At 40.6% G+C, this 144,179-nt stretch overlaps 2 protein-coding genes across 8 annotated transcripts in view; both read left to right on the top strand.

The window, feature by feature from the left end:
* Positions 1–19,834, top strand: part of hikeshi (heat shock protein nuclear import factor hikeshi) — a 44,354-nt gene extending 24,520 nt beyond the window's left edge. For all 3 annotated transcript variants that reach the window (XM_087988042.1, XM_043691576.2, XM_087988043.1), the window contains exons 3-5: positions 834–985; positions 6,524–6,642; positions 19,308–19,834. In XM_087988042.1, coding sequence (XP_087844168.1) covers positions 834–985; positions 6,524–6,642; positions 19,308–19,362 — 326 coding nt within the window. In that variant the 3' untranslated portion in view covers positions 19,363–19,834. The remainder of the gene's footprint in view (positions 1–833; positions 986–6,523; positions 6,643–19,307) is intronic.
* A 13,284-nt stretch (positions 19,835–33,118) lies between these two features.
* LOC122550602 (coiled-coil domain-containing protein 81-like) lies at positions 33,119–137,963 on the top strand. Of its 5 annotated transcripts, none has more exons than XM_043691572.2 (15): positions 33,119–34,511; positions 39,323–39,384; positions 39,770–39,923; positions 42,392–42,648; positions 63,354–63,439; positions 67,687–67,853; positions 73,967–74,084; positions 85,279–85,399; positions 93,968–94,114; positions 110,959–111,066; positions 114,409–114,578; positions 117,498–117,576; positions 123,269–123,492; positions 127,706–127,831; positions 130,427–137,963. In XM_043691572.2, the coding sequence occupies exons 1-15, from the start codon at positions 34,436–34,438 to the stop codon at positions 130,554–130,556; spliced, it is 2,025 nt and encodes a 674-aa protein (XP_043547507.2). In that variant the 5' UTR covers positions 33,119–34,435; the 3' UTR covers positions 130,557–137,963. The 5 variants fall into 5 exon arrangements, with proteins under 5 accessions (XP_043547507.2, XP_087844167.1, XP_043547505.2 ...); XM_087988041.1 differs by lacking the exon at positions 33,119–34,511 and adding an exon at positions 38,266–39,045 and having other exon boundaries at positions 42,542–42,648; XM_043691570.2 differs by lacking the exon at positions 33,119–34,511 and adding an exon at positions 38,269–39,045.
* The last annotated feature ends 6,216 nt before the right edge of the window (positions 137,964–144,179 follow it).

Genomic DNA, 144,179 nt, shown 5'->3' with positions numbered 1-144,179 from the left:
TTACTGCTGATCTGGTGTGGTCTTAACTTATGTATTGATTTTAGTGCAGCACTTTATCAAATGCCTTACAGTCATAAAGTCTTACAGCACAGAAGCAGACTCTTCGATCCAACAAGTCCATGCTGACAATAATCCCAAAGTAAACCAGTCCCACCTGCCTGTGCTTGGCCTATATCCCTCCATGATGGGGCAGTGCTGGTGTTGGACTAGGGTGGACAAAGTTGAAAATCACAACACCAGGTTATAGTCCAAGTTTATTTGGAAGCACTAGCTTTTGGAGTGCTGCTCCTTTGGGTAGTTTTGGAAGATGATCATAAGACACAGAATTTATAGCAAATGATTACAGTGTCATGCAACTGAAATGATATTTTGAACAAACCTAGATTGCTGTTAGGTCTTTCATCTTTTAGAATGAGTTGCAGGTTTCGCTTCATTAACATGTAAATCCCAGAACTTCTTTAAAGTCATAAACTTGAGATAACTTAAGGTTCTGTAAAAAAAACTTCAACAATAGCATTGATTGTGCTGTATAATTATCCTTTTGCAAATCATTTCTCTCAGTAAGATTCTGCTGTTGAAATGTTTTTAACCTAAAGCTTAAAATCAAAGATCAAATATTTGTGATGTATTTCTTAAAATTGCATTATGGTATCACTTTGTTTTGCAGTGTGATATAAATATGTGTTAATTCTGTTTATTTTTATTTTTGCTTTAAGAGGTTTCATTGTGTTACAGTTCTTTTTCTCTGGTTTTACAGTTATTTAGAAGTGTTTACATTGTATTCTGAACTTCCTTAAATTGCACATTAATGAAAATGTATGATCTGCTTGCAGAGGAAATTGGACAGCATCCTTTTGGAATGATGAATATCGCACAAACTCAATCTGTTGCTCAAATAGGGATTTCTGTGGAACCTGTGGAATTCTTGACACAGCAGACCCCAGTAGCAAGCGCAGCTGTATCAACAGTCGATTCATTTACACAGGTAAGTCCAATAGCTAAGTTAGTTGGGCAACATTGTATTTGGCTTTAAAAAAACAAACTTTTGATTTTGAAATCATCTCCTAACACATTCTTTTGTAAACGACACATCCAGTGATGCAACTAGAGTCCATGTCTATCTTCAGTGCTGCAGTGGTGTAGGTGATCATGCTCTTCCAAAACTTCCAATCATGGAAAAAAAAGTGGATGCTGTTTGGAGTTCTATTTAAGTCAGTACTTAATATTGCCTAACGTCCTCTTTTGTTGTTTCTTGCTTTCTTTTAGTAATCCAAAAGTAAAATGCAGTAAAACTGTTAGTAAGCCCAAGGGTGAAAGAATATTGTGCAGTCAGCCCTTATGGTCAGATCACAGATTGCTCAATTCTAATTATCGAGTCATTTCTTTACTCCTCAGTGTTGAGCACTGCTGCCTCACAGCACCAGGATCCCAGGTTCAATTCCAGCCTTGGGCGAATGTCTGTGCGGAGTTTACATGTTCTCTCCGTGTCTGCGTGGGTTTCCTCCGGGTTCTCTGGTTTCCTCCTGCAGTCCAAAGATGTGCATGTCAGGTGATTTGGCCTTTTAAATTGCCCATAGTGTTAGGTGCATTAGTCAGAGGGGAATATGTCTGAGTGGGTTAGTCTTTGGTGTGGACTGGTTGGGCCGAAGGGCCTGTTTCCACACAGTAGGGAATCTAATCTAATTCTTTACTGGTTAATTTTAACTGTCTATGGAGTCTGAACTGATTCGGTATGCTTGAAAGTCATCAGTCAAATGTGGAATCCAGCATAAGATGAAATCCATTTGGAAATCCAAATCTTTTCATGCTTATTATTGATATTTTTGCGCAATAAGCTGATTAGTAAAGTGAATTTAATTGACAAAACTAAAAGCTTATGCTTGCTTTAAGTTACACACCAGGTGATTTGTGATTCAATCTGTTGACCAAATTTTATGAAGAAAGGATGCGATCATGTCGGCTGTTGCTCCATAATGTGAAATTTCCAAAGTTTTAAATTTGGTTTCTGGATCACGTTGTCTCTCTTTGCATTGGTCAGTGTGTCAGTGTTTGTAACAGTCTTAATTGTTCCTTCATTGAACGTAATTGACACCCTAGTTTTCACAGGTTCATACTGTTTCAAAGAGCATTTTAATTTTAATTAAGTTATTCTGTTAATTAGACATTTTCCTGTTTCCTCAGCTTAAAGATGTTTTGACTTTAAAGTAGTTAGAATTGAAAGTTAATAACAAGGAGACTGGCATCTGGGACCTTGGTGAACAAAGGACCAAAAATGTATCTCCTTGACCTATAAAATTTTAGAATTGGAATTTTTTTTTAAAAAAGGACATGAAAGAAAGGGTGAATTGGGATAGATGTATTCATTAACAAAAGGGACAGAAATAGGAAAAAAGTAGGAGGGAAAATATAAAATTTGGTGTTTGAAAAAAATCCAAATCAAATTGCTACATATGGGATTGAGATATTATGACTGATTTTTATTTTCACTTTTCTTAACTGAAGACTGGTATTATTTAATAATAACATCAGAAGCTATTAAATGTAGATTTGCTAAAGGTTTAGTACAAATACAAGAACTTAGTGAAACATGGGAAGTGCAAACATTGTGATTTTAGTGATGCCAAATATGAATTGGCAACTTGTTGCAATTTGATGCTGAAGTCATAGATCTTCACAAATTATTTGATGGTTCGTGTACAAAAAAATGTATATTTAATTTTTTAACAAATGGTCCACATTTTAATCAGTTGTGTAAATGTTTAATTTATGTTCTTTCTGCTGTCACAGTTGGAAATTGAGTTGTAGCAATTTTAAAATTAACTTTTGCATATTTTTTCCTTTGTGCTGAGACATTTTTTCCAATTTTGCTTATACATTTATTTCAATCAAAAAATGGTATAATAGCCATAGTTGGCTTGCCAATAAAGCCTTAACAGAGGACAGCACTTCAATATTAAAGCAGCTTTTAGAGTCCAATTATCTTTTTGATATTAATTTTCCTTTCCTAGTTGTTCCTTCTGTACAAATATTGATGTTTGCAATGAGTTCAGAGTGTTGCTAATTATTACAAATTTATGGCTGTTATAGCTTCTGAGGGAACCACAGTATTGCCAATCACTTCTTTAAATTGAAGGCTCACTGGTCTTAACTTTAACTCTGCATCTCTCTCTCTACAGAAGCTTCCAGATTTGCTGAGTTTCTCCACCACTTTGTTTCTGTTTCAGGCTTCTTTAAAATTGTCTGCATTTTTTTTTGTGCAAGTTGACTCCTGTTGATCTACGTCAACTTGAGCCACAACGACATCCAAAGGTGCAGCAATGAAACTTAATGATTTCTGTGTTTTATACATGTATGTTCCTTCAGGTTCTCCAAAAGGAATCTGGGTTAGCTCGGAGTAAGGCAAAATCATAGAGATGTACAGCATGGAAACAGACCCTTCGGTCCAACCTGTCCATGCTGACCAGATATCCCAACCCAATCTAGTCCTACCTGCCATCACCTGGCCCATATCCCTCCAAACCCTTCCTATTCATATACTCATCCAAATGCCTCTTAAATGTTGCAGCTGTACCAGCCCCTTCCACTTCCTCTGGCAGCTCATTCCATACACGTACCACCCTCTGCGTGAAAAAGTTGCCCCTTAGGTCTCTTTTATATCTTTCCCCTCTCACCCTAAACCTATGCCCTCTAGTTCTGGACTCCCCAACCCCAGGGAAAAGATTTTGTCTATTTATCTTATCCATGCCCCTCATACTTTTGTAAACCTGTATAAGGTCACCCCTCAGCCTCCGACGCTCCAGGGAAAACAGCCCCAGCCTGTTCAGTCTCTCCCCATAGCTCAAATTCTCCAACCCTGGCAACATCCTTGTAAATCTTTTCTGAACCCTTTCAAGTTTCACAACATCTTTCCGATAGGAAGGAGACCAGGTGTACCCTAGCACACTGTGGAAAGCTAGGGAAATGATTGCTGGGCCTCTTGCTGAGATATTTGTATTCCAGGAGTGGCCTAACCAATGTCCTGTACAGCCGAAACATGACCTCCCAACTCCTGTACTCAATACTCTGACCAATAAAGGAAAGCATACGAAACGCCACCTTCACTATCCTATCTACCTGCGACTCCACTTTCAATGAGCTATGAACTTGCACTCCAAGGTCTCTTTGTTCAGCGACACTCCCTCGAACCTTACCATTAAGTGTATAAGTCCTGCTAAGATTTGCTTTCCCAAAATGCAGCACCTCGCATTTATCTGAATTAAACTCCATCTGCCACTTCTCAGTCCATTGGCCCATCTGATCAAGATCCTATTGTAATCTAAGGTAACCTTCTTCACTGTGTACTACACCTCCAATTTGGTGTCATCTGCAAACTTACTAACTATACCTCTTGCGCTCGCATACAAATCATTTATGTGAATGACAAAAAGTAGAGGACCCAGCACCGATCCTTGTGGCAGTCTGAAAAACAACCCTCCACCACCACCCTCTGTCTTCTACCTTTAAGCCAGTTCTGTATCCAAATGGCTAGTTCTCCCTGTTATCCATGAGATCTAACCTTGCTAATCAGTCTCCCATGGGAAACCTTGTCGAATGCCTTACTGAAGTCCATATAGATCACATCTACTGCTCTGCCCTCCTCAATCCTCTTTGTTACTTCTTCAAAAAATTCAATCAAGTTTGAGACACATGATTTCCCATGCAAAAGCCATGTTGACTATCCCTAATCAGTCCTTGCCTTTCCAAATACATGTAAATCCTGTCCCACAAGATTGCCTCCAACAACTTGCCCACCACAGACGTCAGGCTCGCTGGTCTATAGTTCCCTGGCTTGTCCTTACTACCCTTCTTAAAGAGTGGCGCCACGTTAGCCAACCTCCAGTCTTCCGGCAGCTCACCTGTGACTATCGATGATACAAATATCTCAGCAAGAGGCCCAGCAATCACTTCCCTAGCTTCCCACAGAGTTCTAGGGTACACCTGATCAGGTCCTGGGGATTTATCCACCTTTGTGTTTCAAGACATCCAGCACTTCCTCTTCTGTAATCTTGACATTTTGCAAGGTGTCACCATCTATTTCCCTAGTCTATATCTTCCATATCCTTTTCCATATTAAATACGGATGCAAAATACTTGTTTAGTATCTCCCCCATTTTCTCTGGCTCCACACAAAGGCCGCCTTGCTGATCTTTGAGGGGCCCTATTCTCTCCCTAGTTGCCCTTTTGTCCTTAATGTATTTGTAAAACCCCTTTGGATTCTCCTTAATTCTATTTGCCAAAACTATTTCATGTCCCCTTTTTGCCCCCCCGATTTCCCTCTTAAGTATACTCCTACTGCCTTTATACTCTAAGGATTCACTTGATTTATCCAGTCTATACCTTACATATGCTTGCTTCCTTTTTCTTAACCAAACCCTCAATTTCTTTAGTCATCCAGCATTCCCTATACCTACCAGCCTTCCCTTTCACCCTGACAGGAATATACTTTCTCTGGATTTTCGTAATCTCATTTCTGAAGGCTTCCCTTTTTCCAGCCGCCCCTTTACCTGTGAACATCTGCCCCCAGTCAGCTTTTGAAAGTTCTTGCCTAATACCATCAAAATTGGCATTTCTCCAATTTAGATCTTCAACTTTTAGATCTGGTCTATCCTTTTCCATCATTATTTTAAATCTAATGGAATTATGCTTTATATTATTGTGTTAAAATGTAGAATAAGAGTTTGTAATTAATGTGCTAATGTTACTGATTTACAAAATAAAGAAAATGCAAATGCTAGTTGTTCCAGTTGGTATTTGGTATAGTTAAAAGTACAATTTATATATATTCTCATCCTGGCCTGGACAATGTTTTACTTATTCAATATTCTGTTTGATTTTTGTCTTCTGACTTTTTTAAAGCCTCCCTTTTGCCAATTAAAATATGGTATTTCTGATAAAACAAAATTAATTTATCAAAGTATTTCACAACATTGCCATATCTCTCAACATTTTATGGCTAATCAAGTACCTTTTTGAAGTGTAATGTAAGAATTGCAGCATCCAGTTGGATGTAAAAATGACTGGATAAACTGCTTTTGTGATATTGATTGAGGAATAAATATTGGCCATGATGTGAATTATTGATCTTTTATTTTGAGGAAAAAAACTTCCAAACTCCTTTTCTTAAAATCTTTAGTTTTCATGTTGATTCAAAGCCCAGCATAGATGTATTTTGGGAAGCTCGTCCCTTTTCGGGACATTTTTGTTTTCTTTTTTCGTTTTTAAAAAAAACAAGCCTAATCATAGGTCATGTCCAAAATTTTTCTGTGAAATAATTCTAAATATGACACTCTCTTTCTATAGATTTATAATACAAATGTTATTTTGCTGTTGGCATTTACAGTCTCAATAGTTGTTGGTAACTGCAGTGTCTGGTTGCTTCTATGGACCATTTTGTACCTCGACTGCTGCAGTTCTTTTTTTATTCTTGTTAATAGTTTTTTGTGAAATGTTATGAATAGTCTATATATAAATTGTTTACTTTCAGTTTACACAGAAAATGCTCGACAACTTCTACAATTTTTCAACCTCATTTGCACTGACCCAGGCTCAGATGATCCCAAGTCCCACTGAGATGTTTATCCCAGCAAGTATTGTCTTGAAATGGTAAATATCCATCTCTATTGCATGTCCATTTACAATAGCATGTAGAAATGTGGTTACTTTTCTTTTGATGTATCTATCTTGTTTGAACTTTGGTTTGGAAATATCTTTGGATCTTTTTGAAGCCATGAGCATGGAACTAATTAAAACATTACAATCTTAAAATTACTTTATAGAATTTCCCATATTCCATAACATGGGAAGCAGCTACCATGCTCAAGCTTGAAATAAAATCTGTCATTTGTTAAAATAAAGTTCTGGCTTATGTATATAAGGCAGGGGCATCTTTTGAATGTTGGGTGGAACTAGAAAAATGTATTGCTATATGAAAAGTTTAACAAGCAGTGTGATGTACACTATTTGCATTTGGTGTAAGGAGCTCATCAAAATAAAAGTATGTAGAAAATTATTTCACTCCTTTTCATTTCACTAAATAATAGCAATAATTAACTAGAGGGTGCTATGTAAGTGCTCAGTCACGTTCCTGGAAAATCGTACTTCAAGCTCCTTTCATAATGACCTCAATGTCTTTAGCATCTTAGTTTATAATTCCTAAAACACAGGTTTTTAAAATAATCCAAAGAATAAACTAAATGCTTCTACTGTACAGTGTATGCATTTCATATTAATTATTTTGTGTCTTGGAATTAATCCTTTCCTAAAGCTGGCGTTGTTTATAATCACATTCTTTATCTATGCCATTTACTTACCTCGGTAAGTCCGTTCTCATTCATTTAATAAACTGGCACTTAATTTAGTAGGACTGCCTAAATTCAAATCTTGAAAACAAAATTATTCCTATCTGTGCTCCCTTTGTGTGCCAGTCTTCAATTAAGGGACATAATTTAAAAATAAGAGGCTATCCCATTTAAGACTGAGATGGAGAAATGTTTTTTGAGGGTTGAATCTTTTGAGCTGTCTACCCCAGAAAATGTAGAGCAGGATCATTGAATATTCTTTATGTGGAGGTAAACAGATACTTTGTTTCCTAGTCATGAATATCTGGATTATACAGGGGAAACGTGGAGTTGAGAACATAATCCAATCAACCATGATCTTGTTTAAATGGTGGAGAAGCATCAAAGGGGGTGAATGGCCTACTTCTAATTCAAATAATTGTAATTGATTTTAGAAACTTCGCTATTTGGGTGGAAAACTCTTTAACTAGCACCTTGTTATATGTGTCTGTGTTATATGTGTAGTTTTTAATGTTTGCATAAGTGTAATTTCTGTAAATAAAAAGAGGTGTATCTACCCCTTTTTTTGATAGTTCTCGAATACCTTTCCACTCTACGTGGAAAGAATTACTGTGTTAACGTTTGCTGCACTTCATCAATTTTCTCACTTCTTCTGTCAGGATACCTTCCTAGTGATGGATTCAACAGGGTTGTCAGTTTTTCATTGGAAGGTTCTGTATTCTCCCCATCCCTATGGAGGACTTGAGCAGAGAGATTTGATGGCAATGTTCATTTAATTTTAAGTTAACATACAACTCAAAATACGAGTTAATAAATTATGTTGTGGCTAGTCTTAGATTTTCAATGCATATTGTGGTGTCTAGGTTTGTTGCCCTTGTTTTCTGTTGCTTTTAACTTACTGCTACATTTCTTGGCAGTCATGTTGTTTACAGTCTCATCGTGTGTAGGGAGAACAGATCAGATGACTGCTTGATGGTTCTGCTTTTGGGCTTCAGTAAATCAGTCACTAATAAATCTGATGTTTTGGATTGCTGACAAAGTATTTTCATCTGCTTCCAAATATACTTCGAGTTTTAGTAAGTGCCAGAGTGACAATGGAATGGATTCATCAGGATGCTGAACACTTTCACTCACCATCGGGTGAAGTAATACATTGCTGAACTATTTTTTTTTAATATATATTTTTATTGAAAATTTAACATTTTTACAAGTTTACAAATAAAAAAACCCAAGTATAAACATTGATATACAGTTAAATCTTAAATAAATAATAACCAAAATTTAACACAAAAATACCGAGAGAAAAAACAAAACTCAACTACTAATCTAACCTACAACTAACCAGAGTATATAATTAAGTCTCTTACATTATTCAAATAAGAGAAAAAAAAAACCCGACGGATAACACAGAAATCGGGTAGTGAGATACATGCTCGGAATGTATTAACATCAAATCGTAACAAAACCCGTATTCGTGCGGGATTTCTCTCCCAAGGGACCCTGGACCAGCCACGTTCGCCATCTCAGTTAAATAAAAGCCCTTGTTAGGATGGCCGAAATATCAGTATTTATGTCATTCAAGAAGGACTGCCATATTTAGGGAATAATGCGGTCTTTTGGTGCACCATATTTGTAAGGAAGTCAAGGTCCATGATTAATCTGTGCCAATTTGAAAGTCCAGGGGGGCCCTCAGCCATCCAGTTTACCAAAATATTTTTCCTTGCACAGAAAGAATAGAAAATATCCAGGGAGGGTAAGTTCGAAAAGCCCAAAAGGAGAGATACAGGGTCCACTCTAATTTCCGTTCCTAAGATTTCTGTCAGAGCACTTGCTACTTTAGTCCAATATCTACGGATCTTAAGACAGGTCCATAAGCAATGTACAAGAGTGCCCACCTCTGTTTTACACTTGGGACATATTGGAGATGTTCCTGCCTTAAATTTTGCCAATCGATCCGGTGCTATATGAGCCCTATGAAGTATCTTCAACTGAATGGCCTGAGTTCTGTTGCAGATGGTGATTCTTGCGTTTTCGCAAATGTCATTCCACGTTTCTATAGAGATTTCAAAATCCTGATCCCATGTTTTAAGCAGATTGTCCATATCTCCCGATACTTCTTCATTTAATAAATGATAAATAGTACTGACCGAAGATACCCCCATTGGCCATAACTCCACGTTCTCTATCTGATTTATAAAGACTATCTAACAACGCAGTCTTCTTTATGGAATCTCTAATTTGGAAGTATCGAAAGAGGTCTCCATTAGGTAATCCAAATTTCTGACGCAGCTGTTCAAAAGACATCAGGACTCCTTCTTTAAACAGATCCCCTAAACATGAGAGACCCCTGGATCTCCAGAGTTTGAAAGTGGCATCTGTAAGCCCCGGTTGAAATCCCCATGCTGCCACTATCTGAGCATAGGGGAATGTTTTATGTGAGTTGCCCTCATTTTGCTGCATTATATTCCAAGCTTTAAAGTTTGTGAGAAGATTTGTAGCTCGGGTGCTTGTTGCTGTGGTTCTGTTCGCCGAGCTGGAAGTTTTTGTTGCAAACGTTTCGTCCCCTGTCTAGGTGACATCCTCAGTGCTTGGGAGCCTCCTGTGAAGCGCTTCTGTGGTGTTTCCTCCGGCATTTATAGTGGCCTGTCCCTGCCGCTTCCGGTTGTCAGTTTCAGCTGTCCGCTGTAGTGGCCGGTATATTGGGTCCAGGTCTATGTGTTTGTTGATGGAGTTTGTGGATGAGTGCCATGCTTCTAGGAATTCCCTGGCTGTTCTTTGTTTCGCTTGCCCTATAATGGTAGTGTTGTCCCAGTCAAATTCATGTTACTTGTCATCTGCGTGTGTGGCTACTAAGGATAGCTGGTCGTGTCGTTTCATGGCTAGTTGATGTTCGTGGATGCGGATCGTTAGCTGTCCTTGCATGGGATTTTGTACACAAACCGTCTTGCCACAAATTCAACCCAAACTCTGGATCAGATACGTGGATGACACCTTTGTAATCATTAAAAACACGGAAATAGAGAATACACACCAGATCATCAACTCCACACTTTCAGGAATCCAATTCACGAGAGACGAAGAAAAGGACAACCAACTCCCATTCCTAGACGTGAGGGTACAGAGAACACCAAACGGAGAATTCACCACTAAGGTACACAGGAAAGCCACACACACAGACCAAGTCCTGAACTATGAAAGCAACCACCCAAATACACACAAACGAAGTTGCATCAACACACCATTCAAAAGGGCCACAACACACTGCAGCAGACCAGAACTGCAAAAAGAGGAAGAGGAACACCTATACAAGGTATTCGCAAAAAACGGATATCCTCGCAATTTCATCAACAGATGCCTAAGGGAAAGGCAACAGAACGAGGACATGCCGCAACCCAAAGGACTAGCCACACTACCATACATCAACATCTCTGAAATGACAGCCAGACTACTGCGACTTATAACAGCACACAAACCAACAGCCACTCTCAGACAACAACTCACCAAAATGAAGGACCCGATACCCAGCATGAGCAAAACTAATGTAGTGTAAAAAATCCCATGCAAGGACTGCACAAAACACTATATAGGACAAACGGGAAGACAGCTAACGATCCGCATCAACTAGCCATGAAACGACACGACCAGCTATCCTTAGTAGCCACACACGCAGACGACAAGCAACATGAATTTGACTGGGACAACACTACCATTATAGGGCAAGCGAAACAAAGAACAGCCAGGGAATTCCGAGAGGCATGGCCACTCATCCACAAACTCCATCAACAAACACATAGACCTGGACCCAATATACCGGCCACTACAGCGGACAGCTGAAACTGACAACCGGAAGCGACAGGGACAGGCCACTATAAAATGCTGGAGGAAACACCACAGAAGCGCTTCACAGGAGGCTCCAAGCACTGAGGATGTCACCTAGACAGGGGATGAAACGTTTGCAACAAAAACTTCCAGCTCGGCGAACAGAACCACAGCATTCCAAGCTTTAATTGTGTTTAGTATTATAGGGTTTTTACAGTGGTCCGTAATGATTTTCCTCTTGTCTGAAAATAAAAGGTTAATAAGTGGGCATTTTACTTGAGAAGCCTCTATGTCCAGCCAGATTGATTGGGTCTTGTCTGACCCGCAATCAGCTATGTAATTTAAATAGGGAACTTCCCAGATTTTAGGAAATATCAGTTAAATCCAAACCTCCCCTTGCCTGTGGAAGTTGTAGCTTCTTCAGCTTAATGAGGCCATCTATGATTCCAGAGAAAGGAACCCAACCAGCCATATAATTTACGTAGTGCCAGCCTCGGCAGCATCACCGGAAGCCTTCTCATAGGGTATAGGAGACTGGGCAGGACATTCATTTTAATTAGTGCTATTCTACTCAGCCAGGACATTGGAAGGTCCTGCCTTATCCTTTCCAGTAAATGCACAAAGTTAGCCTTGTATAACTGACCAAATACTGGGGTAATAAAAATGCCTAAATATAAGAAACCCTCCAGGGACCACCGAAAGGGAAAGTGGGATCTGTCCAATAAGTGGGATATACTAGCAAATGTCACCATTTGGAAAAGCCTCTGATTTTGAGAAATTAATTTTGTAGCCTGAAAATACACTAAATGTATTAATAATTGGATTAAGCGAGGCACGGACATCAAAGGATTACTGAGAAATAGAAGAACATCATCTGCGTAAGGGTAATTTTATGTTTACCTGTACCAATCCTCGGGGCTGTAATATTAGGGTCAGCCCATATAGCTTCTGCTAGTGGCTCAATTATTATGGTAAATAACTGTGGTGAAAGGGGACATCCCTGACAGCAGCCCCTATCTGCACTGAAGCTATCCGAGCCTAATCCATCAGTAATCACAACTGCCTTGGGATTACTATATAATGTTGAGACCCGTTTGGTAAATGGGTCCAATGCCAAACTTTCCACTGTGTAAAACAAATATGACCATTCAACACTGTCAAATGCCTTTTCTGTGTTTAATGAGACTATTACTCCTGGTATCTTTCCTGATGGCAGGCTTGATCACATTCAAAACCCTTCTGACATTATGGATGATCTATGGCCCTTAATAAACCCCGTCTGATCCTCCTTTATAATATGTGGCAATACCCTTTCTAGCCTCAATGCTAACATTTTAGAGAGGATTTTAAAATCTACATTTAGCAAGGATATTGGTCTGTATGGCGTGCAATCTTCTGGGTCCTTTCCTTTTTTTGAGGATAAGAGAGACATTTGCCTCTTTCAGCGAAGGCGGGAGACAGCCCTGACTGATGAATAGTTATACATGTCCATAAGTGGACCAGACAATATTCCTGTAAATACTTTATAGAATTCAGCTTGAAAGCCATCTGGACCAGGTGCCTTACCGCTCTGAAGTTGCCTGATTTCTTGGATTGTTAGGAGAACATTCAAGACCGATACCTGTTCCGGAGTTAGGTCCAGAAAGGTCAGGTTTGTAAAAAATGACTGCATCCTCCTAGTCCTGTCTTTGCAATCCTGCGATTTATATAAATCAGAATAAAATTTTCTAAAGATTTGCGTTAATCCTTTCATGATCATGAGTCAAAATACCCATACTTTCCTTGATAGATGTGATAGTTGGAGGGGCCTTCTTTTTCTTTGCAAGAAATGCCAAGTATCTACCAGGTTTATCGCCAAATTCATATAACCTTTGTTTTGCAAATAATATTTCCCTCTTAGCCGTTTGGGTAAGCGTGGTGTTTAGAGCTGTCCTAAGGGCCGTAATCCTTTGCAATTTGATAATAGAAGGTCTGTCAGCGTATGCTGTTTCAGCCGCTTTTAAGTAAGCTTCGAGCAGACACTGTTGTTCTCCGTTTAATTTTTTCAGAGTCGCTGAGTATGAGATGATCAAACCTCGCGCGTAAGCTTTGATGGTCTCCCACATCATTGATGGGTTGCTAGCCGTACCTGAATTAATTTCTAAAAAAAGTTTTAAATTCTTGAGAGAAGTACTTTACAAATTTACTACCCTTCATCAGGAAGGGGTCCATATGCCGATGCTGGGGGGATGTCTCATTGTTCCTGGCCTTGATTTCCGCATATACAGCAGCATGATCGGAAATTGCTATACTGCCTATTTTACAGATGATATGGAATTTAAAAAAATTGCGGGGGCAAAAAACATATTGATTCTGGTGTGACATTTATGTGGATTGGAGTAAAAAGAAAAATCTCTGCCCTGTGGATGAAGGCAGCTCCATACATCTTCTAGTCCTAATTCTTTGTTCAAATCCATCAATTGTCTAGATCTGGGAGATACTCCTGCAGTACTCTTGGGAATCCTATCTATTTCTGGATCCATATTACTATTAAAATCTCCCCCTATAATTGTATGACGAGCACCAAGAGCCATAAATTTTGAGAAGGCTTCCATTATAAATTTAAAAGGATGTGCCGGGGGCCAATACAAATTTAAAATCCCATCTTCCTCTCCATTTAGAAGGGCTTTAATCCGAATATATTGTCCAGATTCGTCTTTTAGGATTTTGAAAGGGAGATTCTTCCGAAGTAAGAATAACAACTCCCCTGCTTTTTGAGCTAAAAAAAGAAAAAAAGGCCTGATCAAATCCACCCTAATTTCAAGTGTTCTTTATCCAATGTGTGTCTCCTGTAGGAGAGCTATATCAACCCTTTCTTTCTTGACGCTTGATAATATTTTCTTCTTTTGACTGGTGAATTACTCCACTTGACATTCCAGGTGCACCACTTAACCGACTGATCAACTATAATCGTCCGGGCAAATCCGAGACCCCTCGGGAGGGGAAACCCTATCCAGAACATCCCGAGCATAGAGCATATAAAATTCACAAAAATAAAAGGCTATTTAATTTACTCTCATCAATATAATCAAAAACTATTTCTAAATAAAAAAAATATAAAATGTATTTAAATGGAGATTTTCCCCGCTTGTTCCCAGGGGGTATCACTTCCTTTCCAAAAATCTATTGTATCCTCTCCCAACCAGTGCCCCACCCTTGACCCAGGCGCTCCTCAATAGGATGAAGAAAATTCAAATATACTACAGAGCTAGAGTTAACAGTGAGCACCCTACGCCCCCCCACCCACCCACACCAACACCTGGATATATTTGGTAATGTTAATACCATGTATAAACATATATAACTATAAAATTACAGCCTCAACAAGTAATAATTAAATATAATAATACAAAATAACAGGGGAAAACAACCCTGCTCCTAAAGACAGAGATAAAATAGGATAAGGTGACCACCTCCCCCCACCAACATTAACTGGACCCCCCCCATATATTAGATTACTTACAGTGTGGAAACAGGCCCTTCGGCCCAACAAGTCCACACCGACCCGCCGAAGTGCAACCCACTCATACCCCTACATTTACCCCTTACCTAACACTACGGGCAATTTAGCATGGCCAATTCACCTGACCTGCACATCTTTGGACTGTGGGAGGAAACCGGAGCACCCGGAGGAAACCCACGCAGACACGGGGAGGACGTGCAAACTCCACACAGTCAGTCGTCTGAGGCGGGAATTGAACCCGGGTCTCTGACGCTGCGAGGCAGCAGTGCTAACCACAGTGCCACCGTGCCGCCCAAATATTAATTTATAAAGAGAAAAGGGATGTAAACCGGAGTGGGGGGAAAGCAAAACAACATCAATTAACTCTTACAATTTATCTAAGAGAGTTCAAAGATTCCTTGGCCTTTTCCGGCGATCCGAAGTTATACATGGACCCTTCATGGTTAAAGCATAGCGTCGCTGGGTAGCGCAAGGAGTCCCTTAAACACTTCTTCGCTTCATTAAACACCTTCCCTCTTTCAGACCAGAGCTCAGGAAAAGTCCTGGAATAATGTGATCCTTTATAAATCATGGCTTGGGGATCTTTCCCAAGATTTCTGGAGGCTTCTAAGAGCATCTGCCTCTCCTTGTAGCTCTACAGGCGGAACAGGACCTGGCGGGGGCACTGGTTCGAGCTGAGCCCGTGTATTGCAACCCGGTAGGCCCATTCCACCCTTACCTGGCCTGATCCAGTGTCCAGATTTAAAAGCTGTGGAAGCCACTGTTCAAGGAACACTGTAAGCTGGCCTTCCTCTTCCCGTTCGGGAAGGCCCAGCAAACGAATATATTTTTTGACAACCTCTGTTCTCGAGGTCGTCCGTGTGATTCTCTCGAACAGTTAGTCCGGATCCGATCCACAGCCGATTCTGCCGCAGCCTTGGAGGTCGCGGCCTTTAGCTCTGCCCCTCCGACTTGGCGCCCAATTTCCTTGATGTCTCGGTTGTGCTTTTGCAGCGTGGCTGAGAGTGAGTCCCATTGGCTCCAGGACTCTTCAATGAAGGCATCGATCTTCGCATCGAGTTTGGAAATTATTTCCACAAGGCTTCCACCGTAGGTAAATCAGGGGCGACTGCAGATGACTCTGCTGCAGCTGGAGAGGGTGGGGGAGGGGTTCCTGCCTGCTGAGAACTGCGGGCTCCCTTCCCTTTAGTCATTTTTACTGGAGATTAAATTGTTTAAATTCAATACTAAGCAACTAATTACATTCAGTAAAAATTATTTTAAATGATTTGGTGAGGGTGGGTGACCCACTTTGTCCAAGTCTTGGGAGGAGCACTATAGACTCAGACTTGCTGGGTTGCCACCATTTTGGAACCCCCGCTGATCAATTAATCATGATGCAATTGCCATATGATCAAATTGATTTTAGTTTTGAAGCCCCCATTGTCCCAGAATTGAGAGGTGCTGGTCAATACAAAACCAGAGCTTTTTAGCTTGACTTGAATGTACTTCTGCCAAAGTCCAGTATTCATTGTATTTGTGGTGCATAAACATTCAAAGGCAACATACGATGCTCCTGCACTCTTTTGTTACCATGTCATTCCCTGATTTCATTAGGGAACAGGACCACCTTAACTCAGTTGCTCAGTTAACAGTTGATCTATTAATCTGAACAGTTTTAATTTTGCCAGACCTTTTTTTTATTCTACTCTTTTTTTATATATATAATTCCGGGATATCAATCTCAGTATATGAAGAAGGCAGCTGAAAGTTTTAGCTTGGATGGTTGTTTTATTTTCATAACTGCTGCTTCAGTACAGAGCTGAAAACCTTTAAAGGTTGATATTAAGAAGTTTAAGTGCATTTATTCAACTAATATGCATTCCTTTAAGAAATTTTGCCGGGTATGGAAGGTTGGAGTTATAAAGAAAGACTGGTCTTTTTTCACTGGAGCTTGGGAGTTTGAGAGGTGACCTGGTAGAAGTTTATAAAAATAACGAGGGGTATAGACAGAATTGATGGTAGTTGTCTTTTCCCTCGGATGGGGGATTTCAAGACTAGGAGGCACATTTTAAGGTGAGAGGAGAGAGATTTTAAAAAGATACGAGGGCAAATTTTTTTTTTACATGCAGATGATGGTTCATGTGTGGAATGAACTTCCTGAGGAAGTGGTGGATGAAGGTACAATTACAACATTTAAAAGACATTTGGATAAGTAAATGAACAAGAAATGTTTGGAGAGATCTGGAGCAGAAGGAGCCGGGTGGGACTAGTTTAGTTTGGGATAAGGTTCAGCATGGATTGGCTGGACCGCAGAGTCTGTTTCTGTGCTATATGACTCTGTGATAACAAGTATTTCTTTTCTGACCTTTAAAGGCAACATAAGTCAATTTTTTAAAACCATTTCATAGTTTGGATATTGACCGGTTATAAGCATATTTGCCAATATATTCTGCTCTTGGATACTAGTTATAGTATTAGTTGGAGATTTTAATAGCTTTGCTAATTACCACTTGGGTTAATGTATGAACCCCCTTATCTTTAGCAACTCATCAATAAGAAATATACTATTTATTTCTTCTTTCCTTTGAAAATGGAAGAAAAAAAGCAGGTAAACATAAGCCAGTTAATTTAATGTGTTATTGGGAACATGTTAGAGTTTATAATAGAGTTGTACGGCATGGAAACAGATCCTTCGATCCACGCCGTTTAAATATCCTAGATAAATCTAGTCTTATTTGCCTACACTTGGTCCATATCTCTCTTAAACCCTTCCTGTTCATTTAGCCATCCAGATGCCTTCTACTAGCCCACACCACTTCTTCTAACAGCTCATTTCATGCATGCACTACACTCTGCGTGAAAAAGGTGCCCCCAGGTCCCTTTTAAATCTTTCTCCTCTCGCCCTAAACCTATGCCCTCTAATTCTGGACTTGCCCACCCCAGAGAAAAGACCTTGGCTATTTACCTATCCATGCCCCTCATTATGTTATAAACCTCTAAGGTTACCCCTCAGACTCTGACGCTCCAGGGAAAAAAGCCCCAGCCTGTTCACCTCTTTCTGTAGCTCAAATCTTGGCAACATCCTTGTTAATATTTTCTGAACTCTTTCAAGTTTCACAATGTCCTTCCTGTAGGAGGGAGATCAGAATTACACACACTATTCCAAAAGTGGCCTAACCACCATCCTGTACAGCTGCAACATGACCTCCCAACTCCTGTATTCAGTGCTCTGATCAGTAAATGCAAGCATACCAAATGTCGTCTTCACTATCCTATCTTCCTGCAACTCCACTTTCAAGGAGCTGTGAACCTGCACTCCAAGGTCTCTTTGTTCAGCAACACTCCCCAGAATCTTACCATTAAGTGTGTAACTCCTGCCCTGATTTTGCCTTTCCAAAATGCAGCACCTGACATTGAATTTAAGTCAATGTCATCTGCCCCTCTTTGGCCCATTGTCCCATCTGATCAAGATCCTGTTGTACTCTGAGGTAACCACCTTCGCTGACTACTATACCTCCAATTTTGGTGTCATCTGCAAGCTTACTAAGGGAGAATTTAGAAATGCACAATCTGATCAAGCAGACTCAGAATGACTTTGTGAAAGGGAAATTATAGCGAGGTTTGAGAAGATTTGTAGCTCAGGTTGGGGTTTTGGATATAGGTTTGCTCGTTGAGCTGGAAGGTTCATTTCCAGACATTTCGTTACCCTGCTAGGTAACATCTTCATTGGGTCTCAGGCTAAGCAATGCTGATATCAACAAACACATTGAGTTAGACCCCATCGACCACCCCCTGAGAAAAGGAACAGGAAGGAACAGGGGGGGGGGGGGGGGGGAAACAGCAGAGGGAATACAATGTGAAAAACGTGAGGAAGAATGGAGATGCTGAATATTATTTAACTGAAGAAAGACTGCAGAAAGCTACAGAACAGATCAAATCACAGCTAGCATTCAAGTTCAGCGGGGTAATAGGGAAAGCAAATGGAATATTGGCCTTTATTTCAAGAAGAATGGATTATGAAAACATGAAGGTTTTGATATAACTATAGCAAGACACTAGTTAGATCACAGCTGCAATACTGTGAATATTGAAACATAGAAGATGCTTAGTGGATTTGACAGGGTAGATGTGGAGAGGTGGTTTCACCTTGTGGGATAGTCCAGGACCAGTGGTTATGTTCTCAGACTAAGGGTTGCACACTTAAAACACAGATGGAGGAATTTGCTCTTTCAGGGTAGTCAGTCTGTTAATTCTTTACCATCGAGTGCTGTCAAGGGTGGGTTATTAAGTATTTTTCAAAGCTGAGATAGTTTTTTCTATCAGAAGAGTATCAAGGGTTATTGGGAAAGGGTAGGCAAATGATGGAGGATTATCAGATCTGCCAAAGTCTCATTGAATGGTGGAGTAGACTCAATGGACTGAATAGTCTTTCCCCATGTGTAAATTTTTAATCCGATTCAATTCTGAAATCAGTAAATACTCATTTCGATCTGTTTTATAAGAAACACAATTGCAGCTGTTTGTAGTGTAGTATTCTCTTCAGTCCCTGCTTTGAAACTTAAGTATTAATTTGAGTTGAGCTGATTGCAAAATAAACATTCAAGTAAGAATGCAGTGATAATTATGCTGCTAATCCATGTGTTCTTTATCTTTCTTCCATTCCTCAGGTATGAGAATTTTCACAGAAGATTGTCCCAAAATCCAAATTTTTGGAAATCATAAACAATATTCAACAGAAGATAATGTTACAACCAATTGTGTAAACTGATTTTTGCAATCCTTTTTTCTGCAAGATATTTTGAATACATGCTGCTTTTCATAGTAATCAAGCTGGTTTGAAAATTATTTTGGAGCATTTTGCTTGAGATACCTGCCACACTTTTATGTTACAATGGATAGTAACAACCTTATTAATCATGTCTGAATTGACATTTGCATTCTCAAAATGGATTCTAAATTGGAATTGAAGGCCTAAGAATGTGTAGAATTATGTTATATCATGAAAATTTATATACTTCCTACGCAAGTAGGTTGGCAGTTGTATACAGGAAAAAAATCTCATAGGGAATCCTGCTCAAGATGAATCTTTATGCGACTATACATTCTTTTCATAGTCCCTATTGTGACTAAGATGTTTCTTATTCTCACTTGCATCTTCTACCATCAGTGCCAGTGATTAAATTTACTTTATAAAGAGAGGCCTTTATACATTTTTTTTTTTACAAATACTGCTTTGTTATCTGAAGTTTTATATTGGCTACTTCCAGTTAGTAATATACATAACACTGTCTTGTTAGAAGATCTGACTGAAATTCCAGAAAACTGAATGGAAAAATTGGACTGCAGACATTTTGACTGCTTAAAATGTATACAGGAATTATGTATATTGTCTATGCATCTGAGCCAAAATGTTGCACCTAACTTCAGCAAAGGTAGTTGTTTCAATACATTGCTATGTTATCCCGACTCAAAAGCAACATACTGAAGATGCTGGAAATTTCTGGAGCAAGAAATGGAATTAATTTTACAGGTGGTTGACTTTTTATCAACTAAGATTTTCTGTCCACAGATGCAACATGACTTGGGCAGTTTCATATTGATAAACTGCCCAAAATAGAATATGAATGTAAATATGATTAGTAGATGGTGTCTTTCACATGTTGTGAATTTCATACAAGCAGAAGTAGTTTTGAATGGCCTGCGATATTTTGAGTGCCGAGTCTTTAACAGATTGGAAAAGGCAGATGAGCAAAAACATAGAAAATACCTAGTTCTGATATCGTTGCATATACCTGGAGCTTCCTGCAAGGTTATATGCTGAGAAATGGGAAAAAAATACCAAAGGGAAAAGCTAAATATTTAGAATGCATTACGAGAATTGGAAATGGATAAAATGTAAAGGCAAGAGTCATGCAAGTGAAGCAATGTAGCCTTACTTGAACACAGAAATTTATAAACAGTTCATAAAAAGAGTAAGCACTGCTCAATGTGAATATCAAGTTTTGTCCACTAATTGCTTTCTTAAAATCAGAAGCTTAACGTACCCTGGAAGGGACTGCAGATGTCACTTAATTCAACCATCACACAACTTGAAAAGCTTCCAAAACTGTGCCTCCTTTTTGGCAAGATATAAAGAAAATCTCTCTGTAACTGATCTGTATGTGGAGAGTTTACATAGAGCATTACATCCAAACAAATTGAAAACCAATAACGTGATTCAAAAAGTTATTAGCATGTAAATACTTTTCTCCTTTTTAACTTCACAGTTCAATAGAAATGCATGAAAGTTTTATAGTGCAGTATATTAATTTACCTTTTGGGATTTGGTCCTAGTCATTTGCACTATTTCAGAAATACAATTCTTCAGTTGTTATAATCAATTTGAATTTTATTTTTAAATGTTAAATTGAGACTATTGGTGTTGGGCAATGCTAATAATTTCAGCAGTGCAATCACCAACTATCTGTAACATTCTACTGATTAATCATACACCTATTCTGCATTCCTTGCTAGAGATTGAATCTTCTGTGGAAAGTATTGCAACATTTTACGCTTGTAATGAGACATTGTATTATTGCATCACTAATACAGTGTTGGCCAATCATCAAATACCTGAACAAATTCTCGAATAACAGAACATTGGTGCAGAACATACAGGATTATATGTCTGTCGCCGTTTAGTAGCCACAGAATACAGTGCAAGATGTATAGTCTTAATTTAGGAGTGCATCCTACTTATTCTCCTGAGTAAAAGTTTGAATTTTGCAGATTTTAATGCAATATGTACAGCCATTAGCAACTGAATTGAGGATCCCAAATCCATTTGTAAAAGATATTCAACCCATCAATGTGAGGTAGGCAGAAACTCTAGTCATGAACTCAAAAGGACAATAGTACTAATCCTTAATGTCACCCTCGTCCAGTGCAGGAAAATAGCATTTAAACCATAATGCTTATTACATAACAAGTGCAGGCATAAGTAGGTAGGCTTCTGTGGTATAACACTTTTTTGTGATTCTGTGAAAGGAGTTGTTTTGTAATTGTCCTGATTATTTAAATGTAGTTAGCAAATGGTATGTAAAGGGTAGATTAATTCAAAGCAAGAGTGCTGCTGCACAAAAGATGAGTCTCTGATTGTGGCACATAAACAAAATTGTTTTTAAAATAGAGTTTTTTCTCTGTCAAATTCGCAGAGCATTCAATTTCATTTTTGTCCTGTGATTAAAGCACATTGCTTGAGAAGTTTATGGCAGGAGTCGTGCCAAAATGGATTAGTCTTTTCTAAATAGTAATAGCCTAATTTAAATTTAGTGATACAACTCAACCTAGCAATGTGAAGGTTGATCCCAGTGAATGCATTGGAATAAGAAATTCTGCTGTAAAAAATTGATTTATGACACTCTGTCCTACCATGGAGGTCTCCTGTCTGAATAGGTAGGGGAACTTGGCTACAGTCATTCTTCTTGCTGATAAGTGGACCAAAGGAAGCAAGATTGATATGTTTTTTTCTTATCTCATCAATTTACTGAAGTTAAAATGTTGCTCACACTCAGCAATGTAGTAAAAAATTTTGTAACTACATGTATGATTCATAACATGTCACAACTGCCAAATTATACTAGGTAAAAACAATGACTGCAGATTCTGGAAACCAGATTCTGGATTAGTGGTGCTGGAAGAGCACAGCAGTTCAGGCAGCATCTGAGGAGCAGTAAAATCGACATTTCGGGCAAACGCCTTTCAGGAATAAAGGCAGAGCCTGAAAGGTGGAGAGATAAGCTAGAGGAGGTTGGGGGTGGGGAGAAAGTAGCAGAGTACAATAGGTGAGTGGGGGAGGGGATGAAGGTGATAGGTCAGGGAAGAGGGTGGAGTGGATAGGTGGAAAAGAAGATAGGCAGGTAGGACAAGTCATGGGGACAGTGCTGAGCTGGAAGTTTGGAACTAGGGTGAGGTGGGGGAAGGGGAAATGAGGAAACTGGTGAAGTCCACATTGATGCCCTCGGGTTGAAGTGTTCCGAGACGGATGATGAGGCGTTCTTCCTCCAGGCGCCTGGTGGTGAGGGAGTGGCGGTGAAGGAGGCCCAGGACCTCCTTCACCGCCGCGCTCTCACCAGACGCCTGGAGGAAGAACACCTTATCATCCGCCTCGGAACACTTCAACCCCAGGGCATCAATGTGGACTTCACCAGCTTCCTCATTTTCCCCTTCCCCCACCTCACCCTAGTTCCAAACTTCCAGCTCAGCACTGTCCCCATGACTTGTCCTACCTGCCTATCTTCTTTTCCACCTATTCCCTCCACCCTCCTCCCTGACCTATCACCTTCATCCCCTCCCTCACTCACCTATTGTACTCTGCTATTTTCTCCCCACCCCCACCCATCTTATCTCTCCACCCTTCAGGCTCTCTGCCTTTATTCCTGAGAAGGGCTTTTGCCCGAAACGTCGATTTTACTGCTCCTTGGATGCTGCCTGAACTGCTGTGCTCTTCCAGCACCACTAATCCATGTCACATTATACTGTCTATTGTACTAACACCTGTTTAAGTTGAAACTTTATTGCTGGAACAGCACAGCAGGTCAGGCAGCATCTAGGGAACAGAAGATTCGACGTTTCGGGCACATGCCCTTCTTCAGGAATGAGCAGAGAGTGTTCAGCAGGAGAAGATAAAAGGTAGGGAGGAGGGACTTGGAGGAGGGGCGTTGGAAATGTGATAGGTGGAAAGAGGTCAAGGTGAGGGTGATAGATCGGAGTAGGGTGGAGGCGGAGAGGTCAAGAAGAAGACTGCAGGTCAGGAAGGCGGTGCCGGGCTGGAGGGATTAAACACCTGTTTAAGCCTACCTACTTGCAAAAATGCTGCATTACTGTATTGACACGATATATTAATCAAAACCAGCTATTTTACAATTGCAAAAGCCAGAACTTTAGATAAGCTTTTAGGTATTAAAGGAACATAGAATAATAGAACAGATCAGAATCCCTATTATGCTTGGTTGTTCACTATATTCAGTAGTGAATCACCACCTCTACTTAGTTATTGCATTTGACAATTCTATCATCTCCATGAATAATTGTCTGAACTGGTTAGCTATTTATTGTCTAATAGAATAATAAATTGATTCTAATCTAGATTTATGAATTGTGGGGCTGCAGAACACAACAGCCATCCTTGCTGTATGGTTATATTTGGGCTAAATGAATGATAAACAGTAAACAGCAATATCTGAAATGCAGCACACTCCAAAATTTTATTCATTTAAATCCAGATGCATTAACCTCTTGAGGAAAGGGATCCTGAGTTTCTCACTGATCTTAAAGAATTAGGAGCAACCTCAATATCAATCTACTTGATTCATTTCTTGAGTAATTACTTGCCTTGATATCGAATTTCACCCTGGTTGATCATCTCTGGTTACATCTGGTTACACTTGGCCATATACTGTTAACTCTTATTCAGTAAGTTAATTAAAATTATCCAGTCATTTATTTAAAGCATTCATTTTCCATTTTGCCGTGGTCTGTTAGTTAATTCAGATGATTAATTCAATCTTGAGTGATTTGACCATTTATTCACTGGAATTAACTGGAATTCTGTTCCTCACCTCCACTATTGTGGGGGTAAAGAATTTCTGATGATTTCTTTTAATTAGATTTTAAACAGTTTTATTTAGAATAATGTTAAGATTTATACTTATTAAATTCAAGAAGAGAGAAAGCAGGGGTAAACCACAATGTGAGTAAAGCTGGAGATGAAGTAAAATACATAAGGACTACATCATTCGATATGAAAAGCCTGTAAAACATTTTAAAATTTATTCTTGGGATTTGGGTGTCACTGGAAAAACTAGCAGTTAATATCCATCCTTCCTTCTCCTTAAAGTCTTCTGCCCAAAACATCGATTCTCCTGCTCCTTGGCTGCTGCATTACCTGCTGTGCTTTTCCAGCACCACACTCTCCACTCCGATGTCCAGCTTCTGCATTCCTGAATTTCTCTTCAAAAAAATTCGTTTTGCAATCAAAAATCTATCTCCTCATTTTGCCAAAACTAGTTAGAATCATAGAATCTCTACAGTGCAGATTGTGGCCATTTGGCCCATCAGGTCTGCACCCTCAGGAACTTACCACCCACACCTATCCTTTCCCTGTAACCTGTATTTACCATGGCTGGTCCACCTAGCCTGCATATACCTGGACACCAGGGGGCTATTTAGCATGACAAATCCACCTATCCACACATGGGGAGAATGTGTGAAATGTATACAACTGTTAAACTAGGAGATTAGTGTCTATTCACTTCTGAGTGTGTTGACTAACTTTAGGTGTCTTTTGATGGTGTTAATTTCAGTTCAGATGGTTTTATTTCACGTTGGTTAACTTGGTAAGGCGATTGTTCTGGCCATTTTTAACTTTGTTTTTTCCCCTTTATAATATCATTTCAGATCATGAAATCCAGGTATTAAAATCAGTAGTTCATATTTCAAGTCATGAAAATTCCCAGTCTTGGCCATTATGGAGACATGATTGCATGTCATAACTTCTGGGTTTGCAACTGCAGTTCATTTAAGTTGTTTCTTAGACTTGCATTTAAATCATACTTCCTAACCTGTGCTTATGCTGTAACCTTTACTCTGGTGATTCTTCACTCTTGTTTCTTGTTTCTCTGCTGGTGTAATTGCCTTGCAACTTTATTTTCCCTTTACCTATAGTCTATGAACCACAGTTTCTGACTCTTGTTCTACTTTCTTCCTTTTGCTTGATTTTCACAACTATTTATGCTACTGTTTTCACCTATTTTCACCTCCCATATTTTCAGTTTAAAATCCTCATTTTTAAACCCCCTCTTTTCCACACATTCCTTCAACTACGTATCAACTAATTTGCTCATCGCTATGTAATTTTTAACGTAGGATAGGCAACAACTTAGAGTTAACATACAAATTAGGAGGAGGGATTGACCATTCAGCCCCTCAAGTCTGCTGTACCATTCAGTAGGGCAATGGCTGAACTGGTTACTCCACAGTTCAGCCTACCCTTGATGATCTTTCATCTCTTTGCAGTCTTATCTACTACCTTAAAAAGTATTCAAAGTTTCTGCATCAACTGACTTATGAGGAAGATTTCTACATTAAAATGCCTGTGAGTAATAGATTTTCCTTATCTTTGTCTTAAATGGATGCCCAGTTATTTTTAAATGTGACCCCTAATTCTAATTTCAACCTTCCTTTGATCTGTAGTAGTCAAGTCAAACATTTCTGAACTGCTTCCAGTGTGTTTGCACTAGTCTTCAAGTAGGGAGACCAGTACTATATGCAGTACTGCAGGTGTGGTCTCACCAATGCCCTCTATTACTAAGTTAAGAATCACATACCAGGTTATTGTCCAACAGGTTTATTTGGAAGTAGAAGCTTTCGGAGCACTGCTACTTTGTCCACACCAGTCCAACACCAGCACCTCCAAATCCTGTGCAACTAAATTAGATTAGATTCCCTACAGGGTGGAAACAGGCCCCTTGGCCCAACACGTCCACACCGACCCTCCGAAGAGCAACCGTCCCAGACCCATTCCCCTACATTTACCCCTGATTAATGCATCTAACACTACGGGCAATTTAGCATGGTCAGTTCACCTAACCTGCACATCTTTAGACTGTGGGAGGAAACCCACGCAGACATGGGGAGAATGTGCAAACTCCACACAGACAGTTGCCCAAGGCAGGAATTGAACCCGGGTCCCTGGCGCTGTGAGGTAGCAGTGCTAACCTGTGAGCCACAGTGCTGCCCAACTAAAGCGTAATCACCTACACTTGTTTTCAATTTTCCTTGCAGTAAACTACAACACTGGATTAGTTTTGCTAATTATTTGCTGTACCTGCATGTTAATCTTGTAATTCATGAATTATGACATCCAAAACACACTGCATCTCAGCTATGTAATCACTCTCACCAGTTGGATAAGATGCTTTTTCTTCTTTTCTGGCAAAATAGACAATTTCACATTTTGACACATTACACTCCATTTGTTAAATGTTTGCCTCCTCACTTAAGGAAGGTACAAAGGGAAATAGATTATGTCCTCTTCACAACTTACTTTCCTATGTATAGTTTTTCATATAACTTGTAACAGGTTGAGGTTACAGCACTGATCCCTGTGGAATGCAACGTTTTACATCTTGCCAATGAGAAAGAAAAACATCTTTGCCTTCTGTTTCCAATTAGTTAGCCAATATTTCGTTCCCCCAAAATGGCAATTGACAACTGTCGTTATTTCCTCAGATCTTGTACTCTAGTCTTGGGTTTTACCTGGGTCTTGCCTCACTACCACCCTGCCCTAAACCCCATAGTTGCATTCTGTCCTTTATCCCTGCCTTGGCCTATTCCAAGTCCATATGCCATATCTTCGCTTCCACAGGCCACTAACTACCCTGTCCTGACCTTACCTCGCACCAACTCTTTCTACTTAGATTCTGGGATTCTTATGGCTTCACCCATTCCTGAATTTACATGGAAGCCCTTGCTGACATCTGGTAGCAGGAGTGAGGAACATATAAACAAGGCACAAAAATAGTTTACTCAGCTTTTCAAGCCTGTTCAACCATTTGATACATCATAGGTGATTTGATATTAACCTCAACTCTACATACTTGCCTGCCATAATCATCATTCCTCTTATAATTATGAACCTTAAATATTTATGCCTTTAAAATAGTTAAAGATTAAAATATTTAAGGAAGTGAATTCCAGAGACATCTAATCCTATCAGAGAAGAAAAATTCCTCGTGTCTTAGTAGTTTAAAAATATTTTAAAATTTATCTGCAATTTCAGAATCTCACCGAAGAGAAAACATCCTATCTCCATCCACCTCGTTAAGTTCCCTCAAACTTGTATGTTTCAACTAAGTAATCTCTGAACCTTCTGAACTCCAGAAGATATAGGCATAGCCTGCTTAGCCTCTCCTCATAAGGCGGTCAATTCATTCCAAGTATTTGTGTAGTAAACTTATAAACTGCTTCCAGCATATTAATATCCTTCTATGTTACCTGTGACCTGTATTCCAGATGCTGTCTCATCAATGCCCTGTTTAACTGAAGCGCAACATCCCTTTTCTTTCATTCAGTTACCTTGCAGTAAGATATAACTTTCTATTAGCCTTCCTGATTACTTGCTGTACCTGTATCCTAGACTTCTGTGCTTCGTGCACTAGGACACCCGGATATTTATACGTTCAGAGCTCTGTAACCTATCACCACTTCAATTTGTAAAAATATTTCTGCCACATTATACTCAATTTCCTAGATCTTTGCCCACTCACTTAACCTATCTACATCCTTTTTAGCCTCCTTAAGTCCTCTTTGTAACTCACTTTGCTTACCTATCTTTGTGTCATCAGTAAATTTAGTTACCGTACCTTTGGTTCCTTTATCCAAGTCATTTTATATAAATTGTAAAGAGTTGAGGCCCTATCATTGACTCTGTGGCAGACCATTCATGATATCCTGCCAGCCTATTTGTTCATACTTGCTGATTGCTCTTAACCAATTAATTTTGTATCCATGCCAACATGCTACCCCCGACATAATAAACCCTTTGCCCAACCTTCAACTCATTCAAAAATAAGGGACAACCTTGCTTTCAGAAAGTTCCCACTGACTTTTTAGGAAACTTTTTCACATAGGCTGTTTATTTGGAACTCACTGCCTGAAAGGATAACAGAAGTAAGAACCATCAAGTAATTTAAGAAGTATTTACTCTCCTTGTGGAAGAGTCTAAGACCAGAGAGCATCATTTTAGAATAAGGGGTTGCCCATTATAAGATACGTGAGGAATTAATTGAGGGTAGTGAATGTATAAAGTTCTTTATCATAGAGGACTGTAGAAGCTGTGTCATCAACTATATTTGAGGCTGATATAGACAGATTTTTAATTGTAAGGGAATCAAGGGTTACAGGGGAAAATGCAGGAAAATAGAATTGAAGATTATCAGATCAACTATATTAAATTGTGGAGCAGAATAAATGAATTGAATGGCTATGCTTATGTCTTATTGTATTAGAATTGTTTCACATGCCTGAAGTCCCACATCCCTAGTTCCACTCGAGTAAACATTGTGCATTTTTTTTTCCCTAGGACTTTTATATCTTTTTTTCTAAAAATGTAGTTCTCAAAAAAAACAGTATTCCAGATAAGGACTCACTACATCTTGCAGAAGCTTAGCATATCCAGCCTCTCTCATGCAGCAACATCCTGATTAAATCTCTTCTGAAGCCCCTCTAGCTTAACAATATCCTTCCTATAACTGGGTGACCAGAAGTGGACATGTCATGTGAAACATCTTACACAAAATTCCTCCTGAGCCATGGTGCAAGATCAAAGTTGATACTTTTTTTGTCCAAGGTGCAGAATTATATTTGCAGATATGTTTTATTTTGCTCAAAAATGCATAACCTACAGTCAGTCCATGAAATATTCATAAATCCCACTTTAGAATCGGTCTGACTGAAGTTTGGGTCAGAGATAGACTTTAACGTTAATGCTGCATTGTCTGAGCTGAGATGGCACCGTTTGTTGGAAAACCAGAAGTTATCTTGAGAATGTGACTCAAAAGAAGTTCTGGGAACTGAAATGAGCAAAACCATTCTAAAAGATTAAAGACTTAATCTAGGTTTATCATTTCAGCTACATGACGCTGTAGTCTTTTGCTATAAATTGTGTTTTGTGGTCTTGCTTCACAACCATCTGATGAAGAAGCAGTGCTTTGAAAGCTCGTGCTCCCAAATAAACCTGTGGACTATAACCTGGTGTTGTGTGATTTTTCACAAGATCTCAGGGACATGCTGGTGACTGACTATTTTGCCAAATAGGCCAAAGAGAGACAAAGCAAATGGACCACCAGCACAATATCAGTGATAATGCTAACAATCCTATTCAATGTATTTGGTGTTTGTTAACAAACTATAGTCAACAATTTTAAACATAGTTAAAAATTTCACAACACCAGGTTATGGTCCAACAGGTTTAATTGGAAGCACTAGCTTTCAGAGTGCCGCTCCTTTAGGTGATAGTGGAGGACATAATTCTAAGACACAGAATTTATAGCAAAATTTACAGTGTGATGTAACTGAAATTATACATTGAAAAATACAGAGCAAATGAATGCGTGGCTGAGGAGCTGGTGAATGGGAGAAAGATTCACATTTTTGGATATTTAGAATCTCTTCTGGGATAGAAATGACCTGTACAAAAAGGATTGATTGCACCTGAATTGGAAGGGGACTAATATATGGCAGGGAGATTTGCTAGAGCTGCTTGGAGGATTTAAACTAGTAAGGTGAAGGGGAGCGGGGTGTGGGATCCAGTGAAGTAGTGAGGAAAGAGATCAATCTGAGACTGTACAGTTGAGAAAAGAATCAAGTGAAACAGGGCAGGTACGGATAAAGCAGAGGATAAGGTAGGGTGGATAAATTAAACTGCATTTATTTCAATGCAAGGGGCCTAACAGGGAAGGCATATGAACTCAGGGCATGATTCGAAACATGGGACTGGGATATCATAGCAATTACAGAAACGTGGCTCAGGGATGGACAGGACTGGCAACTTAATGCTTCAGGATACAAATGCTACAGGGAGGACAGAAAGGGAGGCAAGAGCGGGGGACTGGCCTTTTTGATAAGGGGATAGCATTACAGCTGTACTGAGGGAAGATATTCTCCGAAATACATTCAGGGAAGTTATTTGGGTGGAACTGAGAAATAAAAAAAAGGGATGACCATCTTATTGGGATTGTATTATAGACCCAACCCCCCCAAACAGTCAGTGGGAAATTGAGAAACAAATTTGTATTGAGATCTCAGTTATCTCTAAGAATAATAGGGTGGTTATGGTAGGGGATTTTAACTTTCCAAACATAGACTAGGACTGCCAGAGTGTTAAGGGTTTAGATGGAAAGGAATTTGTTCAGTATGTGGATGTGAAAATGTGTTGCTGGAAAAGTGCAGCAGGTCAGGCAGCATCCAAGGAACAGGAGAATCGACGTTTCGGGCATAAGCCCTTCCTGAAGAAGGGCTTATGCCCGAAACGTCGATTCTCCTGTTCCTTGGAGGCTGCCTGACCTGCTGCGCTTTTCCAGCAACACATTTTCAGCTCTGATCTCCAGCATCTGCAGCCCTCACTTTCTCTCAGTATGTGGATGTACCTAATAGAGAAAATTTTCTGATGCAGTATGTGGATGTACCTACTAGAGAAAGTGCAAAACTTGACTTTTGGGAAATAAGGCAGGGCAGGTGACTGAGGTGTCAGTGGGGGAGCACTTTGTGGCCAGCAATCATAATTCTATTAGTTTTAAAATAGTGATGGAAAAAGATAGACCAGATCTAAAAGTTGAAATTCTAAATTGGAAGAAGACTAATTTTGACAGTATAAGGCAAGGACTTTCAAAAGCTGATTGGGGGTAGATGTTCGCAGGTAAAGGGATAGCTGGAAAATGGAAGCCTTCAGCAAAGAGATAACGAGAGTACAGAGACAGCATATTCCTGTTAGGGTGAAAGCAAAGGCTGGTAGGGGTAGGGAATGCTAGATGACTAAAGAAATTGAGGGTTTGGTTAAGAAAAAGAAGGAAGTATATGTCAGGTATGGCCAGAATAAATCAAGTGAATCCTTAGAGTATAAAGGTAGTAGGAGTATACTTAAGAAAGAAATTAGGAAGGCAAAAAAGGGACATGTGTTGGCTTAGGCAAATAGAGTTAAGGAGAATCCAATGGGTCTTTCCCAATAACATCAAGGACAAAAGGGTAACTAGGGAGAGAATAGGACTCAAAGATCAGCAAGGCAGCCTTTGTGTAGAACCACAGGAGTTGAGATACTAAATGAGTATTCTGCATCAGTGTTTACTGTGGAAAAGGACATGGAAGATGTAGAATGTAGAGAAATAGGTGATGACATTTTGAAAAATGTCCATATTACAGAGGAGGAAGTGCTGGAAGTCTTGAAACACATTAAAGCGGATAAATCCCCAGGACCTGATCAGGTGTACCCTAGACTTGGTGCAAAGCTAGGGACGTGATTGCTGGGCCTCTTGTTGAGATATTTGTATCATTGATAGTCACAGGTGAGGTGCCGGAAGACTGGAGGTTGGCTAACGTGGTGCCACTATTTAAGAAAGATGGTAAGGACAAACCAGGGAACTATAGACTGGTGAGCCTGACATCAGTGGTGGGCAAGTTGGAGGAAATCCTGAGAGACAGGATTTACATGTATTTGGAAAGGCTAAGACTGATCAGGGATAGTCAACATAGCTTCATGCATGGGAAATCATGTCTCACAAACATGATTGAGTTTTTTGAAGAAGTAACGAAGAAGATTAATGAGGGCAGAGTGCTGGATGTGATTTATGTGGACTTCAGTCAGGCGTTCGACAAGGTTCCCCATGGGAGACTGGTTAGCAAGGTTAGATCTCATGGTGGAGGGTTGCTTTTCACAGTGGAGACCTAAGACCAGTGGTGTGCCACAGGATCAGGGTTGGGTCCACTACTTTTCGTCGTTTATATAAATGATTTGAATGACACCAAAATTGGAGGTGGAGTGGACAGTGAAGAAGGTTACCTCCTATTACAACTGGATCTTGATCAGATGGACCAATGGGCTGAGGAGTAGCAGATGGAGTTTAATTTAGATAAATGCAAGGTGCTGCATTTTGGGAAAGCAAATCTTAGCAGGACTTACACACTTGATGGTAAGGTCTTAGGGAGTGCTGCTAAACAAAGATACCTTGGAGTGCAGGTTCATAGTTCCTTGAAAGTAGAGTCGCGATAGGATAGTGAAGAAGGTGTTTGGTATGCTTCCTTTATTGCTCAGAGTATTGAGTACAAGAATGGGTAGGTCATGTTGCAGCTGTACAGGACATTCGTTAGGCCACTTTTGGAATATTGTGTGCAATTCTGTTCCTATTGGAAGGATGTTGCGAAATTTGAAAGGTTCAGAAAAGATTAACAAGGATGTTGCCAGGGTTGGAGAATTTGAGCTACAGGGACAGTCTTCCCTGCAAAATCAGAGGCTGAGGGGTGACCTCATAGAGGTTTATGAGGGGCATGGATAGGGTAAATGGACAAAGTCTCTCCCCTGGGGTGGGGGAGTCCAAAATTAGAGGGCATAGGTTTAGGGTGAGAGTGGAAAGATATAAAAGAGACCTAAGGGGCAACATTTTCATGCAGAGGGTGGTATGTGTATGGAATGATCTACCAGAGGAAGAGGTGGAGGCTGGTACAATTGCAACATTTAAAAGGCATCTAGATGGGTATAAGAATAGGAAGGGTTTGGAGGGATTATGGGCTGGGTGCTGGTAGTGGGGAATTAGATTAGATTGGGATATCTGGTCGGCATGGATGAGTTGGACCAAAGAGTCTGTGTCCATGCTGTACATCTCTATGACTCTATTCTCAGTCCAGTGTTCTTAGAGTATGAACTGACTGGTGAAAAACATTGTCCAGTGTAAAGTAACATGCCAAGATTTTCAGTTAGCCGTGTTAAGTCTATGGGCTATTTCTCAAGGTAACGATTTACCTTCACCAGAAGCTCTCATTTTTAGAACACTGATCTACACAATCCTTCTGTCACATAATCACATGCATGATAGAAAATGGTACCACAGCATGATTGATAAGCATGCAGATAGATTTCCTGATTTTAACAAGGATAAAGCATCAGAGTTCAAGATCTTTGTGGAAAGATACTATGCATTGTGTCCAGCCCATTCATGTGATGTTGTCACAAGCATCTGTCAAATGCCATGGCTAAAAAGACCTGTATTATACATGATCAACAGTCAACAATGCAAGGTGTTGACCCTGAGACTGAGATTATCATACCAACAGCAACTAAAATGAAAAATACACATCCACCCATAATGACACAGTAAAGCTACACAGTTGAGTTATGATAACTGTATAAGAAATAGATCTGGTTGTATTGTATGTTTGCCAATACATTATCCTAATGTGCAGAGATAATGTATCTATGTGCATCCTTGTACATATTTATCAGAACAGGTTTTCATTCTTTAAAAGGAAAAATCTATTATTGCACAGATTTCAGAAAGACACTAAACCTTTAAGACAAAGGATCTTATCTCATATCGTCAGATAAGCAGTCAGTTTGTTAGTTAACCAGTCAGCTTTGTATATAATGTAACGGTAACATAGGTAAGCAATTGCAAGGTTTGTGAAGGTTTGTAGCTCAGGTTGAGATTTAGGGTGTAGGTTTGCTCGCTGAGCTGTAGGTTTGATATCCAGACGTTTTGTTACCTGGCTAGGTAAAATGGAATCCTAGTAGCACACAAACCTACCAACACTCTCAAACAAAAACTAACAAACTTAAAAGACCCAGTACATCCCATGGACAAAACCAACGTCATCTACAAAATTCCATGCAAGGACTGCCACAAACACTACATAGGACAAACAGGAAGAAAGTTAGCCATCAGGATACACGAACACCAGCTAGCCACAAAAAGACACGACCCTCTCTCCCTCGTAGCCTTACACACGGATGAAAAAAAACACCATTTCGACTGCAACAACACGTCTATCCTGGGACAGGCTAAGCAAAGGCATGCCAGAGAATTCCTAGAGGCCTGGCACACCAACCACAACACCATAAACAAACACGTAGATCTAGATGCCATCTACCAACCCCTCAGAAAACGAACAGGAAATGACATAACCACAAACCCCAGGAACGCCATCCAGGAGAAAGATATAAATAGAAAGCAGGAGACAACAGCTTCGCTTCACTTGGAGGTCGCCACTGATGATGTTACCTGGCCAGGTAACGAAATGTCTGGATATCAAACCTCCAGCTCAGCGAGCAAACCTACACCCTATAGGTAAGCAAAGAATGCAAACTATATTTATGGTCTGCATTTAAAGTCACTCCATTTTGTGTTGTTTTGCTTTAATGTTAAGATATTTGGACCAGAAATCTCATTGAGCATTGTTAGATTACATATATTTACAATAGTACATAATATACATTATCTGACCCAATACTGACTCATTTTGGTGCAACTTTTCCTTCTCTCCAAAATGTGGCCTCTCCCTGAGATGCATGACCACTCTGCGATCTGCACTAGAGACTTCCCACTTATCAAGCCCCACCCATCTGCTGGAGCTGCAACCTGTCCACAGCTGCCATTCCAGGACAAATCTGGCCATGATGGAACTGCTTCTTTTGGTCAGCAGGACATCAACCATTTTTGATCTCCGGAGCCAACTTCCAGCTTACAACAATGGGTGACTTCAGAGCACAGGATTCTAACCCTCTACGCTGGGTGGTACTATAAGTAGGAGAAAGTGAGGACCGCAGATGCTGGAGATCAGAGCTGAAAAATGTGTTGCTCGAAAAGCGCAGCAGGTCAGGCAGCATCAAAGGAGAATCGATGGTTCAGGCTGATGCTGCCTTTTTCCAGCAAGACATTTTTCAGCTCTGGTACTAAGTGAAATGTTCCATTTGATGGTGATTTATTTATTGTCTGCTTTTTACAGTGAATAATATAGTAAAATACAATGAATTCAGACCCATTTTGAATAGTTTCAAGAATGAAAAGCATAAAAGATAAAACTGAAAGAGAGTGCAGAGCCCTGAACATCCTCCACTGCCTTGCTGCCGTGTACACCAGACCCACCAGAATTGGCGTTGCCATTCATTAAGTGTCATTGCTCCACTGTGGGCCCACCTCGCTGCCACTGATGCTGGGTCCTCTGCTGCTGCCTCAATGATGCCAGGAGCCCTGGCTCTGAGCATACCACGACAGTCGCAGCCTCATCAAAGCTTGGACTCCCTTCTCTGGACCAGCTGCAAACAGGAATCCCTGGCTCCCCTGCCAGACAGGACATCCACTGCCATCTCACCAAGAAGTCTGCTCCTGTTGTCCTCCACTGAGATGTCACCTTGCCTGTGCCGCCATCTTGAAAAAATCCACTGCTGCCATTGCTCTGATTGCTGGAGGTGCCTTTGGCGCTATTGCTGCCACCAACACCAAATGCCAGGAGAAGGTCCCTGCTGTTGCTGCCATTGCCCCTGCCACCACACCTTACCACCTTAGGAGATATGTCTGCCACCATCTCCAACCACCAAGGGAATCGCAATTCTGTTTGTTTGTAGGATCTTCAGACCTATAGGTAGATTTAAAAGAACATTATTAGTAATTTTTACAGACTTAGAATTTAGGTATAAAAGCATGGAATGGCTATAAGAAATATTAGAATAAGATCTGCTGTCAGGAACTGTCATAGAGTCCCAGTGTTGATGTCATTTTCAATGAGATCTTTTATTCTATGGAGACATTTTAAAATTTATTTTAATTTAACCAATTTTTTTTACCAATTCTAGAAATATAATTATTTAAAATACTATATTTCAACTTGGTGTACAGGTATAATATTTTAAGTTTCTTTTTGCTTAGGAAAACTGCGTGAGCTAACTCCTGCTTTTGTGTTAATTCCTATGAGAATCAACATTCCCCGTAAAGTTTTAATGTTGCAATTTTCAGAAATGCAGCCCCAACTTTAAATGAGGATAACCTGTACATAAACCCTTAACAAATGTCATGATATCTGCCTTAACAAGAACCCATTCTTCATGGTATCTGCTAAGTGGGTTAACTTATTGGAAATCATTGAGGCCATATCACATTGGTAGTAGTGTTTTACCCTAAGGAAGCCACATCATTGTGTACTGAAAGCATTAGTCTTGAACTCTGCATTACTTGTCCTCTGACATTATCACAATGCCTTCTCTTCCATTTCCTCAGCATCTTGTCAAAACACAAATGTATGAACCATGGAACCAATCTACAGAACCTTCACCATACCAATTCCAAGGCAGGATATCCTTCCCTAAAAATGGAGGCCAAAACTGTGCACAGTACTGCAGGTTTGGTGTCATCAGAGTCCTCTACAGTTTTGACAGTAATTTTTTATATTTGTACTGCAGTCCCCTTTTAGTAAAGGCCACCCTCCCATTTGTCTTTATTTATTTTAAATGCATACTAACTTAGTGTTCCTTGGATAAGTGCAACCTTTTTTTATATGAACACACATGGATACATAACTGATTGGCAGACAGGAAGCGATGAATAGCAATAAATTTTGCTGAATGATAGGCAGTGATTAATGGGGTACCATAGGCATCAGTGTTTGTATCCCAGTTAATTATAACATATATTAATGATTTAGATGAGGGAACTAAGGAGAATATCCAGTCTTTTGTGTGTAGAAGTGCTTCCTAACATCTCTCCTGAATTGTCTCACCCTAATCCTCAGACAATGCCTCCTAGCTGTGGAATCTTCAAATAATAGAAATTGTTTGTTTTTATCTACCCTTTCTTTTCTATTAATATTGAGTTATAGAGATGTACAGCACAGAAACAGACCCTTCAGTCCAACTTGTCCATACTGACCAGATATCCTAAATTAATCTAGTCCCATTTGCCAGCACTTGACCCAGATCCCTCTAAACCCTTCCTATTCATATACCTATCCAGATGCCTTTTAAATGTTATATCAGCCTCCACCACTTCCTCTGGCAGCTCATTCCGTTTAAGCACCACCCTTTGTGTGAAAAAGTTGCCCCTTAGCTCCCTTTTAAATCTTTCCCTTCTCACCCTAAACCTATGCCCTCCAGTTCTGGACTCCCCACCCTAGGGGAAAGACCCTGTCCATTTACCCTATTCATGCCCTTTATGATTTTATAAACCTCTATAAGGTCACCCCTCAGTCCCCGATGATCTGGGATAACAGCCGCAGCCTATTCAGCCTCTCCCTATAGCTCAAATCCTCCAACCCTGGCAATAACCTTGTAAATCTTTATTTTGAAGAATTCTAGAGAAAAAAAGGCCTAATTTGTATGATCTCATAACCTAACCCCTGCAGTCCAGGTTCATTCTTAGAAACTTGTATTGTACTCCCTCCAAGGCCAGTATATCCTTTCTAAGGTGGGGTGATCAGCTCAGTTCACAGTACTCCATGTGGAGACTAACCAGGCTTGGGTAGAATGCAGCTGTTCCTATTTGTTAAAGAGTCAGTAATGTGGGTGCATAATTTTAAAGTGAAGGGAAGGAGATCTGGAGTAGATTCAAGGAAAATAGGCTGATAACTTGAACATTGACGTATTTCTGAACTGGGAGCCAACATTGCCAGTGTTGGGTGAATGGTACTTTGTGAAAATATGTGCCTGGGCAACAGAACTCTGGAGATCTCCCACTTATTGAAGATGGAAAATGAGAGGCTGTAGAAAAGTGCAACTTCAAGCCTACAGCTATTAAAAGCATTAGTGTGGATTTCACTAGATTACTTTACAGTGTGGAAACAGGCCCTTTGGCCCAACACATCCACACCGACCCGGCGAAGCGCAACCCACCCATACCCCTCCATTTACCCCTTACCTAACACTACGGACAATTTAGCATGGCCAACTTTGGATGATGGGAGAAAACCGGAGCACCCGGAGAAAACCCACACAGACACGGGGAGAATATGCAAACTCCTGAGACGGGAATTGAACCCGGGTCTCTGGCGCTGTGAGGCAGCAGTGCGAACCACTGTGCCGCCTGGCTGGGTATATGAATATGAAGGGTTTAGAGGGATCTGGGTCAAGTGCTGGTAAATGGGACTAGATCTCAGCAGGATAAGAGCTGAGGCAGGTGCACTATCAGCTAATGCTCGGGCAATAGAAATAACCACTCTTAAGAAGGGCACGATATGCACTAGTCCGAAAGAAGAGCATAAACTGAAACAGTGATTGGACCCAAAACGTCGTCAATTCTGATTTCTCTCCATAGATGCTGCCTGGGTTTTTCCAATAATTTTTGTTTTTGTTTCTGATTTCCAGCATCTGCAATTCTTTAATTTTGTTTTAAATGAGAATAGACTGGCTTGGCCTCGGACGCTGAGAAAACAGCTCGGGGAAAGCCCTCCAGGACATAAATAGTCTCTCTTTTTTTCTTGTGGTCCCGAAGACCCTTGCCTGTCTGTATGACCAGCTTATCGAAGAGTCTTTATTGGTTGATGTTGTGATGACGGCCCGTCAATGGTGGTGGCGGCAAATTCAAAGGGTAAGATGGGGGCGGCACGCGACTGAAAGTCCCGGAGCGTTCCACTGCCGCGCGTGAGAGTTCCGCCCCCGCGCGGCCTGCCGCTGACACGGATGACGTCACACTAGGTAACCGAGTCGGGGTGAAAGGTCGCCGGTCGCGTCTTAGCAACGGCGCTGCAGTAAGTCTCTGCCCAGGGAGTGGGAGAAAGCAGTGACTTTGGGGCAATATCACATCAATCAAGCAGCAATGTTGGACACCGTACAGTACGCCATCGAGGAAATCGGTAGAAACTACTTCCTAACACTCTCCAACCTGACGGATGACGGTAAAAATCTGCTCAATAATACTTAATTGAAATGATTAGTCGCTCAGTCCCTGACTCCTATTTTTACTGACATCTGTTGTACGACCATTAATTGTTGCCTTTGAAACGAATTAATTTATCTTTCTGGAGCGAGTGAGGCATAATCGGGGAGTTTATCTAGTGTTCATAATACTTTAGTATTCATGATATTATGGGTCGGCCGAATTCTAGGAGCTTCAACTGTCTTCACCTGTGAACTTGTTTTACTGGTTATTTTCACCCCTTGTTTTCTCACCAGACATTGTCAACATATGGGCAAATGTTTCTGCTTTTGTGGATCGGCACATGTCCCTCCAGAAGGTAAAGAGTACCCTGCCTGTAAAAAAACAAACACCGAAGTCGCGGAGTAAACTTGTTAATGAACGGAAACACTAGCCAGGCGCTAAAATTACATCTTTGAAAAGGCAATATATTCTGTTTTCATTGCTCGTCAGAATAATTTATACGGAAAACTTACAGTACGTTGGCTTATGTTTCCTTCCGGTATAAACACTTATTGTTGGCTAAAGTAAAATTTGCAAATATTTAAGTAAAAGTTATGGTATAAGGCGCGAATAACTTTCCAAATCATAACGCATCAGAAAGCGACGGAACTTTAACAATATTTGAATGAAAATAATGTATTTGCGCTCAGTAACAAAATCGCGGTTAAGAGTATACATTTCTTTTATATCGTTTATTTCAGGGAGTACATATATTAGGCTTGGGGACCTTTACATTTTCACAGCAAAAGCTGGATGTCGGCCATAAATTAATTTTACTTCAGAGGCCAGTATTTGTGATGTCTGAAAAATTGGTACAGATCCATGGATTATCCTATACAAAACAACACGTATCAGGTAACAAGTTGTCTAATTTTATAGTGAACAAATGTATGCCAAATAATATATACGTTAGAATTATTAAAACATATGATTAATTATACAATATAATTTTTGCAAAATCTTTAAATGTGAGAAGGCGGAACATTGCGGGGGGCGTGTGAGGAGGAGGTATGTGTGTGAGGAAGTGCAGATTCTTTTAAGAGGGAACTAGATCACGCATAAGGTAAAAAGGAATGGAAGATAACGTGAAGATGTATTGCAGAAGGTTTGTATCAACATATATACTGCACTGAATATTTGGGCTAAATGGCTGTTTCTGTGCAGTAACTACTATTTTCAGTAAGTACATAATTCTGTCTTTTTCATGACAACATGAAGGCTCCTTTTGTGCAGCAATATTATTTACACATTTCTTAAGAGTGGCAATATAAGTTACAAATGACAGGATAAGTAACTATGGCATCATACAAGTTTGTTTTGTATACCTTTCAAATTAATGCTGACAGCTTCAACACCAAAAATCAATATATTTTCATGCGGCATTGCTCAATAGTTTCTGTGTTCAGAATTTAAAATGAAAGATGTTAATTTTAGTTATAAAGTCACTGAGTTCTTTTATATGTTTGTTAGAGTGGAATATTTTACTCGAAGAGTGTGGTGCTGGAAAAGCACAGCTGATGAGCAGGAGAATTGACGTTTCAAGCATCCTGGACTACACCTCCTCCTGTAAAAACACTTACTCCCAATTCCTCTGCCTCCGCCACATCTGCTCCCAGGAGGATCAATTGCACCTTAGAACATCCCAGATGGCGTCCTTCTTCAAAGACCGCTATTTCCCCTCCCATGTGGTCGATGATACTCTCCAGCACATCTGCTCTACTTTCCATACCTTCGCCTTTGAACCCCACACCCCTCCAATCACAACAAGGACAGAACTCTCCCGGTCCTCACCTTCCACCCCATCAACCTCCAGACACACTTCATCATCCTCCGCCATTTCCATCACCTACAAACAAACCCCCCCGCCACCAGGGATTTGTTTCCCTCCCCACCCTTATCTACGTTCCAATGAGACCATTCCCCCCACGACTCCCTTGTTAGGTCTGCGTCCCCCACCAACTCACCCTCCACTCCTGGCACCTTCCCTTGCCACTGCAAGAAGTGCAAAACCTGTGCCCACACTTACCCCTTTATCTCCGTCCAAGGCCCCAAAGGATTCTTCCACATCTGACAGAGATTTACCTGTACCTCTACAAATGTCATCTACTGTGTCCATTGTTCCTGATGTGGTCTCCTGCATATTGGGGAGACAGGACGCCAACTTACAAAACATTTCAGAGAACATCTCTGGGACACATGCACTAAACAACCTCACTGCCTTGTGGCCAAACACTTTAACTCCTCCTCCCACTCCTCCAAGGACATGCAAGTCCTGGGCGTCCTCCACCACCAAACCTTAACCACCCGATGCCTGGAGGAAGAAGGCATCATCTTTGGTCCTTAGGACCCTCCAACCACACAGGATCAATGTCGATTTCACCAGTTTCCTCATTCTCTTCCCCCCATCTTATCCCAATCCAGCCTTCCGACTTGGCAGCACCCTCTTGAACTGTGCTACCTGTCCATCCTCCTTGCCATCTATCCACTCCACCCTCCTCTTCGACCTATCACGTGCACCCCCACCTTCATTTACCTATTGCATTCTCAGCTACCTTAACCCCCCCCCATCACCACCCCCCTCCCTTTTATGTCTCAGCCTCCTTGGGCCACAAACCTCATTCCTGAAGAAGGACTTGTGTTCAAAATGTCGATTCTCCTTGCTTGCTGCTTGACTGGCTGTGCTTTTCCAGCACCACACTCTTCGACTCTGATCTCCAGCATCTGCAGTCCTCACTTTCTCCTAAATATTTTGCTGTATATCACAGATTTCCAGATCTATGGTTCACTATCAGGGGTTGGTAATTTTAATACAAATTTTAACACTAATTTTGATCAAGTTGTGAAAGGGCTAAAAAGGGGTAAAGTTGATTTTTTACTGTAATTATTTCTAAATTTTTTTCTGTTCTATTAATTTTGTCTTTTTTTCCTATACTAGATTGAAGTAACTTAATTTCTTCAAATGCATACTTTGACCATAAACTATGTGACACAATGTATGATTTCTGGGGATAATGAGGGTTAACTTAGCCAAGTCATTAATATGTATGTGTGCAACCTTAAATAGGTGTCAGTGAAAACTGTGAAGAGCAAACAAAAGCACCTTAGTATTCTTATGTAAAGCAATGCAAAATCTTTTTAAAAAATGTTTTAAACCTGTAACCTGTTTACAGTCTCAACTTATCATCTAGTATATTGTTTGACAATATTGGTGGTAAAATTTGTGATTAGAGGTCACAAATATCAAATAAATCTATCAGTGAATTTCTCTTATCTAAGATTTGTCCAAATTTTATAGGTTCCTTTTTTCATTTATTTTTCTGTAGGTGACGTACCTATTGTTGAACTAAATTTTACATTCCTGGCTCTGGAGAGCCCGTATGATCGGGATACAGTTGAAGGATGTGTCAAAGAAACTCTGCAGATCATGTATCGTTACATTGCCAGTAACCGTAATGTGCATTTCACTTTTAAAGATATTGGAGTGCTAACGATACGAAATAACAAGATCAAAATGAAGTTTTATAGAGAATTTCTTAATGCTATGGATGGTAGTGGAAGTTTAGTGAAAGCTCTTTCAAATGTAAGTACACCAAGTGTTTTGGAAAACCAAACTTATAAAAATAATTTTATGTGATTGTTTAACACATTGTAGTCACTATGAAGTGAAGAAAAAAAGTGTATGAGAAGCAAAAGTGGCTTCCAGCAACTTACTTTTACTAGATGCCAATAAAATGGCTTCTTTTTTCAGCACAAGGCAAAATTAAATAGTTTTCAGAAATAGTACTTTCTTCACATGGAATCTTCTTAATTTTCCATTGTCTGTTCTTCTCAAGATAAAGGATGTCAGTCCTAAGAATGAAATACCTTTACACGTTTGGGTCCCGGTGTTAACCTTACATGCTTTGTTGTCAGTATAACCCAGACCAAAAGTAAAGTCTGTTTACACTAGCCTGACAATGCATTTCTCTGAACTGCAGATGAGCTTTTTAAAATTATATTGTACTCTTAATTTTAAGTATCTAAAACTGTAATATTTGATTTAATTGTACTTTTACTTTTTTTGTCACCTGTTCTTCTCACACTAAAAGGCACATGTCTTCATTTCAGTTGTTGTTGGATTCCTGCAAATTTCAACTTCAAGTGAATTAGTTTAAATGAAGTCTAAATTCCCATAGGAATCAATGTTAAAACTGGAATTAGGCACCGTCAGACATTCCTAACTTGGAAAACCCAGTGCACACATTGAAATACTGTACTGTACATGCGCAGTGCCATGCACTTTTTAGCTGAAGAAAAGCTGAAAAGAAATCATTAAATATAAAAGAAATAACTTGTTTAAGTATTTTAGGACTTGCCTCAAAAAAGAAAACTAAAACCTTAAGTTGAAATGCTTAACATATCTAAGTACTTACATTCATTAATAAAACAAACTGGAATCTTTAAAACAAAATACATTTAAAATGTTAAAGAAAGTAACATACAGCCAATATAAATGTAAAAAAGATAATACTCACTGGCTGCCTGGTTTTCAATTGATTGGGTACCATCTTGTGGCAGATATTGGTCAATGCGAGTAGTTGCTGGAGACATATCAACGCTTCAATGTGAGCAGAAAATGGGAATGAGATGAAGAGGAGTCAGCTGAAGTCCTGGTGATGTCAACAGACCCTGTGTACTTTAAAAGTAGGAATAGGTGTGAAAACAGGAGCTGGGGATCATAGGACTTCAGGACTGAGAGTTTAAGTAGGATTGGGAAAGGACATGTTCTGATCCTAACATTGCTGAGGAAAATACTGTGTGTGCACTTGAACGTGCAGACCACAGAACATGAAATCTGTGACAGACAAACTTACAGTGATCGTTGCAACTTTGTATTTTTTTAATGAGTGATGTTAAGACATACAACATTGACTGAGACTTTCTGTATTTCTGGATGTTCTGCCACCTTTCCAAAGCTCTATTCCCTTCATGAACCTGTTTCCTGTAACATCTAATACTTCCTTACATTGATACCTATCCATTCCCTGCTTTTTCCCTTTTCTCATTATCACCTTCTCCTAATGTTTTCCTCCCTCCTTCAGTTTTAGATCACTTTGATCCAATTATCTCCCAACCCAACTTGACTTTCATAGTTTTAAGTTCCTGTGTTCAACACTTCTAAAATGTTGTCACATGTTTTTCTTAGCTTTTTGAAAATATCTGTCCTGCTGATTGTGCAATCGTTGGGTACCTGTGGAGGAAGGTTTGCATTTATCTTATTCAAAAAGGTGTTGAAGAAATTATTGAACTTTGAATATTGGCTTTTAATTTTCAAAGTAACACTTTAATACTCAATATTAAGATACATTTTAAATATAATTATTTCTGGCATTGGATGGCCCGTTGACTTTACCATTGACTTCTCAAGATGCCTAAAGCTACTGACTGCCCTTTTCTGATCATTTTACATTCTTGGATCTATCTATGGTATTAGCTCTACTCCTTGACCTCATTCCTATTGTTCAAGTTGTCCTCTGAATTCAGGTTCATGGGATATTAGCTTGTTTGTACACGATCAGAGGATGACTCGGATGGGTCAGCATAGGTTATCCATTAATCCAGACCAAAAGGAAATTGAATGATTTACAGCAGGCTTGACTGAAACACAAGACACTGGGCCTGTGGCTTGCAGAGATATCTAATAGTTTGACAGCAGTGTGTTGTTGGAGGATTGCCAGGAGAAATGAAGGAGGTGTGTGGTCAGACCTATGAAGATCCTAGAAAATGCTGGAAACACTTTGAGGCAGCATCTGGAGAGTGGAATTTGTGTTACAGTTTTGGTGAAATGGGTTACCTGTTTTTAAAAAAAATCAAACTTGGTTACTAACTAAAAGAAAGGAACTAGAAGATTTCACATTTATACAAAAACTTACTGTACAAAAGTTAAGCAAAGCAAGTATAGTTAACTTAATTTTACATACATTTTGTAAACACTTATGTTTTAAACCTGAAACCTCAACAGCATACTCTCCATTTACATTCTTATTTCCATCCAGGTGTTCCCCTATACTTTATAGGATTTTGAGGCTTTTTCTCTTTCTCTGGGATAAAAGCAAGAAACGCAATAGCTCTCAGGAGCTCAATTTGTTTCTCTTCTGTATTCCCACTATTCAAGATATGAGATATCTTAGAAGAAACCGTCCAACTCTCCTTTGATGACCTTTGAGTTGAACAAAGAAGCCTAGGGTTTCTTGTGGGGATGGAGGAGTACTGCGGCCCCTACAAAGAAGATACCTTTGTCCAATGGTGCCATTAATACCTAAAGTGACAAATATCCTGACAGCTTCAGGTAGCTATCCCTGCAACATCATCAGAAGATCTGATTAAATCTCTTACTGGTGGGTAAGAATCTTGCTTAATTGACCCTGCACTGGATATCCATCAACTGGGTAAAATTAAAATTGTTTCTATTATCTAATTATATAATGAGATCTACTACCTACATATATGCATGTTTTCTCTGATGTATAATGCTATACTGTTCTCAACTATTTATTTCAGCAACTATAGGTGAAGAAGAGTTCTCAGTTTAGATTGATATGGAGGCAGTCTATGTGTTAGGGTTTCTTACAGTATGTTCTTTCATACGTCTGATCTTTATTTATGTCATACATCTTAATGAAGTGATTATGTACGCTATGTTGATTATATGTTTCCTAAAATGTAATGATAGTTTCTCCATATACTAACGTTCAGTTCACTATGATGATACAGGTGTCCCACATCTGTTAAAAGTTTCCTCCAAATTTTGCTGTTATTTTATAATTGCTTTTCCTGTCCACTTTGTTTTATTCGATCTACCTGGTGACAGTCCATATGTTGTGTAGAAAGATAGGTTCTATCACAGCGATGTTAGCCTCAAACCATTCAGAATTTTCCATTCATGTTTCCCATGTATTGAGAGTACTGGTACTATAGATGGTTTCTCAAAATGTGTTCTGCACTCTATGTGAAAACCGGGAGAATCTTTTCAACTGAGTTGCTGTTAGTTTAAATCTGAGTAGGCAGTAATATTGACATTGATACAAGACAGCTTTTCTACTCTGAATGAAAACATTTCAAGGCTTGCATTCTCAACCTAGTGTATACAAAGGGGTGATTTGTATCACAGCACAGTCAGATAGCTGTGTATGTTGACAGTGCGATTGAAAGAGTCAGATCCTGCTGGTGCCAATGGCCTGATCTTAGATGTCTCTAAAAGATGCTGTGGTATGAATAGTTATGAAATAATGTATCAGTTACATAAAGCTCATGATAGCAGTAAAGCTCAAGTAGTCTCTATCCATTTTCATTTATCTTTCCCAGGCCATCATGTATGAAGCAGGAGAACCATGTGTCATGCTCCATACCCTCCAGTTGAAATCCTCCAATAGGTGATGATGTTGTAACATAGAAATTTTCTGATACTAATGTCAAGATCCTCATAGAACACAACTTTTGTTTTTGCAGTGGACCAGTGTTAGAGGGTTAGTTGTCCCTATTTGAGTTGAGGCAAATAAAGCGAACACTTGCAGAATTTCTATTTTTAAACACAGTGATTTCCATACAGAAAGCCTATATATTCCTCATATATTTCCTCCGAATGCTTCTCCTAACAGATGTTTTACTTTCAATGATCTGCTCTCATGAGCCTGGTATGTAAATGTTTAACCTATTACATTCCATGTTGGTCCCAACTACAGGTAGTTCTTCTATAATGCTATTGTTGCATTCTAGAAAAACCTTGCTTAATAGAAAATTGCTTAATATAAATAATGAGGCCTGTGGAAAAATGGGGTTGGGACAGACCAGCAAAAAAAATTACTCATTATCACTCAAAAATCACCCAAAAGTCTAACACAAAGAATAGCACAGCCTCAATGAAGGCATAAATCATATTTATAAACAAAACAAATAGTGAATTTAACACAGTATGTTTTAAAAATATTATTAAGGCGGGGCAGATGGTCATCATGGTGAGTTAGGTAGTCTCTCTCATTCTTGTTCAGCGAGCTATATCACATATTCTTTCTTTATGGTCAGAACGCTTTATAATATCTAGCTTCACTTCTGCTATTATAGTCTTTCTTTTGCATTCACCACCCCAATTTTATCACCAGGATGCTTCTTGCTAACATTCTTGTCACTATGCCCCTCCATTTTTTTCCAAAAAAAAGGGGATAATCTAGGAGTATTGTACCTTTCCAGGAAGCTGCTATCTGTACAGTACCTCTTACAGAAAGCTGCTGTCTTGGCAGCTGACACTGACACAGGTGCAGAACAGCATGAAGACCGACGCTGACATCAGCGCATGCGCAGAATGACGCAAAGTTTGTCGCGGACATTGGCGCATGCGCAGAACGAAACATGTGAAACAATCACTGCTGGAATCGTGCTATTGCAAACAGAGGTATGTGATCTCGAAACTTCCATTGTTTTAATTCATCAGTGACATTATAAGCAAATCACGCTGTCAGAAAGCGCGTTATGCGAGAACTGCCTGTATCAACATGCATTGTCGACCAGCTGCAGTTTGTTTATCCGATTCATGCACATGGTGCTGAAACACAGCTTCACAATCAAAGAACTGGCACCTTCTGTCTTCGTATTGTTTCATTTCTACATCTGGTGTCATGGATTTTGTCCACTTGTTGATCGTGACTCTAAATGCCAAGCAGCTCTTGAAGTAGATGGACTATGGTGGGTTAGTACTTTACTAGTCACAGGCAATGTGATTTGAAATGGGTGGTAGCTGAATTGTGGGGTGCAATGGTCCCTTATACCATAAACTGCAGTTCCTGTGCTGTAGGACTACCGTTTTGGCAGTCTGCAATAAACAGGGATGATCTCTTCAGGCCACAAGTTTGGACAAAATCTTTTGAGACCCTGGGCAGTGTCCTGCTGTAGACAGCAACACCCCCACTCCACCCCCCCTCACCACACCTCCCCTATTCTCTCTAGTTAGTTTAAAGGAATTCAAAACGCCACGTTTGGCACTCCCCTGGTTGCGGGAATTGCTAGAAAGGTGACATGTTTAAACATGTTGCAACTGTACAAAACACACTTGACGTATTGCGTACAGTTCTGATCGCTGCATGATAGGAAGGATGTGGAAGCATTGGAAAGGGTGCAGAGGAGATTTACCAGGATGTTGCCTGGTATGGAGGGAGGGTTTTATGAGGAAAGGTTGAGGGACTTAGAGAGAAGAGGGTTGAGAGGTGACCTAATAGAGACATCGAAGATGAACAGAGGATTAGAGAGGGTGGACAGTGAGAGCCTTTTTCTTCGGATGGTGATGGCTAGCATGAGGGGCCATAACTTTAAATTGAGGGGTGATAGATATAGGATAGATGTCAGAGATGGATTCTCTACTCAGAGAGTAATAAGGGTGTGGGACGCCCTGTCTGCAACAATAGTAAACTTGCCAACTTTAGGGCATTTAAATGCTCATTGGATAAACATATGGATGGTAATGGAATAGTGTAGGTTAGATGGGCTTCAGATTGATTTCACAGTCAGCGCAACATCAAGGGCTGAAGGGCCTGTACTATGCTGTAATGTTCTATGTTCTATCAGTACACCTTTGGGTACTACTTCATATTTTTGACCAGTTTGCTCTCTTAGCTTTTAATTCTCCTGAAGTATCTGGAAGGCAGTGGAGCTATTCACCCATGGCCAGGAGTTGGTTCATGAGTGGTAGGATGTATCCATGTACAGTGGGCTTTTACACTGCATCCCTGTGGGCCAAACCGCCTCCAAGTTCTTTCAAAAGAAAAACATAAAGTGCTCAGAACTGGCAATTTTGAAGAAGAGTTATTCTGATCTTTCACTCTACTTCTCTCTCTACAGATGCTGTCAGAGCTGATGAGTTTCTCCAATACTTTTTATTTTTATTTCAGATCTCTGCTGCAGAGCGTTCTCAAAGGGGAGTGTGAGCAGCCAGATGCCATTGTGCACGTTGGCGCAAATGACATAGGTAGAAATAGGAAGTGATCGTAGAGAGCGAGGAAAAACATTTAAAACCAACACCTCGACGGTGATAATTTCCAGATTTACTTCAGTGCCATGTGCTAGTGAGGATAAGAACAGGAGGACATGGCAGATGAATAAGTGGCTAAAGAATTGGTGCAGGGAGCAGAGATTCAGATTTTTAGATCATTGGGATCTTTTCTGGGGCAGAGGTGACCTGATCAAGAGGGACTGTTTGCACCTGAACTGGAAGGGGAAATCAATATCTTGGCGGCTGGGTTTGCTAGTGCTACAAGGAAGGGTTTAAACTAGATTGGCAGGGGGTGGGATCCTCAACAGCAGAGAGGCAACCCCAAGGCTGGAAGGAGATACAGTAATCAGAAATGACAAGTTGACAGGTTGGGGAGTGGGGAATGCCTGTTGGATTAAATTAAATCTATTTCAATGCAAGAGGGCTGGCCGGTAAGGCAAATGAATTCAGGGCATGGCTTGGTACATGGGACTGGGAAATTTAAGACATTACAGAAACATGCCTAAGGAAGGGACAGGACTGGCAGCTTAATGTGCCAGGACACAGCTGCTTTACCCAGAACAGAAGTGGTGGAAAGAGAGGAGGGGGAATTGCACTTTCGATTAACATGAGTATCATAGCAGTACTCAGAGATGAAATAACTTAAGGATCATCCACTGAGGTTTTGTGGGTGGAGCTAAGAAATAAGAAGGGGATGGTGACATTATTAATGTTGTACTATAGGCCGCCAAATGTTAATGGAAATTAGAGGAACAAATGTGCAGAGAGATTTGGCAGACTTACAGGAGCAATAGGGTTGTCATAGTAATGGATTTTAAATTTCTGAACATAGACTGGGCTTGCCAGAGCGTTAAGGGCTTAGATGGGATGGAATTTGTCAAGTGTGTTCAAGAAAGTTTTCTCAAGCAGTACGTGGAGGGTCCTACTCAGGAGGGGCAAAACTCAACCTACTCCTGGAAATTAGGGCAGGACAGGTGACTGAGGTGACAGTGGAGGAGCACTTTGGGACCAGTAACCATAGTTCTATTAATTTTTTAATTCTTATGTAGAGGGACAAAACTGGTCCACAGGTTCAAGTTCTAAATTGGGGCAAGGCAAATTTTGATGGAATTAGACAGGAGCTTGCAGGCGTTAATTGGCGTAGTTTCTTTGAAGGCAAAGGCACCTCCGGAAAGTGAAAGGCCTTTAAAAGTGAGATGTCTATACTTCAAGGTCCATGTGTTCCAATGAGGGTGAAGGGCAAGATTGGCAGGAATAGGGAACCCTGGATGACAAAAGATATTGAAGCTTTGACCAGACAAAAAGGAGGAGGCATGGCTCAGGTGGGATCTAGGGGATACAGGAGTTTACTGAGAAAGGAAATCAGGAGGGTGAAAAGGGAGCAAGAGGTAGCCTTGGCTGAGAAGATAAGAATGAATCCAAAGAAGTTCTTTAAATATATTAAAAATAATAACTGGAATAAGAAAATAAGACCCCTCAAGGACAAAAGTGGATATGCATGTGTGGAATCACTAGAGGTGGGAGAGGTCCTCAATGAATATTTCCCCTCTGTGCCTACCATGGAGAAAGACAGAAAGACTTGGGAACTTGGGGAAGTTAGTGGTGATATCTTGGGCAGTCCATATCACAGTTGAAGAGGTGTTTGGTGTATTAGAATGTATGAAGGTGGATAAATCTCCTGGTCCTGACTACATATATCCAAGAACCCTGTAAGAAGCTAGAGAACAAATTGCAGGGCCCCGGCTGATATTTTTGCATTTTTATTAGTCACAGGTGAAGTCCTGGAAAACTGGAGGATAGTGAATGTTGTGCCCTTATTCAAGTAGGAATGCAAAGAAAAGCCTGGGAACATTGCTGTTTGTTATCTATTACCAATAATTTGGGTGAGAATGTACAAGGCATGATTAGTAAGTTTGTAAATTACACTAAATTACGCAGTATTCATCGGAAATTGCAGCAGGACCTTGGATCACCTGGAGAAGTAGGCCAAGAAATGGCAAATGGAGTTTAATACAGTTAAGTATGAGGTCTTGCATTTTGGAAAATCTAATCAAGCTAGGAGTTTCATGGTAAATGATAGGGCCTTAAGGAGTATAGTGGAAAGAGACCATGAAATTCAAGTACACAGTTCTCTGAAAGTGGAGTCATAGGTAGACAGGACAGTGAAGAAGACTTTTAGCACACTGGCCTTCATCAGTTAAGGCATTGAATATAGAAGTTGGGAAGTTATATTTCAGTTGTACAGAAATTTGGTGAGGCCGCACTTCAAGTATTGTGTTCCATTTTGGTCACCTTGCCACAGTAACGATGTTATTAAACTGGAAAGTGTGCAGACGAAATTTATAAGGATGTTGCCAGGCCTCTAGGGTCTGAGTTGCAGGAAGAGGTTGGACAAGCTAGGACTTTTTTCTTTAGAGCTCAGGAGACTGAGGGAGGATTTTATAGATGCGTATAAGGTCATGAGAGATATGGATAAGGTGAATGCATGCAGTCCTTTTCCCAGACTTAGGGAATTGAGGACTAGAGGGGATCAGTTTAAGGTTAGAGGGGAAAGAATAAAAGGGAACCCGAGGGGCAACGTTTTTACTCAGAGGGTAGTATGCATATATGGAATAAGTTGCCAGTGGAAGTGGTTGAGGCAGGTACATTAACAGCATTCAAAAGGCGTTTGGACAAATACATGGATATGAAAGGTGTAGAAGGATATGGATCAAGGGCAGATAAATGGGGTTAGCATTGATGGACATTTTGGTTGGTACAGACCAGTTTGGGCTGAAGGGCCTGTCTCTGTCCTGTAGGATTTTGTGACACTACGACTCCAGGATATTTTGCCTTTACCGATGTTACTCTGCATCTTTAACCTGGGGCCATGTGGACTGACAAGGAGAGAGACATTTGACTTTCTTTTTCATTTGTCCTGCTGACCAGATTGAAAGTTGAAAATGAGAAGCAAACTAGCACACAAAGTGGACAGCATGCTTGATGACTTCACCCCCACACTAGATGCATCACTTTAACTTGTTTGGCATTGGACATGAATAGCATGACTTTTTATCATTTTGTAAATCACATCCATGTGGAAAAATTGCAAACCTCACCAATTGGGCAGTAATATGAAGAAGCACGTGGTGTATCTGTTATGGAACCTGCTTGGTTTTCATTGCAATAACTTTCAAGCAAGATTTATAAAAAAGATTAAAATATATAAGACTCAAATTTCACTTTTGACAATTCTGGAAACAGTTTGTGACCTGCCAGCTGCAAGTGGAACTACCCATAAAGTTGGTGAACCCTCTACATTTCTCTGATTTTGCATAGCCACAATTGACTCTGGGCTGAATGTGTGCTCCAAGCGCTACTGGCATCCCCTATATAATGCAGGAGGGAGAGGAGTGTTTTGATAAAGCCATGTGCTCCATGCAGCCTTTGCCTTTTAAAATACGATGCTTATAAAAGGTAGACTACTGAGAATCCACATTGGAACACTGAAACATATAAGGTTGTGTGCAATGCCAAGGGAAAAACCTCCCTGCTTTAGTGATGCTGCTTGGGATAATAAATGATTGGAGAGATTGAGTTTTGGAAGGAAGCAGAAAGAGATCAAAAATTGAGCCCTGCTGGAGATGGGATATCACCGTAAGGGTGGCTAATGCTCAGAATGTGGTACTGAGGACATGACAACAGTACTGAAAAAATATAATAATCCAGTCAGTTTGTCAGATTGAATGAATGCATTTGCACACTTCATCTCCCAACCACTTCTCATATTGCTTAATGCACACGCCCGATCACTTAGCAACCAGCATCTCCTGACATTCACACCTAGTATCAGCAATACTACATCTCCCCTGTATGTTCCTTCCAGGTATGCTAGTTGTGCATATGCCACTACATACTTCCTCAAAGCCACAGCTATTCAGCAATGATACATCACTATCTAATTACATTTACACAGAGTTGTGTACATTCAGCGATCTCTCTTGCAGGAGCAGGTGACTCACGAAAAGTCAGCTAGTGTGCATACTCTCCAGAGAGTGAAGTTGCAGACGTGTGCTGCTGAAGGGAACCAGTACTAGGAACACATTGAAAACACTGATGAAAATGCACACCATGATTTTTGGTTCATTGACTGGCCTACCTGTTATCCTCTAGTAGCTGGAAAGGAGCATGAAGGAGTCTGGCTCCACTGTGCACAAAGCATTACTCAGAGCTAGGCACTAAGCCTTTTGACTGTGGAAGTGCTGGGATCTCCATGGCAATACTTCCCAATAACCCATTATGAGATATATACTAGCCACTGAGCGTTTGCTGCAACACATACAGAAGCTTTCCATTGCCTCAGTGCTGTAGCAGAAGTGCAGTCAAACGTCATGAGATCTTTACCTATTGCTGAACAGGCACAAAACAGTTGCCCTGTGAATGTACAATTTAGTGCTCTATTGGACATGCGAAGTACTCACAGCAGTCAAATAATTTGTGTTCCAAAAAATTATAAAGCTTGTTTAAATATCACCCCAAAGGATCTACGTGAGGGCAATGACACCATCAAGCTTAAATCTGTGGTCTTCTCTCAGGATGATAAGATTCATGCTCCCACCACTGTCACTCCACTAGTGCCCTTGCTGTTCATTTTTAGGCATTCAGCTGAGTCCGCTGCCACCAATGTCAAAGGGATAAAGCCCAGTCTTGGACACATCAAGGCTTACAGCTGCTTGAGGAGATCCTGACTAGTGATCTGCACTGTTGTCTACAGCCATACTGAAGTAATACTATGTAGGAATATTAGTCAGGCAGTGGACAAGATGATTATTCCTGTATTTTAATTTGAATCTTCAATGTGTTGTTAGGTAAAGTTGTTGGTGAAAATTTTTGCTTTCGGCCTTAATTAATTATGATGACAAAAAGGTTTTTGTGACCAAGACTCTGATACAGAGTGTTTGGGACGGTGAAGTTCATTTCAACTGAATTTGAGTTTTGCAAAGCAGTTGTTCCCATTCTGTTCAGTTGCATGCAATGGATATGGTCTCCTCCCCTTCTCCTGGTAGCCAGATTCCAGGACCTACCTTTGTACCCTCGTAATTTCACGGTTATAGAGGATATAGTAAACCACCACAAGTATAGATTCTACGTGGGTGTGTATGATAGAAACTCCTTTGAGCAATTAAAGCAGCAAGATATATTACTAAGCAGTCTGATAATGTGCTCCACATTGTTATGCATGGCTATGTAGGTTTCATGCAAGGCTTTGTTATGTTTTTTTTGTGGGATGCTGGTTGGGGCCATGTGACAATGTTATCACTTTAACAAAGTTATTTTGTCCTTGGTTTTTTTCAAGAGAGGTTGTAAAGCCAGTGGTGCCAAATGTCTGGGCTATGGCGGGGGAGTGGTCAGTTCTCTCAGTTCAGGATTTTCCGAGTTTGGTTTAGCTGTAACAATGAGACTACTTGCAGTGGAGAAAGCAGAACAAAAAGAAAAGGAGAAGAAGGCCCTAGCAGAAGAAAGGGAGAAAGTGAGAGAGGAAAGGAAGAAAGAGAGAGAGAGTTTGAACTTCATAAATTGGCATTTAGGAAAGTCTGCTTAAAGGATAGACTTGGAGGTGTTGGCGTTGGACTGGGGTGGACACAGTTAAAAATCACACACACAACAGGTTTAGTTGGAAACACTAGCTTTCTAAGCGCTGCTTCTTCCTCATGTGATTGTAGAGAATAAGATCATAAGACACAGAATTCATAGCCAAATGAGTACATGTCATGGAGATGTGATGATACATTAAACAATTTTAGATCAAGTCTTTCATCTTTTAGAATGGAATGTGTTGGTTTCTGTTCTTTGATATGTAAATCATAAAACTTCTTTTAAATTACAAAGGGAAATTGTCACTCGAGAAGGTGAAGATCATAAGATAATGTATCACAGGGTAAAAAGGAAACCTGTGAAGAGGAAAGAGAAGTTAAAAAGCTTCGGTGTTTTCACTGCAATAAAGTAGGCCTCATGAAATCACAGAGTTGATGGTTCAGAAAAAGCACTAAGAAGACAGATGCAGGAAAAAAGGATAAGCCAGTGAATTTTGTTGAATTGGTAAAAGAAAGCACAGTGGAAGTTAAAAAGCTACACCAGAATGTACAATCTGTTCAGGTTGGTTAAGGAGGACGTGCCTGATCGTCTTAAACCATTTACTTGTGAAGGTACGGTTTACTCGCATAGGCCAGGAGCATGAGGTAAAGAGGTTACAGCATTAAGAGATATGAGATCATGCCAATCTTTGATGTTGTGAGATGAGGAGGTATTTAATTCAGAAGGACTGCTGCCAGAAAAAGCGCAAGTAACAGGAATTCACAGTGAAACAACAAGTGTTTAATTATGTAGAGTGAGGTTAGAGTGTCCAGTGAGAAGTGTGGTAGGAATACTGGAAGAACTCTTGGATCCAGGAATTCAATTTGTTCTTGATAATAATATAGCTGGGTCACAGTTAGGAGTGCTGCCTACTATGGTTGAAAAGCCAGTGGAAAATCAGGCAACTGAAGTATTACAGGAAGTGTATCCTAGGACTTTTCCTGACTCTATGGTAACGAGGTCACAAAGTCACCAGTTGACATAGGAGGAGAAATTAAAGAATACAGATAAGGAATTTGAAGTAGAATTATGGGAGACCACGTTTGATCAAATGGTTGAGGCAAAACATGAACAGGAAGCAGACAAGAAATCAAAAACATGCAATTTTTAAAATGGAAATAAAGTATTAGCGTTACTTCCAGTGATAGGTGAAACTTTAAAAGCAAGGATTAGTGGACCTTATCAAGTCAAAAAGAGATTGAGCAAGGTAAACTATTTGATAAGGACTCCAGACAGAAAGAAATCTCACAGGTATGTCATGTGAATATGCTCAAAAGGTATTTTGATAGGGAAGGAAAGCAAAACAAAAATGTGTTACTGGTTACAACATAGAGTGAAGAACCAAGTTCAGAGGATTTTGAATTAGACATTCTTCAAATTAAATTGGACAATGAGAAAGTTGTCAAAACTTGGGATATATTATTGAGTTACCTTTCAGAGGAAAATCAAAATGATCTGGGGAGTTATGTGGAAATAAGCTGGGAAGTACTAATCTAATTATGCATAAGGTAGATATAGGAAATGCTCTTCCAATAAAACAACATCTTTATAGACTTAACCCTCTAAAGTTGGCACAGGTTCAAAAAGAGATTGAGTGCATGCTCCAATTTGACATAATTGAAGTGAGTTGCAGTGACTGGAGCTCACCCAAAGTAATAGTGTCAAAGTCAGATAGTATCCAGTGGTTATGTGTAGACTATCGTAAAGTCAATGCAGTTACAAAGTCTGATTCCTATACGATTTCTTTTATTTTTTTTAAGTTAGTTAGACTTACTCAGAGGATACTAGTAGGTACCTTTATCCGAAACAGCAAAGACAACTTTGGTTTTTATTACTTCAACTGGACTGTATCATTTTAAAGTCATGCCATTTGGTATGAAAAATTTGCTAGCTGCATTTCAAAGAATAACTATTGAAGTCATTTCTGGATTACCCAATTGTGTGGTATTCATCGATGACCTGGTGATTTTTAGTCACACATGGAAGGAAGATTTGCAGCATTTATCAGAATTATTTGATCGACTTCAGGTAATAAACTAAGAGTGAATTCGCCAAAGCCTAAGTCACGTTCTCGGGCCATGTTATCAGAATGGACAGATGGATCCATGGAATGTGAAAACAAAGGTTATTGGGGAGTTTTCCATACCATTGACGAAGAGAGGACTACTATGATTCCTGGGATTGAGTAGGTTTTATCAGAAACTTGTACCAAATTTTAGCAATGTGGCTACTCCACTCACTGAATTACTGAAGAAAAGCAAGAAGTTTCCGTGGACAGCAGACTGTCAAAAGGTATTTGACAGCCTGAAAACTGTGTTAACCACTGCCCCAGCTAATACGCCAAATTACGCAAAGCCATTCAAGGGGATTATCGGTGCAAGTGATGTGGGTGTTGGTGCTGCATTCTTATCAGAAGATGAGAGGATTTAAAGACCTATTGGATATTTCTCCAAGAAATTGTACATTAATCAACAGAAATATTTGACAATTGAGAAGAAGACTTTGAGTTTGGTGTTGGCGTTATATCACTTCAACATTTATGTTCCCTGTAATGTGTCTCAGACACATCATATATACTGATCATAATCCGCCAAAGGTTTTGGAGAAATTTAAGGACAAAAGTTCCAGGCTGTTTATATGGAGCTCATTGTTACAGCCATTCAATTTGAAAATTATACATGTGCAGGATGAGAAAACTTAATTGCTAACACATTTTTGAGATTTGGATGAAAAACAGAGACATTCAGTAGCAGGAGTAACAGATTGAAATACAATGTAGTAGTGCATGTTTGCATGGTTATAGTCAATGCAATGTATGTATTGTAATGTAGTAACAGAGTAAAACTAAGGGGTTTTAAAATGAAGCCATCTTTGTATATTGATTATTCATTTTTTTAAGGGGGGAGGTGTGACAATGCTCTCACTTTAACAAGGTTATTTTGTCCTTTTTTTTTTCAATAGAGGTCATAAAGGCAGAGGTTCTGGAATGTCTGGGCAAGAACCTAGTTTAACACTGGCAGGGGAGTGATCAGTTCTCCCAGTTCAGGATTTTTCTAGTTTGGTTTAGCCGTAATAGTGAGAAGCTGATTGCAATGGAAAAAGGTTCCAAAATCCCCCAGATGGTTCCTGACTGGCTTTCTCTCTGAAATCTCTTTGGAATTTGTTTCCTCCTGCCTGTAAGAACCTAAATTTGAATTTACATTTTGCCAAGGGTTGTGTTTATGGGATGTTGCACGAATTGGAACAGCTCCTTAGTTCAGTTGTTGTATTGAGTCAGTTGAGTTTTCAAATAGTTAAGTTATTCTAAATTCTGTTTTCTTATGTTTGTGTTTCAACTATAATGTTTAAATAAATTCTGTTTAGCTTAAAGTTGAGTGGTTTGACCAGATGCATTCACACCTGGGATATCCACTTCACGTCTGCCTTTACATCTGGGATATCCACTTCACATCGGTCTGGGCTACATTTTTAACATATTTTAACATATTTTGAGGGGGATCTGGCCTGGTTCATAACAGCCATAATGGAAGGTCCAGCCATTGTAGCTAAGCAGTCATCCTTTAGTGCGTCCTAGAGACCTCTGGCTGTCAGTATTACAGACTGACATAGAGTGCAAGCAATGCAGATGTATTTATCATAGCAGACAATCATTAAGATGAACTTCTTGGAGTAGCCATAAACCAACTGCATATTGAGAGTGAGTGAGAGAGAGGGAGAGTGTGGAAGCCTTTATAATTGTGATATGATTCCTTGTTGCTATTGGGGTGGGGCGCACAGATTGCCTGACAATCCTTGTGAACCCATGTGGCTTTTATTTTTCATGATCCCTCCTTAGGGACAAGCGTTCAAAGTCTCCTTTCTGTGCAGTGCTTCCTTGACCTCTCTGATGCTTCTATGCAGGGCAAATGACAATATGTTGCATTTATTACTTGCATTCAACTGCAATGATCCTGTGGGTAGATTGGGCAAAAGTTGACAGTTGTAATGTAGTATGGGAAAGTTACAAGTTGTCCACTTGAGTAGGAAGAATAGAGAAAGAATTTTTTTTATTGAAGAGAAACTGTAGAAGGGTATGGATCAGAGAAATCTGAGTGTCCTTCCACAAGAGTTAGAAAAGGTTGGCTTGCAAAAAGTTAGTATTCAAACAAGTAATTAGAAAGGCAAACAGAACGTTGATACTTATTGCAAGAGTTGGAACATCTTACTATAACTGTTCAGACATTGATGAGCCAGCTTCTGGAGTACTGGTTATAGGTTTGGTTTCCTTCCTTAAAGACAGATATAACTGCATCGGAAGTAGTCAACAGAAGGTTCATTTAGCCGATTACTCGGATGAAGGAGTTGTCTTATGAGGAAAGGTTAAGAAGGTTGGGACTAAAGCTATCGGAGTTTAGAAGAATATGAGGTGGTCTTATTGAAATCCAATGTTTGAAAAGAATTTGAAAAAGGTAGAAACTAAAAGGATATTTCCTGTTGGGAATCTAGAACTAGGGGCACATTTTCAAAATAAAGGGATCAGGATGAATTTCCTCTTTCCGTGGGTCATTATTCTTTGGTATTCCCTTCCATAAAGAACAGGGCACACTGAGCAGTTGAATATCTTCAAGGCTGAATAGTCGTATTTTTGATGTGTAAGAAAGTTAAGGGCAAAGAAGGCAGGAAAATGGAATTAAGGCTAGCATCAGCTCAGCCTGATCTTATCGAGTGACAGATCAGGCTCAATGAGTCAAAAGTCCTACTGCTCTTTCTTTGGGTCCTTTACTGACCACTAATGAAGACATTATTCTTGACTCATTGCTATGTAAGGGTGATGCTGCTGGAATATGGTTTGTTTGTAGGGCCTTCTATGGACCACCATCTTTCTCCCCTCTGCATTTAAATTACTCCTGTCTGCCTCCTTCCCTACTTATTATATTATATTTGTTCATCTGAGCTTTGTTGACAAAGCCAGTGTTTGTTGCCAATCACTAACTGTTATTGAGAGGGTTTGCTAGGCCATTTCAGAGGGTAGTTAAGAGTCAACCATTTTGCTGAGGGTCAAGAACCTTCCTATGGTCAACACATACTTCCAAACTGTTTCAGTAACTCACCATAGTGTTTCCATAAACTTTGCGGCTAAGATGAATTAAGATGGGAGATGGCTCACCTGGAGCATAATGATGAATCTAGACTTGAGTTTATATAATGAATAATGCAGTCCATCTCTGTTACCTTGCCACTGCTTCTAACAACTTCATGCTGGGATAGTTCTTAGTCCTTTAACTTCAACCCAAACAACAGGCTTTCTTGCATTCATAACCTAGTCATAAAAATGGAATGTGGATGTAATGACAGCAATAAAAAAGCTCTGATGGAGCAAACTGCGGTGTCATCAGACAAAGCTTCTAGTATCAAGATTGTTCTGGTAAAGTAATGCAGTGTATTCCACAATAGACTTCAGGATGTGCACATTAAGATCATATAAGGTGTAAAAGGTCAAAGAGGTGCGAAAAGACAAAGTGTGACAAGTGTAGAAAGTGCAGAGTATTGGAGAAAATGATGAAAATCAGGAAAGAAGGATGGTGATTGCTGGAATTTCCGGTTGTGAAATTTTAGGTAGGGCTAAGCTGGGCATAGAGTCATAGAGATGTACAGCACGGAAACAGACCTTCAGTCCAACCCGTCCATGCCGACCAGATATCCCAACCCAATCTAGTCTCACCTGCCAGTAGCCGGCCCATATTCAAACCTTTCCTATTCATATACTCATCCAAATGCTTCTTAAATGTTGCAATTGTACCATCCTCCACCACTTCCTCTGGCAGCTCATTCCATACCTGTACCACCCTCTGTGTGAAAAAGTTGCTCCTTAGGTCTCTTTTATATCTTTCCCCTCTCACCCGAAACCTATGCCCTCTACTTCTGGACTTCCCCCACCCCAGAGAAGAGACTTTGCCTATTTACCCTATCCATGCCTATCATAATTTTGTAAACCTGTATAAGGTCACCCCTCAGCCTCCGACGCTCCAGGGAAAACAGCCCCAGCCTGTTTGGCCTCTCCCTATAGCTCAAATCCTCCAACCCTGGCAACATCCTTGTAAATCTTTTCTGAACCTTTTCAAGTTTCACAATATCTTTCTGATAGGAAGGAGACCAGAATTGCATGCAATATTCCAACAGTGGCCTAACCAATGTCCTGTACAGCCGCACCATGACCTCCCAACTCCCATACTCAATACTCTGACCAATAAAGGAAAGCATATCAAACGCCTTCTTCACTATCGTATCTACCTGTGACTCCACTTTCAAGGAGCTATGAACCTGCACTCCAAGGTCTCTTTGTTCAGCAACACTCCCTAGGACCTTACCATTAAGTGTATAAGTCCTGCTAAGATTTGCTTTCCCAAAATGCAGCACTCTGCATTTATCTGAATTAAACTCCATCTGCCACTTCTCAGCCCACTGGCCCATCTGGTCAAGATCCTGTTGTAATCTGAGGTAACCTTCTTCGCTGTCCACTACACCTCCAATTTTGGTGTCATCTGCAAACTTACTAACTATACCTCTTATGCTCACATTCAAATCATTTATGTAAATGACGAAAAGTAGTGGACCCAGCACCAATCCGTGTGGCACTCCACTGGTCACAGGCCTCCAGTCTGAAAAACAACCCTCCATCACCACCCTTTGTCTTCTACCTTTGAGCCAGTTCTGTATTGAAATGGCTAGCTCTGCCGGTATTCCGTGAGATCTAACTTTGCTAAACAGTCTCCCATGGGGAACCTTGTCGAACGCCTTACTGAAATCCATCTAGATCACATCTCCTGCTCTGCCCTCATCATTCCTCTTTGTTGCTTCTTCAAAAAACTCAATCAAGTTTGTGAGACATGATTCTCCTCTGGACCCATGGCGAGCAGTCACTGAAACAACTACGCAGTGATATCGATTTTCATCCCACCATCAAATCACCATGGACTACTCTTTAGTATCTGTGTTATTCTTGGATGCATACATCTCTATCAAGGATGGGCACCTCAGCACTTCACTCTACCGGATTACCTCACCACGCTACACTTGTCCAGTTTCCACCCGAAACATATTAAAACAGTCATTCTCTACAGACAAGCTCTATGAACACACAGGATCTGTTCAGATGAAGAGAAACATGATGGGCACTAGGAAGTACTCAAGGATGCCCTCATTAGAAAGGATATGATGCTCAACACATCGACTGCCAGTTCTGACGTGTCACAGCGAGAAGCTGAAATGACCTCCTCAGGAGACAGACATGAGCTGCAACCGGCAGGATACCCTTCATCGTCCAGTACTTTCCAGGAGCCGAAAAACTTCATGTTCTTTGCAGCCTGCACCACATTATCGATGAGGATGAGCACCTCACCATGACCTTCCCCACACCTCCACTTCTTGCCTTTAAATAACTACCAAACCTCAAGCAGATCATTGTTTGCAGCAAACCAACCCGGCCTTCAGGACAACACCACACAACCTTGTCATGGCAGATGCTGCAAGATGTGTCAGAGTGTCAATAGGGATACCACCATTACACATGGGGGCACCACCCACCATCTACGTAACAGATACTCAAGTGACTTGGCCAGCGTTGTCTATCTCATACACTGCAAGAAAGGATGTCCTGAGGCACGTACATTGGCAAGACCGAGCAGAGGCTACGGCAACGGACAAATGGACACCACACAACAATCACCAGCCAAGAGTGTTCCCTCCCAGTTGGGGAACACTTCAGTGGTTTGGGATATTCGGCCTTGGACCTTCGGGTGACCAACCTCCATGGCAGACTTTGGGACAGGCAACAACGCAATGTGGCCAAGCACAGGCTGATAGCCAAGTTCAGTACCCATGGGGATGGCATCAATCAGGACCTTGGGTTCATGTCACACTACACAGCGTGCACGCACACATACACAAACATATAAGTTTGTGGGTGAATTTGTACTTGCAGAATTACATTTTATTTTGCTCAAAAACTGCATGAACCCATTTTAGATTCTGTAATCACCTTTTTTAGAAATAGAATCAGTCTGAACATTGGAACACAGACAGACTTTAACCTTACACTTTCAATGCATTATCTGAGCTGATATGGCACCTATTGTTAAAGTTCACTTCTGAATGTAACTTTAAAAAAGTTCTAGGATTTACATATAAAAGAACTGAAACTAACATGGTCATTCTAAAAGATGAGAGACTTAACAAAAAATCCAGGTCTTTTTCAATATATCATCTCAGTTGCGTCACACTGTAAACTTCTGCTATAAATTCTGCGTCTTACGATCTTATACTCCACAACCACCTGATGAAGGAACAGTGGTCCGAAAGCTAGTGCTTCCAAATAAACCTGTTGGACTATAATCTGGTGTGGTGTGATTTTTAACTTTGTACATCCCAGTTCAACACCAGGTACTCCAAGTCATGACTGAACAGAGGTATGTTGAAAAGGTATCAACTTTCCATTTAACACAGAAATGTAACTATGTATAGAGAAAACATAAAGTGCCACATTCTTTGGAATGTTTTAGAAAGAAATGAGATATTAACAACCCTTGCCATGCACGTTGGTCAACATTTATGGTATTAGGTGGATTTGTTTATATATTTGACTTCCACAATTAATACATGTTTTCCTCTCCTAACAGAGACCTGGGACTGCAGACTCAATAAAGTCAATCAGAGATGTGTGCACAAGTCGACCTGCCACGACCAACTCGGTTTTATTTCCCAGGTAAGAATCCTTGTACCTATCAAAAACAAATTCTGACTAATTTGAATGCTCTATTTTATTATGGAATGGCAGAATGCTAAAAATTTAATGTTAGCAGAAAATGCAACAATAACGTTAAGTAATTTATAAACAGGCCAGCACAAATTTGGTGTTAAGGTTAATACATTAAAATGTTCCTATTAGAATTATATTTAAGTAAACTGCAATTAGTCTAATATTCTACAACAAACTTGAGTACATATTCTAGTCTGGTATTTCAATGCAAAACTGAAGGAGTGCTGCATTGTTGGAGGTGTTGCCTTTTAGATGAAATAATAAACTGAGGCCCTGTCTACTCTTAAAACATGGAGAAGAAAATACTTGACCAATGTATTTTCAACTGTATCACCAAATGTAAATTATTTGATCATTGATTCCTTTTGGGTCGTCATATTCACCGTGGACATGAATAGTTTGAAAAAACAACACACAGCATCCTAAGTTTCATCATTCAGGGTGTAGCGTCATCATATGTGCTCCTTTGGAATTGAACATGATGTTTATTAGGCTAGATAACTCTTCAGATGAGTTGCTCCTATAGAGAACCTGAACAAATAGAAGACCTCCTTCCGTGCTGTAATCATTCTATGATTCTGTGAATTAAGTTTATGAATTTAAATTGACTAAATGGATTAAATTTCTTAAATAAATGACTTGATCAAGTTTAAGCTATAGGTAACTTAAACGTTTGCCTGTAGTTCAACCCAACAACTCCTCCTTTGTCTCTTTGATGTTCTTTTCCTGTCTGCAATGCATCTGTCTACTCTGCTGCTATGCCATGTATTGTTCTAAATCGTTGCAATTTCTCCTCCATTACATTGCTGGAAAAAGAATCCATCATTAATGATGCCCTGGCTGTGTTCAGGAAGTTATGAATAAAAAAGAGCACTTCCCTCATTCAGACCATCATGCCTGCTCCCTGATTCTAGATCAAGACTGATTATCTATCTCAACACCTTTCCCATGCTACTGTTATGAAGTTGAATATATGTACTGTACCTTGAAGAGAGAGAGAATGCTGTGCTAAACTGAGAGCTTACAAGCATCTGTGTATATGACTAGATTGCAGTCCAAGAGTGTACTGCAAAATTGAAAATATGTAACATTTGGCTATGAAATGGATACCTGAGTTTTGGTTGCTGTTTGGAAAGTAATTCGAATTTAACCAATGAGTTTAAACTATGTCCCAGCATACTAAAACCCAATCGAGTTTGAATTTATTGTTTTGCTAACATTGAACCAATGAGACGATCTGATGTTGGGGGTATAAGAATGTGGACATTTTGAAAATTGGTCAGAGAGCGACTGCCATAGAGAGAGAAAAACTCCTGGAGAACTAATTGCCCATCTTAACATTTTGCTCTCAAAGAAATTAAAAAACACTTTCTATCAAAAGTGCCTTTTCATTTAAAACATATTGCAGTAAAAAGACAGAAGACGACGCAGGGAAATTAGCAGCCGGAAAAGTGAAGACATGGAAGAAGACAGCGACTGTGTGGTTTTGAAATTAAGTTGATTTAATTTTAGGGTCTTATTGGAATAGCATATTGTTATAGAGTTGGAGGTAGGTAGCAAGCAGTTAAGAGAAAGGAGGACTTAGAGTTGTGAATAGTTGTTCAATGTTCATTTTTAGAGTTAAAAAATAAATTGAAGTTATTTTCTTTAAATAGTGGAATTTGGGAGCTCTCTGTCACTCATATTTTAACAGATTATAAGGCGAGGCCAGCTTTTCTGGGTGCTTAGCTTAATTAACCGAGGATTCACCTCTGTGTCGTAGCACTACGTCTATATCCCTTGATGTTAAAGATATTTAACAGTCTCTCTTGGACTTAGTTAATACTGAATTTCCAACAACCTTCTTGGCTAGGGAATTTCAAGGTTCACCATCTGTTGAGTGAAGGTTTTCCTCCTCCTCCTCATCGTAACTGGCTTGCCTTTTAATTCTGAGATTATGTCTGTTGGTTCTCGATCCCATAGCTCAGGAAAATGTCCCTTCTGGATTGACCATGTCCACACAGAATAAAACAGGGTAAAGATAAATGATTTTGATTAGACTCATAGAGTCATAGAGACGTAGAGCATGGAAACTGACCCTTCGGTCCAACCCGTCCATGCCGACCAGATATCCCAACCCAATCTAGTCCCACCTGCCAGCACCTGGCCCATATCCCTCTAAACCCTTCCTTACTCATATACCCATCCAAATGCCTCTTAAATGTTGCAATTGTACCAACCTCCACCACTTTCTCCGGCAGCTCATTCCATACACGTACCACCCTCTGTGTGAAAAAGTTGCCCCTTAGGTCTCTTTTATATCTTTCCCCTCTCACCCTAAACCTATATCCTCTAGTTCTGGACTCCCCAATCCCAGGGAAAAGACTTTGCCTATTTATCCTATCCATGCCTATCATAATTTTGTAAACATCTATAAGGTCACTCCTCAGCCGCCGACGCTCCAGAGAAAACAGCCTCAGCCTGTTCAGCCTCTCCCTGTAGCTCAAATCCTCCAACCCTGGCAACATCCTTGTGAATCTTTTCTGAACCCTTTCAAGTTTCACAGCATCTTTCCGATAGGAAGGAGACCACAATTGCACGCAATATTCCAATAGTGGCCTAACCAATGTCCTGTACAGCCGCACCATGACCTCCCAACTCCTGTACTCAATACTCTGACCAATAAAGGGAAGCATACCAAACGCCGCCTTCACTATCCTATCTACCTGCGACTCCACTTACAAGGAGCTATGAACCTGCAATCCAAGGTCTCTTTAGGGATTCTAGAACTAGGAGGCATAATCTGAAATTTAGGGCCAAACCATTCAAAAGTGATGTTTTGAGGCACTTCTACACACAAAGGTGGTAAGTGTTTGGGAGCCCTCTTCCATAAATGGCCGTAGACACTGGATCAGTTGTGAATTTTAAAGCTGAGATAGATTTTTTTTGTTAAGCAAATGTATTAAGGGCTATGGGCCAAAGACAGGTATATGGAATTAGGCCACAGATCAGTCGTGATGTTATTGAATGGTGGTACAAGCTGAAGGAGCTGAATGGCTTAGTCTTGTTCCTATTTGTGGCCTGTTAAGAATTTTGTAAGTTTGCATGCGATCGCTCTTAATTTTCTAAACTCCAGAGACCACAGGCACCTCATTGTCTCGTCATAAGACAATCATGCCATACGGTTAACTTGCACTGAACTCTATCTATGGCAAGTATATCTTTCCTTAGGCAAGGGGACCAGAACTTCACATAATATTCATCTTGTGGCCTCTCAAATATTCTATACAATTTAGGTAAGTCTTCCTTTCTTCTGTACTCAATTTTTTTTGTGATAAAGGCTAACATGTTGTTTGCCTTCTGAATTTCTATTCTTTCTGTCAAAGTGGATAAACTCTCATCTATCTGTATTATACTCCATATGCCATGTTTTTGACCATTCACTCAGCCTGCCTAAAATCTTCTTAAAGCCACTTTGGATTCTCCTCACAATTCACATTCCCAACAAGTTTTGTCATCTGTAAGCTTGGAGCTGTTACAATTGGTCCCCACATTCAAATTGTCGACGTAGATTATGAACAGCTGGGGCCCTAATACTGATCCTCCTGGTACACCATTGGTCACTGCTACCATTTATGAATATGACTTTTTTTTTTGTCTGCTAACCAATCCTCAATTCATGCTGGTGTATTGCCCTCAATCCCGTGCGCATTTATTTTGTACACTAACCTCCTATCTGGGTCTTAATGAAAAGCTTCCTGAGAATTAAAATGCACCACATATTGGCTCTGCTAGTAATATAGTCAAAAAATTCACGTTTAAATTGTTTTCCCCTTCAGTTGAGCCAGTTGAGCTAGTAAGGTTAGAACTCCAACTCAGAGACTCTCACACTTGGTTTGTATTCAAAATCATATCTCTTGTGAAGGGCAGGCTGGGATTGTCTCTTCATATGACTGACTAAAAGATTTCAAAATTAGTCAGGATGGAACATGATCAGAATCCTTCTGTTTTCTGATTCTGCTGGACCTCCACTGGAGTTTCAGTGGGATCTGATGGGACCTCTGAGGAATTTCAAGATCATTCTATTAATTGTACTAAACTGGGATATTAACAATGAAACATAACCAGTCAGGCTTAGATATTACGTGGCTTGTATGCTGTCCTGAGATATATATGAGTATTTATCTCTGGTCATAACTGTTACCTTATTGTAGGATTTCGCCAGGTGATCTCAATGAAAGAAAATCAATGTTGTTGTCAATTAAAGAAGAAAACAGAGAAAACCATGAAGCCCTCTCTAAACCTGAACAAAATGAGCTAAATAGAGAAAGTGAACAAGTTGAGAAACTGAAGGAAAGAGAGGAAAGTAGAGAAGCAACAGGTATGATGAATGAAATTACCTCCACTTTAATTACTAAAATGATAGGAAAAAATAAGGTAGTGTGGTTCACATTAATTTTTTGTTGTTTGCATTTTTGTGTGTACATGTTGAGGGGAAATGTTCAAAGACAAAGGTCTCCAAAATACTTTTAATTCATTCCACTGAAATTATCTTTTACTGTTTACACAAATGGCTAAAAATATTTTGAATCACTTATCTCACCCACCCCTGGACAATTTGTATACAGCTGATGTCTCATGTTATTGTTCAATTTTTAAAAAGAATATTGTACCAAATAAAGGTAAAGGGAAGTTGCCACATTTCCTGAGGACCATATTAAAGAGGGGTGACCAGTGGTGCATTTAACCTGAGAGTCACCACACCCCAGACAAGGTGAGAGGACAAGAAGGCAGGACTTACATGTAAACCTCAGCTGGTATAGAATTTGAACCCATGTTTAGATTAGATTAGATTACTTACAGTGTGGAAACAGGCCCTTTGGCCCAACAAGTCCACACCGACCCGCCGAAGCGCAACCCACCCATACCCCTACATTTACCCCTTTTAACCTAACACTACGGGCAATTTAGCCTGGCCAATTCACCTGACCCGCACATCTTTGTGACTGTGGGAGGAAACCGGAGCACCCGGAGGAAACCCACGCAGACACGGGGAGAATGTGCAAACTCCACACAGTCAGTCGCCTGAGTCGGGAATTGAACCCGGGTCTCTGGCGCTGTGAGGCAGCAGTGCTAACCACTGTGCCACTGTGCCGCCCACGGTGTTGTTGGCATCAGTCTGCTTTGCAAACCTGCTATCCAAGCTAAGCAATAACATTATATTATATCATGGGCAGAATCTTGCATGTTTTTTGTGTAAGTGTGAGTTGTGTCAAGTTTTTTGGTGGGATCTTCGCAGGCAAGCCTAATAACATTTGTTTTTGCATCTTACTGCATATTACTAAACCCATCTCATTAACTATCTACCCTGCTATTATGGCACCCTACATTCTATCCCCACCTTATCAATACCTTTTTCCCAGTGCAAATTGCTACTCATTGGATATGAATAAAAAAAACAGCATCCCTGGCACCTATGATATATTCAAAAAGTTACCATGCATTCAGACTAGCAGTGATATTCCGAAGCAGCTCACTGGGTTAAGAATGGACATGTCAGAGAAAGGGAATATGGTGCTACGATTCTCCAACAGAAACCTGGAGATCCTGGTGAAAAGGGTGGTAAAAGGAGAGGATAACCAGAAGAGGTTGCCCCACCAGACCCTGGAAGCTGTGTCAGTGCCACCTTGGCAGTGAGGAGGAACAAGCTAGCAATGCCATAAGAATGTCAATGAATTTCAATGAAACTTCCCTGTTCCAGCAGGATGTTCTAAGGGCTCTCCACTTCTTCCTTGAACAGAGGCCTTAACAACCACCATTCCTATTTTCAATCCTTCTCAGATCCCATTCCCTAACTTTTTCCATCACATTGGGACCATATCAGTGCTCTTTCTTGCTGTACCCTGGGCCTGGGAATCTTAAATCAATTTTGCATTCAATTTTCATCCCTCTTTCACCTTCACATGGTCTATCCTCATGATTTCCATTCCATTTCTTAACTGTGTCCATTTCTGCGGATACAGTCCACTAATATTCTTTATAAGCCCACCAATTTTCAATTATACTTCCTCAAAAGCTGATTCCTGTAAAGATTCCATTCCGTCCTCTCAGTTTCTCTGTCTTCGTCCTGTTCTGGTGATGTTATCTTCTATAGTAGTGCTTCCGACATTTCGTCCTTTTTCCCCACTTGAAAATTTCTCCACTGTTGCTAATCGGGCACTCAACTGCTTTCAGCCCATTTTCTGCACTTTAGCTCTCATCCCTCCCTTATCCTTCCACAACTATAATAGAATTCTCTTGCCCTCATTATCCACCCCACTGGGCTCCATATACGAAATGTCATCTCCTCCATTTATGCCACTGCAGTGTTATGTCACCACCAAACATATTCCTCCTATTCCCCCACCCCCAGCACGATGTCAGCAGTCCAAAAGGACAATTCCCTCAATGACATTTCATCCCAATACATTTTCCCCTTCCCATGCTGTGTTCCTTTGCAATTGGAAGAGGTGCAACACCTTTTTACTTCCTGAATCTTCATTGTGTGAGGCTCCAAACAAAGGTTCCGAAAGCTGCAAATTACTTGTACTTTTTATTATTCTACTGTATTTGCCGTTTACTGTGTGATCTCTTCTACATTGAGGAGCCAAATGCAGACTGGATGATTGCTTTATGGAATGAGGTCATTTGGCCCACTGTGTCTGGTTCGGCTCTTCACATGAACATTTTTATCAAGTGCCAATCTTCTGCTTTTTTCCCCACACCTTTGCATCTTATTTTTATCCAAATAATCATTTAATACCCAATGCCTCAATTGAACTTCCAGACAATGCATTCCATGCCCTAACTGCTTGCTGAGTCATTATTTTTTCTCATATCACACTTGCTTCTTCTCCAAATTGCTGTAAATATATGCCATTTTGTTCTTGTTTCTTTTACAAGCAGAAGCAGTTTCTCCCTATCTGCTCTATCCACTCAAGATTTTGAAAATGCAAATCAGATTTCCTCTCACCTTCTCCTCACCAAGCAGAACAGTCCCAACTTCTTCATTCTATCTTCTTAAATGAAGTCTCTGGAACCATTCTTGTAAATAGTTTCTGCACTCTTTCCAATGAATTCAGATTCTTCCAGAATTGTAAACAATACTTCACGTGAAGTCTAATAAATGTCTTATACAAGTTCAACATCACCCCCTTGCATTGTAACCACCCAGCACCTATACCCATGCCGCTATTAATAAAGGAGACTTGTGTGTACCTATCTCCCATATTCAATGATCTGTGAATTATACATGCCTTTAGAATTGTACTCCAATTTTGTATTGTCTTTCAAAGGTCTTCAAAATATATTACTTCACATTTCTCTACATTGAAACTCATCTGCTTACTTCAAACTAGTCTATCCCCTTTTGGAGTTCACAGCTTTCTTCTTCACAGTTTACAATTCTTCCAAGTTTTGTTTCATTTGCAAACTTTGCAATTGACCCCTGCCCACCAAGATCTAAATTATTAATAAAAACAATTGCCAATGTTCCACTAGAAAGAGATGATTTATTTTATTGTTGTCACATATACTGAAATACAGTGAAAAATGTTGTTTTGTATGCTGTACAGATAGATCGTACCATTCAAAGTGCATCAGCATAGCAGAACAGACACACAGAAGGTGCAGAGAGAGAGAGAGCAAGATTAGTATTAGCATTTGAGAGGTCTGTTCAAAAGTCTGATAACAGCAAGGAAGAACCTGTTTTTGAATCTGTTTGTACCTGTATTTAACTTTTATATCTTCTGCCTGATGGAAGACGGCAGAGGAGAGTGCAACTGGGGTGGGAAAGGTCTTTGGTTATGTTGGGGTTGCTTTCCTAAGGCAGCAGCAAGTATAAATGGAGTCAATAGATGGAAGACTAGTTTGTATGATGGACCGGCCTGTGTTGATGACTCTCTCAGTAGATTCTTGTGAAAAGCAGTTAGCTTTCTGTGGTGCATCAAAAAAAAATTGGCAGAGTCCTTGCAGACATGCTAGATTTCCGTAGCCTCCTGAGGAAGTAGAGACGTTGTGCTTTCTTGATCATCGTGTCAATGTGGGTGGACCAGAAAAGATTGTTGGTGATCATCACTCTCAGGAACGTGACGCTCTTGACCTTCTCCACCTCAGCACCATGTTTGCAGTTAGGGGGGTTTCCACCACTTCCCTTCCTGAGGTCAATGAATACCTCCTTTTTGCTGACATTGGAGAGATTGTTGTCTTTACACCATGCTGCTGATCACTTGATCTCTTTCCTGTATTCTGTCTTGTCATTGTTTGAGGTCAGGTCTACAATGGTGGTGGGAATTGCCAATTTGTAAATGGAGTTGAGGTGGAATTTAGCCACACATTTGTGAGTGTATAAGGATGATGAGTTTAACTTGAGGAACACCACACCTTAAACAACGGGTGAGGCTGACAAGGCAGGACCTTTATTATGACCTCAGCAGATGCAGGAATTGAGATTATTCTTTTGGTGTCACTCAGCATCACAAACCAGCTATCCAAACAACTGAGCTAAAAAGTACCTAATTGCATTTTTTGATATATAAAATGAGAGAGGAGTTCTTATGCAGGGAAACAGAAAGTAGCAAGCTGTTGCCATAATAGTCAGTCTGACTTTCATGTTAGACTTGCTGCTGTTAGAGTTCTTAGGGAAGGAGAGAATTTAAAGTGGCATATAAATGAAGCTGGTTGGGCCAGTAGTGAGATATAAATGCAAGAAATATAGTAGTTGCTGCACATTAGCGAGCTTCCGAATTCAAATGATTTAACATACTTTTCTTCTTTCATGACCCAAGACATGTTTCCTGAAGGATCCTAATTTCAATACACATTTTAAGATTGTGCAATGATTGTAATTTCCGCATCTAATTTTAAGAGATTAATGGATAAGTAACTGTAAAGTTGCCAAAACCTCCCAGGATATAGTAAACTCAGCCAAAGCAGGAATTGAACCCTCACGATTAGCATTAATCTGCATTGTAAACCAGCCATTCAGCTAATGGAGCTAACCACTTCTCAACCTGCAGGCCCAATTACATGATTGCAACTGCTAGTTTATTTGTTCCATCATTAATAAATGTCAAAGTTATATAGTTCTTCAGTCTGTTTGCAACTTTGAAAAATTAAGTTCCTCCAGGCTTACTGCCTCTGATCTCCATATCTCCCAAAAGTCTGATTTCTGGAAAGAAACTTTGTTTCATCTGCAGAATGAACCAATTTTCAACTACTTCACATGCATCAGAAATTTCACTATCTGCCCTGTTGCAAAAGAGACCTCTGTGTAAGCCAACTGAAAGAACATTAACTGGATATTGACTTACTGGTCTCATGTGAACGAAGTTGATATCTTTTATTTTAAGAAATTTGCAATTTGTAGCTATTTTTACTTAAATTTCTCTCTTTCTTGAATACCTGTGCATGAATGTGTCTCGCAAACAATTAAAATACGTGACTACGTATTTTTCAAAGGGAAAAACAAAACACAAAGATAATTTTAAATTTAAAAACCATATTTGATATGCACAAAAGAGGAATACAAAAATAATAGTTCATTTCACCTCCCCCTCTTTTCTGTGACAGGTGTAATCTGCAATCCTAGGCAGACTGCTCCAGGCATCATCTAAAGCTGTTTGGAGATCTTTGTGGTTCCTAAGAGAGCATGGTATTCTATTTTTCTAGTGCTTGACTGTCTTTATTTTCTCTCCTCACCCTGATACTATTGCCTTCTCTTCCCACAGAATAAATATCTGGCTTGGTGGAGCCAACCTACACAAGTGCACCATCATTTTTAGGTATTATACTGTTCTATGTCCCAGTCACTTCTTGTTGCATTTGCATTGCATTGCCTCAAGTGCATCTTCTTATTGGCGTTCTTTGTCTTTTTCAGCATTTCATTTCTGGCTATCTTCTCATTCTGTATGCTTCTTCTTCTTTGCTCCTCTCACTCTTATACTTCATTTATTGTTGCTTCTCAGCCATTCCCTTTTTTCCCCTTCATTGTTGACTATAACCTTTTAAAATTCTCTCTATCTTCTCTTTTCTTGTCCACCTTTTGTGGCCATTCTTTGCCAGTAGGAAGCCAGCATTTTGCAATTTGCAGCACATGCGGTATTTGCAATACATCCGCCAAGCAATGTCAATGCATGAAAATGTAAAAGTACAATTTGCAGCAGACAACATCCATAGGAATGCTCTCCTGAGTTCACCATATTACATTTAAATACCCTGAAGCCTCTGGATTTAACTTTGGGAGTGTTGCAACCAAATAAATGTTAATTTTTATTCAAATGAGCAAGCTGCCTCTACAAATGCTATAGATAGAGATAGCGTGCTATTAACATTAATAAGGTACAGTTGTGATGTGTGCCTCCTAGTTGATGCATATTGAGACTGAATCATCGCCTTCATGTCTGAAATCAGGAGCTGGAAAAATTTTAATATGAGCATTGTTTTGGTTTTTTACAGAAATGCCTCATGTCAAACAGTCCTATGTTAAACAACCTTTGACTCCTGCCAAAACTTCCGCTGTGTGTCTGACAGAAGACTTTCAAAAGATTACCGAGCACAAAGATTTATCAGAAAGGTAATATGTGACAAGTTGCATCAAATTAATTGTCTGAGTCATTTGTGCCATTAGCCAATATCCTTGTTCATGAATTCTGTATGTAAATTGCATGCATTCAAATTGAATGGAATTTTCAATTTTAGTATATGACACAATAATTGGAATCATCATTGCTCTCCAGTACGGTTTTTATTTTTATTTTCCAAGGAGATAAGAAATAGGACAAGTAATTTAGCCTCACTGTTTCAAAATGTAAATTCCTAATTGATTGAAAAAAATAAAATCTGCTTTGGGCGGCATGGTGGCACAGTGGTTAGCACTGCTGCCTCACAGCACCAGAGACCCAGGTTCAGTTCCCGCCTCAGGCAACTGTCTGTGTGGAGTTTGTACATTGTCCCTGTGTCTGCATGGGTTTCCTCCGGCTGCTCCGGTTTCCTCCCACAGTCCAAAGATGTGCAGATTAGGTGAATTGGCCATGCTAAATTGCCCGTAGTGTTAGGTGAAGGGGTAAATGTAGGGGAATGGGTCTGGGTGGGATGTTCTTCGGAGGGGCAATGTGGACTTATTGGGCCAAAGGGCCTGTTTCCACACTGTAAGTAATCTAATCTAATTTAATTTACTCAGTGCAGTAATAGAATTTAATTGTGCTAATAACTTCAAATTATATTTTGTCTTCTTCATCAGGTATAGTATTGGAGGTTGGTTAGCTCAGTTGGCTGGATGGCTAGTTTGTAATGCAGAGTGATGCAGATACATTCATAGAGATGTACAGCACGGAAACAAACTCGTCCATGCCAACCAGATATCCCAACCCAATCTAGTCCCACCTGCCAGCAGCTGTCCCATATCCCTCCAAATCCTTCCTATTCATATACCCATCCAGATGCCTTTTAAATGTTGCAATTGTACCAGCCTCCACCACTTCCTCTGGCAGCTTATTTCATGCACGTACCACCTCTGCTTGAAAAAGTTGCCCCTTAGGTCTCTTTTATATCTTACCCCTTTCACCCTAAACCTATGTCCTCTGGTTCTGGACTCCCCCACCCGAAGGAAAAAACTTTGTCTATTTATCCTATTCATGCTCCTCATGATTTTATAAATCTCTATCAGGTCACCCCTCAGTCTCCAACGCTCCAGGGAAAACAGCCCCAGCCTGTTTGGCCTCTCCCTATAGCTCAAATTCTCCAACCCTGGCAACATCCTTGTAAATCTTTTCTGAACCCTTTCAAGTTTTGGAACATCCTTCCAATAGGAAGGAGACCAGAATTGCATGCAATATTCCAAAAGTGGCCTAACCAATGTCCTGGTCAGCTGCAACATGACCTCAATACTCTTGACCAATAAAGGAAAGCATACCAAATGCCTTCTTCACTATCCTATCTACCTGTGACTCCACTTTCAAGGAGCTATGAAACTGCACTCCAAGGTCTCTTTGTTCAACAACACTCCCTAGGACCTTACCATTAAGTGTATAAGGCCTGCTAAGATTTGCTTTCCCAAGATGCAACACCTTGCATTTATCTAAATTAAACTCCATCTGCCACTTCTCAGCCCATTGGCCCATCTGATCAAGATCCCGTTGTAATCTGAGGTAACCTTCTTCGCTGTCCACTACACCTCCAATTTTGGTGTCATCTGCAAACTTACTAACTATACCTCATATGCTCACATCCAAATCATTTATATAAATGACGAAAAGTAGTGGACCCAGTACTGATCCTCGTGTCACTCCACTGGTCACAGGCCTCCAGTCTGAAAAATGACCCTCCACCACCACCCTCTGTCTTCTACCTTTTGAGCCAGTTTTGTGTCCAAATGACTAGTTCTCCCTGTATTCCATGAGCTCTAACCTTGCTAACCAGTCTCCCATGGGGAACCTTGTTGAACTCCCTACTGAAGTCCATATAAATCACGTCCACCCCTCTGCCCTCATCAATCTTCTTTGTTACTTCTTCAAAAAACTCAGTCAAGTTTGTGAGACATGATTTCCCTTGCCCAAAGCCATGTTGATTATCCCAAATCAGTCCTTGCCTTTCCAAATGCTTATACATCCTGTCCCACAGGATTCCCTCCAACAATTTGCCCACCACCGACATTAGGCTCACTGGTCTCTAGTTCCCTGGGTGGTCCTTACCACCCTTTTTAAACAGTGGCACCACATTAGCCAACCTCCAGTCTTCCAGCACCTCACCTATGACTATAATGATACAAATATCTCAGCAAGGGGCCCAGTAATCACTTCCCTAACTTCCCACGGAGTTTTAGGGTACACCTAATCAGGTCCTGGGGATTTACCCACTTTTATGTGTTTCAAGACTTCCAGCAGTTCCTCCTCTGTAATATGGACATTTTTCAAGATGTCACCATCTATTTCCCTACATTTTATATCTTCCATGTCCTTTTCCACAGTAAACACTGTGGGTTCAAATCATGTGCTGATTGATATTATCATGAGGGACTCTTCTTCTCAACCTCTTCCCTCACCTGAAGCATGGTGACCCTCAGATGATCACCAGTCATCTCTCTGTAATGAGAGGGCAGTCCTTTGGTCTGTTAGAACAAGGGCTTATGCCCGAAACGTTGATTCTCCTTCTCCTTTGATGCTGCCTGACCTGCTGCGCTTTTCCAGCAACACATTTTTAAGCTCTGATCCTCAGCATCTGCAGTCCTCACTTTCTCCTGGTAGAACAATGGCAACCTTATTAATTATACTTCAATGATATTGATTAAAGAATATGATGATCTATAAAGACAAGGCATTATTCTGTCTTGGTGCATATTTTAAATACCATTTAAGACTAGATATAATGCCTGTAGGTTTTTAAAATAAATAATGGCATGTTCAAAATCAGGTTATAGAATGGATCCCTGATTTTACTTATTTGATATTTCAGTTAAAACATTTAGAGACATTGTGAACCTGGTATCTTTGTAGAGAAAGTTTTCTAAAACTCATAGGTTGTTAATTTCCATGGAGCCAGAGGCTAGTGAGAACTGGTGGGAATGGACAACTGATGGGGCCCAACCAATTCCGTCTCTGAAGTAACCCTTACTGGGATTTCACCGAAGGATCTAGGTAATAGCAGCTAATCTTTCTTACAAATGGATATACAATTAGGAAACAGAACTGATGAAGTGGCATCATCTGCGAAAATTCCCACAGATCCAGCCTTTTGTGCCGTGTACTGCAAGATCATAGTATAAAGGAGAAAAGAGTGCAGACTTCCAGGTCTAATTTGTGAAATGAAACACTTGGGTGAAAATAAGCAGTGGGCTTTCAGTGAACAGCCTGGAAATAAAAAAAGGATCTTTTGGCTATGCAGTCAAACAACACTAACGCCATTTATTTTCCTTCCCTCACCACCTTGTAAGTGCTCCAGGTACTACCAGTATTGAGGAAAAATTGAGGACTGCAGATGCTGGACAGTTAGATAACGGGTGGCGCTAGAAAAATCAGCAGGTCAGGCAGCATCCAAGAGCAAGAGAGTCGATGTTTTGGGTGGAATCCTTCTTCAGATTCTGACCAGCCTGACCTGCTGTGCTTCTTCCAGCACCACGCTTTATCACCCACCAGTACTGATGCAAACATTAGCCATTATTATGCAAATTCCCTAATCCTGAGAGCTTCAAGGTGAGGCACATATTCCATTTGTTGAAAATGCAGTAGTAAAAGATAGGATTGCAGCTTTTCATTTCCAAAATAATCACAATAGTTTTATGTGTGTTGTGTGTTCAGCATATACTTCATGCAACTGGAGAAAATACCGCAGTGGTTAACAATGTGGTAGTGAGCAGTGGCAGATTAGCAACTCCTCAGACACTGAAGCAACCTGTGTTCCTATGCAGAAAGATCTGGATAAAATTCAGGCTCAGTTTGATAAGCAGCGAGTAACGTGTGCTGCACATGTACTTGGTAGTGGCTACTTTCAGTTGAGAAAGCCTAAACATTTCTCCTTGATATTCAATGGGATTACCATGGCTACCACTATCAGAATCCTATTACTATTGACCAGAACAGAATGGGGTCAGCCATATAAAAACTGTGGCAACAAGTGCAGTTCAGAGGCTAGGAATTCTGTGATGAGTAACTCACCACCTATCTCCTCAAAGTCTGCACACTATCGCCAAGTCACAAGTCAAGAATGTGATGAAATACTCTGCACTTGCCTGGATGAAACTCACCATCCAGGACACAACAACTGGCTTCATTGAATCTAAATCCTATACTTTAAAAATTCACTCTTTCAACTCTGACGTGTAGTGTCAGCAGTGTGTACCATACAGGAGATGCATTGCAGTAACTTGCCAATACTCCTTTGACAGAACCTTTGAAACCTGTGATCACTGTCACCCAGAAGGACAAGGACAGCAGACATGTGGAACAGAATCACTTGCAAGTTCACTCTGCTTTGCAAATCAGCTGCACAGTCTATTTCATGTTTTACCTCTCTCCTGTCTGTGGGTGCCATCCTCCTGTACTCTATTCCTTCCCCAACCCTCCCACCACCCTGTAATCAGCATTGAGCTTTTCCAGCTATTTTTGGTTCTGATGAATGGTCACTGGACTCAAAACACGAAGTCCTTTTTTTCCTCTACAGCTGCTGCCACAGCTGCAAAATTTCTCCAACACTTTCTGTTTTTGTATTAGATTTCCAATGTCCACAGTTTTTATTTGTATTTATTGACATAAGAGTTATTGATGCAATTGGCAGAAAGGCAACAAATAAGTTCAATGTGGAGAAATGCGAGATGGTCCACTTTGGTACGAACAACATGGAAAGACAGTATAATATAAATAATGCTATTCTAGACAGTGTGTAAGATCAGAGAAACCTGGATGCATATATGCATAAGTCAGTAAAATTGCCGGACATGTAGAAAGAGCAGTAAGTAAATCATAGAAATATAAAAATTAGAGCAGGAGTAGGCAATTCAGCCCTTGAAGCCTGGTCATCCGTTTAATATGATCATGGCTGATCATTCAATTCCATATCCTGTTCGCACTTTGTCCCTATACCTTTTGATCTCTTTAGTTCAAAGAAATTTATCTGTCTATCTAACTATTCAGTGTTTTGGCCACACCTGCTTTCTGTGGAAGAGAATTCCATAGGCTCATCACTCTCTGGGTGAAGAAGTTTCTCCTCATTCAATCCTGAATGGCCTACCCTGTATACTTAAACTGTGATGAGTGGTCTGGATTACCCAGTCATCAGGATATCTTTCCTGCATTTACCACCTTAGTCCTGTTAGAATTTTTTAGGTTTGTATGAGACTCCCTCCCCCCCCGCCACCTCATTCTTTTAGTGAATATAGTCCTAACTGATCCAGTCTCTTTTCACACATCAGCCCTGCCATTCCAGGAATCAGTCCAATAACATCAGCATACAGTATGCTAAGGCTAGGCTTTATAAATAAGGTCGTAGATTATAAGCTCAGGGAGATTATGATGAATTTATAAAAGACAATGGTTAGACCTCAGCTGGACTATTACACAATGCAATATAGTACAGGAACAGTTCCTTCGGCATAGCAAGTCTGATCCGATTCCTAATCCTTATTTAGACTGGTTACTTACTGCCCATGCACAGAATCTATCCCTCTGTTTGCCTAACATTCATGTGTCTATCAAGATATGCCTGAAATGCTAGTAATGTGCCTGCTTCCACAATCTCCATTAACAATGCATTCGAGGCACCCACCACCCTCTGTATGAAAACATTTCCCTGCACTTCTCCTCTAAACTTTCCCCCTCTCACCTTAAACTTGTGCCCTCTTGTAGTTGACTGTTCCATTCTGGGAAAAAGCCTCTGACTTTCCACTCGATGTCTCTCGTAATTTCATAGATCTCAAGTCTCCCCTCATCCTCTGTCTTTCCAGTGAAAACAATCAGAGGTTTTCTAACCTCTCCTCATAACTAAAATCCTCCAGACCAGGCAACATCCTTCCCTGCACATTTACCAAAGCATCTACATCTGTCTGGTAGTGTGGTGACCAGAATTGCATGAAATATGCGTACACAATCCTTTATCCGAAATGCCAAAATCCGAAAATCTCCAAAATCCGGAGTTTATTGTTAAGTTTTTTCCTCCGTAGCCAGGTTGTTTAGTGTGCAAAAAGTTAACTCACTTGACCCACAACATGCTGGGGCATGGCCCAGCACTGGCAGGCGTCAATTCTGTCTCAGGGTCCGTAGTACTCACGGGTCTGTCTACTGTTCGGTAAGATTTTTAAAAATTTCACCATTAAGCTGTCACTTATTCCAAGATCTGAAAAGTTCAGAATTCCAAAAACCAGCTGGTCCCAAGAGTTTCGGATAAAGGATTGTGTACCTGTATTTCAAAGTGTGGCTTAACTAAAGTTTTGTACAGCATAACTCACCAACTTTTATATTTGATGCCCTGGCCAATGAAGGGAAGCGTGTTGTATGCCTTCTTGATCACTTATCCACCTGTATTTCCACTTTCAGAGATCTGTGGATCTGTATTCCCAAATCCCTCTACATGTCAGTGCACCTAAGGGTTCTGCCATTTATTGCGTAATTCATACCCAAATTTGATGTTCCAAAATGCATAGTTCACATTTGTCTGGATTGAACTCCATCTGCCATTTCTCTGCCCAAATCTGAAATGTATTCAACTTTTGCTACATTGTTTGTCAGTCCTTCTCACTATCTGCAACTCTGCCAATTTTGGTGTCATTCACAAACTTATTAATCAAACCACCGACATTTTCTTCGAGATGATTTATATATATATATTACAATCAACAAAAGCCCCAGCACTGATCCCTGCAGAACACCACTAGTAACTGATCTCCATTCCGAAAAGCACCCTTTAACCCTACTCTGTCTTCTAGTTTTGCATCCATCTAGCCAACTCACCCAACATCCCATGATTATCAGCCTGATCAAATGCCTTACTAAAGTCCATGTATACAACACCCACTGTCTTCCCTCATCACCTCCTCAAATCAAGTTGGTGAGACATGACTTCTCCACATAAACCCATGCTGCCTAGTCTATTTATTTCAGAATGTGAATAAATACTATCTCTCAGTAACTTCTCTAACAGCTTCTCAACCGCTGACACCAGGCTCACTGGCCTTTAATTACTCTGTTTCCCTTGTTAAAAAAAGGAAAAACATTGGCCATGCTCCAGATCTCTGGAACCTCACCTGAGGCCAAAGAGGATGCAAAGGTACCTGTTAAGGTGCCAGCCATTTCCATTCTTGTTTCCAGCAGTATCCTGGGCTAGTCCCCATCTGGCCATAGAGTCATACAGCACGTAAACAAGCCCTTTGGTCCAACCAGTCTATGCTGACCATAATCCCAAGCGAAACTAAACTGGTGCACCTTCCTGCACTTGGCCCTTATACGTCCAAACATTTATTATCCATGTACTTATCCACATGCCATTTAAATGTTGTAACTGTAACTGTATCCATTCCTTCCTCTGCAACTTTATTCCACACACAAACCACTCTCTTTATTATAAAGATTGCCCCCATGTCTTTTTTAAATCTTTCTTCTCTCACCTTAACAATATGGCCACTAGTCTTGAAATTCCCCATCCTATGGAAAAGACACCTGCCATTCACCTTACCTGTATCCCTCACTACTTTATCAAGTTCTATAAGGTCACCCTTCAACCTCCGACGCCCAGTGAAAAAGTCCTAGCTTATCCAGCCTCTCCTTATAGCTCAAACTGTCCATTCACAGCAACATCCTGGTAAATCTCTTCTGGACTCTCTCCAGCTTAATAAAATCTTTCCAATAACAGGTAGACCAGAACTGGACACAGTACTCCAGAAGAGGTCTCACCAATGTTTTGTACAACCTCAACATAATGTCCGAACTCCTATACTCAAAAGGTCTGAGTAACGAATGCAAGCATGCTACATGCCTTCTTAACCACCCTATCTCTATGTAATGTAAAATTTAAAGAGTTATGTACTTGAATCCTGAGGTCTTTCTGTTTTACAACACTACCTAAGGCCCTACTCTTAATTGTATAAGTCCTGTCCTTGCTTGTTTCATCAAAATGCAATACCTTGCGTTTTTCCAAATTAAACTCCATCTACCACTCTTCAGCCCATTGACCCAATTGATCAAGATCCCTTTGTAATCTTAAATAACTTTCTTCACTGCCCACTATATCACCAAATTTAGTACCATCCACAAACTTATTAACCATGCCTTCTATATTCTCATCTAAATCATTTATATAAATGACAAAAAGAAGTGGACCCAGCAATCAGACCATCACTGTTGATTTCTGAACCTCCAGTCTGAAAACAACCCTCCACCATCATTCACTCTGATGTGGCCTGGGGGATTTGTCTACTTTAATGTATTTTAAGACACCCAGCAATTCCAATTCTGGTTTGGAAGGCTGTGAATGCTTTGGAGAAAGCACAGGAAAGGTTTTCGTGAATGGTTCCAGGGATGAGACACTTTGGTAATGAGGGAAGATTGGAGATGTTGAGATTGTTTTCCTTGGAGAGGAGAAGGGTAAGAGGAGATTTGATTGAAGTTTCCAACATCATGAGTGGTCTGGAGAAACAGTTTCTGCTGATAAACAGATCAAGAATTAGAACATACAGTTTTAAAGTGTTTTGCAAAAGGGGCAAATGTTTGGTGAGAGAAAGTCTTTCCACACAGCATGTAGTTGGAGTGTGGAATGCACTGCATTGAAGAATGGTAGAATCATTCATCTGAGGCATTCGGGAGGAATTGGTGTTTATTTAAATAGAAATAGTGTGGGGCTTATGGGAAAAATGAGATTGACACAAAGTTAAAATGGTCAGAAAGCTGTTGCAAACACAATAGACTGAATGGCCTCCTCTGTGCCATAACAACCCTGTAATCCTGTGAATTATTATACTATCAGAAGGACAGTAACAATTATAAATCCAGTGTGTAAATCAAACTTTGTTTTTGGTAATCTGTGTATAAAAAAGATAACGATAAAGCTGATTGCATAAATTGAAATAAAGGAGTAGATTTACAAGTTGTTATTATTAGTGGAGAGTTGCATGTTAGGAGTTTCAGATGCAGAGATTGTTGGACCATTTATAGACCATGCAATTTTAAAACTAATTCAGATTAGTTAAAACTGAATATAGTGTGATGATTTTCATTCCTGAATTCCTGATATGCAATACAAACCTGTAAAGCTTAGTGCCAGAAGTGCTAACTTGTAAATGACCCCAAGATTCATTGTATGTAATACTTTGAACACAGCAAAGAAATCTCAGCTGAACTCTAAAGCTTGAGAAGCCAATGATACACTTTATGAGATGATTATGTCATTTCCTGTATTGTAAACAGACATGAACAATATTTATTCTAATCATGATTATTCTAATCATGTTTATACTTTGTTGATAATCTGGGAGTGATTGCCTAATTTACTGTGCTGGCGCTGTGAGGCAGCAGTGCTAGCCACTGTGCCACCGTGCCGCCCATATATACTCCATTGCGACTTTCACAATTTATACTTATAGTACAAGAATATACTGTCTGACACAATACTAATTTTTGTCATATCTTATTGACAATAATATTGACTTAGTTTTGGCCACATTTGGAACCTGTGCATAATTGTAGTGTTCACATTAAGGAAGTTTTAGAAACATAGGTGATGATACAAAAAAAATTGATAAGAATGATTGCAGAATTGAGAAGTTAAACTTACCAAGTACACCTAATTCACTCAAGTGCTTTTCTCTAGAAGAGAAAATGCTGAGGGTGTCTGAATAAAAGGTTCTTCAAATATTTGAAATTATTTGGTAGGTGGAGTACAAAACAAGTTTTTTCACTTGTCGGGAGACCACAAATATAAGATTCTGGATCAGTGGTGCTGGAAGAGCACAGCAATTCAGGCAGCATCCGACGAGCAGCAAAATCGACGTTTCGGGCAAAAGCCCTTCATCAGGAATAAAGCCTTTATTCCTGATGAAGGGCTTTTGCCCGAAACGTCGATTTTGCTGCTCGTCAGATGCTGCCTGAATTGCTGTGCTCTTCCAGCATCACTGATCCAGAATCTGGTTTCCAGGATCTGCAGTCATTGTTTTTACCTCACAAATATAAGATACCCACCAATAACTTCAAAAGAGAATTCATGTGAAGCTTCTTTATTTGAGAATTCTGCAGCGAGAATCTCATCTCTTGTCTCCCCAAAGACAGCACAGAAGTCATAATGTGGTGAAATAGCTGAGAGTGCAATAATAGGTAGATGGAGATAGGTGTAATGGTGATGGGTTAGCGAGGAGGATGGAGCAGATAGGTGGGAAGGAAGATGAACAGGAAGGACAGGACATGAGGGCAGTGCTGAGTTGGAAGGTTGGAACTAGGATAAGGTGGGGGGGAGGGGAAATGAGGAAACTAGTAAAGTCCACATTGTTGCCGTGTGGTTGGAGGGTCCCAAGGCGGAAGATGAGGTGTTCTTCGTTCAGGCGTTGGGTGGTAAGGGAGTGGCGATGGAGGAGGCCCGAGACCTGCATGTCCTTGGCAGAGTGGGAGGGGGATTTGAAGTGTTCGACCACGGGACAGTGGGGTTGGTTGGTGCGGGTTTCCCAGAAATTTAAGTTAGATATTTTCAGTTTATTATAAGAGAAGCACAATTTGCAAGAAGAGTCATAGAGATGTACAGCATGGAAACAGACCCTTCGGTCCAACCCGTCCATGCCGACCAGATATCCCAACCCAATCTAGTCCCACCTGCCAGCACCCGGCCCATATCCTCCAAACTCTTCCTATTCATATACCCATCCAAATGCCTCTTAAATGTTGCAATTGTACCAGCCTCCACCACATCCTCTGGCAGCTCATTCCATACACGTACCACCCTCTGCGTGAAAAAGTTGCCCCTTAAGTCTTTTTTATATCTTTCCCCTCTCACCCTAAACCTATGCCCTCTATTTCATGGACTCCCCGACCCCAGGGAAAAGACTTTGCCTATTTACAATATCCATGCCCCTCATAATTTTGTAAACCTCTATAAGGTCACCCCTCAGCCTCCGATGCTCCAGGGAAAACAGCCCCAGCCTGTTCAGCCTCTCCCTATAGCTCAAATCCTCCAACCCTGGCAACATCTTTGTAAATCTTTTCTGAACCCTTTCAAGTTTGTTGAATCTTACATTTTTCTGCAGTGTGTTATGTAAGATAAGTGATTTGGAATCATTAAAGTAGAATTTTGGATTGCATATTTAGGTTGTCTTCTCCAAATCGTTCTCCATCCTGTCAGCCTGGCATTCAACAAACAAATCGGCAGTCACTGAAACTCAAAGCACCACCAGCCAATGCCTGCGCTGATCATTGCAGGGCAGGACAGGTATGCACTCTTTCATTACTGAGGTACCTGAAGGGAAATATTATATTTCTTGCTATAAAGCCATAGTAGTATTATATGCATGTATTATATAGAACACATATTATAATATCTATGAACCATAATTTGGTCTTAAGGGAGCTCTGAGCCATGACTTCTGTAAAGGAAAGAATTCGGGACAATTTTCTTTTAATTCTCCATGCCATCTGTTTAATTTCATAGGGAACTATGGTACCAAAAAAGACAGAAACCATACTGATGATTCTCTCTAATCCTTTTGTTTATAAAGAGCATTTCTGATGTGCTGACAGTGAGAGGAGGAAACTGTCAGCTGAAAATAGACAGGAGCTTCAATGCATTTTTCACATACTGCATTCAAATCATGCCATACAAATGAATACCTAGGGATATTTCGAGCTGAGCTGGAAATAAGTTTAAGGGCATACAACAATATCCATTCAATAGGTCTCCTGCCCCTTTAGTTGTGTCCGTGATTTCTAACCAGCTAAGATGCATTTTTGTTATGCTGAAGACTTCCAGACATTTCACTTTCTGCTATGATAGCATGTCATGAGTGTTTTTTTCAAAGCAAGTCATAGAATTATAAAGATATAGAGCACGGAGACAGACCCTTCTGTCCAACTCATCTATGCCAACCAGATATTCTAAATTAATCTGGTTCCATTTGCCAGCATTTGGCCCATATCCCTCCCAAGGAACCTCGATTATCCAAACGAGTTGGGTGGGCACTATATCGTTCAGATAATCGATTATTCAGTTAATCGATTAAATGCCTTTCCTCTGGGCATCGGAGCTTTTTGTTAAGTCTGCTCCCTGTTCAGGAGATGAGGCAGCTGCACACAGCATGCGAGCCCTCTGCCCAACACCGCCCCCCCCCGTCCCAATCCAACACCGCCCCCGCCCGCTCCCCATCCCCGTCCAACTCCGCCCCCTGCCTGCCCTGTCCAACACCGTTGGCCCCCCAATCCCTGTCCAACACTGCCCCCAGCCCGCTCGCATCCAACAGTGTCCGCACCTGTCCACCGCCACCCCCACCCCCATCCAATACTGCCTCCTGCCTGTCCCTCCATGCACGCCCTCCATCCATGCCCCCTTCTCCAGGCAGCCGGACTAGAAGTCAACAACAAGACACACACACACACACTCTCTCTCTCTCTCTCTCTCTCTCTCTCTTTCTTTCTCTCTCTCTCTCTCTCTCTCTCTCTCTCTCTCTCTCTCTCACACACACACCTTTTTACTGCAACCTTTTGACAGGTTCCACCTTTGCCCTGTACAGGACAATGTTGGAGAGATTATCTGGGGAAGGGGGTTTTAGGGTACACCCCTCTGTAGACCTCCAGGGAAAGTGTGGGTGTAGAGAGAGAGGGTGAGAGGTCAGTCATTTGGAGACAGTGCCTGTTTAATCACTAAACAAAAGACACGATCAGTGTTGGAAACCCATAGAACATAGAAGAATACAACGCAGTACAGGCCCTTCGGCCCTCGATGTTGTGCCGATCCAAGCCCACCTAACCTACACTAGCCCACTATCCTCCATATGCCTATCCAATGCCCGCTTAAATGCCCATAATGAGGGAGAGTCCATCACTGCTACTGGCAGGGCATTCCATGAACTCCCGACTCGCTGAGTAAAGATAATGTAATGTTTCTATGGGGACCTCGAGATCTCCTTTGGATAATCCGATATTCGGATAATCAAGGTTCCTCTATACACCCATTCAGACGCCTTTTAAATGTTGGAATTGGACTTGCCTCCACCACTTCTCTGGCAGCTCATTCCATACACACACCACCGTCTGCCCCATATGTCCTTTATAAATCTTTCCCGTCTCACCTTAAAATCTATAGCCTCTAGTTTTGAGTCTCCCTACCCTGAGAAAAAGACCTTGACTGTTCACCATTTCCATGCCCCTCATAATTTTATAAACCTGTAAAAGGTCACCCCATAACCTCTGATGCTCCAGGGAATATAGGTCCCAGCTCATTCAGCCTCTCCCTATAGCTCAAAACCTCCAACCCTGGTAACATCTTTGTAAATCTTTTCTGAACCCTTTCAAGTTTCACAAAACTTTCCTATAACAGGGAGACCAGAATTGACTACAGCATTTCAAAAGTGGCCTAACCAATGTCCTGTAAAGCTGCAACGTGACCTCCCAACACACCTACTCAATTCATTCACCAATAAAGGCAAGCGTACTAAGCACCTCACTCACTACCCTGTCTGCCTGCGACCTCCACACTTGAGGAACTGTGAACCTGCACTCCAAAGTCTCTTTGTTTGGCAGCACTCCCCAAGAACTTACCATTAAGTGTATAAGACCTGCCCTAATCTGTCCTACCAAACATAGCACCTCATATTTATCTAAATTAAACTCCATCTGCCACTCCTTGGCCCATAGCCTATCTGATCAAGGTCTCATTGTACTGTGAAGTAACCTTCTTTGTTGTTCACTATATCTATCAATTGTGGTGTCATCTGCAAATTTACTAACCATACCTCCTATATTCACATCAAAATCATTTATGTAAGTGACAAAAAACCGCAGACTCACCACCGATCCCTGCGGCGCACCACTGGTCACAGTCCAAAAATCAAACCACCATGCTCTGTTACCTACCTTCTCGCCAATTTTGTATCCAAATGGTTAGTTCTCCCTGGTGTATTCCATGTGATCTAACCTTGTTAATTAATCTACCATGTTGAATGCCTTACTGAGGAGCATATAGACAACATTCACCACTGTGCCTTCATCAATCCTCTTCATCGCTTCTTCAAAAAAAATCAAATTAGTGAGACATGATTTTCCACTCACAATAGTTAACTATTCCTAATCAGTCCTTTCCTTTCCAAATACATGTAAATCCTGTCTCTCAGAATCCCCTCCAACAACTTGCCCGCCACTGATGTCAAGCTCACTGGTCTATAGTTACCTGGCTTTTCCTTACCCTTTTTTAAAAATAATGGTACCACGTTACTCAACTTCCAGTCTTCTGACACCTCATGCGTGGCTATCAATGATACAAATATCTCAGCAAGGGGCCCAGCAATCTCTTCCCCAGCTTCCCATAAAGTTCTAGGGCACACCTGATCCAGTCCTGGGGATTTATCCACCTTTATGCATTTTAGGATGTCCATCACTTTCTCCCCTGTAATATGGACACTTTTCAAGATATCACTATTTATTTGCCCCATGTTCTCTAGCTTCCTTATCCTTCTCCACAGTAAACACTGATGCAAAATATTTGTTTAGTATCTCACCCATCTCCTGCAGTTCCACACATAGGCAGCCTTGCCTAATATTTTTAGAATTATAGTCACTTGCCCCACTGACAGCTAAGTCACTTGCCCTGCTTTATTTGCAAGAGTAGTTCAAGTTTTGCTCCTTCTCTAGTAGCTACATACTGAATAAGAAAATTTCCTTGCACATGCTTAATAAATTCTTCTCTATCCAAGCCCTTAACACTCAGGCCAGTCTATGTTTAATAGGTTAAAATCCCCTACCATGACTACCCTATTATTTTTTCAGATAAGTGAGATCTCCTTACAAGTTTGTTTTTCAATTTCCTGCTTGACTATTTGGGAGGGTGGGGGGTGGGCGTTGATGCGGTGAAGCGGGGGCAAGTGAGGAGGAGGATGAGGGAGAGCAGTGGGGGAGAGAAGGGAGATCAGCGGGGGAAGGGGTGGTGTCTGTAGTACAATTCCAATAAGGTGATAATCCCTTTCTTATTTCTCAATTCTACCCAAATGATTTCACTGGATCTACTCTCTGGAGTATCCTCCCCACAGAAAGCCGTAATATGATCTCTTATCAAAAATGCCACTCTTTCTCCTCTCTCAGCCCCCATCCTATAGAATCTGTACACTGCAACATTAAACTGCCAGTCATGTCCATCCCTGAGTCATGTCTCTGTAATAGCTGGTATATGTCTGTCCCATATTCCCAACCATCTGCCTTATCTGTTAGGCCTCCTGCATTGAAATAAATGCAGTTTAATTGATCAGTTCTACCTCATTCTCTGCTTTGCTCCTGCCTACCTTGACTATTTGACTTGCTCCTTTTTTCAACTGCACCAGCTTCAGACTGATCCCTTTTCTCACTATCTCACTGGGTCCCACCCCTCGTAATATTTTAAATCATCTTGGGTGTCTCCAGCAAACCTCCTCACCAGCATATTAGTCCCTTCCAATTTAGGTACAATCTGTCCTTCTTAAACAGGTCATTTCTATCCCAGAAGAGTTTACAATGATCCAAAAATGTGAATCCTTCTCCCTTGCACCAGCTCCTCGGCCATGCATTCATCTGCTTTATCCTCCTATCCTTACTTTCACTAGCATATTGCACCAGGAGTAATCCCGTCATTACTACCCTCAAGGACCTACTTTTTAACCTCCTGCCTAATTTCCTATATTCCCTACTTAGAACCTTGTCCTTTTCTCTTCCAATATCATTGGTTCCAATGTGTACAATGACCCACTGCTGGTTTCTCTCACCTTTGAGAATATTCTGCACCCTCTTAGAGACATCCTTGACCCTGCACCTGTGGGTCAACACAACATTCTGATATTTCATTTCCGGCCACAGAAGAGACTGTCAATGCCTTTGACTAGACAGTCCCATATCACAATCGATTGTTTGTAACCTGGCATACCTCTTATTACAGTAGAGTCAGTCGCGGTACCATAAACTTGGCTGTCAGTACTACATTCCCCTGAGAGTCTATCATCCCCTACGTTTTCCAAAACAGCATCTTTGTTTGAGATGGGGATAGCCACAGGAAACTCTTGCACTACCTGCATATCTTTCCTAGAGGTAACCCATCTACCCGACTATCTGCGGTTTCTCTACCTGCTTGAAACTATTATCCAGGGAACAGGAGAATCGACGTTTCGGGCATAAGGAAGGGCTTATGCCCGAAACATCGATTCTCCTGTTCCCTGGATGCTGCCTGACCTGCTGCGCTTTTCCAGCAACACATTTTCAGCTCTGATCTCCAGCATCTGCAGACCTCACTTTCTCCTGAAACTATTATCCATCCTAGCTCCTGTAAAGTCCTCTGAAGAGATATGAGAAAAGAGACAAGTCTGAGACTGGTATGGTAGATAAAAGGAGCAAATTAAATAGTCAAGACAGACAAGAGCACAGCAGAAACATGGTAAGATTGCTAAATTAAACTGCATTTATTTAAATACAAGAGCCTGAGAGGTAAGGCAGATGAATGTAGGGCATGGTTGAGAACATGGGACTGGGATTTCATAACTATTACAGAAACATGGCTCAGGAAGGACCGGTGGCTTAATTTTTTGGGGATAGATGCTACAGAAATAAATAAGTAAGTAAGTGATAAATAAATAAGTAAGGAACTCTCAAATATCTGTAAGAATAATAAGGTGGTAATGGTAACGGAATTTAACTTTCCAAACATAGACTGGCACTGCCATTATGTTACGGGCTTAGATGGAGAGGAATTTAAGTGTGCGCAATATTCTTGTTCGATATGTAGACGGCCCTATTAGAGAAAGAGCAAAACTTGACCTTTGCTTGGGAAATAAGACAGGGCAAGTGACTGAGGTGTCAGTGGAGGAACACTTTGGGGCAAGTGATCATAATTCTATTAGTTTTAGAATGATTATGGAAAAGGATAGACCTTATCTAAAAATTAAACTTCTAAATTGTACAAAGTTCAATTTTGACAGTATTAGGCAGAAACTTTGAAAAGCTGATTGAGGGTAAAGGGACGGTTGGAAAGTGACACGCCTTCAAAAATGAAATAGCGAGATTTCAGAGACAGTATGTTCCTGTTAATGTGAAGGGCAAGGCTGGTAGGTGTAGGGAATGCTGGATGACTGGTCAAGAACAGGAGGGTGATATATGTCAGCTGTGGACAGTTGGTATTGAGTTAATCCCTGGAGGAGTATAAGGGCAGTAGCAGTATACTTAAGAGGGAAATCAGGAGGGCAAAAAGGGGACATCAGATAGCATTGGCAAACAGGGTTAAGGAGAATCCAAAGAGATTCTACAATACATTAAGTGCAAGAGAGTAACTAGGGAGAGAATAGGGCCCCTTAAAGATCAATGAGGTCTTCTATATGTGGAACCACAGGAGATGGGTGAGGTACGAAACAAATATTTCATGCCAATATTTACTGTGGATAAGGATATGGAAGTTAGGAAACTTGTAGAAATAAATATTCATAACTTTAAAAGTGTCCATATTACTGAAGAAAGGTGTTAGAGGTCTTAAAATGTATAAAGGTAGATAAATTCCTGGGACCTGATCGGGTGTATCCCATAACTTTATGGGAAACGAGTGAAGAGATTGTTGGGCCCTTTGCTGAGATATTTGTATCATCAACAGCTACAGGTTAGGTGCCCGAAGACTGGAGGATAGCTAATGTGGTGCCATTATTCTCTGGAAAGGTAATAACGAAACCAGGAAGGATAAACCAGTGAGCCTGATGTCAGTGGTGGGTAAGTTGTTTGAGTTGTTTTGAGGGGATTCTGAGGGATAGTATATTTACATGTATTTGCAAAGGCAAGGTCTGATCAGGAATAGTCAACATGGCTTTCTGCTTGGGAAAACATTTCTCAACAACTTGATTGAGTTTTTTTGAAGAGATAGCAAAGAATATTGATGAAGGCAGAGCAATAGATATTGATTATATGGATTTCAGCAAGGCATTTGACAAAGTTCCACATGTAGACTGGTTAGCAAGATTGGATCATGTGAAATCCAGGGGGAGCTAGCCAATTGAATTCCAAATTGACTTGAAGATTGTAGATAGAGTGTGATGGTAAGGGGTTATTTGTTGGACACGAGGCCTGTGATAAGCGGTATGCCACAAGGATCTGTGCTGTGTCTACTGCTTTTTGTGATTTATATAAATGATTTGGACGTGAAAATAGGAGGAATGGTTAGTAAGTTTTCAGATGACAGCAAAATTGATAGTGTGGACAATGAAGAATGTTATCTCAGGGTACAATGGGATCTTGATTAGATAGGCCGAGCAGTGGCAGATGAAGTTTAATTTAGATAAATGTGAGGTGTTGCATTTTGGTAAGGCAAACCATGGCAGGACTTATGCAGTTAATGGTAGGACCCTTGGGGAGTGTGGCCGAACAAAGAGACCTAAGAGTGCAGGCACATAGTTTGTTTAAAGAAGAGTCGCAGGTAGATAGGGTGGTGAAGAAGGCGTTTGGCATCTTGCTTTCAGTGGTCAGTGCATTGAGTATAGGAGTTGGGACATCATGCTGCAGTTGTACAGGACATTGGTGAGGTCACTTTTAGAATATTCAATTCTCATCTCCCTGCTTTGGGAAAGATATTGTTAAACTTGAAGGAGTTCGGAAAGGATTTACAATGACATTGCTGGGATTGGAGGGTTTGAGCTATGTGGAGAGATGGAGTAGCCTGAGGATTTTTTCCCTGGAGCGTTGAAAGCTGAGGGGTGACTTTATAGAGGTTTATAAAATCATCATGGGCATGGTGAATAGCCAGGTCTTTTTCCCAGGGTAGGGGAATCCAAAACTAGAGGGATAAGGTGAGGGAGGATAGATTTAAAAGGGACTGGAATGGCAAGTTTTTCACATGTGTGTGGAACAAGCTGCCAAAGGGGGTGATGCAGGTGGATACAATTGCAAAATTTAAAAAGCATCTGGATGAGTACATGATAGGATGGCACGGTGGCACAGTGGTTAGCACTGCTGCCTCACAGCGCCAGAGACCCGGGTTCAATTCTCGCCTCAGGCGACTGTGTGGAGTTTGCACGTTCTCCCCGTGTCTGCGTGGGTTTCCTCCGGGTGCTCTGGTTTCCTCCCACAGTCCAAAGATGTGCAGGTCAGGTGAATTGGCCATACTAAATTGCCCGTAGTGTTAGGTAAGGAGTAAATGTAGGGGTATGGGTGGGTTACGCTTCGGCGGGTCGGTGTGGACTTGTTGGGCCGAAGGGCCTGTTTCCACACTGTAATGTAATCTAATCTCCAGGACAGGTTTGGAAGGATATGGGCCAAATGCTGGCAAATGGGACTAGATCAGTTTAGGATATCTGTTCGGCCTGGACAATTTGCACTGAGGGCTCTGTAACTCTACTACTGTTTGACTCTATAACTGTTATTGGGAATGAACAACATCATCAGACCAGGACGGAGGAGCATAAAATATGTCAGGCGAGGAAAAAACATTGTCAGATAATTTGGTGCATTAAATCTGATTTTCTGATATTTTGTACCAGTTCTGCATCTGTACAACCAGTATGGCTGAGTTTAAAATCTTACCTAATATTACAAGATCTAAATAATAGATTAAACAAATGTAACATATTAGGGATAATCCCTTTTATAGAAATATTTCTGTGCTCTACACATTAACTTTAGAAATCTCTGACAGTAATTATAAGGGCTAGAGCAGAGAAAAAAATTGGAGATGCAGTGGTGTTATGCAATAAGTTGGCAAACTGTGCAATGGAACATTAAATGTGTATTTACAATCTACTGCAATATGTTTTAAAGAATAGAGTGCACTGAATGTATTTGCTGCTGTATGGTGTTGCAGGAGTTGTGCTACCTTTGCATGCAACGTGCTCTGAAGAATTTCCCTATTGATGTTTCGGAGAACAGAAGAAAAAGGGAAGAAGAGAATGAACAAATATTACAGCAATATCAACAAATAAAAGATCAGGAAGCACTCTTCCAGGAGCAGGTTATCTAACATATTATGAGCAAATCGTAACTGCAAAATTCTATTGGAGTGTGCACATGTGATAATAGTGATAACTGATAATTTGACCATTTGGGAATGGCTTTTTAAAACTAGGTGAGAGCCTAGTTTTATGACTGGGCAAGGTATGTAATGGACATATATAGTTATAAAACCAGTAGTTTTATGCCCAGCTGAAGTTGATCGTCTTGCTATTTTATAATAGTGACAAAAGAAATAATTGGTTTTGGAATAATTGGAATTGGTTTGTGAATATCTTTAAAATCTTAACTTAATAAACTGAAATGTCACACAACTTCTCTTTCATGAAAAGGAGTGACAATAAATTAAGAGAAAGTGAGGATTGCAGATGCTGGAGATCGGAGTTGAAGCGTGTGGTGCTGGAAAAGCACAGCCAGTCAGGCAGCATGTGAGGAGCAGGAGAGTTGATGTTTTGGGCATAAGATTCCTGATGAAGGGCTTATGCCCCAAAGGTCGACTCTCCTGCTCCTCAGATGCTGCCTGACTGGCTCTGCTTTTCCAGCACCACACTCTTTGACAATAAATTAAACTATATTGTTTAGTAATGTTCAAGAGACAACTAGAAAGTGCAACAGTAAACAGTAGTCACTAATTTATTCAACTTGTTCAATATTCATCCCACATGCCTATTCTTTTGATATTATTAGGGCAGACTTTTTTTCTCGCCAATTGGATGTGGTCAGACTCAGTGTACCTAAAGTTTGTATTGTTGGTCCCGCTGTCTGCATTGTTTTGCAGATTCTGGTTCTGTGCTTGATTCTGACTTGGCTGTGGTATGTTGTGTACTTAACAGGGCTATTGCTTTGAAGTCAGAGAAGAAAGTTTTCTGCTAATTTAATTGGAAGGCTTTTTCATGCTTTCCATCAGCTACATATTGTATAAAATATCTGGCTCTGTATGGTTTAATGCTGAAGAAGTTAAGCATTAAGCTCCACTTAACATGATGATGTCATCAGGAAATGGATGGTGTGAATAATTCTGGATTTTTGACCTCAAAATCTGAACAACAATGTCGATTACACCAATGTAACTGATAGCAAATGTTGCAAGTCTGAGAAGCTTCTGATCTTCTACTTGAATTGATATACATTTGTATGAAATTATGTTTCTCTCTTTAGGCTTTCGCTTAACCATACCATCTTATCAACACATTCACCTCAGTTACATTACCCACTTCTTATCCAAATTCACACCAGCTTCTGCTGGAATAATCTTTCTTTCCTTTATTATTACAAAACTTGAATATTTTAATGCTCTGTTGGCTGACTTCCCATCCACCACTTTGCATAAGTGTCAGGTCACCCAAATTTATATTGCCAGAATTTTATCCCACATTAACAGAATGATTTTAACCCTGAGCAAGTCTTCATTGGCTGAAGGTAGAACAAAATGAACGCAGAACATACATGTTGATTTAACATTCAGGCCTAGAATATTTCAACTTGCTTGCTTCATTTATATAGCATGTGTGTTTTCTCCATTCTGGCAGGAAGAGGGTGCAGAATGGCTGCTTCTTGGTGGCTTAGATGTGAACACTGGGGAAAGAGTTACAGAAAACAAATGTTGTAGTTGAGGCAAGAGAATCTGGAGGAGAACTATTTATTATGGCCCAATAAAGGAAGATTTTAACTTAACTTGAAGGCTTTTTCATGCTTGCCACCAGCTGCATGTTGTATAAGATGTTAGGTTCTGTAAGGATTAACGCTAAAGAGGTTAGGCATTAAGCTCAACTTAACATGATGATATCATCAGGAGATGAATGGACAGAACAATTGGGTGGCACGGTGGCTCAGTGGTTAGCACTGCTGCCTCACAGCACCACTGCCTCACAGCACCAGGGTCCCAGGTTCGATTCCAGCCTCGGACGACTGTCTGCGTGGAGTTTGCACATTCTCCCCGTGTCTGCGTGGGTTTCCCTTTGGGTGCTCCGGTTTCCTCCCACAGTCCAAAGATGTGCAGGTCAGGTGAATTGGCCATGCTAAATTGCCAATAGGTTAGGTGCGTTAGTCAGAGGGAAATGGATCTGGGTGAGTTACTCTTTGGAGGGTCGGTGTGGATTTGTTGGGCCGAAGGGCCTGTTTCCACACTGTAGGGAATCTAACCTAATCTAATTCTGGATCTGTTGTCTTCATCTCATAATCTTAACAACAATATTGATCACACCAATGTAACTGATACCCGATTAGTATCATACAATAAAGTACAACTAATTTAGGATAAGAACCTCTTCTTGTTGGACTACTTAGTGGTTTTCCTCTATCACACTGGGTCAGTCGGGCCCTGTAGATCTCAAACTAAAAGGGGGATGATGGCAGCAAACCTACATTATATGGCAAGTGTCTAACTAACTCATACAATATGATGAGCACTGGTGAGGTTTCTTCTTCCAACATTGTGCCAGCAGTAGGCATTACTTCATCTTACAACCCCTCTATCTAATCTACTTCCTCAAGGAATTCTAATCAGTTCTTCAAGCATGATATTCCCTTCATGAAACCATTATGACTGCTTAATTAGATTGGGTGCCAACATAGCTACGTTGGTGAGGCAATGCCTAGAGTGTCAACAAGGACAAAAATCATCACCAGCAGCTCCCCCACAATTTATGGGAATGGCTCACTAAACCCTAGATTGGGTTATACCTGGACTGTGCTGAGCCTTTCATGGGTTCTGTGTTCTCAGTCATTGTATTTGTCCATTCAAAGTGGTTGAACCTGCGTAGGGATCATTCATCAAATACAGGGACGATAACTGAAAACCTGTGAGCATCTTTTGCAATACACGGACTCCTGGAAATGTTATTCATAGACAACAGGCCATTATTTACCAGCAGGGAATTTGAATATTTCCTGAAGTGTAAAGGTATTTGGCATGTAAGATCAGCTCCATACTATCTAACACCCAATGGTCTGCTGGAGAAAGCAGTCCAAACTTTGAAGGCAGGCTTAAAGAAACAACCTACAGTTTCATTCAATACCAACTGTCCTGGTTCTTGTTTGATTAAAAAACCAGCTCTCATGCAAAGACAGGGATAGTTCCAGCAGTGCTGCTAATGGGGAGAAGACTCTACACTAGTTAAATCCAGTCTTCCCAGAACATTGGGAAGGGTGAAATGGCCTCAGGAATGCCAATGCCAGACACAAGATTTCTCTAAACTAAAGAGGCAGTTTACTTCAGGGGATGAAGTTTGGTGTTGAAAACATGGGAATGGCCCTGCATGGGTTAGAGGCATAGTGAATGCAAGCTCAGGTCCCATGACATATGAAGTTCGGGTTGGAGAGGTGGTCCTGACCAAAGACCACACGAAAGCTGCAACCTCACAAATGGGGCAGGACTAAAACATGCCCCACCTCTCAGAACATCTGGCAAGGCTGTCAGAACCTGTGGGTTCTCCAACTCCACCTAACGTTGGAGAAATCGCTGAGATAGATGGATGTGGCAGATGTCACATCCTCAACGATATTACTGGAAGGCTGGAAATAGAAAATGACTTTCTTCAGAGATGCACCGGGCGCAAGAGGCAGGCTATGGTCTGATACATGCTGCTGGACCTGGTGTGAAAACGCTCCAGGAGAAGCTACAGGAAGAAGAACAGGTCTATGTCCCAGGACTTAGAGCAGAAGGAATGTAATGATTAGAATGATGTCAGCCAGGGAGATCTCATAGAATATGATTTCTCTGATTGGGGCTGATTTTAAAGAGTCCAGTTCACTCTAGGAGCTCGCTCTGAGGTGGCTAAATCAGTGTCATGTACCATGCACGTGTAAATAAAGGGTGATTTGGTGACAGGATACCAGCTTCCTAGAGTTATTTTACTCCTGAATTGTCTTTCCTCCTAAACTCCTTTCCCAGGACACTCCAGCAAACTCTACCCCAAATCCTTTGCATTTCCCTTATTTAAATTTAGCACAGTTGATTCCAAAATTTGTTATTCTAAAATTGAATGCAGTCAACAGGATTCACTTGATGAAGTCTTTAAAGAGAATGGGAATTATTTATTAGACTGCAGAAGGCAGTCCATTTTAGACATGGATTTTAGACATCGACTGGTATCCTCCATTTAAGCTGCAGAAAGCAGAATTCCTCCATTTGGATTGCAAAAACATAGAAAAATCCTTCAGTACAACAATACAGACAAGTAACATTGTTGTACAGCAGAATTGAGTGCTTTTAAAGCAGAGACAATAAATAGGCAAATTAGAAAGAAATTGTAACAGAAATCATATTGCCCAGATTTAATTTCAGAGCTGATCCAAATGTAGTGCAGATTTAAAAATCTTGGAGTAAACAAATCTTCACAAAAGAAAACTACTTCCAAACTAGACAACTAAATTAGAAGCTGAACAAATAAACACATATTCAACTGGGACTGTACAAGACTATGTTGTAGTTTCCCAAAGCAGAAAAGAAGAAGAGATACTTCTGATGAACTTTTTAAAACGTTTGATAACTGCTTTACTCTCAGAACAAATGAAATTCTTCAAAGTGCAAGATTTAACAGAACAGTTCAGCATCCAGGGAATCCATTGATACTTTCATAATTTATACAGGTTGGTGGAAAACTCTGACTATAGAGCTTTGAAATCATAAATCATAAGCTTCATAACTACAAAACAGAGCCTTGAAGTACTATGAACATTTTTAACTTGTAACTTCACAATGTGTTTTTTAAAAGAGGCTGATGCAGCTAAAAATGGCTGCAAATGGAAATTAAGTGGTTCTCTGGAAAGAGAGACTCTCAGGATATCACACATTTATGGGAAATTCATGTTCCAAAGTATAGATACATTTTATGTTTTTTCCCTTTAAAGAATGTGCAAGCACAGGGGTCAACAAGCCAATTCAATCTTCTGGAGTGTGGAGTTAACATTCTTGTGCCTATCAACCTGGGTTCAAGTGTTAGCAGACTATGAGGTCACAGTTGAAGAACTATCCCCAGTCACTTCTCTGTTGTTGGTAAAGGCTGCCGCAGAGTCTGTGTATTAGAAGTCAGCTAGCCAATAGCCAGCTAATAGAAAATAGGACAACAAAAAGACTCTCTCTCTCACCCTGAATTTTGGAATTCAATCAGTCGAAAGGAATTAGAGCTATACAATCTCAACTAATCTGCCAAATTGAGGATAGTGAGACCGACTGTTAAACTTCATCATCAATGCTGCCAGTAACCTTGTAATGACTGTGACATCAACTATCCATTGTTTATAAATAATTCACAACCTGATCTGTACATATTTTAAAAAAACTTTTATCTTTTTGCACTGACCTCATTTCTGTGTTTATGCGTGTTGAGTATATATTCCTTCTCATGTGTGCTGATTATTGAACTCATTTCTTGTTAACTGAACAAGACTGGTTAAATTGGGTACTTTTTAAGCATAAGGTAAGTTGGATCTGGGAGAATAGTATCCATAAGGGAAGGAGTGTATTTTCAAATTAACCTTGCTGCAACCAACCAACTGGCAAGCCAGTTCATCTCGCCTCACCTGGTATTTAAAGATTTGGGATGTCCAGTCTGGAGAAATAACAAATTGAGAAATCTTAAATGGGGCCTGGATGTAACAATAAGAGACAGAATTATTTAATTGTATAAGCCCTGCCCTTGTTTGTTTTCCCAAAATGCATTTATCCAAATTAAACCCAAATTTGCCTCTCCTCAGCCCATTGACCCAATTGATCAAGATTTCTTTGTAATCTTAGATAATCTTCTTCACTGCTCACCTGAATCCCATGTGATCTAACTTTACTAATTTGTCTACCATGCAGAACCTTGTCAAATGTTTTACAAAAGTCCATGTTGACAAATGAACTTATGGAGGTTTATAAAATCATGAAGGGCATAGATAAGATGAACAGCAAGGGTCTTTTCCCTAGGGTGAGGGAGTTCAAAACTATGGGGCATATTTTTAAGGCGAGAGAAGAAATTTTTAAAAATACATGAGCGTTTGGACAGTGGTTCGTATGTGGAATGAACTGCCAGAGGAAGTGATGGATGCCGGTACGGTTACAACATTTAAAAGGCATTTTGATAAGTACATGACTAGGAAAGATTTGGATGGATATGGGCCAGATGCAGGCAAGTGGGACGAGTTTGATTTGAGAACATGGTCGGCATGGACTACTTGGACCAAAGGGTCTGTTTCCATGCTGTATGACTCTGATTATTATTGGATTTGCTGATAAGTCATCGTCAAATTTAGATTAGATTAGATTAGATTACATTACATTACAGTGTGGAAACAGGCCCTTCGGCCCAACAAGTCCACACCGACCCGCCGAAGCGAAATCCACCCATATTTACCCCTTACCTAACACTACGGGCAATTTAGCATGGCCAATTCACCTGACCCTGCACATCTTTTGGACTGTGGGAGGAAACCGGAGCACCCGGAGGAAACCTACGCAGACACGGGGAGAACGTGCAAACTCCACACAGTTAGTCGCCTGAGGCGGGAATTGAACCCGGGTCTCAGGCGCTGTGAGGCCGCAGTGCTAACCACTGTGCCACCGTGCCGCCCATTACAGTGCAAAGAAGATTTGACTTTGGAGAAAGAATTCAGAGGTTCTGGAAGCAGATATCAGAAAGAACAACAGGGAATTCCTAAGAGGAGAAGATCAACCTTATCATAAGAATGCAGTAGAATTCATTCAGTTCATAAGATACACAAAACCATGATATGGCACATGAGAAGCCTGTCAGAGAATAATTCAGACAGAAAATAGTGAAAGTCAGTGTCAATGCTATGGAGCAACTAAACCTGAGAGGCACAAGCTGTGCAGTGTTCAGATATTGTAAAAAAATAATATATCTGCAAAATAACAGATTGCTTCCAGAAGATGTGCAAAGTAGCACAGAGTAGCAAAAGGTCAAATAGCTACTCACATAGAGATATTGGCAAGGTGGAGCTACCTACAATAGAGAAATCTGATGTATTCCTAGGAGAAATTGGTGATTCAAGCCAATCGTTTTGGCAAGAAGAGGTTCATATCAATGAACATTTCATTAACTTTAAGCTTGGTACCAAGCTAGTGTCACTGCATAGTTAGGTCTTATACATTGGTTGAAGTAACAGATTACAGTTTACAACTGTGAAATTATGTGTTCAGGGAGGTATAGATCTCAAGATTAAAGGTATGCTATAATCAATTTTGAGACATCAGTGATATGACTACTGGTAAAAGAACTGTCAGGCAAGGAAACACATGTCAAGAAAATGTTCATTGTTGAACACCTAGTCCAAGGCCAGCTGTTAGATTTCATAGGGTTGCCGATACTCATGGTGGAATCCAACAGGTATACAGAATACATTGAAAATATCTCTGTTGGCATGAGTGAATTTTTGCATACTATTAACATGATGGCAATGATACACTATAGGCAGAACTGGTTTCCATTCCAATCACCAGCAAAAAGTGTTCAGGTCAGAAATATCAGCAACGTTTGTGAGAAAACTCAAATGATGAGAAAATAATGCACTATTATAGCCTAATTGACCTAGCTGATAAATTTTTAACTGAAGTTGTTCAGACAACAACACAGCTGATAAGCACAGCAGATTTGACTTATACCAGATGATGAGACAACTTAAGTTCAAGAGAACTTTTAAATGCGTCATTTTTCAAGTAGAAATCAACAGTTACCAGAGTCACTGATCAGTTGGCTCATCAAACCTCAAGTAGTATGATTGAAGAAGTGAACATATTGCGTTTACCAGTAAAGTAGCCACATGGAGTGAAAGCAAGCATCAACAAGTTGAAGTAGAGAGTCAGTATACTTCAGCACAGTTTGGCTGACAAATTGACAGTAAAGATTTCACACAGAACACAGATGAGCTACATATGACTCCACGAAAGCCAAACTGAAGTGGGATGACCAATGTTCACAGATTCAGGACACAGTCAAGAAGAAATTAAATTGTTGTAAACTACATGGAAGAAAGTGCCTGGTTCAAAAGAGCTATACTCCCTGAAGGGCATTCATAAGATTAGAGATCCCATGGATGATGTTGTGGGCCAATTGTCTGTATCAGCATGAAATAAGCCCTCTGTGAAGGAAGTTTAGGAAATTAACGATAATCCAGATGAGGTAGTGGATCAAATTCCTGGTTCAGCAAGAATGTTTTTTTCCAAGAAGGACACCTAAGAGACAAAAAGATTTTCAATTTAAAGGAATTTAGACATCACATGATCAAGATTAGAATCAAGGCCCCAAGTCAACAGGAAATGAATTATGTAAGAAAAATGAAACCTCCAGAACACCTGAATTTATGATGTCAGAGAGTTGGAATGAGATGGGATAGAGATAAATATAATTATATAAATGTTAACATAACTGTTAATAATGGGCAAAATGTTTGGGAAGGATGTAGTGCTGTGTGTTTGGTTATGAAAAGGTCAATGCTGAGTATTTTCTTTTATTCATTTGTGGGGTGTGGGCTTCACTGGCTGGTCAGCTTTTATTGTCTGACACTAGTGCTTAAGAAGGTGGTGGTGAGCTGCTGTCTTGAACTGCTGTAGTTCACCTGCTGTAGATTGACCTACAATGCTGTTGGGAAGGGAATTCCAGGAATTTGATTCAGCAACAGTGAAGGAACAGCAATATATTGCCAAGTTAGAATGGTGAGTGGCTTGGAGGGGAACTTGCGAGGGATGGTGTTCCCATGTATCTGCTGCTCCAGTCCTACTGGATGGAAGTGGTCATGGGTTTCTAAGGTGCTGTCTAAGATCTTTGGTGAATTTCTGCAGTGCAACTTGCAGATAGTACATACGACCGCTACTGAACATTTGTGGTAGAAGGAGTGATGTTTGGATGTGGTGCCAATCAGCAAGTTGCTTTGTTCTGGACGGTGTCAAGTTCCTTGAGTGTTGTTGGAGCTGCACCCATCCAGGCAAGTGGGGAGTGTTCCATCACAGTCCTGGCATGTGTCTTGTCGATGATGGACAGGCTTTGAGAAGTCAGGAGATGGGTTAGGTGGCACAGTATTCCTAGCCTCTAACCTGCTCTTGTAGTCACTGTGTTTAAGTGGCAGATCCAGGTGAGTTTCTGGTCAAAGGTAACCCGCAGGAGCTTGATAGTGGGGGAGTCAGCAATGGTAACAAGGGGCAGTGGTCAGATTTTCTCTTATTGGTGATGGTCATAGCCTGGCATTTGTGTAGTGCAAATGTAACTTGCCATTAGTATGTCTAATTGTGGATATTGTCTAGATCTTGTTGCATTTGAATATGGACTGCTTCAGTATCTGAAGAGTTATGGATGGTGCTGAACATTGTGCAACCGTCAGTGAATATCCTCACTTCTGACCTTATAATTGGAGGGGAGGTTTTTGATGAAGCAGCTGAAGATGGTTGGGCCTAGGACACTATCCTGAGGAACTCCTGTGGAGATGCCCTGCATCTGAGTTGACTGATCTCCAACAACCATGACCATCTTCCTATGTGCCAAGAATGACTCCAACCAAGAGGGAGTTTTCCCCTGACACCCATTGATTCCAGTTTTGCTAGGGGTGCTAGATTCAACACTCGGTCGAATTGATCCTTGATGTCGAGGGCTGTCACTCTCACCTTACCTCTGGAATTCAACTCTTTTGTCCATTGTTTGAACCAAGGTCTGTATTGAGATCAGGAGCTGAGGGGCCCTGGCGGAACCCAAACTGACTTGTCACTGAGGAGGTTATTGCTGAGCAGATGCTGCTTGATTGCACTATCATGACACCTTCCAACATTTTACTGATGATCAAGAGTAGATTGGTGGGCAGTAATTGGCTAGGTTGGATTTGTCCTGCTTTTAAGTACAGGACATACCTGGGCAGTTTTCCACATTGTCAGGTAGATGCCAGTGTTGTTAATGCACTGGAAGAACTTGGCTAGGGGAGAGTCAAGTGCATTCACCCAATTTGATGATGTTATAAGGACTTGTCTGGGGTGAATAGCTCAGATCTTGGGGGATCCAGGCCTCCTCGTCATCTTTGTAACAATGTCTATCATACCATAAAGTATCATCATAACTTGTACTTGATTACTTTCATGCATTAAACTATATCTTATTTAATATCATGACAGTGACGGAGGGAAGCTGGTATTGAATAGACTATCTCTAGAAAGAAAGGGTGGCTTTCCGGAAGGAGGGCTCTAGGAAAGGAGAAAGTGAGGTCTGCAGATGCTGGAGATCAAAGTTGAAACTTTATTGCTGGAACAGCACAGCAGGTCAGGCAGCATCCAGGGAACAGGAGATTCGACGTTTCGGGCACAGGCCCTTCTTCAGGAATGAGCAGAGAGTGTTCAGCAGGAGAAGATAAAAGGTAGGTTGGAGGGACTTGGAGGAGGGGAGTTGGAAATGTGATAGGTGGAAAGAGGTCAAGGTGAGGGTGATAGGTCGGAGTAGGGTGGAGGCGGAGAGGTCAAGAAGAAGACTGCAGGTCAGGAAGGCGGTGCCGGGCTGGAAGGATCCGGCTGAGACAAGGTGGGGGGAGGGGGGATGAAGAAACTGGTGAAGTCCAAGTTCATCCCCTGCGGTTGGAGGGTTCCCAGTCGGAAGATAAGACGCTCCTCCTCCGACCGTCGGGTTGTTGTGGTTTGGCGGTGGATGAGTCCAATGACCTGCATATCCTCGGTGGAGTGGGAGGGGGAGTTGAAATGCTGTGCCACAGGTTGGTTGGGTTGGTTCGTCCGGGTGGCCCAGAGGTGCTCCCTGAATCGCTCCGCAAGTAGGCGGCCTGTCTCCCCAATATAGAGGAGGCCACACCGGCTGCAGCGGATGCAGTAGATGATGTGGGTGGAGGTGCAGGTGAATCTGTGGCGGATATGGAAGTTTCCCTTGGGGCCTTGGAGAGAAGTGAGGGGGGAGGTGTGGGCGCAAGTGTTGCACCTCCTGCGGTTGCAAGGGAAGGTGCCGGGAGTGGTGGTTGGGTCGGTGGGGGGTGTGGATCTGACAAGGGAGTCGCGGAGGGAGTGGTCTCTACGGAAAGCTGATAGGGGAGGGGAGGGCTCTAGGAAAGAAAGAACTGCAAAAAGGATTCTCAAACCCAATGTTAACACAACCTCATTGCATGTAAATGCTGTAAATAATTATCTTATTATCTTAATTTACATTCCTATTTGTAATGACCTTATGTCAGTGGAATGAAGAATCTCCACTTCTTGATTTTTGGGCTTTCCATGTATTCAAATCTTATGTTAAATTTCTGGTGCAGTCAGCAGGATCACATGGTACATGTGTAAGGTCTTGATGGATGAAGGTGAAAGGTGCCTGGCTGAAATGAAACGGATGGTGGAGGAGTTGAGACTGTCACTGTCCATGAGAGAACCGGATGTTGGAGGTTCAGATATTGACAGAGGAAGTCAGACCTACATGCCAAACTCAGGCAGAGGCTCCCCACATATATCCCCTTAACACTATGGAGGAAAGAAATGGTTCTTCTAGTCAAATATTCCACATGATGACTAAGGAGCTGGACAGACTTGTGGATCTCTTCACTCAGCGAGTCGTTAGTTCATGGAATGCCCTGCCAGTAACAGTGGTGGACTCTCCCTCTTTATGGGCATTTAAGAGGGCATTGGATAGGTATATGGAGGATAGTGGGTTAGTGTAGTTTAGGTGGGCTTGGATCGGCGCAACATCGAGGGCCCAAGGGCCTGTACTGCGCTGTATTCTTCTATGTTCTATGTTCTATGTTCTATAGAACAGAAATATCCAACCATCTGGTAGTTGAAGACTAGATTGAGGATGCGCAGCTGATTATGGCATCTAAGGGCTTCAATATGCTTGAGCAGACAATGATCATGATAAAAACATTTATGCAAGAAAGCCTGTTCAAGGAAGTCTACATTGGATCTTTGAGGTACTGACAAGGGTTTTGGGGATAGCAGTAATGTGACATAGCTTTGGCAGAGGTTTTATGAGTACAGCAAGCCAAAGGGGAGGACTGATTTCCACGTCCCTGGACCTACTGAAGTTGTTCAATCACATCATATTCCTAGATTCCTCCTTCAAATCAACCAGAGACAGGATGCTGAAGGACCACCCAGTAGAAGCAGTGAGAGATAGAAATGTCCATGAGGAGACACTTCTAATGAGACTACCACCAGTAACCATGACCACCACTACCATCAGGCGCAGGGACCCCATCCAGTGCTACACCCTCCCTTTCTCCTCAATGTTAAACTAATTTGCTGTTCTGCTGAGAGTCAGGTCAGGGTGAGGTTTTACATATAGCAATGTGGACTTGCTCTACAGTGAGTGTGAAATTTGGCAAAGTAGAATTATGCTTAATTGAAACAGGAGTGAAAGTATCTGCAATTAACTCACCAGTTTTTCCTTGGTGGGGATTGTAAGTTGTTTGGTATCTATTCTTTCTTTCAGGTCTCTGCTTTACAGGAGTTGGATATTGTCTATCATGACTTGGAGGTGCCGGTGTTAGACTGGGATGTACAAAGTTAAAATTCACACAACACCAGGTTATAGACCAACAGGTTTATTTGGAAGCACTACCTGTCGGAGCACCGTTCCTTCATTAGGTGGTTGTCCATTGATGATGGAGTGGCGCTTCGAAAGCTAGTGCTTCCAAATAAACCTGTTGGACTATAACCTGGTGTTGTGTGATTTTTAACATTGACTGACTATCATGGCTACATTGTATTCTTCCTATCTGACCTCAATCACACTGTTCGTTACCTGGGATTTCTAGTAGTTCATGAGCCGATCGATACTCTTGTGGAAGTAATGAAGTTGAAAATACCCATAGTTTTGGAGTTGAACATCTTGGCATCCTTGGAAGTTATATATGGTAATTATTATGAGTAGCATATTACAATGTTGACAGATAGGGCACAGAAATCTTTGACTTTGCTCTAGGTACTCAAGGTGTATCAACCTGTATGGGAGACTAGACTGTTTAAATAGCAGAGAATTGGGCTGTTCTTTTAGCTGCTCATGGCATCATTGTTTTTGAAAGCTAAGGTGAACCATCTCTAGCTAATCAACATCAGACTTTGCTAGAATGCCACTTGTCCCACTTGGTGTATCTGTGGAGGGAGTTACCCTGTAAAATGATTGGAAGATTGGCTAACTAATAGAAGACAGAGTCTGGATTAGGGGGCATTTTCAGGATCCAACCTGTAAGTTGTGGTGTACCACAGGGATCAGTGCTGGGGCCAAAATTGTTTACAATATATATTCATGACTTGGATGAGAAAAATGAATGTACTATCACCATGTTTACAGATGCTGCAAAAATAATTGGGAAAGCAAGTAGTGAAGATGATAGAATGAATTCTTAGGTAGATATAGACAGGTTAAGTGAATGGGCAGAAAATTGGAATATAGATCAGCCATATTAGCATGTAATGTTCAAATATATAAAATTCTAGCAGATAATTAATAAATTGAAATGATAAGCAACTAGCAAAATTTCATATTTTCCATTTGGGGCATTGGAACTCTATTTCTTCTTGTGGAAAAATATTTTATTCAGCATTGATATGAGTAATTTTGTCATATAATAGTTTATTGAATGAAAAGTTATTAGATTATGTCAGAACCTTTGGTGTGATTGACAAAAATATAACAGAACTGTTGCTTATCTTTCCCTTGAAGGTAATGGGTATAACTAAATGGTCACAATGGGTGCACCAGCTAGAAACATGACTATGGTCATTCTGGGAGGCTTAATGCGATTAAATTACAATCAAGCGATCCCTGCTTGTCATCAGGCCTTCTGGCTCCCAGAAAGTAACTCTCCAGAGCACTTTCTTTTTTGCATGTGTTTTCACTCTTTGGTGTTTGGACTGAGCCCCTGTGAGTCATCTGCACCTTTCCAGATGAACTGTTCCTTTGTGAGTTGGGCCTGGACCTCTGTGGATAGACCAAACCTCTGCAGAACACTGAACACTTTTTGTGTGCTGTGAGGTGAGAAGTTGCTGCATACTGGAGTGGAGTCTACCTTTTGAGAGTGGCTCTGCCTTCGGGAGTGGGCTGAGTCCCTGTGATTTAATTGTATCTTTACAATGAACTGTATCTCTGTGATTGGGCCTGGACCTCCGTGGATGGAATAGGCCTCTGTAGAGACTGAACACCTGTATAGGCACTGTGAGGTTGCATTTGCTGCCTTCAGGAGTGAACTCTGCATACCAGAGTGAACTGGCTTTGGTAATGGACTCTGCTTTATTTTTTGCTGGCTGGTTTTATCACCTGCATTGTCTTGTGTGTCCCTGGATCTGAGAGGCCTTACTGTAAGCAAGGAAACTCGTAGGTGGTCCTGAAAGCTGTCACCCCGAGAGCTGGAGGATGGGTAGGCCGTCCTGAGAGCTGCAAAGTGGGCAGGCCATCCTGATGCCTGTCGCCTGGAGCCGGAAGGTGGGTTAGCCACCCTGAGCAGCGTCGTTGTTCATTGAACTGTTGTTCATTGTTAACTGTTTGTATTTTGTACAGTTTGATAAAATTTTAAAAATATAACCAGGAGATTAGGATCTCCTCAGTTCAGGCAACTGACTCTGAGCTGGCTGGCCTCAGCTGGTGTTACTGTGGGTTTTTGTTTGTTGGTTTTATTTGATTATGGAGAACTGGCTCTTGAGCTGGTTGGTCACAGCCAGTATGTCCCTGGGTTTTTGTTTTTGGGTTTATTCATTAATGGGGAACTGGCTCTTGAGCTGTGCTGGTCACAGCTAGTAGCCCTGGGGGATTTTGTTTGTGGTTTTATTTCTTTGTGAGAAACTGGCTCTTGAGCTGGGTGGCCACAGCCAGTGATTGGTGGGGCCTTTTTTTTAACAGAGCTGTTTTTTTCCCCTTCTTCATGAACTGACTTTAAGCTGACAGGGTACAGCCAGTAGCACTGCTGGGTTTATTCCTTTTCCTTGGGGAACTGAGTTTTCAGCTGGCTAGTTGTACCAGCGGTATTGTGATATTGAGAAGATGTGGGAGTGGAAGAGGGAACTTGGAGTTGGGACTTATTATTTGTTCGATGGTCAGCTGTTACTTGCCCTGCCTCGATTCCTGTGCATGGACTGAACATCCATAGTGAGCCCAACCTCATGGAGTAGGCCAATTTGTTGTGTGGGGGCTAGGCCTCAGGGAGTGGATTGTGGTGGTATGAGTGGACCGGACCTCATGGGGGAGCCAAGTCTTTGTGTGCAGTGTGTGCACCCTGCCATTGGAAGGAGGACCTGCCGTCGGGAGTGAACCCTGCTATCGGAGGCAGGTTCCAGTTTGGGATTCTGGGTGAGATGGCGAACTCTGGGAGTGCCCCTGTGTCGGGGGCAGCCCCATTTTGTGAGTGGACTCTGTCTCATGAGTGGACTATGTCTTCGAATGGACTCTCGTGGTTTGCACTGTACCCTTACATGCACATTGTGTTTGCGCTGTATCTTATGTATTTTGTGATTGAATTGTGTTTACATATGTATATTGCATTTTGTGCATCTCTGGGAAGAGTTCATTTCACTGGGAATGCTGGCATATGGGTTTCCTTTTATGCACTTATTCAGCTGCTCTCTGTGTGTTTTTATTTGGAAGATTGTGATGCAGTTAACTTTGTTGGTTCTGTGTATTGCTTTTCCTGTTGGTTATAGGGGGACTTTGAGGCATTTGTTTTCAGGATCCCATTTCTTTGTAATTTTGTTTTGACTGTTCACTGGTAGTGTGTCACGTGTTTGTCAATATGTATAACGTTGAATTTAAAAACAGTAACCAGGAGATTAGAATCTCCTCGGTTCAGCCATCAAGCTGGCTGGCCACAGCTAGAGTGTTGTGTACAGGTAAAGGAAAAGTGACTTGGTGATTCTGTGCTGGTATTTCAAGATGTATGGGTTTGGTTCACGTAGGTCAGACAAGAAGGCCCCATTGATTAAAGGAATGAGTTTAATTTAAAGTACAACACTTTGGGAGAGTCTTACTCTGGCTCAGTATCAGTGATGATACTTGAGGCCCTTCAGTTACCTTATCTGACCACTAAAGGCCTCAATTAGATCCAGTGGAAAGGCCACCCTCGAGCTTTCCCATCATGGACTAAATTAGTGTGGGGAAGGAATATGATGGAATCTTCACCCTGCACTTTCCTACCTCATTATACAACACACATCCCTACACCTCCAAACCCGGCTCTAAGATTGGGAATTAAATTCCACCAAATGCTGTAATTCTTTGATAGTTTTCTTAAATGTTGAACTTTAAATATGCACTGACAGCCTACCATGACTGTGCCAACCATGATGCCATTCTAAGCTAATCCCATCTGCCTGCACAAGGTCCTCATCCCTCTATTCCCTGCGTGTTTATGTGTCTGTCTGAATGCCTCTTGCATATTGCTATCATGTCTGTTTCTACCACCTCTTGGGCAGTGCATTCCAGGTATCTGCCACCCTCTGAGTAAGAGCTGAAAATGTGTTGCTGGAAAAGCGCAGCAGGTCAGGCAGCATCCAGGGAACAGGAGAATCGACGTTTCGGGCATAAGCCCTTCTTCAGGAATGCTGCCTGACCTGCTGCGCTTTTCCAGCAACACATTTTCAGCTCTGATCTCCAGCATCTGCAGACCTCACTTTACCCTCTGAGTAAGAAGCTTGTCTAGCATATCCTTTAAAATTCTCCCCTCTCACCTTAAATCTATGGCTCCTCTATGATTAAAATTGAATTCAATAAAATATGGAATTAGAAGTTAGTCTAATAGTGACAGTGTAATCACTGTTGATTGTATGTATACAGATGTAGGAAATAATTAATTTTGTGTACTTTAAATGGCAATGTGTGCTACAAATATTCTCTTGACATTTTTATCCATTTTGTTCTTAATTGCAGTTAATGTATTTCTGTTATGTCTTAGTGTGAAATGTTGGCTAACAGAGAAATCAACCAAAGGATTTCAGCATTCAATATAGGAGTCGCTGAAGCCAAAAAGAGAAAGAAGAATTCAAAGTGCAAAGACTCTTATGTAAGGCATAAACAATGCATGAATGTGCTGTTTCTGGAATTATTTGCTTTAAGTATATTTTACCTGTAATCATAAAGACCCAAAACTTAAATATTTGAAAGTGAAAATCCAATGACTTTTCAATGGCAAAAATGACAGTCTATTCTTTGTGTTTAAGATTTTTGTGATTCATTCCCATAGAAATTCTGCTGGAACTAGGGCAATGTAGAGAATTTGAAAGGTTGAAAACTGAATTGTACTAAGAAGTACACAACAACCAGTTTAAGAATCTCAATTGGGCTTGGAATATGACTCACTAATGTTTGTTCAAAGCCACATTTATTCATATTCAGGAACTTGTGCTCCGTAGGAGAAGGGAACATATCCAGACATTGTGTCTATTTTGAATTAAATAAAAGTTTGGGAATAATAGCTCCCTTGTGCATTTCCATAGCAGCAATTCAATGAATCAGAGCTGACCCAAGTTCTGTGCAACCACATGGGCAAGCTGCCTCTGGAGATGCAACAGATGCCACTGTAATTTTTAGAATGAGGCTTGAAGACATCTAAACTTTGATAGCCCTTGGGTTTTGGTTTAGGAATTTATTGGAAGAATATCATCTGCCATATACCTGAAAGTGGATTTACTTTCTGGAGGTGCTTTTGACCATTATTACACAGATTGACATATCTCAGAGAGATCTTGAAAATCTTGTGGAAATGTTCAAATTCTTTATGGAAGCATTGATAGCTACAAGTCTTATTAGTTCTTTAAGTTTATCTGAAATCAGGCTTTGAACTTCATCAACTTCATTTTCTCAAGTCACAGAAGCTGGTTGGGTCTCTTGATGCTGTTTAGAGGGTTTGCAGGCCACCTGCAATATTGGCAGCAATGCTAAAGTAGAATGAGTGGGTGTGAATGAAAGAGGGGAGAAGGGAGAATACCTGTTAGCAGTGGCCTACAGTTGAACATGACTTGTCCTGCTATATGGTAGTGGTCATGGGCTTAGAAGGTGCTGACAAAGGAACTTCAATGAATTTCTGCAACGTATGTTGTGGCTGGTATACGCTGCTGCTACAGTGGGCCAGTGATGGAGGGATGGAGAGTTTGCAGATGTGGTGTCAATCAAGCAGGCTGTGTCATCCTGGATGATACTAGGCTTCTTGATTGTTGATGAAGCCGCTCTCATCCAGGCAGGTGGGGACTATTACATCATATAATAACTTCTTTCTTGTTGATGGTGGATAGACTTAAGGAGCCAGGAGAAAAGTAACTCACTGCAGGATTTCTAATCTCTGATCTGCTCTTGTAGCCACTGTATATAGGTAGTCCAGTTCAGTTTCCAATCAATAGTAATCCTTGCTAATGGGATTTGATAGAGAGGGATTCAATGATGGTAATGACATTTAACATCAGGGAGTTATGGTTACATTCTGTCTTATTGGAAATTACTATTGCCTGGGACGTGTGTGCTGCGAATTTCACTTACCACTTGTCAGCCCAAGCCAGGAATCTGACCCAAGTCCTGTCCAGGTCTTGCTGCATTTGGGTATGGACTGCTTCAGAATTTGAGGAAGGATGAATGTTGCTGAACATTATGCAATCAGCAACAAATATCCTGCATCTGACCATACAACAAAGGGAGGGTCACTGATGAAGATGAAGATGGTTGGGGGCCTCCTCAGAAGGTCAAGTTGGACCATCCACTTGTCACGTTTGGCCAAAATTGTTACAAATCTTCTACCATAGCTTTTGTACTGACATGTTGGGTATTCGTGGAGTCTCCTTCTTCAGTGAATTGTTTAATGGTCCACCACTTTTCACCATTGGCTGTGGCAGGACTGTAGAGCTTAAATCTGATTTATCGGTTGTCAAATTGCTTTACCCTGTCTATAACTTGCTGCTTATGCTGTTTGACATGTAAACAGGCTTATGTTGTAGCTTCACCAGGTTGACACCCCATTCTTGCGTATGCCTGGCACAGAACCTAACATGCCTTTCTTATCACTCTATTGAATCAAAGGTGATCCTATTAAAGCAGGAGGTATGCGATATGGATTGTGTTTGAGTATAATTCTGAGACTGATAATGGCCCACAGCATCTCGTGGATGCCCAGCCTTGTGCAAAATCTATCCCATTTTAGTACAGTGGTAATCCCATGCAGCATAATGAAGGGTATCCTTAAAGTTAAGACAGGACCTTGTCTCCACATGATTGTGCATTGATCATTCCTAGCAATACTATCGTAGGCAGATGCATTGGTGAGGATGAGGTCAAGCATGTTTTTTCTTCTCTTGGTTCCTTCAGCACTTGCCACATACCCAGTCTAGTAGCTATGTCCCTGCTGCGTCTGTCCTGCCAGTGGGACAGGACATACCCTTGGATAGTAAAGGTGTTGTCTGGTACTTGGTCTGCCAAGTATGATTCCGAAGTATGAAGATATTAGCTGTTGTTCGATTAGTCTCCCAATTTTGTCGCTACCCCCCAGATGTCAATAAGGAGGAGTTTGTGAGATCAGCATGGCTGAGTTGTTGCTTTTTTGCTAGTACCTAAGTTGATGCCAAGTGATTAATCTGGTTTCATTCCATTTTAGGAAAGTTTTAGCGTTTCGATACAACTGACAAAGAGCAGTTAAGAGTTAATCACATTGTTGAAAATTTAGAGTGAGTGATATGTAGGCCAAATCAGGTAAGGGTAGTGGTTTTCTTTCCCTAAAAGGAAGCTGCACAAATATGCCTGTTCTTTATAGGATATTAGTGCACCAAACTATTTATGACAGCTGACAACAGTTGCATGATCATTATTAGATTTCTAAGTCGTAATTCCACACATTTTGCAAATTCCACCATATGTTATGGAATCCAAGTCCTCAAAGCATTGCCTGGGTCTCTGATTTACTAGTCTAGTGAGTATAAGACTATGGTATCACCACCCTCAAATATAAAATTGGTAAATTAATGTCGAAGTTGTTGGCCCATATTGATTTACTATAAATGCATTTTGCATTGTAAATTGAGCTTTTAAAACATATATCATTTAACTATTTGTCTATGATTTCAAGTTGAGACAGCAGGATATTTTGTGTACAGGCATTTTATTGCATTCAACATCAATTACTTTGAATATATGCAATTAAGCACATCTGGTGTTTAAACGTTTGCTTTCATTACATTTTGAACAGTTGCAGACATCTGCTTTAGCAATGTAACTTGTATTTATTTTTGAAAAAAATTGTTGAAAAGTGTGCTTTTACTTCTTAAAAATTACAATTTTGAAAAGTAATAAATTCAATACAACATTGAAAATTTGTTTATTTTATGTCTAATATATCTGAGAAATAATGTTTGGGGTTTGCTTTCAGAAAGGATACATATTTCAAAACAGACTCTTGACACCACCAGTCTTTCTGAAGCAACAGCAGTACGCACGGTGCCTAACTGAACAAATTCAAGAGAAAAAGCAAAGAGAGGAAAAAAAGAGACAGGATGAAGAGTTTATGGATCGCTTGGAACAAGTTCAATTGGCTGAAGAGTAGGTTGTTTCAATTTATTGTTGAGACGTAGCCTATATGTATCAAGTTTGCAATTTTACCATGAAGGCAAGTAGCCACATTATATGAATGTCATTCAGAAGGCCAGCATTTAATCTCCCATGAGAAGGTAATAGTGAACTCTGTATTAACCTCTTTCACACCTAGAAAATGGATGATATAATCCAGCATTGATCTTGCATAATTTCAAATAAATTAACAAGAATATTGGAAGGAACTAAAATGGTGAGAAGAGGCTGAAGTTGGAATAAATTATTCAAAAATGTTATAATTTTTGAAAGAGTTTATTTTCATATTGATGCTAATTATTGTGACCTCCATGGAAACCTATAAAGTTAAAAAAAAGATAGTTGAACTTCCAATTGATAGCTGAATGAATGGCACTACAAAATGTCAAATTTTAGGAGTTTTACTATAACAAAAGACTGAAAGCATATTGACTAAATTCTATTTTCATTTGTAGGTACTTACACTTTAAATTAATAAATGACAATTCTTTTCCGTCGTTAGCACCCATCACACTTTAGAATTACAGCCCTTTTAATAAACTGTCCAAGGCTGTTTCCAGTGGTTTCCCATATTTCCATTTGGTCAAGAAACATTTGAGACCACCTCCAGGCATTTTCTTCAATTTTCACAGCATTCTTCAAACCTACCATCAGCAGTAAAATTTACTAAATGATTCCACCAGCCATGCCAGATTGAATATTCTGGAAGCCTTAGATGGCCAGGGTTTACATTTCCTTTACTCAAGACGGTTTCCCTTACATACCTAGCAATGGCAGCTCACAAAACTAACCAGTTTATAGTTTAGCTGACCACACAAAAACTCCTGTCTGAAATATTTATTGAATTCAAGGAAAGCCTGAAATGTTACCCCAAAATGGCTTCCTTGGCCCTCTTCCCCCAGGTGTTATGAAAGTATTGAATAAATATTCTTGATCTGAATTCCCTTTCATCTGAGAAGTAAATGTACACTTTACAATACAATTGTTTAAACCCAATATCTCTGACATGATTCTGGGGCTTTGGGAGCTCAAAATCTACTCATTGTTAATCAGAGGCTGTTATTATCTCCCAGCATAAATACATTCTGAGTAAAACAAACTAAACCTTCCTTTGATCATGAACAATTAAATCACCAGGATTAGTGTAAGGCAGAATTCACAACGTGATTGTGAAGCTTGTTGGTAGCACATCCACAAGCATCCACTCCATCCACTACTGATGTTCAGTAGCAGCATTATGTACAATGTATAAGATGTACTGCAGAAATTCACCAAAGATCCTGAGACATGAGCATCCAAATGCATGACTACTTCTGTCTAGAAGAAGGGCAGCAGATGAATGGAAACATTACCAGCTGCTAATTCCCTTCCTGCTTGGAAACACCATCCTGTTTGGAAATATATTGCCGTTCTTTCACTATTGCTGGGTCAAAATCCTGGAATTCCCTCTTTAAGAGCATTATGGATTAACCTACAGCATATGAACTACAATGGTTCAAGAAGGCAGTTCACCACTACCTTCTCAAGCACAATGAATGGCAGGCAATAAAATGTTTGTCAGCCAGCACTGCCCGCATTCCACAAATGAATAAAACAAAATGACAGGTCACATGAACCCATTCATTTACCCTAAATGTAAAATTTTAGTCCCAAAATATAATAATAAACCTCATAATTGTAACATAATGATGATTGTATGCTACCTTAGATTCTTGGCTCCGTAGGTTCATTTCCATATTTTAAAAAACTATGGGATCTTTCATATTCCATCCAAAGTTCCTGTCATTTATTACCTCTATCTTTGCTGATCTCCACTTGGTCCTATTCCCATTGTAGTGATTTTAAAAAAAATTCTCATGCTCCTTTATAGTTCTCTATATTGTGTCAATCTATTTTATTTTTGTAACCTCCTTCAACCTTATGTTCTCGCCTGCATGACTTACATTTCTAACTTCATTCTGTGCATGCTGGTATATTCTCTTTACTGTACCATCACAGCAAATCTTTCGTCATTGCATTCATGCATTCTTGAATTTTCTTCCAAAAGTCTTTTTGTATCTCTCTAATCTTTCTTAGATTAGATTAGATTACATTACATTACATTACATTACAGTGTGGAAACAGGCCCAACAAGTCCACACCGACCCGCCGAAGCGCAACCCACCCATACCCCTACGTTTACCCCTTACCTAACACTACAGGCAATTTAGCATGGCCAATTCACCTGACCTGCACATCTTTGGACTGTGGGAGGAAGCCTGAGCACCCGGAGGAAACCCACGCAGACACGGGGAGAACATGCAAACTCCACACAGTCAGTCGCCTGAGGCGGGAATTGAACCCGGGTCTCTGGCGGTGTGAGGCAGCAGTGCTAACCACTGTGCCACCGTGCCGCCATTAAAAACTTCATCAAAACGGATTTCTTGATCATATGCTGGATTTTATTTGCCCTTCTGGGAGAACATGAAAAATATCACAAACTCTCCCCATTCCATGCCCCCAACTTTGCTGGGTCTATTAAGTTATTTCATTTTATGTCTGCTTGCTGTTTTAGCAGTGTTCACAACTGAGCTGTGGTTTTGTAAGGACTGAAGACAATCAGATTAGCTAGCAGCTCCTTCCAATTGTAACAATTTAGGCCACCCGCACTCTGTTTGGCTGTGGGATAGACTTCTTATCAATCTGTTGACTGGCCTTCAGTAAATCTCTGCCCAATCTCTTTAGTAAGCTTCTTAATTCTTGTTTCATGTTTGTTCTTATTTTTCAATCTTTTTATTGTCTATGGAATTCTCAGAGATTTCTGAACAATTTTGATCCATATTTTGTCAAATGTAAAATTACAAACTGGTCCAATGTATGATTCTTTTCTAAAGAATGTCTTTTGTTTTATAGTCTTGCTGTCCAGAGGCAGTACTATCAGAAGGAGAGGCATGAACAAATAGAGGCCTACAAGAAAGGACTGGATGTGCAGGTAAATAATTAAGAAATATGTGCATACATAAAAGGAGCACAATAATAATTAGTGTTTGTTTAGACATCTATGTAAGAATCATTGAAGGGGCAAAGACAATATACTACAGTGAAAAAAAAAACCAAAGCAAAATTTCCTGCCTTGTATCAATATTACTATTGCCATGCCTGCTTCTACCATGTTTGCTCTCCATGCTTTCCCCCAGGCAAGATAAGGGAGCAGACCCTAACCTTCGATTTCAACTTAGTTTTACCATGTGAGATAAATAAGGCATCAGCCACAGAAAGCTTTCTGCAAACCACCCTGGGTTGCATTTATGTTTCCAGTTTGTGTATTTACTGAAATTAGGTTTTGAGATCAAGTTGTTTATATGAGGCATTTATGGGCCTTTGGATACAATCTAGACTTTAAACATGATAATAGGTGGGATCTTATAGGAGACTTGGTGCTTTTTTTGCAAGACAGTAGCAAATTGCCAGCTTGAGGGTTTTATTGCTTCTTAAATTCCTTCTTAATGGCTCAACTCACTTCATAAATGTTCAGCATCCTACTCCACCAAACAAGCTAGAAATGGTGCAAGCCCAACCATGCAAATCAGAGCTCGATGCTTGATTTGAAGGACTTTTATCCTGCTTAGGACTAGAGAGCATCTCGGGGCATAATCCACAGGCACCAGATGCACGGACCTTTCATCCTTTGACACTGAAGTCTAGAATTTGCCATGTTCTTGCGATCACCATGCTTATTTCCAAGACATTTGCAAACTGTGTAGGAAGCACAGACACCAGGCAGCTAGCATTGAAAGACTGCTGCAAGGACACTTTGTGCTTATGGCCAGGGCCCCAGCTCATTGTTTGGACCAGGCTGCAGTGCATGGCTACTTGCTTATATTCTTAGCTCTCAATCGTGTAATGCATACCTGCATGTTTGGACCATGCCTGTCTTGTCTTGCCATGCTAATTAGTGAAGTCACAGAACCAGGCAACTCATTTGCTGGTCAACAGTCCTTATTTAAGGGCTGTATTGCAGTATACAGCATCAATCTCACACCTGAACCCCTGTGCCAGCGGTCTACACAATGAGCACACTGCATATGCATTCAGCAAGCACTGATATCTCAAAATGTCTTCAGCGAAGTAACCCATCAGTCTGGGGGTCCCCACACAGTAAGTCAAAGACGGACACTTATCCTCTTAGTTGAAGTGATTGATCACAGTCAGGGGCATGTCTGGGTAATCTCAGTCAGGTAGTCCATACGTTTGTAGACTAGGTTAAAAATCACACAACACCAGGTTATAGTCCAACAGGTTTTGTTGGACTATAACCTGGTGTTGTGTGATTTTTAACTTTGTACACCCCAGTCCAACACCGGCATCTCCAAATCATTTGTAGACTAGGGAGTGGATCATGATCAGTCCTTTTGCTCCACAGCAGTTAGTATGTTGGTATGGCTAACCCTTTCAGGACTGAAAATGTGTTGCTGGAAAAGCGCAGCAGGTCAGGCAGCATCCAGGGAACAGGAGAAGCGACGTTTCGGGCATAAGCCCTTCTTCAGGAATGAGGAAAGTTTGTCCAGCAGGCTAAGATAAAAGGTAGGGAGGAGGGACTTGGGGGAGGGGCGTCGGAAATGTGATAGGTGGAAAGAGGTCAAGGTGAGGGTGATAGGTCAGACTGGGGTGGGGGCGGAGAGGTCAGGAAGAAGATTGCAGGTTAGGAAGGCGGTGCTGAATTCGATGGATTTGACTGAGACAAGGTGGGGGGAGGAGAAATGAGGAAACTGGTGAAATCCGAGTTCATCCCTTGTGGTTGGAGGGTTCCTAGGCGGAAGATGAGGCGCTCTTCCTCCAACCGTCGTTTTGTTGTGGTCTGGCGATGGAGGAGTCCAAAGACCTGCATATCCTTGGTGGAGTGGGAGGGGGAGTTGAAGTGTTGAGCCACAGGGTGGTTGGGTTGGTTGGTCCGGGTGTCCCAGAGGTGTTCTCTGAAACGCTCCGCAAGTAGGCGGCCTGTCTCCCCAATATAGAGGAAGCCACATCGGGTGCAGAGGATGCAATAGATGATGTGTTTGGAGGTGCAGGTGAATCTGTGGCGGATATGGAAGTTTCCTTTGGGGCCTTGGAGGGAGGTGAGGGGGGAGGTGTGGGCACAAGTCTTGCACCTCCTGCGGTTGCAGGGGAAGGTACCAGGAGTGGAGGTTGGGTTGGTGGGGGGTGTGGATCTGACGAGGGAGTCACGGAGGGAGTGGTCTTTACGGAACGCTGATAGGGGAGGGGAGGGAAATATATTCCTGGTGGTGGGGTCTGTTTGGAGGTGGCGGAAATGACGGCGGATGATGCGCTGTACATGGAGATTGGTGGGGTGGTAGGTGAGGACCAGTGGGGTTCTGTCCTGGTGGCGGTTGGAGGGGCGGGGCTCAAGGGCGGAGGAGCGGGAAGTGGAAGAGATGCGGTGGAGGGCATCGTCGACCACGTCGGGGGGGAAATTGCGGTCCTTGAAGAAGGAGGCCATCTGGGTTGTACGTTTTTGGAACTGGTCCTCCTGGGAGCAGATGCGGCGGAGACGAAGGAATTGGGAGAATGGGATGGCGTTTTTACAGGGGGCAGGGTGGGAGGAGGTGTAGTCCAGGTAGCTGTGGGAGTCGGTCGGTTTGTAGTGGATGTCCGTGTTGATTTCAGGAGATCTGTACACCACCAGTACTCCACTTGTCTGGTCACTTCTTGTTCAGTTTAGAACGTTCAAGGGATGAGCGGGTCAGTCCAGCGGGTCCATCCAGAAAAACTAAGGGTAAAGTGAGATGGAAGGAGAACAAGAGGGTTGTGGGAAGGAGAGGTGGTAAGTTAGTCTGTGGGACTAAGGGCTGCAGGCTGAGAAAAGAGGGGATGACAATGGTGAAAGGAGCAACATTATCTACAAGGGATAGAAGGTAAAATATAGATTGAAAGGGTGTCATGTGGGAGTGGGGTTTGTTCATGGTCAAGAGTACCCTAGCATCAAGGAGGAGGGGTACAGTGTATGATCACACCTCATATAGTCATCACTGGGAGGCAAAGATGGGCAGGTACAGGCTGTGGAATCTGATTGGGTGATGACTTGGGAAGGTGCATGGCAATGGGGTTCACGGGAAGGGCTACAGAATGAAGACCTGGATGTTTGGAAGCTCATGGACATATAGAGATAGAGGCTGGAAACCACTGTTCGAGGAGCACTCACTGTCAGCTTCCATTATACTGGAAATTGAAAGTGCACAATGAGGAAGAAATCAGCTGCAAACACAGATGGATTGGACAGGATACGTTGCTCAACCGTTGAGGGAAAGGGCTGCAAGATCCATTAATTTTAAAGGAAACAAAACATTATTCACCAACCCATGCACCGTATAGAACATAGATCTGCTGTATCCCTTATCCTTTGGCATCCTAAAGCATTGGCTCCCTATATGCTGCACAGCTCCCTGCCCCAGACATTGCTGGTCACCTTATTTACACCAACATTTTTGGACATGGGGCAAGGAAAGAGGGTTGATGGTGTCAGCAGGACTCATTGCCTGTATATGCCTTGTTAATCTTGCTCCCAAATAGCTGCAGCAGGCTCTCAATACAGCCATTGATTCATGGTACAATCTGTGTACTTGAGTAGACATGAAGTTAGGCATCATGCTGGCACAGGTACATTTGGGGCTACAAAACAAACTACAAAATGGAAGGTCAAAGAAGTACTATTTTTAATAAGTGCCAGACAATGTATGGTGCTTTGTCCTCTGTGTCACCAAAGTGCTCTTCATAAACTCTTTCTCTCTGTCTCTGTCTCTGTCTCTATCTCTCTCACTACCTCTTCATGTACTTCTTGGATACATACTGGGGTGTAGTGAGCCTGCTCAGCAGTGGAACCCCTTGACACTGAAGATTTGATTGGGCTGACTAATAGGTGTTTATTTACTGGTGACACAGAGAATCTTCTTGCCAGAGGCAAATCAACCATTCTCAGGGAGAACTTCCAAAGTTGAAGAAGTCAGGCAATGTGGAGGAAGAGGTGACATTTGGAGTGTCTTGAGTGGAGACCTCAGAGGGGACAATGTTCATTCCATCCATTAGCTGGGTGACTCCTTCCCTGTGTCCTTGCGAGGATGAGCACCTAGAGTGCTCAACAGATTCCCCATTCCCCTGTCATCATGCCTTCAGTTCTAAGGACAAACACCTGGGGGAATGACTGTAGGTATGTGCGTGTCCTAAGCAGACTCTGAGACTCTTCTTAGTAGCCACCATCGTGTCCATGGAGGCAGCCTAACAGTCACATATCTCACTGCACTGTTGCAGCTTCAGGGCAACGAGGGCCATAGCATCACACATATCTGTCTGCTGCTCCTGTTCCTTCTTGTACATGTTGATAAAACTCTTGATTACTGACAGTACAAGGCCCTCCCCTTTAGGAGGCAGAGCAAGTGGCTGGCCCTCAGCAATCCCCCACGTCCCAACAGCTTGGGCATTTTTTCCTCGACCAGCTCTGAAGCTGTCACATTGAGGTACTCAACAGATTGGAGTTCCACGCTTTCTACGGCTAAAGTTCCCAATGAGGTGTCAGTATCTGAGGTGGTAGGATGTGCAAGAGGCAGCCTTGCTGATTCTTTCTCTCAGCCCTTGGTACTTTTGCTCAGAGGTTGTGGAGATGGCCTTGTGGTATGCCAGCCATTTTGCAGTGGTCGATAATGAGGATGCTGGCACTACATGAAAGACAAAAGAGAGAGACCAAGTTGTGGCTGATGATTGGGGGTAGTATGGAATTAATGAGACTGACAGTGGATTGCTGTGGGAGTTGCATTGGAATGAAGAGTGCTATATACTCAGTTGTCTGTACAGGGATGATTTGGCATTCCTGCAAAAGTGGTCTCTCTCTTCACCTTTGAGAGCCAGGATCCTCTCTTCATAGGGGGTGAGAAGCCAAACGTTGATCCTCCTCCACCCCGGGCTCTCTTTGCTTTGTTCTGGCTGTTTTCTCCTGAAATGAGACAAAGGGAAGAACTGAATGAGATTAATTGAACGGGTATCACAGTTGTTTGCGGTGGAGCAAGTGTGCAAAAGGTGGTGAGGTGTCCCAAGTGAGTGAGTAGGCTATGCATAGGGTTTGCAGGGTGGGTGAAATGACTTCCAAATGTTAGCAATCACCTGTAAACCAAGAAATGAGGCTTTCAGAACAGGTCCTGGGAGCACAAGCCTTTCACCATTGGCAAGCCTACAGTTCTGTAGTTGAATTGTTTAAAGGATCTCAGTCTGTCAATGTCATTGATCAACGACTCTGGCAAAGCTTTTGTCTTGTTTGCCCTGCTTCTTCTTCACACAGCTTGGGAAACTCAAGCGCTGATTGAAAAAGCAGAATACTGGGTAATAGCCACAAATAAATTGTTTGTTTGCATTTTTAATGACTGTGCCTACAGAAAAATTGTGGTTTCTCACTCTGTTTTAAAGGTACTTGACAAATGTTGATGAGATCATGCCAGATTTCCAACTGACCAGTATTTTCCAGCCTTTAACCCATCACCTTCTCCCTCTTTAATAGTTAGAATGATGCCTGGTGTGGTTATTATTAATTACTTTTGATTTACAATGTGCTAACTTGCTGATTATTGACTATTTGTCTGCAGCTAATATGACAAAAGACACTTATTCATATATGTAATAACTATCCCTTCCACATCTAGAGAAAAGAGAAACCACGTCAATTACCAGCATCAGTACCTGATTCCTCTGAACCAATCTTTGGTAACTCTGAGCCAGCTGGAAAGATAGAAGAACAAAAGCAAATTGCTTATAACCTTTACAAAGAGCAGATGCAGGCTGCTGCTGACCGTAAGAGGAATGCCATTCTGAATCAACTGTACGAACAGAAAACTGAATTAGATATGTTGGAAAGAAACAGAAAAGGGTAAGTTAAATTCTAATCTTGTTTTGCATGGCTTATCTTTAACAGATGTTATACATGTTTACTTCTGCATGAACAATGGCAAATCAACAAAGCTACTGAGCTTAACTCTTCTGACCAGTGTTTTGCATTTTTCTTTACCAAATTTTCCAATGAATTCAAAGATGTTCCTTAAATTGAACATCCACTACCTCAAGCTTAGGAAAGGGAGAGATCACTGAGGTCACCAATCTGTGTCTTAGTGGGTAACTATATATTTTACTTAAGGAATAAGTCCGCAAACCCGTTACTGCTTGACAATATGAGATATTCATGTTTTGCAGCACATATAGGAAAGGAAAAAATGAGAAAGGGGTTGGAATTCCTTCTGTTTTATTTATCATGAATGAAAATTAAAATCAGAATTGTTTAATAGATGGTTGAGCTAATGTTGCAGGGTTTACACTTTCACCTAAAATTGAAATTATCCTCAATAGTAAATATTTGTTCGGAGCAAATAAGAGCAGTCAGGCAGTAAACATCTCCAAGAAGGATGGCGTACACAAGAGAGGAGTTGAAAACTAAATCTGCGTCAAGCTGATGGACTGACATGACTGACCTTTCAATTCATTGTTAATTTCATGTAAACACAAATTGTACTAGTTCACGTAAAAGGTCTGAATATAGCAGTTGTCTTGTGTGTTCACCTGATGTTAAACAAGATGGTTTAACAATTCCTATCCAACCTCATCCTACCACACTTGCTCAGTCTACTTTCTGGTAGATTGAAGAGGTACTTGTGTAAATTACAAGTTTGTCCAATAAAAAAAACATAAAATATTCAGCAGATTATGGCAACATTAGCAGAGAGAAAAGAGTTAACATTTAAGTCTGTGACCTTACATCAGAATTGGAAAAAGTTGGTAATAAGTCTGGAGCACAAGGTAGTTGGACAAGAGTAATAAGGAAGGTCTATGTATGGGTGAAGTCAGGCAAGACTGAATAACAGAAGAGTTAGTCTTCAGAGTCAAAGGGAATGGTGATGGGACAAGAAAATAAACAAAGAAAATAAACAAGAATCCCTCCAGCCCGGCACCGCCTTCCTGACCTGCAGTCTTCTTCTTGACCTCTCCGCCTCCACCCTACTCCGACCTATCACCCTCACCTTGACCTCTTTCCACCTATCACATTTCCAATGCCCCTCCTCCAAGTCCCTCCTCCCTACCTTTTATCTTCTCCTGCTGAACACTCTCTGCTCATTCCTGAAGAAGGGCATGTGCCCGAAACGTCGAATCTTCTGTTCCCTAGATGCTGCCTGACCTGCTGTGCTGTTCCAGCAATAAAGTTTCAGCTTTGATCTCCAGCGTCTGCAGACCTCACTTTCTCCCCTAACTCTAGAAGGACATAAAGTGCTTAATTTAAAGATGAGGTGCTGTTCCTCAAGCTTACTTTGAGCTTCACTGGAACAGTACAGTACCAAGGACAGAAATGCCAGCATGAGAGTAAGACAGAGAATTGAATTGACAGACCAATGGAAGCTAGAAGTGAAGCTTGCAGATTGAATGGACACGTTCTTCAAAGGCATCGCCCAATCTGTGTTTGGGCTCCCTGATGTAGAGGAGACTACACTTTCAGCAATGAGTACAGTATGCTAGTTTAAAAGAAATATGTGTAAATCACTGCTTTTACTTTAAGGAATGTGTGAGGTCTTGGATGGTCTGTAGAGAGGGTATGAAAGGATAGGTGTAACATCTCCTGTGTTTCCATGAAAAGTGTCATTTGTTTGCAGAACCAACCATTGGCAGCTTGTGGTTCAGGTAGAGTGTTGATACCAATCCTCTTTCTCTGTACTATGTTTAAGGACTAATTTGTTAGTAGTGTTTGAGGACAAATCACTAGAGAGTTTTAATGAAAGGAAACAGTTGTCTTAATAACAAGATGTAATTTATAACGTGATAGCATTGGCTATTTAAGCAGAATCATCAATTTCACAGGAGCCAGAACATGGTCATCAGTATGGTAACCAGGGATCTCAAAAGTGATTAAAGGCTCACAGCCAACTGTGAAATTTGAGATATTCACAGACCCAAGCGGTGTAAGCCTCACCATTTTCTCCACCAGGTCATGAGAATACATTAGACCAGACCTTTCCATGTTTGGCATGGGGTCTTATATCATTGTTATTTTTCACACTGGCCTGAGATGTACAAGTTATGGATCATCACAACAGTTGAAGTTGTCAGGATTTTTATAAAATATTCACAATCCTTGGAATCTCAGACAAGGTCCTGTAAGACAATAGACCATAGTTTGTTAACAAGTGCTTCATCCTACTCTAGTCAGTTCTGGATTTGAACATATTACAAGATTGCCTTAGTACCTATAACCAAATAGGGAAGTTGAGTGTGGGGTCCTGGCAGTCAAGCCACTTTGATTTTTAAAAAAATGCTAACTTTTATATTGTTGCTAAATTCCTTGTGTTGGGGCAGCCCTGGTCAGAGATGGCACAATATGTTTGCCTGTTGGCATAAATATGGCTGCAATACCAGAATTAGATTGCCTGATCCAGCATTAAAGTGAGGCCATTAGTTAGCACAGTGGTAGCTTTGAGAAGGAGTTACTTCAAGGTTGACCAAATTTTGAACAAAGAATCTTAGAAATTAATATACAGGGAGTTCTGTAAAAACCACAGCTGCAGATGAGTGTGGGAGACAGTTCGATAAGAGATGTGTGAGAACAGGAATCCTGAAGTTTGTAGCAAGCATTAAAATGAAAAATAAGACCCACAATAATGGAGACAAATGATAAGTTTGAGATATGTCTTGTAAAACTCTAGGAGATCAGACAAGTTCATTGAGCTGTGAAAGTGATTGAGTTTTAGTCTTATCAATGAAAAAGCTGATGTCTTATTAGGTAAAAAGATTTAGCCAGAGTAGGGACAGTAAATTTCATTTCAGAAGATGGTCTGTGACTATAATGAGTTATAATGTAGCTGGAAGATAGAGGGGCGGTATTTAACTGAGCCTCCAAGGTCAGGTAGGACCAAAACTACTCACAATTCATTAAGTAAACAATGCTAACAGTAGGTGTAAACATAAAACTTTACATATTACATATAACTAACTTTATAGTATGAATCTTATAGCAATTAGAAAAAACTAATTTCCTTTTGTGTCTCCTATGATTAGAACAGTGGGAAATATGAGATCAGTAGCAGAATTTGATTGGGAATGCAATTAGTAAAATGAATAAGAGAATTGGAGCAGCCCTTACAGATAAACAAGTCTGGGAAATGTCTGAGAATGAGTATAACCATTAACTTTTAAATGTGAATTAACGGGTAAACATCGTGAGATCACGGGGACCCCAGGTCTATCCTCGACGGTGTCCATCATTGATCAGGTGTTTTACAGGATTGGATGTATGGATTAAGGGGAAAGGAACAATGACAATGTTAAAAGTTATTATTGTAACATGAAGTGTGTAAAAATGCTATATCCCACTGGGGAAATCAGAGCATCATTGACCTCTCTTCCGATTTGAGCTGTATATTAAGAGAGTGACTGTGCCCTATGTAAAGGCCGGATTCGGAGTGGTCTCTGGCCTCTCCCACACGTGTGGTAAAGAGCTTGAACAAAGATCATTTGTATTTCTGAACGTAGAACTCAAGGCTGCTCTTTGACATCTCTTCCCAGCAACCTGTCTACCTCACTTAAGTGTAAACTATCTCCATCAGAGTTGCTGATAGGTAAAATAAAATGTAGCCTCGCTTCTGATCCAGTCAAAGAAGTTGTCCTCATAGGTAAGTCAGGGGACAATAAAAGTAAGTGGAAGAAAGGCAGTCTTAGTGGGGGCAGCAGCTAACCACTTGAATAGATGTCACCATACATGATGCTTGACACATTTGGACTAAAGATGGCAGGCATGAATATGTGATCTTAATAGGAAAAATATGGCCATTTAAAGGAAATATTTGGGTAGAGATGTATGAGGTATTAATAACTGAAAGGGTTAATGCTGAGCTGTGTATTGAATTCCATCCAATATGATGAGGTCACACTTGAGTGACAGAATAGATCTACGTCCCAAAGGTGATAGGAACTTTTATGTTCTATGTTGCTCATTTTGCCGTAGGTTTCATTTGGAGTGAGGTTTGGTAAATGTGAAATTTATATAGGAGGTTAGGTATCTATCTGCAGCTATGTTACTTGGTAATGGTGTTTTCTATTTTCCACAGCTTAATAAATGAACATAAAAAACGCTATGAAGATCTGCAGAGAATGCGTAAAGCATTAGAAAAAGCATGGACTGATAATGTAACAATGAAGCGACTGAAAAACTATGAAGAAAATCGATACTCAAAGTAAGATTATGAACTATCACAGCTAATACTTTAAAGCAACGTGATTGTATCTGTCATGCAAATAGAGTACTTTAAGCCATTCTATGCAATATATTGGTAAGATAAGTGCGTCAAACCATTTCGAAGAGAACTGTGACATAACAACAATGATTCCTGATTTCTGCAGTTATCAACATATGTGATCATCAGGAGTTACTGTCTGTTTCAGACTTTACGAATGATGATTGCTGATGGCTTCACTAGTACTCTTATCTCAAAATCTGGGCCATTACCAGAAAATGTTCACCTGATCACTGGAACTCTCACTATCCGAGTTGTTGGTGATTGGCTAAAGCTAATATCAAGTTAGAATACAAAGGACCATATTATTAGCTCATAAAGGAACCACACTTAAAAATAAAAATGCAATGGACAAAGAAAAACAGGCATGTGAGGGAAAAGGGAAAATTTTGAAACAGACAAATATTGGGGAATAGTGTGTGGAGGAATAAAATAAAGAGTTCTTATTGGTATTCTCATAGAAACTGTTCTTAGAGAATTAATGGTGCGTTGGGGAGAGTGTGACGTGGGTGGATAGACAGAAGCAGAGCTTATGAGTATCACCAAATGTATACCACCAGGTTTAGATGAAAAGGTTTGGGGTTCCTGGTTTAAATACCTGCCAGATTAGACTTATTGAATACTGTGGGGAAGTGGAACATTTCTTCTAATCATATAAAAAGCTCATAATCATCAAGAAAGAAATGATAGACAAAGCTTCTGTCGACTATATAAAAATGACTTTAATAGCAATCCTGATTCTAATCTGAGATTTGTGAAACTGAGCTATTTATCACCCTGCTAAATTCTTCATTAATAATGTAAATTGGAAATTGAATGTTATTTAGATCATAGCTGATGTTATTACTGGACAAGTCAGATTGAAGACTGAAATGTGCTTGACAGATTGTGATATGTATTCTGGTTTAAACAATGTGGTCTTTCACTGAGACACAAGCATAAAATGCTGCAGCTTTGATTTTAACAATAAAATGAAGTTTATTATGCAAAAACAATGAAGATAAAATAGAATAAACCAAATCATTTAAACATAACAGGCACTTAAAGATTTCACAACACAGTAAAATACCATCCTATCAATCCCAACACCATTGCATTACTTAAAACAATGGAACTTAGTGAAGCTTTCTCAGTTTCACATAACCCTTTCAGGGTTTTAACCAAACATTTATGGTCTGATACTTTTAAACTAAACTCCTAACACTGAGATAACCTATTTCTTACCTGCTCTAAACAATCTGCCTTTCTCAGGAATCCAGCAGCTAAAATTTCTGCAAGCTGCTAAACTGAAACCCAAAATTTTTATCCTAATTAAGCGGAAAAGAAAGTCAGTCTCAAAACTTCTAAGTTGAAAGCCTAATGCGTTTACTTTGTTCATATTATGAAAAACTCTTCCAGTGAAAACAAAACTCCATTATACATCAGGAACTCTGAATCTCTCTCATAATAGGAGAAAGTGAGGACTGCAGATGCTGGAGACCAGAATTGAAAAATGTGGTGCTGGAAAAACACAGCAGGCCAGGCAGCATCCGAGGAGGAGAATCGACGTTTCGGGCATAAGCCCTTCTTCAGGAATGACTGAAGAAGGACTTATGCCCGAAACGTCGGTTCTCCTGCTCCTCGGATGCTGCCTGGTCTGCTGTGTTTTTCCAGCACCACATCTCTCTCATACTGTTTGTAAAGTAAATCTTTATGGCTACAGAAAATCTATAAGTTAATAATTTAACCCCTTCAAACACATAGACTAAAACTCACATGATAATATTTAAAATCCAAACTTTAAAATAAATGATATTACAGCATGTATAAATCACACACCTAACATTATAGAGAAGAAGATATTAAAATATTTCTACGAAAGGTTCAAAAAACATCTTTCAATTGCTGACAAATATGCATTTTTTGTATTTCACTGGCTCATTTGGATCAAGTGTCGTTCAACAGAAGGTTTGCCTTTAGCTATGACAATGCTGGGTGGTTGATCTATAAGTATTGCTCCTAATTTGTTCTAAATGATTATACTGGATAGACTCCACAGCCTTGCAATCAACCCTATGCATCATTCCATCCCAGTGAACAGTGTTAAATAGCTGCCACGCTCCATCTTGTTTATTAAAAAAAATGGTGTCTTATTCCTGTCCCATATTTGAAGATATACCATGATAAGCACCATGGTACATCCCAGTAGTAGGATCTGGGCAAGAAAGATGGGGAACAGTGCAGTAAGCAATTATACACCATGTTCTAGTTCCACTTAGTATAAACTGCGTATGAAGGCTGAAAGTTTCCTTTAAATTTCTACTTAAAATAGATATTTTCCTAATATTCAGTCAGTTCAGAAGGATTAAAAATGAGTTGTCACACTCTTGGATATCAAAGCATTCATAAAATTAGCAGGACAACCTTAGTAAAAAAATTATAATTCAATTTTTAAAAAGTGGTTATGTTAAAGAAGAGATACTTGAGATACTACAATTTTTAGTAAGTGTTAATTAACAGAAAGCCAATGCTAATTATCTTTAATTTACTTTACAGGGCTAGAGGACTTTTCCTACTTGATCAGTGTAATAAATATCGACGTTGCTTTCAGTGTCAACGACGTTTATCAAACATTGGCCAGTCAAATATTTGGAACAGTACATTCATTACAACTGGAACAAATTAGTGAATTAACTTACTCCTAATACAATGGACAGTCAAATCCTATCAAAATCATGGGAATTCCCACTTTTTACAGTATCTGAATTAATAATGTAAACTGGTTCAGCATATTTCCTTTAGATTTTCATGGAACTACTTTTGCAAGGGAGTATATGTTGAACTGTTAATCACTTTTTGTTTTATCAATAGATTTTCCATCATTTTAGAATAAATCCATTTTGCAACATTGGCACTTCAATCATTTCTACTCTTGAACGCATTGAGGCAAACTAAATTTTTTTTTGCTTTGGGATCTTCAGATTTCATGTAACGATTTGGATTTCTTCAACCCTTTATAAAGCTGCTCCAGTCTTCTGGAAGCATCCAATTTTTGTTGAAAAGATTTGGAACTGCCACTGAAATCTGAATGGATTAGCTCATCTTCAAATGAATTTTCATGTTAGTCCTGAGAAGTGCAATCTCTATCTGTAAATAGTATACTCTCGAAATGTAGTGCTCTTGGACACAAATTTGGCTAAGTCAAACTCAGACTTTGGGCAGAAATCTTGGGATGACTTGGTTTAGTAAATGGTGGGCACATTCATTCCATACTTAATTCTTGTACACTGAAAATCTTGACCAGTGCTTGATATTCCCCAACTCAACCAACTTCTAGCCAAGCCCTTTTTTGATGCAGTTGCCGATAAAACCTTCTGTTGATTAGCTGAAATATATAACTTAATAAAAGGTTAAAAAATGAATAAAATATAGGATAACAATCTATAAGCACTATGGATGACATAAGCAAAAGTGCAAAACAAAATGTACATGCTACACATCTGCATTTTAGATTAGATTCCCTACAGTGTGGAAACAGGCCCTTCGGCCCACAAGTCCACACCGACTCTCTGAAGATTCACCCACCCCTACATTTACCCCTAATACACCTAACACTATGGGCAATTTAGCATGGCCAATTCACCTGACCTACACATCTTTTGGATTATGGGAGGAAACTCACACAGACATGGGGAGAATGTGCAAACTCCACGCAGACAGTCACCCGAGGCAGGAATTAAACCCGGGTCCCTGGTACTGTGAGGCAGCAGTGCTGAACACTGAACCACAGTGTATGTGGAATTCAAGGAGAGTGGAACATGAAGTTGGGATGAATTGAATAATGTTGGGACATGTCAGCCCGCTACTGGACATTAATGCTATATAATGCCAATTGGAGGAGTAGGGCTGCTACAATGCAGTGGCAAGCTATTTCTTCTCATTTACCAGATCAAATTTATATACATCTGATAACAATGCTAATTTTGGAATTTACAAAGTGACACGGTATTCCTTGGCCATTCAATGAAAGCAGAACCAGGTGAGCCCTCACGTTTACAAGTTGAAGTCAGTCTCTTCAAAGTTACCTTACGGTTTAATGCAAACATTCAGAAAAAGAATGGGGCAGACAGCCTTTACTTTTGTAAGGTGGGTAGCTTCTGAGGAACTTTGGAGCTGTGATCTGTAAATTTGCCCTGAGAAGGTGAAGACCAGCAATGTGAGGAGTAGTGATTGCGACTGCCATCTCTCAGCAGGGCTACCACTGGCACTGGCAGACTGGTGCAGGTGGATTGACCCACTGGACAATTCCTGCAAGCATAGTGCATATTAAAGGCAGATAGCAAGAACTGTCAACCCAATCTTCCTGGCTCTCCTTCCAAATTACAAAGGGAAAGTAGATCCAGAACCAGAGGCACACTCTAGCAACAATGGCATCAAGACAGCCAGCCTTTGGTACAGCAAACCATAGAAAAATGCCAAATATACTGGCTGCACAGTCACATTCCATGATGGATCCAACCTGTTTTCTAGATTGGGCTGAAGTAACTCCAGGTGCTGAAGTGTCAATGCTAAAGGAGACTACCACTGTTGAGGGAAGCTTTCATCAACCTGTGTATGATTCTGCAGAAACAGCTGGTGTCTCATTGGATGGACATACAAAGTCCATGAATCTGATCATTACCATTGCATTGATCTTCTTCTGGAATTCTTCTTCCACAAGACCCATGTGCTGGATATCCCAGGCTGCAGCTTATTGGTGAACTGAGGAGGTGAACAATATATTGTTCAAGAGCACTAGAGATTTTAGTCTCTTCTACTTCTCCAGCCAGAGAGGTCTATTGGCTTCAGCAATCATTGCAGCGGAAGGTATAATCGATTACACCCATGTGACCATGGATGCTCTCTTGGACTAACCAGCAGTTCATTAGCTGGAAGGGGTTCCACTCACTCAACATCAAATTGGTTTGTGAACACAAAAAGTGCATCCTATAGATGTTTGCTCATTCCCTCATAATGCGTAATCTATTCACAATTTCAAATGCTGCAGCCTTAGGAATGGATCCTTGGTACAAGATGTACCCATGTAAGTATGGCTAATGATGCAGGTGAGGAAGCTAAGGGTTTGATCTGAGCAATGATCGAGCAGGCCTTTTTATTATTACAATTCTGTTGCTTGGACTGTCAATAGCTCTGCAATATGCACAAGCGAGGCTTTCCTTTACTATGAGGTATTATGCACTGTACAAACTCGCAGAGCATAAGGGGTGGCATGCATAAGGATTATTTGAATAACTGGCATTGCTCATCTGACAAGGAGGGTGGGAGGTTACAGAATAGGCACACAGGATGATAATTCCCTGTAACAGAGATGTGCAAGAGAGTCCTGTGGTTCACATTAACTTTCAACATGATACTTCTGATATACCTGTTCAATAAGAACTCCATGTTGGCTTTGTTTACATTAAGCATTAACATTATACTTATACTTGACAGTTATTATTCACCATCTCCTAGCTCCCAGCCTCTCCATTGGCACTTTATGCACCATCTGAGGTGATGGGCAAACTCCATCTCTCCAAATCTCTTCAAATAAGGCAGGTGGGAGTGCAAGGCAAACATTTGAATGGAGAAAAAACCATTTGCTACATCGACAACCCACATCTCAAAACATAAATGCTATTTAATGAAGCAGCACAACTTTGATAAATGTGTAGCCTTTTAATATCAGCGCCTTGCCTGCTGCATCCAGGTATTGTTTCAAGACATTTACATGAGCTTCTATGGAATATGATCCCTGTACTTGCTGCTGAAGTCAAGGTAGGCTGCTGGCCTTCCTGCCCTGTGACTTGGGATAACTGTTAATGTTGTCCTCTAGAGAGCTCCAGCATGATAAAGAGATTTTGCATACCTAGAGGCTCCCTCTTGGCCACTGAGGCTACTTGAGATTCTTTTGGCACTGACGGTGGGGTAGGGGATGCTCTATCACCACTCTCAGAGAAGTCCCCATTTGCAGCTGGAAGCTGATCCACCTATCTGCATTCCAGAAATGAAGGAGGACCTGGAGGGAGTGTGTTAAGTGTATGGTCAAGGCAAAGGTATGCAGGTCTGCCTACGTCTCTGGCATTCACTGTTAACTAGCCCTCCATGAGCACCACCACTCATTGAGTGGAGGACATTCTGAGACATGGCAATACTCATGGCCTGGTTAGACATATCCATCATCCACACTTCAATTTGCATTGCCTCCAGCACACCACCAGATATTCTCAGTGCAATTCCAACAGATTTCAGGTGGCTAACACTTGAGATCTATCATCAGCATGGGCTTCGTGTCTCACAATTCTTTGGCTTTGGCTGTCATAGCCTCTATTAGATGTTCAGGTGCATCAGGTTTGCACCCTGTAGCTTGTGACCCTGAATGTAAGTTATGAATTGGATATAAGAATCTGCAAAAGTTATAGGTTGGTTAAGTGAGTTGACAGAGGTGTGACAAATGGAGAACAATATCGGAAAATGTGAAATGATCCATATGGTAGGAAGAATAAAAAAGTATATATCTAAAAGTGATAGTTTGCAGACCTCAGGTGCAGAGCAACCTTTTGCCCTCGTGCATGAAGCATAAATGTGAGTACTCAGGTACAGCAAGTACACAGGGGAGTTAATATATGGATTGCAAGAGAATTGAATACAAAAGTACAGAGGTTATGCTTACGTTATTCAGGGCACTAGTGAAACCACATCTGGAATATTGTGCATAGTATTTGTAATTTTATTTAAGGAAGGAATACATTTTGAAGCAATGCAGAAAATGTTTACCAGACTAATAGCTGGAATGCAAGGGTTATCTTACAAGGAAAGGTTGTACAAGCTAGGCTGGGGTTTAGTGGATTAGGTGATTACATGTTTGAAACATACACGATCCTGAGGGGTCTTCATAAGGTATAATTATAATTAGCTTTATTGTTGCATGTACTCAAATGAGTACAGTGAAAAGTGTACAAGTCACCGCTTACAGTGCCGCCTTAGGTACAAAGATCCCAACATACAGCTTTTTCAGTTACAGTTCTTGGAAAAATAGATAAAGAAGTCCAGCGCTGCAGATTTTAAGAATGAATTATAAAATGGAGAAAAAAAGTTCAGAACAATGGTCTTCTGATCCAGTCCATGCTGGCACCGAGCCTCCAGTTCTCACTGGGCCTTGACTCCAGACCACGCAGGGTTTCACCTCAGGATTCACATGCCCAGGACATCGCTGTGGTATCAACTCAAGGCTGGAAGGTCCATGCTGAGGCCATGCCAGGCTGAGAGACTGCCACATACTGCCTGAAGGCCAACATGCTGAGCTGCTGCCACACCAGCTGAGAGGAAACCACGCCGGGACAAGAGGCTTTCAAGCTGACTGCTATGCCGGGCCAAGAGACTGCCATGCTAGGACGGGAGGCTACCACACCGGGCCTGAGCTGAGGTGGGAATTCCAATGGTGAGAGTTCCGAGGCTGCGAGGTCTGAGGTCAGGAAGCAAAAAGAGGACAAAAGACGAAAATGCATAGAAAGAAAAGTAATGGATGGAACGGACAAACTCCAGTTGAAGAGTCTTACTGTGCAGATCTCAAATGTAGCGATGTTTTCTCTTATGAATCAAGATCTGTTTACTGTCACTGTTTAAAAAAATCAAGGGTCATCTATTTAGAACAGAGATTAGGCAAAATTGTTTCGTGCAGAGGGATGAGAGTCCTTGGAACTCTCTTCCTGTAAGGGTGGCGGAAGCAAAGCATTTGAGTATTTTTAAATAGAAGTGAACAGATTGTTGGTAAACAAGTGAGTGAAAGGTTTTCAGGGCTAGGCAGGAATATGGATTTGAGATTACTATGAGGTCAGTCATTAACTTATTGAGCAACAGAACAGGCCTGAGGGTCTCGATGACCCATTCTTACTCCCTGTTCATATGTTCACATGCAAATGTTGGTTCATTAATGTGAGTGTTTCTGTTCTGATGGAGGGCGCCAAGGGAATGGGATATATGAGGATTCTCATCCTCCTATTCAGAGGTAGTCAGTGCTGTCCCAATCTCTACTGCTGCCTGTTACTATGGAGCATGGAACCACCTTCAGAAAACCCAGTTAGTTAGTTATCTGCATATTCCCTCCTCCTGTCCATGACTGTTGCAAATATCTCTTCATTCACTGGTAAACATGATTTCAGAGTCGCATTCTTCTGACTTGTGACACATGGTTCAGTCTCCATTACTGTCTAGCAATACTGTGCTCCTAATTATCAGGCCTCCCTTCTGCAGACATCAGCTCAAAAATATGAGCTAGAATGTCTTGTGGCAGAAGAAACACTGCATGTCTCAACTATATCTCTGCTATATATCATTCTCATGGGATGTGGAAGACTCTACCAATGAAAGAGCAGAAGTAGTTGACCTGCTTGTGCATTACGTCCAAAACTGGAACCTGTCTTTTCATCAACTGATTCTGAGATTGATGCCTGCTAGTCCAGTCCATCACATGATTAGGTGGACCCTAGCGTTTCCATCTTGCTACTTGGCCAGCCACTTCATTCTAATTTAGCAATGGCTTTGGGTCTACCACTGAAACCTGATAATTGAATTCTGCCTTATATGTTCAAAGTTAAATCACATTTGACACGTTTTTCCTATCTTTTTTTGTGAGCCATATTCTCACATATGATCAAGATAAGCAAGGTAAAAATGTCCTCTGCACAGAGATTGATAAGGCCATACAGTTAATGTAGTCTACGTGGATTTAAGCACAGCTTTTGAGAAGGTTCCACATGACAGACGGATTAAAAAACTCCCATGGGGTTCAGGGGAATATAACAAGTTGGATACAAAATTGGTGAATGGCAGGAAATAAAATGTAACTACTGATGGATGTTTTTGCAAATGGAAGTTCAAAAGGGTTTTCAAACCTCCGTTCTAGGCCCTCTGACTTTTTGGCATGTTTTGGCACAATCAAGAGTCTGAAGACTGCATAAAAATCAATCGGGTAGTTCATAGTGTGGAGGATAGCTGTAGATTGTGCAAAAATATTGATGGGTTGTTAGGTAGACAAATGGAATTCAATCTGGAGAAGTATGAAGTGATGCATATGAGGAGACTGAACAGTGATTTGATTGAAATGTACAAATTGTCAGGTGCCTGGATTGTCTAGGTGGAAAGGGCGTATTTAACTGGCTCAGAGGTCAGTGTCTAAGGACATAGATCTGAAGTGATTGGTAGAAAGAGCACAGGCAAGTTGAGTAAAAATATTTTCACCGAAAGGATGGTAGGGGTCTGGAACTCACAGTCTTAAAGGGAAGTACAGGGAGAAACCTTCAACACATTTAAACAGTGTCTAGATATGCACTTAAGTTCCATAACCTGCAGGGTATTGGACCAGATGTTGCAAAGTTGGATTAGGCTGGACGGTTCATCTTTTGGCTGGCAGAGATGTGATGTGGCCTCTTTCTGTGCCTTAACATGTCTATGATTTTATAGTAAGAGTCACCTATGGGAGTTAGGAAATATTGAGAAAAGTGCTATAACAATTTTTTCTCTGCCTATACAATTTAAAAGCTCTCTGAAAACATGAACTTAAAACAATTGTTATTGGAATGAATGGTTAATCAAGTTAACCCCAGTGCAATTCAGAAAATGGGTCATTCTCATCTGTGAACTGGAGTGCAGGTACAAAAATGAGATAGGCATGTTCCCTAGCTTGCCAAAGGAAGCAGGATTAAGTTATTCCATAACTGAGTGAAAATTAGTTTAATGAAACATCAGAGTAAATGGTAGACCCCAGCAAAGTTCAGATCTCACTTTCTAAGCAGTATTTGGCATTGCTTTTCTTTGTGTATTTCAGTTATGACTGAGGAAAGCAAGAAACTTTACTGCAACTAAAAAATGGTTATACACATAAAACAGAGGTTGATGAGAAGCTTCATAGATAATATTTTATAATTCATACTGATTTGTATCATATAGTGTACCAGTGTGCAGTTCTGTTTGTATGCTGTGCTGATTTAGTTAGTGCTTACTTCCCACCTGTCCTAACATATCCTGGCTTGATGTAAAGTTTGTTTTGTTTTAATAACATTCCTCATTAACTATTTTTCGATGTTTTACCAAATTAAAATGCTGTAGAACCATTAGTTGTTGTTGCTTGTTGTTGATTAGAATTTTACATTTTCTCTGGTCACCACTTGAAAACATCTGCCAGAGAAGATGAGGAAAGGCCTGAACCAACGTCATGGTAAAGACTTATTAATATTCCAAAAGCAATGCTTTAGGTTCCCTAAACAGTTGAAGATACTTAGTCAAGGAATAATGTAAAGTTCTAATCAACAACAAGCAACTACAACTAACAGTTCAACAGCATTTTAATTTGGTAAAACATCTAAAAACAGTTAATGAGGAATGTTACTAAAACAAAACAAACTTTACATCAAGCCAGGATATATTAGGACAGGTGGGAAGTAAGCACTAACTAAATCCTCTCCTATATTTTCCACTGTGCAGGGCAAAGATTATTTTTGCGTATTATGCTCTTTATAGGTTGTTTTATTTCTACTAATTAGCTGAAAAGAGGCCATCTTAAATGGCAGAAAGTATGCAACATAAGATATAAATAGCTTCTCTGTAACTTTTATCAACATAAATAATAGAGTAGGAACTACAAAGGGATTTTCTAGAGTTTTATACTGTATTATGATTTTGCACTGACAAATGGCCACTCTTTGATTCAACTTCCTAAATAATAAGTTTTACTTAAAGTACAAAATTCTGGGAAAAAATGTTACATTATTTAAGTAAACATTATCCCAGTTGTATTATTAAATGTGGCAAAAGTTAAATACTTGTCAAATTGCTATTATTTTGTGTGTGTTTTAAATACTTTACTGTTCTGATTGTTAGTCATTTTGTGAGAAATCAATAAATCAATTTTTAAAAATTAAAATGTAATTTCTGTAGACTTTGTATAAATCTGTATGAAAATTACAGAAAAAAATAGACTTTGCACACGATGTGCAGTGACCTTGGGTAGGGTGCTCAAAACTCAAAGTCAATATTAAAGCCACTAAATGAACCTTCAGAGGGTCTTTGTAGAACATCCTATGACCACCATAAGATCTCAACTCAAACTTAAGCTCTAAATGAAGGATTTACTTTGGCAAATTCAATGTTAGGTATTCTGGCTACATGACCAGGCTAACTCCTGTGACATCCCCATAGGAAATGACATCACCAACCCAAGGAAACCTAAACACATAAATAAAATGCAGGCCATACCACCAGTGGTTCACCGGAGGCTCACTGATGACGTTAGCTAGTATGGTGATGAAACATCTGAAAGCAAACCTTCCAGTTCAGCGAGCAAACGTACACCCATAACTCAGAATTGCACGTGTCAATGTGGTCTGGATGCTTGGCATGACAGCATGAATATGCATTTCACTATCTGGTATTTTGATCTCCTGATTGCAGGTCAAGTGAAAGTGATTGAGCTTCACAGTATGATGCTGATACATGGTCCAAGTTTTGCTAGTGAGGAGTAGAGTGGGATAGACTCTACAGACTCATGTTTCTTTATTTCCAAACTGATGCTTAAAAAATTTTGCTTTTTGGCAATTTGTCTCAGTGTCAGTATGGATAGCGCAAGAGAGTGTGCTGCAAAAATAAGTGAACTTATCCATTGCTGACAAGCTCTGGTCATGGTCTGCAACTCTTTAAAAAAATTCTTCAGCCCTTGATGTTGTGCCAGCCTTCTATCCTACTCTAAGATCAGAAACTTTGGGCTCATAACATAGATTTTCTGGAGCAGGTTGATCTATTACTTTACTGTTTGATGAGTACAGCTTTAATAGAGCACTGTAAATGGAAATTTGGTAAGGAAATTCACCACATTAAGTGAAGAGGATTTTAAAAATTCTTCTACAGAATAAATAATGGTGTGAATTAGGGAGAGGATCATAATGAGATCTGAGTTCTGATGTTCAAAGAAATTAACTTAGATAAACAAGTAGATGATTGGTTTTAATTTCCTTCTTCAAACTGAGACAGTAGTTTAAACTAGCACCGTGGAAATATTAAATGTAAAACTTAAAAACAGAAATTGCTGGAAAAGCTCAGCAGATCTGGCCACATTTGTAGAAAGAAATCAAAATTAACATTTTGGGTCCACTGACCCTTCCTCAGAACTGGATTCGAAATGTTAACTCTAATTTATCTCCACAGATGCTGTCTGACCAGCAGAGCTTTTCCAGCAATTTATGTTTTTGTTCCTGATTTCCAGCATCTTTAAGGTTTTAAATGTAAAACTTCGCTAGTTAAATGAGATATCTGCAATTTATTGTTAAGTGATATTTCTAACTTTGAGACCCTTATTCCTTAAACAAACTACAACAAAAATGGCAAAGCAGTTGATCTGTTGTGGCTGTAAATGTGAGTGCTGGAGAATACCAGTGTGATTTACAGAAATCACATCTGCAGTTGGTATCTGCTGCTTGAAGAGCATCAGCTTGGAGTTGATGAGCTGGGGTCTAAACTTTGGACACTGCAATGCATCAGGGAAAGGGAAAGCTACCTGGCCTGGAGTTTATGGTTAACAAAAATTTGTTGGAGTTCCAAATCTGGACGTCCCGACCATACCTGCCCCCAACTGTATCTGGCACCCACCATTTTCATCATAGAGGAGGGGGAAGGTTGGGAAGTATTTCACACACACAATGTACATGGAGGAAGTAGAACATTTGACACCCTCTGCACTGATTAAATCTTTCTGATTAAAAAATATTTTAGACCACAACTCATAATACACATTACTTTTGGCAAAAAGTGCAAATATAACAGAGTACTTGGAGAAACAAAAGACAAAAAACTGCGGATGCTGGAAGTCAGAACCATAACCAGGAATTGCTAGAAAATCCCAGCAGGTCTGGCAGCATCTGTGGCAAGAAAGCAGAGTTAACGTTTAAGGATCTCGTGTCTCTTCTTCAGATCCAAATTTTTCCAAAATTTCTGTTTGTGTTTCAGAGTTCTTGGAATTCTCTGGTAATCTTTTGGGGAAGGTGGATATCTTTGATAGAGCTTTAATAATTTTTACCAAGTGCCACTGAACATGAACAAATTTAAACATAGATTTGTGTCTAACAGCCAAAGGAGTTGAAGTGTGGAGCCAGTGATCTTAGAAGGTCATATATTTTTACCTTTTGTGCCTTGGGCACAGTTGAGAGGATGGAAATGCGTACAGTGTGGCAAAGAAGCTATGAAATACAGATGGCAACTTCACATCTTCATGTTATAGAATACATGATAAGGAGCAACATGCAACCAGAGGGAGAGGACAAGGCCAAGAATTGGAGACAACACAGCAAACACCAGGCAGGAGGACGACAACCAGGTCTCATCCTGAGGTAAGAGTTACTAATTGTAGAGGTCATATCTGGATATGGCTGAGAATCAGGGTGTTACAGGTTAACCTGCAAATTAGTTACTGATATATAGACTATAAGACTTGGAGCAGAAGTAGGCTATTCAGCCTATCAAGTATGCTCTACCAATGAGATCATGGCTGATCTTATAACCCTCAACTCCACTCTCTGTGTTTTCCCCAATAACCCTTGATTCCTTTACCGATAGACAGATTTTCAATCTCAGCCCTGAATATGCAGAATACAGGCCTATGTGATAAAGAATTCCACAGATTCACTACCCCTAGAGAAGAAATTCCTCATCTCGGTTTTAAGTGTGCAATCCCTTATTCTGAGATTTTGTTGTCTGATCTTAGACTGTCCCACAAGAGAAAGTATCCTTTCCACATTTCCCTGTCAAGTTCCCTAAGAATCTAATACGTTTCAATAAGATCGCCTCTCATTTTTCTAAATTCCAATGAATACAAGACCTAACTACTCATGAGAAAGTTCCTCAATAGCCTATCAACCTAGTGAACCTTTTTTAGGCTACCCCCAATACTATTATATCTTTCATCAAAACTGTTCTATGATTTTAGAGCCTTGTATAGTTTTAGCAAGATCTTCCTACTTTTATACTCTATTCTCTTTGAATTAAAGGCCAACATTCCATTTGCTTTCCCTATTCCCCAGTGAACTTAGATGCTGGCTCTCTAGTTAATGCACAAAGATTCCCAAATCGCTCCGTTCCATAGCTTTCTACAGTCCATCATTTAAATAATATTGGGTGCCATGGTTAAAAAAAATCTGATACCAGTGACATTAGAGGTTACCATGTCCCTGAAGTTTGATGCTGCTGGCCCTTTTCAGGAGTTGGTGAAAGATTTCCGCAGATATTATCTTTGCTCAGGTTGGGAGCACATAAACTTCCCATGGATATAATGTCACAGGCACAGAGAGCCATGGGGTCTAAGAAATAGCAGGTCTTTCTCAAATTTGGGGGCTGTTGTATCCACATCCTAATAAGGGTACCAGATCATCATCCTGACATTTCCATAAGCAGGAAACTCTACCATTCCTTGCATGACCACACCAAAATATTCCTGAAATTACGTGCACATTGTCCTGCAAAGTAAGGGATTCATAGTTGCCTTAGGTTTTAGAGACACCAGATGTGGGCTATTCAGATTTGTTGCTATTTCCTTGGACATCTCTTCCCTGTCCTGATGTCTGAGGGATCAAGTGGCCTGGAAGGATGAGTGAGTTGTGCTAGATAAGGAGATAATGAAATTTACATTTCAGTTTAGATTAGATTAGATTACTTACAGTGTGGAAACAGGCCCTTCGGCCCAACAAGTCCACACCGACCCGCCGAAGCGTAACCCACCCATACCCCTACATTTACCCCTTTACCTAACACTACTGGCAATTTAGCATGGCCAATTCACCTGACTTGCACATCTTTGTGACTGTGGGAGGAAACCGGAGCCCCCGGAGGAAACCCACGCAGACACGAGGAGAACGTGCAAACTCCACACAGTCAGTCGCCTGAGGCGGGAATTGAACCCGGGTCTCTGGCGCTGCGAGGCAGCAGTGCTAACCACTGTGCCACCATGCCGCCCACTAGAGAGCACGTTTAGAGAGCACGTTCTGATAAAGGTTACTGCTTAAGCCTCTAATTATGATGGTCTTCTCATGTAAGTGAACCCTTGTGTTCCCTCCTAAACAAAGAACATTTTCTTAGGACTGGAGATGAAGGAAGGGAAAGATTTAATTGTGATCTTTGCAGATACCAGTGACATGGTAAGGACTGAGAAAGAGGTTCTGCTAAGGGAGTATGAATTACCTTGAGGCAAATTAAAAAGCAGAACCACAAACATTAATAATCTCTTTGTTACAACTTGTTGGCAAATTTGTGTTTAAATACATTTCACCCTCGCCAATTTCTTTAACTCAACAAATGTCAGTTGCCCCCTTTACCTCTGGAATTCATTTCCCTGATTCTGGCCTCACATTCAATCTCTCTGTTTTGTTCCATCATTGGCAGCCTTGACTCCAGCCATCTAAAGCCTTCTTTGTAAAGCTTCATTCTCCCAAGAATCATCATTGAAAATTTCCTCACAGTTCCCCAATTGCAGCTTTAACTTCACTGTCAGATGTTCCATCTCTGCACCAAAACAGGGATTCTTACCAATCGTCCACCCAAAAACTGACTTATTAGGACAATCCCAAATGAGGTTCACTACAAAAGCAAAATATTGTAGATGCTGAAAATTGGAAACAGAAAAGGCTGGAAATATTCATCAGGTCTGACAGAATCTCAAGATGAGAGGAAGCCCCGACACTTCAGATTTGTAATCTTTCATCAGAATGTGGGATCATAATAGACTTTAATCAAGCCAAATGGGGCAGGATGGAAAAAAAAGATAAGGCATGTAACCAAATTTAAGGCAAGATAGTTAGATGCAAAAGATTTCATGGTACAAAACCAATGGGAGTGATAATGCAGTATGTGTGGAGATGAGATATAAATGTTAGAGCATAAAAAAAGGAGCAGGAGTTGGCCATTCAGCCCCTCAAATCTGACTTGACATTCTATAAGCTCGTGGCTGATTTGCCCAGGGTTCAACTCTTCTTTCATGTCAGTTCTTCATGGCCCTCAACTTCTGTTATTTCAAAAAGCTCTATACCTCCTCTTTAAATACTTTCAGTCTCCACATTCACTAGGATAGAGAACTCCACACATTCACTATCCTCAGAGTGGAAATTCCTTCATATCTCAGTTTTAACAGTGTCCCCTAACTACCTCCCTTAATCTGAGATTCTTCCACTAGTGGAAACACCTTCTCAATATTTATCCTGTCAAGCCATTCAGAAATTTGCATGATTAAATAAGA

This window comes from Chiloscyllium plagiosum, unplaced genomic scaffold (genome assembly GCF_037043375.1).
Source record: "Chiloscyllium plagiosum isolate Xiang-an unplaced genomic scaffold, Cpla_swu_hap1 HiC_scaffold_6, whole genome shotgun sequence".
NCBI classification, from domain to species: Eukaryota; Metazoa; Chordata; class Chondrichthyes; order Orectolobiformes; family Hemiscylliidae; genus Chiloscyllium; species Chiloscyllium plagiosum.
The sequence above is the reverse complement of the archived record's forward strand: the minus strand, read 5'-3'. Positions and strand labels throughout refer to the sequence as shown.

Bases quoted from the DNA above. Each gene is read 5' to 3' on its own strand.
- LOC122550602 (XM_043691570.2), top strand. From the start codon at position 38,967: ATGTTGGACACCGTACAGTACGCCATCGAGGAAATCGGTAGAAACTAC. The intron at 67,854-73,966 runs GTATGATGAATG...GGTTTTTTACAG, and splicing joins GGAAAGTAGAGAAGCAACAG to AAATGCCTCATGTCAAACAG. The intron at 74,085-85,278 runs GTAATATGTGAC...TTGCATATTTAG, and splicing joins CACAAAGATTTATCAGAAAG to GTTGTCTTCTCCAAATCGTT.